This window comes from Arachis ipaensis, chromosome B9, assembly GCF_059453495.1.
Source record: "Arachis ipaensis isolate K30076 ecotype BB chromosome B9, ASM5945349v1, whole genome shotgun sequence".
Lineage (NCBI taxonomy): Eukaryota > Viridiplantae > Streptophyta > Magnoliopsida > Fabales > Fabaceae > Arachis > Arachis ipaensis.
In genome coordinates, this window is record NC_142444.1 from 158,960,233 (window position 1) to 159,101,466 (window position 141,234).

Consider the following 141,234-nt stretch of genomic DNA (forward strand, 5'->3'; position numbering starts at 1 on the left):
GGCGCACTGCGGCAGGGGGTGAAGTCTCTTTGTCTTCAGAGTGCCGGTGAATTGCTTTTCTGAGTTTTTGAGTTTTAGATGTGGGGTCTTGACGTTTTTTGACTTCTCTTCTTCTATTTTGAATGTGTTTACTAAATCATTAAATGATTTAACATTTAATTTAGAATTTTAAAAGTTAAAATTCAAACTTGAGTAATTTAAATTTATGACGTGTATTTAAATGATAATGTATTATTATATTAAATATATTAAATTTGAAACAGAAATTTAAAATTTAAATTTTAAATTTTAGTTTGATTTAATTTGTATTTTAAATATAGATTTAATTTTTAAAGACACTAAATCTATTTACAACTTTTTAGATGTGTTTGTTTTAGTTTTTTTGAATTATTGTAAGAAATGGCTGAATATTGTAACATTGTTAAAGGATACCTAGTTGAACTGTTTTTTTATTTTGATTTATAGTAAGCTCATTTTGTTCTCTCTTTCCAAGCCACGTTGCAGCCTGTTATGGAGAAATTGGAACTTGGTTCCAAGGAGACCCTTGGAGAGGTTACTCTTCTTGAGGCATTCATTAATGGTTTAACCGAAGAATAATGGGCTGATTTTTTTTTGTTATGGAGGGGGTGTAGGTGCTTTGTAAGGTTATGGAAGATAGGGGTTCTACATTATTATGTGGGACAGTTTTTTTATCTGGTGCGAAAAAATTGGACCCTCCGAATTTTTTGTTTTCATGAGTTTATATGTAAATCAGATGGTCCGTTTTGTTGGGAGGAAATGAAACTTACATAATGAAAATCGGATCCTGTAATTTTTTATTGAATAAATTGGATGGTCAGTTTTATTCGTTGGAGAAGTAGGTTCTAATAGTTGCATGGTCTGAGTTGTGCAAAATTTTCGTTTTTTTAATTCACAATAAATAAAATTGGACCGTCCGTTTTCTCTGACACCACCCCAATGTCAAGCACCCCTCCTCTCCATATCAGCATTTAGCACCAAGCCATGCCTCGATATTAAAATTTATGTAAAATTATTTTTCATGTTAAATTTGTTATGATTTTATACTTTTATAGATAAAGATTGTAATTTATTCTGTAATTCTATACTTAAATCAGTTTAACTACTAAGTTTTGTATTGGAGACAAATATGTTCAAATTATCTCAAAAAATTAAAAATATCCGCAATATCAGTTGAAAGGAAAGAAATAAAAAAGAAAGAAGAAAAGAAATTTTGAGTAGAATATTTTTTTTAAAAATATATTTAAATAAAAAAAATAAGAAAAGAAAATAATATATAATATTATAAAAAGATAATTTTATTTTTATATATTTTAAAATGTATTAATAGAGAATAATATTGAAATATTAATATAAGTACATTTTTTTATTTTATTTCCATCTAATGTTAGAGAAAAAAGAATTTCAATAGATTTCACTTATTTTTTTACACTATTTATTATTTTTTTTTTACTTTTTTATTCAACTAAACAAAACAAAAATTCTTTTCAATTTCTTTCTCTCTTTTTTTTTATTTTCACTTTAAACAAACACATTTTTATAGACGGTTGTTAAAAGAGTAAATAGTATAATATTATTTTTTTTGTGACTAAATTGTATAGTACTAATATTCTTTTGAAAAAAACTTGAATCATCTAAATTATTAACTGGTTCAAATAATAAAAATATTATATTAACACAAAAAATTAGTTTTTATTTATCCAAAGTCAATGATATTTTATTAATAGAAATAGAAAGAAACAAGTGTCTATGTTACAAGGACTTAAGAAAGCAAAAAAAATCTCTTAAGTAGTGTTTGGTGGAAAGACAGAAATGAAAAGACTGAGATTGAGAGACAGAGACTAAGAGACAGAAATTGGAATAAATCTCAATATTTTGTTTAGTGCAAAATGAGAGACATAAATTGAAAGAAAAATGAAACTCTAATTTAATAAACACAAATAGTAAAATTGGAATTAATGAATTGAAATTAGGGTATTTTAGGTATAAAATGTTATTAAAGTTTCAGTCACTATCTCTAAAAATATTAGTCTCATGTGTCCTCACTTTTTGGAGGTACTAAAATAATGAAATTTTAGAGATAGAGATAGAAATTTTAGTATCAGTCTCTGAACTAACAAATCAATCTCTATCTCAGTATCTCAAAACAAACGCTACCTTAAAGATATGAGAAACGAACAAAACATGAAATCAAAAGAGAAAAGTGAACATTAATAATAAGAATTAAGAGAGAGATTGGCGCGAAAAATCTTGTCGTTCTTGATATAGCTTTCTCACTGAAGCTACTATTTCCCTTAGGGTGCGACATTTGTGCTAAAAAATCCAGCTATTCTATTCCTTTCAGGTCATCTAAATTTCAAAGAGTTATCGCAACTTGTTGCAACAGAGATTCGCCTCCTATTATGCCATATGCTTGAGCTGCCATCATCCATGAGCTGAATTTAAGAACATTTGGACCAGGTAAGCACCAATTAAATTAGCTAATATATATCTATGTTAGTGTTATTAATTACAGAAGTTTACGTATAAAAATTATAAGAGGTAACTACCAAATCGGTACCTAAAAGATTATGACGCTGACAAAATGGTACCTGACTTTTGTTATTGACAAAATAGTCCGTACAAAATTTTAAAATTTGACAAGCGTGTCCCCAAGCTCGCCGGAGCAAATCTCCGTCAAGCAGAATGCTAAAGTGGCCACTGTAACCTGGCAAACCACCCCCAAACCCTAATCCCTCCCTCCCCAGCGCATACTCCCCCTCCCTCTCCCTCCCCATCGCAACCCCCCTCCCCTCTCCCTCCCCAACGCACACTCCCCCCTCCCTCGCCCTCTCCATCACAACCCTCCCCCTACCCAATGCACACTCCCTCCCCATCGCAGCCCCCTTCCCTCTCCCTCCCCATCACACCCCCTCCCCAATGCACATTCCCCCCTCCCTCCCTCCACTACCACTAGCAGCAACAACCACCTCAACATCAACAGCAACAACAACAGCAGCAACCCCAATGCACACTTTTCTCTCCTTCCTATCGCAGCAACAACCTCAACAGCAATAGCAACTTCAACGGCAAGAGCACTATCAAGGACCATTGCCATCACCATCGGAGCGACAACAAGACCTGGAATAGCCGTATCTCCTCAGCCCCTCAGGCTTTCTCTCTTTCTCTCTTTATATTTATACATGTAGGTTATGTGTTTGTGTAAATGTCTGTGTGTGTGAATGGATATTGTTATTGTTATGGTCCTCCGATAAGAGAAGGAAGGAATGAGGGAAAAGAGAGAAGGAGGAACAAGCAAGGTTAGGTTTTGAATGTGCAGGTTCTTCCATTGGTTCTGTTTTGGGTTCTGATGGTGTTGTTTCTGCTGTTATTGAGGCTTCTACTGCTGCAATTGGGGAGGGAGAGGGAAGGAGGTAGTGTGCGTTGGAGAGGGGTGCTGCAATGGGGGGGAGGGGAGAGGGAAGGGGGTTGCGATGTGGAGGGAGTGTGCATTGGGTAGGGGGTTGCGATGGAGAGGGAGGGGGGAGTGTGCAATGGGGAGGGAGAGGGAAAGGGGGTTGCGATGGGGAGGAGGGATTAGGGTTTGGGGGTGGTTTGCCAAGTCACGGCGGCTACGTTAGCATTGTGCTTGCCGGAGATTTGCTCCGGCGAGTTCGAGAACACGCTTGTCAAATTTTAAAATTTTTTAGGGACTATTTTGTCAATAGTAAAAGTCAGGTACCATTTTGTCAGCGTCAGAATCTTTTGGGTACTGATTTAGTATTTACCTCAAATTATAAAATTTAAAATTTAATATATTTGTTATGCATTATTTAAAAAAAAAAAGTTAAATTTTTTTTATTAAACCTTATATGTTATATCTATGTTTATTGTTTCACACTTTTCAATATATATTTCATTTTCTAATATGTATTATATATAAATATATGTCATAATATTCAAACACCCCTTTAATTTGTTGGTCAATCTATTGATATAAGCTTCTATTATTGTTACACATTGTTATTAACCTCTTATTAAAGTATTTATATTATGATGCAAAAAATATGGAGTTTTCTTAAACAAATTTTTTATTGATATTATAAATTATAGCAATGGTACGATTAAATTTTATGAAAAACTTTTATCACATGAATTTGATGAAAGTTGATTTTTTTCCTCTTTGAAATATATAAGTGCTAGTTTTAAATGGTACATATTTAATATTTTCTTCTTTTTAAAGTTTAAACGGGTTAATAATGTTGGATCCGGTTGGATACTAACTCCATTACTTCAACCTGACCCAACCTTTAAAACGTAGATAATGTTTGCCGTTTTAGACAATCCTCCTCTTCCTTTTTGACCTTCAAATACAAAGCTACTATCTTTCAATTCCATTCCCAATCTTTTCTTCTTCAAAACCCTAATTCCGATCTCCAATATCCAATCTGAAATCAAGTAATTTCTCTGCTGATTTCACCAGATCGGCTTCGCGATTACTCAGGTATATTTACCTCCTTTCATTTATCTTCTCTTTCGATTATCTTTTTCTGAGGTTCTGATTCTTGAATTGTATTTGTTTTTGTTGCACGAGATCTGCTTGATTAAATCTCATATGTAAAAATTATGTGTTTCTTTTTGCGTTGTTGTTCGTGAATTCAAGCTGGCTTTTTCTGTTCCTGACCTTAATAAATCCCAAAGAGAAAATTTTCTTGGCTACATATTCCACGATCATGCGAATTACCTTTAGATGTATGGTTTATTAATAATTATAAGATCATAGAACGTTAATTTGATTTGTTCCAGCTAGAATTTGTTATCTTTGACAAAGACTGGTCGTCATGAAATTGAAATTTTATTGTAGCAAATACTTGAAAGGAAACATGCAATTTTCTGTCTAATTTTGGTGGTTTATATGATTTTTCCCAGGAATTATGTCTTTTGTGCGGAATTTTGAACCGGAAGGAACACATCTACACGGAGGTTATAGGTCCACCTATGACGGTAACAACTTTGGCAACAATAATAGGAAAAGGAGCAGGAATGATTATCATCACCGGAACTATAATATTCAGAATAACAACTGGGAAAATTTTGGGGACCATGGTGGCAACTATAATTTTTACATGGCTGATCATGCTAATTATGCTAAGTACGATGCTGTCCCAGCATCCTTGAAAAGGAGAAAATATGCAGCTCCTGCTTGGGAAGATAGCCAGATGTACTATCTTCCATACACTGTCCAAAACAATTTCTCATCAGCCAATTTCCAAGCTCCTCCTACAAGATCCAATGCGGATACATCAACATCTGCTAGCTTGCAGCTTGATTGGTCTATATTTGAAGATGATAAGCCATCCTTCATGTCAAGGGACGAGATTGACAGATATTCTCCATCAAGAAAAGATGGCATTGATGTGCGTCACGAAACACACTTGCGGTACTCCTATTGTGCTTACCTCCAGAACCTTGGAATGCGGCTTGAACTGTAAGACTCATCACTCATATTATCTGACATGGTTATAGCTGCCCCTGTCCCAGTGGTGGGGTTGAAAACTTCATTAGATATATGCTTGCGATGTTGTTGTTATGGATTTAGTTCATTGCATGATACTATTTTGTGCCAATGTGAAAGCATGACATGATTTTTTAACAGGCCTCAAACTACCATTGGGACGGCTATGGTTCTATGCCACCGATTTTTTGTTCGGAGATCACATGCCTGCCATGATAGATTTGTGAGTTCTATTTCCCTCTAAATTTTAAGGCATGTTTTATGTTCCTTACTAAATGTTTCAGAGATAGCGACATCCGTGGTCTGATTATATGCAAGTAGGTCTGATTCTATATCACGTAAATGGTTCAAGCTCCATGTTTTTTAATTTTTTGTGTTGTGCTACAGTTGATTGCTACTGCTGCCCTTTTCCTAGCTGCAAAGTCGGAGGAATCGCCACGCCCTTTGAACAATGTTTTGCGGGCATCTAGTGAAATCTTACATAAACAAGATTTTACTATGTTGTCCTATCTTTTTCCTATTGTGAGTATACTTCTGACTGCCCAAAATTGTCTCCTATATATTATGTTTCTTGTGGAAGATATCCAGAGAATATTAAATAGTCTAGACTCCATCACCTCTTACGTGGCTATGCCTGATATGTTCGTAAAATCAAGCATGAAAATGATTACCTATTAAGATGATATTTAATCTCTTTATATTACCATTGAATACTAGTTTAACGGATAGTAATTTACAATTGTACTGAATTGATTTGTGTCACAGGATTGGTTTGAACAGTATCGTGAGCGATTGCTTGAGGCTGAACAGTTGATTCTGACTACCCTAAATTTTGAACTCAATGTGCAACATCCATATGCACCCCTTACATCTGTTCTTAACAAATTAGGTCTATCAAAGACCATTTTGGTGAATCTGGCTTTAAACCTGGTCAGTGAAGGGTGAGTTTTCTTCTCTTAATCCTGTACCTTCTACAATTGCTGCAGTGATGTTTGTTTATACCATTTATTTTAAGAAGAGAACTGATTGACTCATGTCAAATTGGTTAAATGCTTTTAGACATTCAATTTGTTTGAGTGCCCTTTCATTGGTTTCTGACTTGCCTCCTGTTATCTAATACAGTGATTGGAATGAAAATTACTAGTTTAGTAAACAGCTCATGTGGGGCACTGGGTGTGTTAAACCTCAAGCAATAACATGTCTTGAGGTCTGGAGATCTATTGGCTGAGGAAGATACATTGGTCTTTACCCTTCTAAATTTTGGTGCAAGATAGTGTTGATTCTCAAAATGTTGTTCTTTAGTCCAACATCTGTGTATGTATTCTGTCATGGGATATTGATTCTTTTGGCATGCATATAATTGCAGGATATTCACAAGATTAGCGTGCTGGCCTATATGATATTCTTAGCTGGCGGATTGATATGCTGTTCATGGAAAGTTTTGTTTTTCTTCTGAAGTTGAACTGCTGATGTCTAATGGATTGCTTTAGTCTGAATATGTCCCATGGAATCTTATTGGGGCTACCCGAGATAGCTACAGGAGCCCCAATCCAGATTTTCTATCCAATGCCTTGTAGTTGCCGATGACCTTGAGCCGAATGTGCTCTTGTTGCTCATTTAGTAAAAGGGTTGGAAGATCATGAAATGATCTGAAATAAACCAACAAAAAAATTCACAGAGTCCAAAATTCATAAATGGACCGAGTCATTTGTTGTCCTGGAAAAAAAGAAGTCTCAGCTAAAAAGGGTTGAAAGATCTTAGAAATGGTTCTGCTCTTTTAATTAATGGTTGGAGATCATAGAAATGATCTGAAAAAACCAACAAAAAATTTCAAATAGTCCAAAATTGAAGCATGAACTAAGTTGTTTGTTGAAAGGGAAAAAGAAAGATCATAGCCAGTCAAATGGATTGGGAGATCATACATTGTTTTTTTAGTAAAATGGGTTGGATGGTCATACAAATTAGAAATTATTTGAAAAAACCAACAAAAATTTTCAAATATTCCAAAATTCAGATATGCTCTGGGTCATTTCTTATCCTGAAAAAAAAAAAATGCTAGTCATTCCTCAGTTGACAAGATGTTGATGTCTTTCCTGCTCAGTTCCTATGCTGATACTGAATTTTTGTTATTATCCCTTTTTTCTGGTACATTTATTTTTTGTTTCTTAAACAAATAAAGCTTTTCACGTGTTCTAGTAATTGGTTAGTGAAAGCTGTTAATGCTATCTTATAATTGAAATTTCTTTGGTTTGTGAAAGTTGTCCCAAATTCCCCCATTCTCCAACCACATTGAATTTGTTGGTCAATCAAATGGAATAGTTTGGACAGCTTTCTCTTCCACGAGTGTTTTAAATTTTGAAATTATTTCTTTTATCCCAGTTTAGACTTTAGTGTAAGAGTGTGAGTGTGTGTGTGTGTGCGTGCGTGCATATTTTATTCTTTAACACCTTCTAAATGATGAATATTATTTTTCAAAATTTGTACTGATTTTTCATCTGTTCAAGTGATTTGTTTGTAGTTTCTTTGTCCAAAGTTAGGTCTGGTTAAGTTTGTAATGGGAATGGGTACTTTTCGTTACAGGAAGAAGAAAGTAATATATGGCTATTTAAAATTGTCAGACTCTTAATTCCATTTTCGAAAAAGTTTCTTTAGTGTAGCATTCCCAGGGATCCAATTGTGATATACGAGCATTGTTCATGATTTGGAATTGGTCTGTTCATCCTTTGTGTAAACCTAGGTTATTTCGAAATGTAGATGTTGAACCTCCCAAATTGAAATCCATTATGGATGTGTGTCGTATATTTAGGGGTAGATGACTCAAAGGCAAAGCCTACTTGGCTAGCGTGTGTAGCTTGCAGTTCTAGATGCCTAACTCCTTTTACTTTAGTGGTTTTCCTGTGTTTGTAAGACAAACTTGTGCCCTTTATGTTTCTGTTCATCTGGTAATAGTTGATCTCTTAATTTTAAAAGTTCCTAAATTTGCTTATTGAATAGAGTACTGGTTCTGTAGTAAAAAAGAATTCAGCCATATCAAGGTCATCATTTTTAGGTTCTAGGACATCAAATGCATGCTGCCATTTTTCTGGATTTGATTGTTATGGAAAAATGTATTTATTTGCTGAAGAGATGTAATTTTTTAAAGGTTTAATTCCATTTTTACATGCTTATTATTTAGCAATATACGTAAATCAAATAAATAAATAAAATATCAAAGAAATTGATCTATTATGAACCAGTTTGTGAGCTTAACAAACTGAACATCCAAATTCTTTTTCAGAGGAACTTAATTCAAACCCTGTAATAATAAGCAAGGTAAAAGCCACCCCACACATTTTTAATGAGTGGGGCAGCCTGAGTGGTTCACTGGTGGCTCTGCTTCTTTTAAGCATATGTTTATATATTTGACAAAAAGAAAATAATTTATTAATCTTTGTTATTGCTCATCAATGTTGAGTCTGTTAGCACTATGAATTCTGGATCTCCATTGACCATTGCTTTAGATTTTTCGCAATTTATATGGTATTGTGTTGAGAACTGTGTAGCACCTTAAAAAAAATTAAAAAGAAGAAAAAATCTGCCCTTTGTAGCACTTTTAATGTTTCAGAAAGTTCTGCACAATTTCTCTGAAAATTATAATGTACTCCATCTTGATAATTAAAGAAGGTTTGCTCCTGCTTTGTTTTATCCCTGTTCCTTGGGAAATGGAACAATTGATATCTTAGGCGGCTGGTGTTTAGTGTGGAATAAGTTGCATTCATAATAAGCATTCCAATGTGCATGAATGCATGATAGCAAGAGTCGTCAGGTCAAAATGTTGAGCAGAAGATGTGGCATTGGCATTAGCTTTGAAAGATTCAGTTGTTTGCAATTTGCAGCGCTACATGCATGCTTTCTCATTTTAATTGCATGTACTTTGGGAGTTTAAAGCCCCTACAGCGGATTTGATCCTGGAAGTATGTTCTCTAAATGAGTATAAGATATTGCTATAGTTTGGTATATCAGCAATCCTGCACAGATTCTTGGAATATTATTCTTCCTGAGTTGCTGCTTGTATAGTTGGTAAGAAAAGTTAATAAATTTGTGCTTTTCACTTGGTAGGAATGTTGAATATGTTTGTATGATCTAAGTTTATATTCCCTGCTTATTGTAATAGCTGACTTGATCTGTCATGGTAGAATCATATGCTAAGTTGTCCAGAAATCTTCTATTATTGTTGCCTCGGATGGTTAGTTTGCCTATTTCTAGCTATTTGTGTTGACCAATGCTGGCGGTAGTTATTTGTCTCGAATGACCTTCTGAAGCCGAAACATGTATTGCAGGCTTCGGAGTTCTCTTTGGCTTCAATTTAAACCTGAACATATTGCTGCTGGAGCTGCATATCTTGCTGCCAAGTTTCTCAACATGGATCTTGCTGCTGATCGGAACATCTGGCAAGAGTTCCAGACAACACCATCCATTCTTCAAGGTAACCTAATCCCACATCCTTTTTTAATATCAAGATTAGGATAAATCTTATGCAGTTAAAAATTGAGCGATCTTTATTATTTTGGAAGGTATCTTCTTGAATCGCTGTCAGCCTACTTTTCAGCTGCGAAAAATAGTTTTGTATTTTATATTTTCTGATGATTAATCTCACCTTGTTGCAGATGTCTCGCAGCAATTATTGGAGCTCTTCTGAAAGTATAAAAGAACAAGATAGCATTTACCTTGTAGAGTAGATTCTAAGTACATAGTCAAAATGTCGCAGAGTTGAAATAGTATGAGCCACATATAATCAGTGTTGGGAAGTTTGATAAATAATTTGGCAGATTACAGATTGAAAGGTGTGACCTATGGTTTTCCTAGTGTTTCAGCATCTCATGTATATTTTTATTAAACCTGGATCACACTTTGCATACATTTCGTTGGTGCAATGCAGTGTGATATACTTTGAATTGTCGTCTATACCAACCAGGGCGTCTAGTCTAGTTGAGGAGGAACATTTCCATCATTGGGGTTCCAAGGTGTCAAATTCTGTTTTAATTAATCTTGTAGAAATGGTTTCACGATATAAGGCTTTACATAATTGAATTTATAGAAGTTCATCAAATGTTTACTGAAATATTTTGAATCCTGTACATCGGAATCCTTTCTTATTTCTACATTTCTGGCTTGAAACTCATTTTTGGATTAAGCACCAGAGAGGAATTCATACAATTTAATACATGATAGCAGAGTTTATGCGACCAGATGAAAAGCAGAGATTTGGTGAGCCATCACGGAAATCTCTACATGCATGGGTAGCATTGGATGTAGGTATCATATGGAGACTGTGATACTATAATATATGATATGATAATAATTAAAATTTAAGTATATAATGAAGCATGTAAAATTAATAATAATAATAATAATAATAATAATAATAATAATAATAATAATAATAATAATAATAATAATAATAATAATAATAATAATGGATACAATGGAACAAGTCAATGCATACTAAGTTTAATTGAATAATTCCAGTTCATTGTATAATCATTATTATATTGAATAATGAATAAATATCATAGCACATGGTCTTAATTATCATATAATTTCGCCAATAAATAAATAAATAAAATGGTTGTTATCATATTGCTTTTCGATTCAACCTACCTAAGCCACTTACTTTGACAAAGTGATCAACTTAGCAAAATGGTTACAACTTTCCAATTTCATTATTAAAAATATTGTGCACAAAAAAAAAAGTCATAATAAAAAATGTTGTTTAATTTATATTTTAAAGTATATTTTGCATTTTAATATACGATTAATGATACGTGTACACCAAAATCAGCTACCAGTATAAAATACATATTGAAATATAAATATATATTGAAAATAAATTAAAAATCCACACATATTTATACACAAATACATTGGTGACTGATTTTAGTAGGTAATTTTGGTATACGAATAATATTTTTAATTAATATATATTCTATATAAATGACTGATTTGATAGTTAATTGAGTATATTCGTAGTATATCTATTGAATTATATAGTTAATTGTGATCCATAAATACATGCTTGAGAAAGTATAAGAGAAAGATACATTGAATTTTTTTTGCGTAGTTCATTTCATTTATATTTGAAAAAAAAAAAACATAGTTTATAATAAAAAGTTTTTGCTTAACCTTTGAATTTTTTTTTTTTTGCATAGTTTATTTCGTTTATATTTAAAAAGTTCTATGTATCTCTCTCTTACTTTCTCCACCAAGTATTTACAGGTCACAGTTAACAACATATTGATTTAATTAAGCAGTCTCCAAAAACAACATATGGCGGCCATTGATTCAGGGGCGGAGGAGGGTAATTGTCTTCCTTAATTTTAATTTTTTATATGTAAATTTTAGTTTAATCTCTCTTAAAATTTTATTTTAATTTTATTTTATTATGTAAATATTTTTTGTTCCTCTAATATTTTATCTAACTCTGCCCATGTATTGATTAAACCCACGTTTTCCACACATAACAACTAAGTAAGTAGCCCGTCATATTTTAATTCCTTCAAGAAAAGAAGAAGTTGGATAGGTTCGCAAAAAGAATGTTTCGTTAATGGTAAACGAGTTTCATGTTTGTCAAATCTTGCAGCCGTAAACCTGTGTTCCAAAGATTAAAAAACTCTGATACTTTAAAAACGATGTCAAATTCTTTTTCATTTTATTTTCAAGATATATTGGTATAAAATAATTTAGTTACAAATACATGCATGTAAAAGTTCATACAAATAAATATAGAAATTTACAATGAATTTAAATGATAATAAAGTAGTAAAGCACCAATGAAAATTGTCGTATAATGTCTTTGGACAACTCAACTATGCATGATGGTCATAGTTCTAAGTGCTAAGAAAAATAATAATATAGTTATTATAGTTATGGAGGATTCACATACTTAGTAATTAAATGCAGGTGAAAACGATGACGCATGATTATGATTATGATAATAATGATTATGGGAAGATGCCACGTAGTTGGAAAAAGCTTAATGTGCGCGCAGCTTCATTCTTCAAAGTTGAATTAATACTAATCTCATATTCTCTTGATCTCTTCTGATCGTCGTTCACTTGATCATTCACACCAAAACGCGAATCGCACATTGTCGTTCACTCACTGCTCGTCGTGGTGATGACGAAGATGGATCCAGCACCTGCTGCGCAACGTCGAATCAAAGCCATCAACAACCACCTCACCCCCGCCGCCTCCTCTCACCGTTCTCCCTCCGCTCTCCTCCAACCTTCCCCTACCGCCGCCGAGTTCGCCTTAGGTTTCTCTCTCTCTCTCTCAAAATGAGGATAATGATGTGATATTACTTTGTTTCTGTTGTTGTGGATGAATCTGATTTGTCCTTCTTTATTATCATTGACAGCAAATAATAAACACTAATTGATTAATAAATGGAGTTAATCGCTGTAATTTATGTCTTACTGTTGTTTACACTTTAGAAAGTGTATCAAACAAGTGTGTTGTTTAAAGTTCTTTCACTTTTTTTTTTTAATTAAGAGTCGGTAGTAAAAGGCTTTGTGAGATTTGAATCGAAATCCAGAAATTCAAGAGAGTTGAAAGTTTATTCCCAGAGAAAAGGTGTGAAAGTTTCAGCTATCACTTTTTCCGAGTGCACTGATAAATTATCGTTGTTATTCAATGGAGACCTTTTATAAATTTATATTTTTCTTTTTCCCCCAATATGGACCACTATTCCGCATCTTTGAAATTAATTATCACCTAGGTAGGTGTCATGCATTCGGAATTCTGAATCTTAACACTTCTTTATTGTATTGTATTCCCAAAGATGGATCTAAAATTAAATTGAGAGATGAATCTAATAAAGTAATGTCAGTGATATTGACATCACTAGTTGCAACTTCACCAAAACATTTGTAACTGCTGATCATTTTCCATTCTTTTGCGAAAAATAAAATGGCATATAATATATTTATAATTAATTTGAATTCCAGGCTCCCACTTTTCACGTGCATGGCTTGTTGGTGTTACCTCGTTACTTTTTTGCAATTACTTTCTTGCTCAGGCATGCTATTGATATCACTAGTTATGATGTTTACTTCTGAGCAGAACAAGGTTATAGTGTTGTACTCCCAGAGAAATTGCAGACAGGAAAGTGGAACGTGTATAGGTATACCTCTTCCTCTGTTTTTTGGTCTTCTTGTCTTTGTTTCATCAATTTAGGGCCATTTCTCTGATATTATTGTTACTGTGATTTTCTTTCGTAGATCTGCACGCCATCCTCTGCAACTGGTGACCAGATTTCCTGATAATCCTGAAATTGGCACCCTGCATGATAATTTTGTGTGAGTGTTACTCCTTTTTATCCAAAGTTTTTTTTAATTCAGCTCCATAAGATAGATCATAGAATATAGGTGAGTAATATTAATCGCCAATTCTCCAATACTTCAGTAAGAATTTTTTTTTATGCCTTATAAATTGATATGAATGTTGGTAAACTCTAATAATAGGCATGCAACTGAAGTTTTTCGAGACTACAAGTATCTGGGAACTCGTGTCCGTGTGGATGGAACAGTTGGGGAGTAAGCAGCTCAATTTTCTACCTGTTTTCTGACCTGTCTTGATTTCTTCACAAGATTTCTTTTACATCCTTCTCCTCATTCCTGTTCTTGTTACACTCTTAAGGTACAAATGGATGACATTTGGTGAAGCGGGTGCTGCCCGCAGTGCAATAGGTTCTGGTTTGATACATTATGGAATCCAGAAGGTGAATGCTAGAATTGTATAAATGTGGTCCATCATTGTTCATTTTTACGCATGATATCATTTAACCATTGGTTGGCGTGGTAATTTGCAGGGCTCCTGCATTGGTTTGTATTTTATTAACAGACCTGAGTGGCTCATTGTTGATCATGCTTGCTCTGCATACTCATACATATCAGTTCCTTTATATGATACTCTAGGTATGTTGTTTTTTTATTTATCAGGGAACATTCTTTCATATTTACGTTGGCCTAACTTGTAGATTTAATAGCGAGCAATTGTTTTCTCTGTAGGTCCTGATGCTGTCAAGTACATCGTTCATCATGCTGTTGTACAAGTTGTATTCTGTGTTCCTCAAACATTAAATTTAGTAAGTATATCGGAGCTTCAACTTATACTTAATATAGCATATCGCTTCTGTTATCGTCATATTGTAAGTTCAATAGTAGTGCATATCAATATCTTGTCAATGGTTTTTATTGTCAAATTTAATTTATCAGATACTGAAATGTAAAAATTATCATGCCAATGTAAAAATTATCATACAAAACCCCTTCTTATATATGTCAACTGACTTTGCAGTTGCTGAGCTACTTATCGGAGATTCCAACTATACGTCTGATTGTGGTACGTCTGCATTTGACTTATGCTCATGCTGAATATTCAAAATCAAAGTATATCCTCGCTGATTTTCAGTTTGTATGCAGGTAGTTGGAGGTATGGATGATCAAATTCCATCAATTCCTTCATCATCCGCAGTTAAGGTTATTACATATTCACAGCTATTTACTCAGGTAAACTAGTAGTTTTCTCTCAAATAGTGTAAACTTTATGAGCAATACATATTGCATTCATATTATACCACATGTAGGCTTCACTGGCATTGTTAGAAAGTAAAACTTCTGCTGTGCTCCTTCTATCTATTGGGGTGCATCAATATTATAGTTTCTTTTGCGAATGCTGTTTCGATTGATTTTATCTGCCTGCTATTTACTATATCGTTACCAAATCGTTTGTGGATTTGGATATAGGGGAGCAGTAATATTCAGCCCTTTTGCCCACCTAAGCCCAATGATGTTGCAACCATTTGCTATACAAGTGGTACCACTGGAACCCCAAAGGTACATAACTTCTCCTGAAAAGAAACTCTCGTTTGCTTCCATATTGGTATATTGTTTTCGGATAACTCTTTGAATCTATACAAAGCATTGCTGCTGCATGTTTCTGCTAAACAAATTTTGGTCAGGGTGCTGTCTTGAGCCACGGAAACTTCATTGCAAGTGTGGCTGGGAGCACGTGCACTTCAAATGAAGTTTTCGGTCCTTCTGACACGTAAGCTCATTTTGGTACTCTATAACTTATTAGGCACTGTTTGATGTTGTTGTTTCTTTTGGTATTTTATTCTAATGTCTTTTCCTGAAATTCTTTCAATTTTCAGTTTTATATCTTATCTCCCTTTGGCTCACATTTATGAACGAGCTAACCAGGTCTTCACTGTATATTATGGTATTGCTGTGGGATTCTACCAGGGGGTATGTAGCCTTGAACAAATTAGGCTTCTTTCTTCCTTTGAGATGGCTTACTTCTCTATTTGTTTTGATTGAGTTATGTAATTGCTGCTTTAGATTTGTATTGCATGAGTCTGATGCTTATAGCTATTTGCTTTCACTTTTTAAATGTGATAAAAATAAAGATTTCTTATAGAATACTGTAGCGTTAGGAGTCCACATAATAATTCAGCAAGAAAAATGACTTTTTTTGTATTGGAACAATATATTTTTGTGAGGCGAACATATTTTTCATGATTGCCATTTCATGGAATTCCACATTACTCTGTCAAAAGTTATGTGCAAATAACAATATTTTATAATAGTTTCCTTGGTTATCAGTAAGTTTTTAAGCTTAGGCATGATAATAAGGTTGTTTCCTTGTGACTTGGAAGTCGAGGGTTCAAATTTTGAAATAGACTCTCTCCTTGCACTGTCAGTAAGTTCACTTACTTCTCCCCTTACAACACCCCACCAGTTAGGAGCTCAATGCAGCAGCCCTCACTTACACTTAACACTTAACAAAGCCTTTCCCACTAGGTAGGGTTAGCTACATGGATTAAAGACATCACAGCATTGTATTTGTTAATATCCCTTAATGTCCCATGCAAATTATCAAACCAACAACCAACCGTGTATGATGTGTAAAGGTAGGTTTTATATTGTTTATATCTGTTTCACTGTATAAAAGGGCAGTCCAGTGCATAAGTATCCCGCGTTAACGTAGGATCCGAAGAAGAGTCGTATCCAAAGGGTGTAATGTAGGCAGTCTAACTTGATAATGATATCAGTGGCTCACTATATGCTGCAATATTTTCATATGAAACTGACACTTCGGTTTTACCATCTGCATGCAGGATAATATGAAACTAATAGATGACATAGCTGCTCTAAAACCTACCATATTTGTTAGTGTTCCTCGGCTATACAACAGAATATATGCTGGGTAAAGTAATATACATTTAACTACACCTTTCAAAATATTAGCTTCCCGTGTTCAACTTCATTGTGCCATTCAATCTTTTTTCCCTTCTCTTTTTGCAGTATTTTGACTGCTGTTAAAACATCTGGTGGTCTGAAGGAAAGGCTGTTTAATGCTGCCTACAATGCGAAAAGGCAGGCACTAATTCATGGTAAATTGTATTCTCAATGAACTATCTTCTGCATAACACGCATTTATATTGCTGCATTGTCCTATTCGTTACAATACTTAACCGATCCCTATTGTGCCATTAACATTGATCCTGCTGATACTTGTATCAAAGTTGTACTTTTCGGTCTTCCTCTGTTGATGGTCGTTATTAATTTCCTGTTTATATAAGTGTCGCAAACATATTCTCAAGAAGAGTGGGCTCTTCAGTTGTGTCTCTTTCAACTTTAGTATCCTTGTAAATGAAACTTATTTTCAGTAATATAATGTGTATAAATATATTTTTCAGGAAAGAGCCCATCTCCCATTTGGGACAGGTTAGTTTTCAACAAGATAAAGGAAAAGCTTGGAGGACGAGTTCGTTTGATGACATCAGGTGCCTCACCCTTATCACCTGATGTCATGGAATTTTTAAAGATGTAAGTTTTTGCACAGGTGCTAAGAAGGATTGTCCTCTTATTATTTGATTTGAATTCTTTTCTTGGTTGCATGACGTGTGAACTGCACAGTTGCTTTGGTGCTCGAGTGTCCGAAGGATATGGAATGACTGAGACTACTTGTATTATAAGCTGTATGGATCTGGATGACAACCTTTGTGGTCATGTTGGCTCAGCTAATCCCGCTTGTGGTAAGTAGTTGGTGTGAATTTTACATCAAATAGCTTTCTCTGCCCTGGATTCATGATTCAAGAAAGACTATAAAAGAAACCATTAAGGAGAAAGGTTGATCAGATAGACGGTAGTCAAATAGCTTAATATAGAGGGAGATCAGGATAGAGTATATATGACAACTATTTTAAGATGATAATAGTTTAAATTAAATATGACTTGTGACAGGATGCCATGGTATGGTCTGATATACGTAGCTGACTAACAATTAATGGGACAAAGCTTAATATTTATTGTTTAGTTTAGTAGTTATTTTTTAGTTTAGAGATATAGAAAGTGGGGGAGATAAGTTGATTTATCAGTTTGTGGATTCAGGATTCTTACCTTTATCACTCAAAGGACCTGGATTAATCACCTTAAAGGAAATGTGAAAGTTGACAATAATTATACAAAAAATAAAAATAAAAATATGGGATTGGAACAATTTTTCTACCTGCCCCTGCCTAATCTGAAATGAATGTAAAAAAGTGAATTTTATTTGGGCTGCGGGTTTGGAGTTCTAGTGCTAAGAGTTTCGTTCTATTTCAGAGATAAAACTTGTGGATGTTCCAGAGATGAACTATTCATCTGATGATCAGCCCAATCCCCGTGGTGAAATATGTGTCAGGGGTCCCATTATTTTTCAAGGTTATTACAAAGATGAAGTTCAGACGTAACCACCTTGCTTGTTCTGTGATTTCTTTTAATATTTTCAATGAGATTTTTATATCTTTTATGAGATTTACCTTGTTCGTTTAAAATTTTCCTGAATTTTGATTAAATTGAGCAGGAGAGAAGTGATTGATGAAGAAGGATGGTTGCATACAGGAGATATTGGAATGTGGTTACCTGGTGGTCGTCTCAAAATTATTGATAGGTGAGATAGTACCATCCTAATTATATTTCATATGTTTTAGTTCAAAGCATGGCTTCTTAAAGTACTGTCCATCAATGAAGTGATACTAATCCCGTTGGGCTGCACGTCTGCTGTGTTCATTGAGTAGACTATCAATGCATTTTAAGGTGAACCTTAGTATCTTCTTCAGGTGCTCTGTTCATTGAATGCCATTTTTGCAAGACTTCTAACTTAGCATTACTTCCATTTAACTTTTATATATTGGACTTCAGACAAATGAGCTAAAGCATATATTACTTCTTATCTTCCTGTCTACTTCTTAGCTACATGTAATATACAAACAGGAGATTCTATTTTCTGTGCCTTGTTGTTTAAGTGTAGGTAATAGCTTTTTTCTTTGTCATCATTCAATGAAATCCAGGGTGGGCAATCTTACCTGAATACTGTGTCATGTTTTCTTAAGAGGCGTCAGCTATTCACTTATTTTCAGCCCCCCCCCCACCAAAAAAAAAAAAAAACCACAACAATAGTAGTGAGAAGTTATACAAGAACTCCCTAGTGTCTTATCCAGAAAGATCTATTTTACTCCTGAATTTCTTCGTATCCCTTTCACTGAATTTGTCGAGCATATAAATCAAGATTTTCGTTTTCATTATAGGAAGAAGAATATCTTTAAGTTGGCACAAGGCGAGTACATTGCTCCTGAGAAAATCGAAAATGTATATGTCAAATGCAAGTTTGTTGGGCAATGCTTTGTATATGGTAAGGAAATATGATATTATTGTGTTTAATTTTCTCTGTCTCTCTACTTTGATCCCTGTCTAGCATGCTGATACTTCGTTTCGTTTCATAGGTGATAGCTTCAATGCTTCCTTGGTCGCTATTGTTGCGGTGGATCCAGACGCCATGAAAGCATGGGCTGCTTCAGAAGGCATTCAGGTAGTTTAGTTGTTAACTATCAGATCAAATCCTTTGGCTCATAGGTGTAACCTAAAGTCCTTAACTGCCTAGAGAAGAAGTTGATTCTCTATTTTGTAGACATTGTTAAAAAGAGATTTAAACATAAGGTTTAAATGTAAATATGATTTATGACAGGGGACTTTAGCATCATTTGATTGATCTAGGGATATAGTCATATAGACATGGAGCCGAATTTGTTTTAACTTTTAAGTAACAAATGGCCTCTTTTTCGTGGTGTTTGTACCTATTTTTATGCACATGCGCTTCTTTCTTTCTTTTTAATTATTTGTAAAATGGTTGTTGTATGTTTATCTCGATAAAGTTAAATAGAACTCCTTTTAGTTTTGATAAAAGATTTATAAGTTGTATAGGTTAAACACGGTATGTTTAAAATATGTTTTGACTTAAAGCAACATCCTGTATTTATATCAAATTTCAAGGGAGGTTCATCAAAATTTATTCCTTTTATTTTATTTTTCCTTTAAGGGGATGGTGCTGATTTTTGAAAGCAGTGTGTTCCAATAAGTAACTTATAATCCCTATTTTCTGTGCATGGATGCAGCATAATGATCTAGCACAACTTTGCAATGATCCCCGAACAAAGGCTGCTGTCTTGGCTGATATGGATGCTGTTGGACGAGAGGCTCAGGTAAGTATAAGTTATTCACTTAATGTTTTCAAGTTCAAGTCACCTCAGTTTCAGTAGTAATTAGTTTTCTGTATCTTATTTGATGCTATGCAGCTTAGAGGTTTTGAATTTGTAAAAGCTCTAACTTTGGTGCCTGAACCATTTACGATAGAAAATGGTCTTCTGACACCAACATTCAAGGTAAGCATAGAGTCCTCATCCTTTCAAGTGTGTGAGATTCACCTGTTAAGTGGCAATGAAATCATGTTCTGTGTACGTGCATTTTACTTTTCAGGTTAAGAGGCCTCAAGCTAGGGAATACTTTGGCAAAGCAATATCTGATATGTACGATGAGCTTTCAAGAAACGATCCTACTCAAAAGCCATTGTGAAATTGAGGATCTCCTTCCCTATCCGCAAACTGGAAACATTGGCCTAACTGGAAAGTTCCTGCATGTTTTTACTGTGTTGTATTGTCTCATGATTTGTTCATATTCTTCTCTATCTTTTAGATTTTTGAATAGTATATTATTATTTCTTACAATTACAATAAGATGCATTCTTTCTTTGGTTTTTGGGTAACATAAGATGTCTCCTTTATTCGGTGGTTCATCACCACTTATCATCAAGATAGACTTCTGGCTTAATTATTGTTATTTTGATCCTAAAAGTACTAGTAGATTATGACCAGAGTGATGATATTGGTTAGTTAAAGGTACAAATAAGAGAATAGTATTGTTGTGGGTTTTTATTTTTTATTTTTTCTGGTGGTAAAGGAGTTAGAGAATTGTATTGATTTGGATAACTAGAGATCCTTTTTTTATTTCTAACGTTCACTAATCACTAGCACGTTTGAAATGACTATAAAGCAAGTGAGATAAAAAGTTGTGTACTTGTGTTATAAGGGAGAAACTTCAGATGTTCACAATACCTTTGTTTATTTCAAGCTACATGTAAAGGGAAAATACATTGTATTTAACATGGCTAATTAGCTACTATATATATTTTCATTGTCATTCAAAAAGGTATAAACGTGCCTAGGATCTAGGCAAAGGAATTATAGAGACTCCAAAAAGTCCCACAATCCAAAGCTAAAGAACACTATTCCTTGTTAAGCAAGTGCAAAGAGTGCCATGCCCAAACCCGTGATGATTCCAAATGGTCCCTTTAGAGCAATGAATGGGGCATCAGCATTGCTAGGGGAAGGTGCTGGTACACTACCACCGGTAGAGACTGCAGGGGAGGCCAAAGCTGAGGGTTCAGGCGCACCCGCGGAGACCCTGAGCACGTTAATATCAACCTTCTGGCCTGCTTGGCAGTGACCAGGGACTCCACAGAAGAAGAAGTGGTGACCATAATTGGTTATCTTAATAGTGTCATTGCCAGTTGTGAATGTTGCTATTGGGGATGATGTGTTGCATGTCTTGTACATTGCATGCGTTACTCTCATCACATTGTGGAATTTCGCATTGTACTCAAATACTGAACAAAAAAAAAAAAAAAAATCAATCAATCTTTTGGTTCTTTAATTCTTTTGCTTTTTATGTGGCTATAATGATTTTGAGCAGTGCGTTCAAGAATTCATTGCTGTTCTTTTTCCTTTCATTTCATCCTATCCAATAAAGCTAGTGCAGAACAGCAAAGAACAAAAAATTTGATGGAATTGAAAGTGGTGTGTGTAGGGTCATGCTACATCATCATGAAAACTCAAGTCTAATTTGCTATTAAAATAACAAAAGCCATAAGAATAAGAAAAAGAAAACATTATTGCTTGGTTTGGTTGAGTGAAAAATAAGAGTCCAATGTAGGGGCCCTCCCCTAAACTTATGATATAATTATAGAATATAGACTCTACAGAGTAGCAAGACTAGAAAACAGAAAGGGTCACCATGGATGTAAAGCAAGAAAATACAAGAATTATGACATTCTTATACCAAATAGTGTAAAGATTGTTTTGTTTGTCTTGTTCTAATTCTAAAAAGATGGAGCAGAACTATGGAAAGGACACCTCCATTTTTTCCAGAACAATTCCAAACGTTAATATAAGTGTTTGACAATAATGAACAAAAATAAACATATGATTTTATAAACATATTATATTACTGGATTTCAATTAAGAGTAATTAAAGACTTACTGATAGTGTCACCAATTTGGAAGTTCTTGGGAGCAGACCACTTTCTGTAGTCTATGTTGCCAAGGGTAGTCCAACCAGCAGAGTCCCCAACCTTGTAGACAGCTCCATATGCCACTGCCATCACCATCAACAAAACCATAGCTCTCTCTACTACCAAGGCCATGGCCTCAGTTTAACTTTATGCTCTTCAAAGTAGTATTTGAGATTCTTTTAACTTGTCCTTGTTTTCTCTGAGGTTGTGGTCTTTATATATATATTATCCTTGACTTTTTGACATATAGTTTGGCCTTTTAGGGAGTTGGAGGAGGTTGGAACTTGAAGAATGGTAAATGGATTTAATATTTGTCATTGTCTTCTTAATTGGTTTGATGGGAACCTCTTTTTCCAATATGAACAAAACGACATGGGTGGGTCCTTCTCCTTCCCACTCTTCATTATCTTACTCACTGCATTCATCTGTAGGTCCCAGTTAAAAGGAAAGTTCTCCAACTGTTTTCAGATACATTCATTTATTTTGTGTTAATTTAGAAACTTTTTATAGAATGCATAAGTGACAGACAACAATTTCCATTATATTTAGTATAAATAATAATACTATCTTTGTTCTTAAACATAACAAAATAATATATAATTATCATGTGTACAATTATAAGAGGTAAATCCAAAGTTGATCAATTTAATTAACACTGAAGGAATATGATATTGGTTGTAAAACTTGAAAGGAAAGAATGTTATGTTGGGGGCATATAGTATTGTTATGGTATGTGCTAGCTGCTACTACACTTCATCTGCAACAGAAAATTGGTGGGTGCCTTGATTACTATTTTCGTATTTTTATTTGTAACAAATTATTGGTGAGTGTCATCATAAACGGTAACCACCATATTTTGTTTCCATTTGGTCATCACGTTGCTTTGCAATCAAAGAAGCATTAACCCCTGAGAATTCTTGTAAAATCATGTGATTATATATATGATCATGATGCAATCACAAACATTGATATATACATTGTTACTGTTGTTAATTAAGCAAATTAACTCTTAAAAGTTTTAATAGTATAATTTTAAAGGTGAAAACTCAAGTGAAGTCGACTTCAGGTGAAGTTGATACTGAGAACCATTAGATGATTTTAAATGGCTCTAAGGTATCAACTTCACGTGAAGTTGACTGCACTGGAGTTTCCATCTAATTTTAAATGATTTATGCTTTTAGTTTATATGAAATCTCTATTTTAACTAATTTGTCTATAATACTTTTACATGCATCTTATCCAAAAAATAAATGAATAAAAGAATTTGGCTACTAAAGTATACATACTCCCGTTAAAATTCTTTCTAATCATGATTAATGTACTTGTTTGCAACATGCACTAATTAATCACTATACATTCCCATTCATACATGAAACTGAACCAATTATCAATCCTCAATCCGATCCATAAACCTCTTCCAAAACCAATGGCGTTTCCAGACTCGTTCTTGCATCTCTTCAATGGGGACATTCTTGGTCTCCGGAATGAGAAAAATGGTGAACAAAGACATAAGAAGCACCCAAGCAGAGAAGAACCAGAAAATAGCGAACTTCATTCGGCACAGCATGGACAAGAAAGACTGAGCAATGAGAAACGTGAAAAGCATGTTCACGAAAACGGTTACACTCGCTCCCGCCGATCGAGTCTCCAACGGAAAAGTCTCACTGGGAATTAACCACCCGAGTGGGCCCCACGACCACGCAAAAGACGACACGAACATGCAAACCATAACCACCACCAAAAACGCGTACCCCTTTCCCAAGTCATCGGAGTAATCCTGGACCTTCTTCATGAGAACCGCTCCGATCACCATTTGCGACACAAACATCTGAACTCCGGCTTCCAATAGCAGCACGCGCCGCCCTAATTTGTCCACGAAGTATACAGAAACCAAGGTGGAAACCACGTTCACGGCTCCTGTGATCACCGCTGAGTAGAGAGAAGCGTCGCTGTGGAACCCTAACGTGCTGAAAAGCACCGGTGCGTAGAACATGATGGCGTTAATTCCGGTGAATTGCTGGAACACCTGCATGAAGATGGCGATTATGAACGGAGGACGGTTGTGGCGCATGAGAAGGCCGCCGAAGGGAGCGGAACTGCGGCCCTTGGCTTCTCTGGCGGCTTTGCTGGCATTGAGAATCTCTTCAAACTCAGGGTCAACATTGTCAACGCCTCGAATCTTCTTGAGCACAACTTTTGCATATTCCTCAAAACCCCTCTCAACGAGACTGTTAGGTGTGTCTTCTACCATAATTGACCCTATTGTTAACAAAATTGCTGGAATGCCCCCAAATCCCAGTGATACCCTCCACCCATTTCCACCTTGCATCCTACACATGTAATTATTTTTTTATTAACTGCATGAATTGTCATCCAAAATAACTGCGGATATTGGATCTGATCCGATCTAATGATTTTAGTGCGGATCTGATTGAAATTTTGACTATATCCAATTCTATTAGGATTGGAGAGTTTATATATTTACTTACTTGGAAGTGAACCAGTTAACCAAGTTGGCAAGAAGAATGCCAATGGTGATGTTAAGCTGGAACAAGATGTTAAGAGCACCACGAATTCTGGTGGGAGCGATCTCTGAAAGAAACAATGGGACGGCTTGGTTGGCGAAACCAACGCCACAGCCGAGTAAGACCCTGCCAATGATGAGGATGAAGAGGCTCCTTGCTAGAGAACTAAACCCCGTTCCAACAACGAAGAAAAATCCAGCAGCCAACATTGTCTGCTTCCGACCTAGCGTTCTGTTCACCGGAGATGCAACTATGGTTGCTACCAATGCTGCAAGGTACAACGACGATGTGAACAATTGTAGATTTTGGTTGTCGTACTTGCAATAATTACTTTCTTTTCTTCTTGTATCTTTTGTCTTTATATATACCTCTGGAAAAAAATCTTGCAGAAATCTAGGCATTGATGTCACCCCACCTGATCATCCAAAATTTTAAGGTTAGATCCAAATCCTAACTATTTATTTCTAACTATATATATATGTTCCATAAAAGAATACCTGAAATTCCAATGTCATAACCAAACATAAGGCCACCGGTGGCGGCCATTATGCAAGAAATTATGACAGCAAATGTAATCTTGGCCTCAAAATGGGTTCCCCCTGAAGCTGATGTAATAATTCCTCCTGCCATAATATGTGTGTGCTTATTATGTCTAATAAAGTTCTTATATTAATTATTGAGGTTTTATAAAGGCGAAGTTATTCACATATACAGAATCCAACTTCGCCTTTGGATCTCTCTAAACAATAAACATTGTGTTAAGGGTGATGATGAGGAATATATAGGAAACTAAGAATGGAAATTGAAACGAATAAGTTTGACCACCAATATGGATATCCCATCTTTAGGATCCTACAAGAATCAATCTGTTCAAATCCACTTGTTATGTCTAATTGTGGAGTATATCCATTACTCATTCTAATTATATCTAAGTAAATAATCCTCTCCCACTTATCTATTTTTTCCTCTCTCTATCTCCATTTAATTAAACCGGGTTTTCAATCATTTTCAATGATAATAAAAGCTAATAAGTAGCTAGGATTGGATTATGATTATGATTGTATACTAAATAAAGAGAGAAAATGGTGTGTATAAACTATAAAACAACTCCATCAAAAGATTCTTCTTCCTTTAAAGGATTTGGTCATGCGGAGACGTGAACATCCACAATCATTTGATATTTCAAAAAATATCACTTGGACACTAAAAAATAGTTTATATGTGTTTATGTATAAATATATATTATTTAATTTATTTTTAATTTTTTTATATTTTAATGTATATTCTATATAAATAACTAATTGGTATTTAATATACATGCAGCATAATTATTTTAATCAAGTCAATTCAAAAATCACAAATATATTACATTATATGTATGACTACGTAATTATATCAAAATTAGTTTTTTATCATATTTTTTCTTGGTCAAATATGTACATCATTTATTTTTTTAAAAATTTACCAACGATATATTCTTAAATAAAACTTAAATAGGCGACAAATTAATTTTTAACGTGGAAGATTGAAAAATAACATAGTTTCTATATATATTTAGGGCAATTTACGCATCTAAATTGTTTGACCCCCAATATTACGCAAATACATTGTTTCCAAATTTAATACGCAAATGCATTGTTTCACTATTTTATATAAACCGCTACTGGCAGTAGCGGTTTACAGATGTGCATAAACCGCTACAACCAGCCGCGGTTTATGTGTGTGAGTGTGTGAGTGTAAACCGCTGCTGCCAACAGCGGTTTACGTGCGTGTGTATGTGAGTGTAAACCGCTACTGGCAGTAGCGGTTTACGTGCGTGTGTGTGAGTGTAAACCGCTACTGCCAGTAGCGGTTTACGTGTATGTGTGTATACTATTTGAATAATATTATAAATAAAAAATTTAATTTATCATTTCACAATATAATTTAAAAATATAAATATGCATGTAATAAATTTTTTATTTGTATTTATTATTAGAAGTGAGACCAAATTACAAATAAAAAATACAGTCTTCAAAGTATTGAATTATATAAAGCAAGACTAATTTTTTTTATTCTCATCTCTTTTAAAATTTATAAATAATAAAATAATTTATTTTTAGCCAAAAGTTTACTAAATTATATATTTTACTCTTTAAAAATCACTTCATTCTCTTTTATTTATATCAACCATACAAAGGAGATTGGAGAGTTTGGAAAATGGGTTGTGTTCTTTGCTGCTAATTTACATTTGAGGTTCTAGCTAAATGATTTTTTTTATTTGTGCAACTTTGTTGTCTTATACCAAAAAATAAAAATTATTTGTATTTTACAGTTGATTAATTAGATAAATAATAGTGATAGCATCATAATTTTGATGAATAAAATAAGAAATATAAATATGCATGTAATAATTTTTTATTTGTATTTATTATTAAAATGAGATTAAATAGCAAATCAAAGAGTGAGTACTCACAGAGTACTAAAATATATAAACTAAGACTAAATTTTTTTTATCTTCATCCCTTCTAAAACTCATGAATGATAAAATAATTTATTTTTAGTAAAAAATTCACTAAAGCATACACTTTTTCTTTAAAAATTACTTCATTTTTTATCCATATAAATCATATGATTGCAAAAAATATATACTCCGTTTTCTTTCTCTCAATTTTTTTGTAACTTAATTTAGCATAAACAAACATTTTTTCTAATCAACGTAGACCGCTAGAGGAACACAGAAACCGCTAAATTAAGTTACAAAAAAATTGAAAGAAAGAAAACGGAGTATATATTTTTTGCAATCATATGATTTATATGGATAAAAAATGAAGTAATTTTTAAAGAAAAAGTGTATGCTTTAGTGAATTTTTTACTAAAAATAAATTATTTTATCATTCATGAGTTTTAGAAGGGATGAAGATAAAAAAAAATTTAGTCTTAGTTTATATATTTTAGTACTTTGTGAGTACTCACTCTTTGATTTGCTATTTAATCTCATTTTAATAATAAATACAAATAAAAAATTTATTACATGCATATTTATATTTTTTAAATTATATTGTGAAATGATAAATTAAATTTTTTATTTATAATATTATTTAAATAGTATACACACACATACACGTAAACCGCTACTGGCAGTAGCGGTTTATACTCACACACACATGCACGTAAACCGCTACTGCCAGTAGCGGTTTACACTTACACACACGCACATAAACCGCTGCTGGCAGCAACGGTTTACACTCACACACTCACACACATAAACCGCGGTTGATTGTAGCGGTTTATGCACATCTGTAAACCGCTACTGCCAGTAGCGGTTTACATAAAATAGTGAAACAATGCATTTACGTATTAAATTTGGAAACAATGTATTTGCGTAATATTGGGGGTCAAACAATTTAGATGCGTAAATTGCCCATATATTTACTTCAATTCAAGAATTTTTTTTTTTTTTGGTCATGACTTCAATTCAAGAATTGGAAATCACCCAAAAATATTATTTTATCAGCAAATCACCTAAGTTTTTGCTTTAATAAACTTCCCATGTAATAGCCATTCAAGCCCATTATGTATTATACCTCTTTTCGTGAAGCCCACGTGTAAGTTAGTTGGGCTAATCCAACCGAGCGATTATGATAAATAAAAAATAAATGAAAACTAATGACAAAAGAAAAAGAATATGAACCACCTCAAAGGTCTAAGTTCAAACCTAGAGAATGCAATCGAAAAAAAATATGATAAAATGTGTGAGGAGTGTGTAGATGTGTTGTGTATCTAAAATTGGAAGTTGTCTAATTTACTGACAAAAAAAATAAAATAATACTAAAAAACTAATTTGGATTGGTCAAAGTTCACTAGTCCGTTTTAAATAAGTGTTGAAAATTTGAATTCCATTATGTGCAATTCATTGGTCCGCTGTAGACCCTTAAATGGAGCTCAAATCCGCGACAGATTAGACCTTAACTTGTTTGACTAAAAAATATCGTAGGTAACCAGAAAAAACCCAAAAAATCAAGTTGGATTGATTTAGTGGTTAGCAAATAGCAACTAGTCCTCTTAAGCAAGTACGAGGTTCGAATATTGCATTGTACATTACATCCAATCACAAACTATACCAAAGTTGCCTCTTATTCACGAAAAATTCAGATCTATGATATGTCAAGCTTGGAAATACCATAATAAACAAAAAAAAAATATACCAAAAAAATAATAAAATTATTTAGCTATACTTCTAATAAAACAATAAAATGGTTAAAACTATAATATTTATTAGAAGTATTATAGTAATTTTTTAATGCAAAAATGGGTTATAAATTTAATGGAAAATAGTTTCCAACCGAATTTGGTTAAATTATTTACATTAAAAATGTTTCATACAAGGAAATACCTTTAAATACAAATATATTGAATTTCAAAAAATCAATTTATATTTAGCTTAGTTTTTTTTTTTTTTTTTAGCTTAGTTTCAAAATGATTCTGTGTCAATTTGATTTGGGCCTCGAATATCATCATAATATAATTCGATTCCTAAATGTCTTTCGTGTTCCTCAATTCTCAAAATGAAATATCAGATATTGAACCGAATTGAAAGCTCAAAAATGATTCCATACATCGAATCAAATCCTTGACTTGTTTTACTTTAATTTAATCTCTCATTCTTCTTTACATCCCTGTTCGTTAAAATACTTTTTTCTGAGTAGAATGGTTTTCATTTGATTATTCAAATAATAATACCTTAACATACATAGTCCACTATCAATAACCACCCCCATGCACTTGCCATATTTTTTATACCACAGCACGTGTCTTGTCCACGTGTCATGTCAGAAGCACTCAAGAAAAAAAATTAAAAAAAGACAAATAATTAAAAGAATAGTTTCTTCACAGCATAATTAGCTTGGATCTTGTTATTTAGATACACGATAACTATGTTCTTTTCTTTCATATTTTTAAAGCAAACAGGACATGGAGGAACATGTCGTATACCACAACCCCAGCGGAAATCAAAGTTCCAATTATTCTAATCAATTAAATCTAGTTTATAATATTAAAACATAACCTCAAGTAGTCACTTAATGTATTTTTAGTCTTTTAATTTTTAATATTATATTACATTAATTTAAATAATTAATTGGTATAATTTGTTTATTATTTATCTAATTAAATTATTTTTTAATGTTTTGTTTTTAACTAAATTAATTTTTAATTTTTTTATTTTTACTTCTCATATATTTCATTTTTTTTTTGTGACATTTTTTTAAGTTGTTCTATCATTTTTAAATTTATTTATTTTTATTTTTATATAAAATATTATATGTTTTTAATGTTAATATTATTTTTTTAATAAATATAAATATAATTTATCTGTTTTATTTATACTCACTCATTCTTATACTTATTATATCGGATTATATATAACTTAGAATTCTTCTTTTTATTTTCTTTCTCATTTTTATAGCATTTATTTTTTTTAGATTATCCTATATTTTTTATATTTTTTATTCTTTACCATTATATAGGGTATTATATAGTTCAATGGTAATATTTTTTTTAATAAGTATAAATTGAGTAATAGAATATATAATTTATTATTTTTTTTATATTCACTCCTTTTTTTATTTACTATATAAATCAACATTCACTTTACACCTCTTTTTTATATCCTCTTTTCACATATATATTCTCATGCATTTTATTTTTTTTCTTTTTCTTTTATTCTTACTTTTGCACAAGTATTTAAAGAATTTTTGGTTGATAACTAAAATTCTTTTCTTAGTTTTCTAATAAACGTGCATATTAGGTGATAAATTTTTAAAGGTTTAATTATTTTGTCAGTCTCTATAATTTTATCAATTTTTCAATTATTTAGGTCTTTATATTTTTTTTAATTGGACTCCTACAGTACACTACTTTTAATTTTATAATTAGATCTTTTCTAATATAAAAAACGTTAGAGTTAGTTGAATATTTCTTTACAAATTGAAGGTATTCATAATTAAAAACCTAATTAGATATTTGAACGCATGTATTTTGAAAAAATATTCTGTTAATTTTAACGTTTTTGACATGAAAATGATTTAATTACAAAATTAAAAGTACAGTAGAGACTTAATTAAAAATAAAAAATATATAGAGACTTAATTAAAAATTTAATAAAATTATAAAAATCAATGAAATAATTAAACTATTCTTAAAACACTAGACCTTTATAATTTTTTTTAGTTCTTTAATATACATATGAAATAGTAATATATATATATATGATCTTAATTATTTAAAATTTTATATGTATTTTTTATATATAATTTTGATACAAGACATAAATAAAAAATTATAATTTATTGATAGATAAATAATATATAAAATTAATCTTTTTAAATATTTTTAAAATATATAAGTTATAATTTATTGATATAAAATTATAAATTATGTTCTTATTATTTGAACTGGCTCGTGAGTTTTTAGTGAGCCGAACTTGAACTTAAGAAATAGACTCGAATGTTAATGAGTCAAACCGTAAACCGAACTCAATTTTTGTAAGACAAACTTAAACTTGACCCGATTCACTTCCAGCCCTATGTAAATGTCTAAATCTAGTTATTATTATATTAATCATGGCAAGGTTGGGTCAAAACACGAAACAATCCAAGTTCCACTACATAGAATGAACGAGAGAGCCTAAGATACACTACACTAGTACAGTATTCTAGGCTATTTTAAAATATGAGCATTATTGCTTCTATGTACTTTAGTAGTATTAGTATTATTATTAGTCAAGAAAGTTGAGGATAACATCAACCCTATTGTTTGACTAAAATACTACACAAAGGGTAAGTGTGTTATAAAGTTTGGTGTTTGGTTCTTCCTGAATACTGAAATTAATAGAGCATGTACACCATGATACTACTACACGTCTTCTCTCAACTACTATATAATTTATAATCGAATATTACTACAACTTTGAAAATTTATAACCAACATGTGACAAAACAATCGTATTATTATTATTTTATATATATATATATATGCCAAAATTCGTTATTAAAATTATTTATTAATATAGAATATATATTAAAAATAAATTAAATAATATATATTTATATACAAATATATAACAATTAATTTTAATATATTAATAATATTTTTAGTATCCAATGTTTTACGTTTTTATATATATTAAGTATATGTCACCAAAAAAAAATATATATTAAGTATATTTGTTGTTATTATCATTTTAATATTTTCTAATTAGTTATTAATAAGAATCAAGCAAGGAGATTATTATAATTGTTTTCCAGAGGACAAAACAGAATATATACATCCTGATAATAAATAGATGCTAGCAATTCTGAGTTCAATTTATATTTTTGCTCCATAAGCTGAATAACCCAACTTAATATAAGAATATTTTATTTAAAAAAATTATCACATAAACAATAATGCATATCACTTTATCTTATAAATTGTGGATTATAGGTGCCATTTTATGTATTTTTATTCATTTCACATGATATCTCCTATTGAACTTAAGAGTCCAACTTGACAACGGCAACGCTCTATGATAAAGATGATGTTCTCAGTTTAAACATGGTTTTTCACTAGGGTTTGATGATCATCACATATATGCCAAGTGATTAAAAAATATTTTGTAACAAATAAATAAATAAAATTTAGAAGAAACGAAATAAAATGAATAATATAATTAATAAGCTAAGTCACTATTTTTATCATTTTAGTTCCTCAAATTTAAAATCAACTTTTCGAAATTTAGTTATGGATGCTATATTAATCCTTTGATTTTTTTTTAGTACCGAATTAGAGAATTAAGTAATATTCAACTGGTTCTGATTTGTTATGGTGAACACAGAAAAAAAAAATAGAAAAAAAAATAAATTTATATAATGTACAAATTATTATATATCTCTTCATTCTCCAAAATTATTTTATTTTTGTCTAATTTAAGAAATAAAACAAAAAGATGTCATTTAATTATATGTCTAACATGATAAATTAGAAATAGTTTAATATTTTACAATGTTAAAAAAATCTAAGGACTAATATAGTATTTAAAACTGAATCTCAAAAAATTAATATAATAAATTTTGAATTTAAAATACTAAAATAATAAAATTCGTAAATATCAGATATCATTATAAAAATTTAGTTATTGCAGATAATATGGCGTCAAATACACTTTTTAAGGCACTAATATTAAGATCTATTCTCTAAGTATCATTTTAAAAATTAGTTTTGTATATCACTTATGGCAATGCCAAAAAGGACTGAGCTAGCTAGAGCCTAGAGGCATATCAGTGTTGCTTTTTTATTTTTTCATGAATGTAAATTTGATTTTTCATGGGTACTGGTTGGCTGCATTGTGAAGAAGAAGAATGTACTTATTTGAGTGAAGGAACAAAAAAATTCTAAGCATATGATAAGATGGACAAGTAATTGCAAGGCACACTTAACTGTAAACACAGTAGTGGTGGCTGAAAAATTATCTGCTACCAAAGGACCATGATCGATCTCACTAATCGGTAACAATAAATGGTGGTCGATTCTGACAACTAACCAATGTTGAAGGACAGCTGATGATGGTGGTCACACCTAACAATGATATGTCATATGTGCAGCTACTAATAATTTTGGACATTTCAAAATTCAAAGTAAAATTATATTATACCATCATAAAACAATTTCCAAATTAAACCCGTCAAAGTGGAGGCAAACTAGCTAACCTCCTGGCCTCCATGCTAATGAAAGTCTGAGCTGCATGTAGCATCCCTCATTTAGATGGAACTAGAAAATACCCGTAATAACATCACGAGAACAATTCAACTAGGTATCTTTTAAAAATGGTACAATATTCAGTTTTTTATTATAATAATTTTAAAAAAATTAAAACAAATACATTTAAAAATTATGAATAGATTTAATGTCTTTTTAAAATTAAATACACATTTAAAATACAAACTAAATAAAACTGAAATTTAAAATTTAAATTTTAAAATTTAAATTTTTATTTCAGATTTAATATATTTAATTATTAATATATTATAATTTAAATACATATCTAAAAATCAAATTATTCAAAATTTAAAATTTTGATTTTAAAATTCTAAAATAAACCTTAAACCATCTAATTATTAACTAAACTTGTACAAATTAAAACACTCAAAGAAACAGAAAAATTACGTTTGCCCTACATCGAATTTTTTATTATTTTTTCTGTATAATTTTTTTTTTAAATAAAAAATCAAATAAAATGGCTTGAAGAGATTTTTATATATATTGCAATGTTAAATTATTTTTGCATGTGCGATTTCTGGATTTTGGAAGTGTTTCAAAAATATTTTTTATATAACTTCATAATTTTAGATGTGTTACAATTGTTTTTTAATGTTTAAATTTAAATTTTAGATTTATAATTTTGGATGTGTTTTAAAAATATTTTCTATATAACTTCATAATTTTAGATGTGTTACAATTATTTTTTAATGTTTAAATTTAAATTTTAAATTTATGATTTTGGATGTGTTTCAAAAATATTTTTTGTATAATTTAATAATTTTATATGTATTACAATTGAAAAAGAAACTACAATCGAAAATATTTTAGTTTGTGTATATAATTATATTTGACCATTTATCACTAGAAAGTCATAAAACAGATTCTGCATTTTATCAAAAGTACAATAAGTAAGGGATTAATATTTTGTATATAATAAGTCGTACAAACTAAAATTTTTATAATTTTAAATGTGTTTTAAAAATATTTTGTATATAATATCATACTATTAGATGTGTTATAATTAAAAAATAAAAACATAATTTTTATGACCATATCAACTACCTCTTCTCTTTCAAACTTTAGATTTTTTTTTGCTTCTTTACTCAAAATATTTTATTTGTAACAATTCTATTAATAAAATCAAATAAAATCAAACTGAGAGGAGGCTTCAGCTATGCAGTGTGAGTGAGTGTTACGGAAAAAAAAGGAATAACCACTGTATTTGTTATGTGAAGCGTACCCCACGTCAAAGTCCCGATAACTACTTCTCCGGTGAAGTGTACAAGTAGTTATAGACATTTTCGATTTTAATATTTAAATTAAATTAATTTATAGATATGTATCTAAAAAATAGGAGAGTGTTTTAATAAAAAAAATAATTAAATATAATTAAAGGCTGATTAATGTTGTACAAGTAGTATTTTTCTTACGAGAATATAAAATTTTTAAAATTATGGTATATTTTATTTTGATAGTATAAATTATGCATGGCACAAAAGATTTATAAAATCAAACTACTTTTACAAAAAAAAGTCGTAGGTTGACAAAAATCTCTGGTTAAGAAAATCAAAATATCTATAGATAAAAAATTAAATAATAAGATTTTTAGTTATTATTTTTATATGAAAAAGTCTAATATTTTATTAATAATTAATTTTAACATTTGTTATCTAAAATTTAAAATAATTTAACATGTATACTTTTATATTTAATTAAGTGTTAACTGTTAAGTCTGTTGCACAAATAGAAATAATTAATTTTTATACTTGTTATTTAAAAATAATATTTTTTCTCTCTATATATTCATTATTTAAAATTGAAAATAAATGAACCCCGAACATACCCACAAGAAAAATTGATTCAGCATAAAAATATAATTAGATATTAGCATAAAAAATATACTAATAGTTATAAAATTAACTCAAAATTAATTTTTTTTTAAATAATTGAATATTGATTCTAACTTTTAATTATAACATTAGTATTTTCTTAAAATTATATGTAATAAATATTTGAAAGAAGAGAAATAAAAATATAGATTATAAAAATAAGCGGTGAAAATTTAAAACTAAATAAAAAACTAAGAAACTATGTATATAATAATAATATTTTTTATTTAAGTTATATTATTTTGTTAATTTTATTTTCTGTAGAAGAGAAAGATAGAAAAAATAGAGAACGAGAGAAAAGAAAGAGAAAGATAAAGATGAGAACGAGAGTGAGAGTGAGAGTGAGAGTTTGTTAATTTTAGAAGAAAAAAATTTTATTTTAATTGTAAAAAAATATCGGATGCCATATTTTAATTTGTCAAATTACTAATATGAAATATAAATTATATACAAAGTAAAAATAGTAGAGAAAAATAGAAAAATAGAGAGAGGTAGATGAGAGAATTTAGGAAGGGAGTTTATTAATTTTGAAAAAAATATTTTATCTCAATTTTAATGAGAGGGTGTCAAATTGTACATTTTGATTGTCAAATTAGTAATTAATCATTGACATTGATAATGATATATAAAATAGATAAAGTGGTTGAAGGAACGAGAGAAATAGAGAAAGGAAGAGGAATGATGGGAGAACTCTTTAATTTTGGAGAGAAAAACTTGATTTCAATTGCAATAATGAGGGAGTGACATGTGGGACATTTTGGTTGTAAAATTAGTAAGGATGAAGGAAAAATTCTTTAATTTTCGAAGAAAATATTTAATTTTAATTACAATGAAAGAGTGACATCTGACATATTTTGATTATAAAAATAGTAAGAACGAGGGAAAAATTCTTTAATTTTGGAGGAAAAGATTTAATTTCAAATATAATGAGAGAGAGACATGTGACATATTTTGGTTGTAAAATTAGTAAGGATGAAAGGAGAATTTCTTAATTTTAGAGAAAAATATTTGATTCCAATTGTAATGAGAAAGCGACATATAACATATTTTAATTGTAAAATTAGAGATATATATATGATACATAATATAAGTATATTTTAATTTCAATTTAATTTTAATGCAATTAAAGAATATCATACTGCACATTTTGATTGACAAATTAGTAATTAGTCATTGATTGATATTGATAATGATATATAAAATAGAGATGTTGAAGGAATGAGAGAAATAGAGAAAGGAAGAGAGAAGAGGGGTGAACTCTTTGATTTTGGAAGAAAATATTTAATTTTAATTGCAATGAGTGAGTGACATGTGGCACATTTTAGTTGTAAAATTAGTAAGGAGGATGGAAGAATTCTTTAATTTTGGAGGAAAAGATTTAATTTCAATTACAATGAGAGAGTGAGAGAGTGACATATGACACATTTTGGTTGTAAAATTAGTAAGAAATAGAGGAAAATTCTTTAATTTTAGAAGAAAATATTTTATTCTAATTATAACGAGAGAATAGCATATGACACATTTTGACTCTAAGATTAGAGATATATAACAAATATAATAGATTTAATAAAAAATTAATTTTAATGTATTAATATATAAGATGCTTTATGCAATTATATTTTTTTAGATTATAATTACAAAATCATATAAAAAGTTATTATTTTTATTAATATAATACTATATAATTAGATATATATATAAAATTATTTTATACTAACAAAATATTAAAATTAATTAAATTTTCTTAATAAATTGAATTTATGAATTTGCAACTTAAATTTAAATTCAAAATTTTAGTACATATATCAATGAATGATATAATATATCTTTTTAACTTTTTTTAATTATTATTATAAAATATGACTTTTTACTATATACTTTTTAAATAGGACTAAGAAAAATTATATGGAAAAAATATTTTGAATAATAAATAACCATACTTGATAAAATCATTGAAAAGATTCATGATGCACAATTACTAATAAATTAAAGTGAGTTCAACTTTTATAAGACTAATTTAAGCTTAATACGATGCTAGATTCGTTTCAATTTTATTAGTTTTTGTAATTTTGATTCACAGCTATATTGATTATTATCAGAAATACAGTAATTATTGTCGTATTTATTATCAGAAAATTTCAACCATCGTCACCATTGGTATTAGAACGAGAATATTCAAGAGTAACCAATGAAATTCATTTTTGGTATATTATATTACAGGGATACTACACATTCATGTAATCATGTAACCAAGTTGGTCCAACACAAAAAAAATTCAATATCATTAAATAAAGCGTGAAATATACGCGCTCAATACACACGAAATTGCTCTTACTCAACGCTTCTTCTTCTTCTTCTTCTTCTTCTTCTTCTTCTTCTTCTTCTTCTTCTTCTTCTTCTCACGCTCGTTTATACACGGAGCGTCTTCTTCTTCTTCGCCTTCTTCTTCGTGTTCCTCCTTCTCCTCCTTTTTCGTGTTCCTTCTTCTTCACGTGTTTTCTCCTTATCGTCATTCTTTTGTTGTTGTTGCTGCTGTATTTTTTTTTTGTCTTATCCTCCTTTTCTCTCTGGTGAAGAAGCAGTAGAAGGTGAGGAAGAAGAGTTTTGAATAGTGCAAAATAAACCGAACACAATACAATTGTATAGTACTGAGTGAACGAAACATAATTCATTATATAAAACCAAATTCAAACAGCTTTCTGCAGAATGAACCGAATACAGTACTTATGATGAACCGAACACAGTACTCACGGTGAAACAATTGTATAGTATTGAGTGAACGAAACATAATTCATTATATAAAATCAAATTCAAATAACTCTGCCTACAATTTACATATTATCAATTCAATTCAATTCAATTCAATTCAATATACATCCGTCCATTTAATTCAATTCAAATTAGCAATTGCATTCCATTCAATTCGATTCAAAATTGAACAATCCAAATTTTGTCAGTTTGATTCATTTCATAAGAGTAACCCAAATCGCTCTCTTGTTTACCAAAAAATAATGAACCCCTAAACACTGAACCCTAAACCCTAAATACTAAAACCAGAACCCTGAACACTGAACCCTGAACCCATAAACCATAAATCCCTAAAACCCTAAAATCTAAACCCTAAACCCTACACCCTACACCCTAAAACCTAAACCCTAAACCCTAAACCCTGAACTCGAACCCTGAACTATGAACCCTGAACGCTAAATCCTAAACCCTAAACCCTACCATAAACCCTAACCCCTAAAACCTTGAACCCTAAACCCTAAACCCTAGACCCATAAACCCTAAACCATCAACTATGAACACGGTGAACCGAAATTAATACACGAGGCGAACCGAAAGTTCGAAACACACTGAACCCTTGTACACTGAACCCTAAACCCATAAACCCTAAATTCTAAAATCCTAAACCCTGAAACCTATCATCATTCTTTTGTTGTTGTTGCTGCTGTATTTTTTTTGTCCTTTTCTCCTTCTCTCTCTGGTGAAGAAGCAGTAGAAGGTGAGGAAGAAGAGTTTTGAATAGTGCAGAATGAACCGAACACAGTACTCATGGTGAACTGAACACAGTACTCATGGTGAATCGAACATAGTACTCATGGTGAACCGAACACAATACAATTGTATAGTACTGAGTGAACGAAACATAATCCATTATATAAAATCAAATTCAAACAGCTTTTTGCAGAATGAACCGAACACAGTACTCATGGTGAACCGAACATAGTACTCATGGTGAAACAATTGTATAGTACTGAGTGAACGAAACATAATCCATTATATAAAATCAAATTCAAATAACTCTGCCTACAATTTACATATTATCAATTCAATTCAATTCAGTACACCTCCGTCTATTTAATTCAATTCGATTCAAAATTGAATAATCCAAACTTTGTCAGTTTGATTCGTTTCAAAAGAGTAATCCAAATCGCTCTCCTGATTTGAAGTTGAGTCATTTATTGTTTCGATTCAGAAGTGCAGATCGAAGAAGAAAATGAAGAAGAATAGGAAGAAGATAAATGCAACCAGATCGAAATAAGAAAACGAGAAGATGAACGCGACCAGAGGAGAACGACGAAGGCAATACAGATCAATAAGGAAAAACGCGAGCAGAGAAGAAGAAGAAGAAGGAGGAGGAGGTTTATGTTGCAGCAGAAGGTTTACGTTGAGCAAAACTTTAGGTTGCAGTACGTTATATGTAGCATGTGTATGACAAACGATTAAGGGGTAAGAGACGCGCGCATGGAGGAAATTACTTGGTTAACAACCATGTAAAAAATACATGGATGCAGAGTTTTTCCGATTATCTTATTAAATTGCACATTTTTTATACTAAAAATAATGATATAGAATGCGAATGAGTTATAGTTTAAATGACATAATTTTTTTATACTTATTTAAAATGTCGCGAATTCGATTCTCCTTATCTTTGATAAAAAAACATGCAGAATAAAATCAAAATAATGATAAATTTGATGTCAACTGACATTATCAAAAATATGTTTAGAGTTGCTAAATTTTTTGTCAAATTGCCTTCTTTTTCACGTCAATGTTAATTTTTGCAAGTCAAACTTAAATTCGAGTTTTAGTTTATATATCAATAAAATGGAAAATAGATTTTTTCAAATTTTTTTCGTAATTATTGTTGTAAAATATGACTTCTTATTATATATTTTTTAAATAACATAAAAAAATCATGTGAAATAATATATTAAATGATAAATAATTACACTTGATAAAACAATTGCGACGATTCATAATACACAATTACTAATAAATCGAAATGAATCCAACTTTTGTAAAACTAATTTAAGCTTAATCAATACAACGCTAGATTTGTTTCCTTTTTACTAATTTTTGTAATTTTGATTCACAATTATATTGAATACTATCGGAACCACAATAATTATTGTCGTATTTATTATCAGATAATTTTAACCATCATCACCATAGTATTAGAATGAGAAAATCAGATCGTAACGAATGAAATTTTTTTAACAAATTTTTTTAACAATCTATATTATTAAAGTGCATATTTTTAATGCTAAAAATGACGTAAAACATCATCAAAATAACGATAAATTTAATGTCAGATGACATTATCCAAAATATGTTTAGAGTCACAAAAATTCTTATCAAATTACCTAATTTTTCGTGTCAATATAATTTTTGGTATTCTTAATAATCATTTTAAATTATAAAGAAATTGTATTTAATTACTATTTAGCTGAAGTCCATCCACATTTTAGTTACTTTGGCTAAAAAATGTCCAATATATAATGATTTCTTAATTTAGTAAAGGACTAAAGGTTTTACTTTTTTAAAATAGTTTATAAAACTTAATTTTAAAAGATAACTTTTTAAAAATCGTTATATGTATATTTAATAAATTAAATTAAAAATAATTTTTAATAAATTCAAGTAATAATAATTACATTTAATAAAATAATTTTTAAAATTTTAAAATATTATAATAGACATAAGTATAAGAGTTAAATTTAAAAATTAATTAATGTATAAAATTATATTAAATTTTTAATTTTAATAAGTATAAATTAATTTTAAAAAATTTTATTTTAAATAATTGAAAAACACTCTCATATTTTAAAAATTATAAATATAGATATATAATTTTTTAATTTATCAAATATAAAATAAAAAATTTATGCTCCTAAAAAATACAAATACTGTTTCAAAAAATTTTACGGAACCGAACCAACCTTAAACATGTTTATTTTGATTTTGTATTCTCATTCATTCCCCAATTTGAGAATTCTATCCAATTCTGCCTCTCTTGCTCTGTTCATTGACTACCCTAATCAGGCCTTCCTCTAATTTCTCACATATAGTTCAATAATATTGAGAACATTAGTGGAAAAACCCAAAGATATGCAAAGGGTACAAGATAATATATAATAATTGTGACCTCGTCCATAACATAAGTTACTTATTAATATTGTGTGTTTTGAGATCTCAATATTAAATATGATTTGGTTCCATTGGATTTGATCCCAAAGATATGCATAAGTGCTTTTGAGTAACTTGAAAGGATACATATACATACAATTTTCTTTGTTGAGCAGATTTTTTTTTTTTTCCGATTTCGCTACGTTACCAACAACATTTCTCTCAATTTCTATTAATTCTTATTTATAATTGTGTTTAATGGAAGTGTATTTATAAATGTGTCTAATAAAAATATCTTTTTATGACTATATTTAATAAAAGTGTCTTTATAGATATATTTTCTAGATGTGTCTCTTTATATATGTGTTTAAAATATAATAATTAATTATTATTGACAATAAATTAGCAGATAATATATTGGTATCCTATACTTTTTCTTTTTATTTTAATAAACTTTTTTTTGGATACAAATTTTAATAAACTTTAAATATTTGAGAAAGCATTCCGCCAATAATTAATACAAAAAAAAAATGCACCGCATTCTTTTTAGACGTTTTTATTAGTTGATAGAGATGATTTGATCTCTTATCCTTTCGACATCCATTACATTCTTCTTTTATTGCTTATCCACGATAATACTTACTCTATTCCTATTCTTCATATTTTCTGTATACTAAAATTTGAACTCGAAAGTATCTAACTCTTTAGTCTTCGCACTGACCTATTTTATTTCTTATAAACACATGATGTTAATCTTTTTCCTTGTCGTGGTCTGCGCGATCACGAAAATGCGAAAACTTTTGTTCATTTAACATATACAGTGCTCTTGATTATTTAACACGGTTTGTGAGTCATATAGCGCGTTGCTTTCGGACAACGACATAGTTTTAGCGTAATAATATCTTTGATTCATGTTATGAAGATTTGATTAAATTTTTATGTTAGTTGTCAAAAAACTTAACACAAATCTTCTTCTTTATCTAAATTTGAGACCAACTATGTACCGTAAATATAATATAAACATAGTGATAATTTTTATTTTAATAAACTTTAAATATTTGAGAAGGCATTCCACCAATAATTAAATGCAAGGCATCCTTTTTAGATGCTTTTACTAGTTGCATCTCAATAAAATAAAAAACAAAATAGCATCATCTATATTTTAAAGTAGGTTTAATTATTCTGTCAATTTTTATTATTTTATTAAATTTGTAATTAAATTTTTATATATTTTTTAATTAAATTCTTATACTATATTAAGTTTTATAATTAAGTTCATGATAAAAATATTAAAATTAACAGAATATTTTATTAAATAAATCATACATATTTAATATTTGATTAAATATTTTATATAGTTTAACAAAATATTTTATTAATTTTAATATTTTTATTACAATATAAATATTTTAATATAATATAAAAATTTAATTAAAAAAATAAAAAATTTAATAAAATTATAAAAATCAACTAAATAATTAAACCCTTAAAAAAAGTAGATTGTTTAATTTACTATGGTGTTTTTTTTTTTTTATCAAACCCGTTTTCATATTAGAAATTGTATTATGCGGACACTAATAGCCAATGGTTAATAGAAGATGATCTTCAAAAGATTTTAATTCACTAATTAGAAAACTGAAAAGGAGTTATCCTTGACTTAGTGGAAAACAATTATTTCAAATCTGATAAAAAATATTATTTAATTATTAATAAATAGTATGCTAGATTGTGAGGGTTCTGGATACATTATATAAGTGGTAAATATTAAAATGTGATAATGACAATGAATAATAATAAAAAAAAATTAGAAAAGGAAAAGTGAGAAAAAAAAGAAATAAAATCATCGCATAGCACATTAGCACTTGTTGGTGACGGCTAGGGTTTTCTGTACGGTCAGAAACCAATCCACGTAGACTATCTGACGTAGCAGTTTTATTGTACACGTGGCAGAACTGTAGGATATCACGATAGCGAGTGAGCGATAGAGAGCGCGAAAGCACGTCGCAGTAGGACAAGCTGCAGAGTAGGGTCCACATAAGCAAAGAAAGGGCCCAATATGACGTGGCACACTTACTCCCAAACATAAACATATTTTAATCAAAAGTTATGATAACTCCACTTGCCTGTGCCTTATCAGGTTCGATTTCGTTGCATTTAATATGAATTTAAATTCTCTATTCGAAAATAAAATACTGCAGAAAACCATTTTCCTCCTCTTTTTTAACTCCTCCGCATTCCACGCCGATATTTTATTTCCTTGTTAAGCCAGTGGAAAAAAAAAATGAAATTGCCTTTTCTCCTAGAGTGACGTAATCATATTTTTCCCTCTACACTATGTATTCATGAAAAAGATATTTACCTGATCAAAAGCGAATAGAGGTGTAACCGATACCAAGATCCGAGGCCACAAATCAGCACGGGGACTATCTCCACGTGTCGCCTCCAAAATTTGACACGTCACCCGAAATTATTGCAGCGCTGTCCAACCAGATTCATGCAGCCGGCGCGTGGGGTAAAAGCGAGGCCCTTTTGGTTTTGCTGCCTCTATCGTTATTTGATTCGATTTGATTTTTAGTTAACTGTTAAATGAATATTAAAAGATATTTTCGTTTTCGTTTTCGTTTAATCCTTTTAACAGCCTTGTTATATCATTTTGACATATTACGTATTGGAGATAATTTTTTTATTTGAAAAAGTTTTTAATTGTGGGTCCCAAGTACATGTCATGAAGCTGCTACATCTCACGAACGTGACAATTAGGCCAAACGAGAGAAAATAATTTCTAGATCGGCAGCTATTGCGGGGTCCACGCTTCTTGGAAGTTCCGTGACCGTGACTCCGAGTAACTCTTGCTTCGGCGCCCATGTAAGCCATTGGATCAGGGTGCTTCGACGGTTGAGATTGGGAATTGACGATGAACGCGCCCGAACCTCTTGGTGTAGGTGCCAGGTCGGACTCGCTCCTCCGTTCGAAGCTGTTTTTTTTTTAAACTAGTGCCAGTGACACGTAGGATGCCATCCAACGACGCAGAAAGCTCATGTTACTGATAATGTGAGGATCTGGTGCGTTGAATAGAAAATGGTTTTGTTTGCATTTGTTTATTCGTTCGTGGGGCCGCTAGTCTAGTCCATTTCTGAAATTATAGAGGGAGAGAGAATAAAATAAAAATGAAAAAATAAAAGTAAAAATAAAGAAAGGGAAAACGTGGAATCGAAATAATGAATTTGACCGGTGGGAACGATATTTTCTGCGGTCACCTAGATTCCTTGTGATCGTGGTGTTTCATGTTTGCTTTTACCAAGGTACCCGGTAACGGGTGATACCCGGTTGCCTCTTTTATATTAGATTAAATTAATGAGTAGAAACTAAAGTATGACATATTTGTGCCCATTGATTGAATAATTAAGTAGATATTGTGCCAAGTTGGTAGTGAGTAAATATGGGAAGCTTGCGGACAAAGAAAGGAGGGGGGACACGTGGAGGTGACGCGCTGAAAAGGTTAAAAGGTCTTTGGCATGAGTGGTGGGATGGACGTCTCAGATGATGCCATGCTGGCAGAATAGAAGGGGAGCCGTTGGATGTGGGGAGAGAGGGAATGGTGGGGATGGGAACAGGTGACGCGGTGCAGAATCGTGAGCGTCCACGAGTCTTTGGAGTGGGTTTGGCGGAGAGTGAAATAGCGGAAAGGAGATGAGATTGGAGCACAAAAAGAGGGGACGCAGAAAAGAGAGGGGAGGAAGAGAGAGAAAGAGAAGCACAAGAGAGTGGAGGCAGCAAAGAAGAGAAGAGAAGAGAAGAGAAGAGAGAAAGAAAGAAGTAAAGAAGATAAGCCAAGGCGAAGGCCCCTAAGATCTCTGAAAAAGGGAGAGTATCTTGTTTGAGAGGTGAGAATCAATTTAGGGTTAAAATATCTAATCTATTTGGGAATTTTGGTGAAAAGGGGAAAGGAGATTGAGTTATGAGTGATGAGTGATGAGAGATGAGATAAATCCGAGGAAGGTGGTGGGTTCAGCTGATAGTGTTGCGGTGGTGGTGGAATGGATAGGATTAGAGAAGCACGGAGAACAACTATGGCAGCTAACGGTTTGACGAGAAGAAGACACAGGACTAACACACTCAGAGACTCGCCAGGTTCCAATCAGATCTAACTCATCACTCTCATTTATTCTAATCTTCACTTTTGTCACCGATTCTAATTCTTTCTTTTTCAATTTGCAGATGAAGATGGAGCCATCGAGCTCCAGGAGCCGACGAGGCTCAGAGATCGAGGGAGTGGGAAGAAGGATCGAGATCGAGAGAGGGAAAGAGAGAGGGATCGGCTTGGCAGGACAAAGAGGAGGAGAGGGGATAGGTTGATGCACAGTAGCCGGGAGGATGGTGGGGACGACACCTCCGAGGACAGTATCAACGACGAAGAGGATGACGATGATGGCGACGGAGGACTCGGTGGAAGAGATGGTGGAGCTTCCGCTCCCGGTAGCGCTGGCGCTTCCGTCAGAATGCTCCCACTTAACCCCTCCTCGATGTCTTCATCATCGTCTTCCTTGAACCACCATCGGAAGAGCTTCCCTCCGGCAAAAGTTTTTAGACCAACCCCGCCGACGACGTGGAAGGCCGCCGATGAGATGATCGGAGTCTCTATCCCCAGAAAGGCACGCTCAGGTATTTAAAAATCACAATTAATAACAAAATCAACTAGATTTTCAAAAAGCTCCACCCAGAATTTGGTGTTTTCAACGCCTTCTGATTCTTTTCTTTTGCTTTCAGCATCGACGAAGAGGTCGCATGAATGCTGGGCTTCGACTAGCGCCATAACGGCGGAGCAGAATCACCGGCAGGCATCCACTTCTCCGGTGAGAACAGCCATGGCAGCGACAGCTGCTCCAGCTTCGCCGTCATCGTCGAATGCATCAGCAAGGAAGAAAATAGTGAGTTCTTGTTCTCAGTATTCTTCCTCCTCTTCCTCACTCCTTCTGGTGTTATCTTGATGGGTGTGAAGTACTAACAGTGAGTGTCTGTAATTTTCAGAAGCCGAATGGAGGAGGGCCAAAGTTTCGGCCACCAAAATCATCTTCGAAGTCATCGTCTTCAGCGCAGGACGATATCGAGATAGAGATCGCGGAAGTGCTGTACGGCATGGGTAGACAGTCACAAGGGCCATCTAGGCATGAAATCTTGGCCCATGAACCGTCAAGGGAAGCTAATAAATCTTCCGGTGACGGCAAGTCAAGGATTTCATCGCCGATCTCCAACTCCCAATCCTCGCTGCCTCAGAATTCAAGCTCTTCTGCTGTTACTGTTTCCGCTGTTGGTGGGTTCATCTTTTCTGGGACTTTTCTCAGCTTAATCGTCTCTTTGGTTGGCTAGAAAACGAGGTGAAAGTGAAGGGAAATCAAATCCACACTTTCGCTTTATTTTCTCGGTTGTCCAAGATTGAAAGTGATGTGTTCCTCATCTTTTAATTTTTGGTGATTTCATTTATTGTGATTTCACCCTGCAGCTCCTAAGAGGAAGAAGCCGCGTCCAGTGAAGCCAGAGGATGAGAATCCGACAATTTTCGGCGCCCGTAGCAGCCCCATTTCATCAGCGATGAAACCGGAGTCTGAACAGCCTTCAAAGAATGAAACTTGCTCGCTGAATTCAGATAAGAACAACACAGGATCTGCGCCTGAGAATTTGGACAATCAGCAGCCGGTTGGGCCTTTGCCGGAGCTGATTAAGCCAGAAGGCAACGTATTATCGGATTCTAAGCCTTTGGTGGAGGAATCGGGGAAACCTAAAGATGTGGGATTGAGCAGCAAGGAAGTGATGGCGGCCCCTCACTCACCGAAGAAGGAATCTGCTGCTGTTCAGCAAGTAGATGATGACCGTGAAGATGTGAAAGCGACTAAAGCGTGAGCACCATCTTTTTCTACTGTTTCTTTTATCTCTCTTCCGTTCTTATCTTTTTGGTGGGTTTGGTCTGAATGTGAATCTGATCTTTGCTTCTTTTTTTTTTCTCTTGGTTCCTCAGGAATCCGACAATATCAGAGGGTGAAAACCAACGGGAGGAGAAGTTCCAGATAGATCTGATGGTGCTTATCTCCTTTTCTTCATCTATTCATCTTCAATAAATCAATAGAGCTCTGTCTCCGCAACTCTGTATTCTTATTCTTTTTTGGTGGGGTTTTCAGGCGCCGCCTCCTCCGTTGAGGTCGTCTCCGGAAAGAGATGTTGTGATGAACATGGTTGTTGACGCAGAGAAAGTAAGTTGGCTTGGGCACGGTTTTGTGCAATTAGCTCTGTTTCTGCGTTGCTGGATGATAAGCAGTTCTAAAGGGATTTGGGTTGTGGTTTGTGCAGGAAGTGAAGCCTGCGATGAAGCAGGATGAGAAACAAGTGAGAATGAATAAAGAAGAGGCAGCAGTGGGTCTAGAAAAAGAGAAAATGAGAGCTATGGTGGAAGAAGCTGAATCCAACAAAGCAGTTAATTTCCTGAAGGAAAGGGGTATTGATTTGCACCTTGACTTGGAAAAAACTGATAAGGGAGACACTGGTGCAAATGGCACTTTAGCTAGCAAGAAGCAGCATCAAACAGTTCAGAGGCAACAGCCGCAGCAAACAAACTCAGATAAAAATGGTACGTTCAATTCTGAAGATAAACGTAATAATAATAATAATGAAAAGAATTCAGTTTCTTCAATTTTAGCATCCCTATCTGAGCTAAGTTTCTTGTTGATCTGGTGGCTTATGAGCTTTCTTTTATTTTTTTGGCAGTACAATCCAATTCTTTGCCACTTCCAATGTCTGTTCCCAGCTGGCCTGGTGGGCTTCCTCCTATGAGGTACGGAGGGATCAACTTTCATGCGTTCACTGTTTGATGTTTTGGATCGGATGTGATCTGCTGCACTATTTGTGTGGTATGTTTCTTTTCTCTTTGGATGTGGTATCTGACTTCTCTCCTCTTTTCTTCAGTTACATGACACCTTTACAAGGAGTAGTATCTATGGACGGAACTACCGTGACTCCTGCTGCCATACCGGTACATGTCTTATTTTCTATAGTAATATTTCAAAAAGCGTAGACTGAATTTCTTATATTTATATATTTATATTTATTCTCTATTTTTTCAGCCTCCCCATCTTCTCTTCAATCAGCCACGGCCTAAAAGGTGTGCAACACATTGCTACATTGCTCGTACCATAATGTATCACCAGCAAATTGCGAGGATGAATCCATTCTGGCCTGCTGCAGCAGGTTCAGCGTCATTATATGGAACTAAGCCTGGCCATCTTAACATGGTGCCATCCACAGATTTGCATGGCAATCTTCCTGGTAGGGCCACCAACTCTACTCAGGACAAGGGCCACAGTCTTGCCATGTTTCCAGCTCATATTGGGAAGGATAAAGCCACTCCGCCTGCGGCTGTGGACAACCAATCAAGAAAGCAAATCTTGCTCCAGCAAGCTTTACCTCCGGGAGCAGCACCTAGTAATATATTGGTATGTTTTAATTTATCACTTTTGAAATATCGGATGCATTCCTCTTCTCTTCTTTTAAAAATAATGAATTCTTCCTCCCCCGCAAATTTCAGCATGGCCCTGCTTTCATCTTCCCTCTGAATCAGCAGCAAGCGGCTGCAGCAGCGTCTGTTCGGCCTGGATCTGTCAAGTCCTTGCCGGTTACAAGCAATGGAGCATCATCCGGCCCTTCCAATTCTGCTCCACCTAATGCAACTGCTACTGGGGCTGCTGCTGCTCCAACAATGAGCTTCAGCTATCCGAATATGCCTGGCAATGAAACTCAGTACTTGGCCATCTTGCAAAATAATGCTTACCCATTTCCAATACCAGCTCATGTTGGGAGTCCGCCTGCTTATCGTGGAACCCATGCTCAAGCATTCCCATTCTTCAATGGGTCTTTTTATTCTTCTCAAATGCTCCACCCTTCACAGATTCAGCAACAGCAGCAGCTTCCAGTTCAATCACAGCAGAACCAGCAGCATGGCCATCAAAATACCAGTATTTCTAGTGGGTCCTCCTCTTCTCAAAAGCATGCACAAAATCAGCAACAAAAGCCTAATGCTGCAACTGGTCCCAATGGTGGTGTTACTGGTGGTGGTGGTGGTGGTGGAAGTTTGCAAGGTTTCCCTGTCACCAAAAATCTTTCCTCACAGCCACTCCAGATGCAACAGCAGCATCCCAGGCAGCAGTTACCAAATCATCATGCTTCTCATCCAGCTCGCCAAATTGAGTCTGAGATGGGGGGCGAAGACAGCCCGTCCGCTGCTGATAGTCGCATTCCCCGAACTACGATGAATATCTATGGCCAAAGTTTTGCAATGCCAATGCAGACACCAAATTTTGCTTTGATGTCGCCTGCATCAATTAGTGGTGTTGGGTCTAATGGCAGTGAGAAGAAGCAACCACAACAGCAGCATCCCGGTTCAAAGGCTGGAGGTGAAGCATCTCAGGCTTTTGCCGTGTCATTTGCACCAATCAATGGTGCTACTGCTGCCCCTGGCCTTGACCTCTCCTCTATTGCCCAGAATCATTCAATTATGCAACATCATAATTATCAATTAATGGCTGCTGCACAAGCTGCAAGTGCTCAGAATAAGAAGAATTATCATGTCCCTGAAGAAGGGAAAAGTGCTGGTAATTCTTCAAACCTTGATGAAGATAGAAAAACCATGTCCAGTAAAATTCAATCATCAATGGGCCAATCCATTGCATTCTCAAGGCCAGATGTGTCTGACCCCTCAATAACTTCTATACCAGGTAGCAATGTCATTGATAGCTCAGGCCGCAGTCTCAACCTTGGTTCTGCATCTTCCCGGGCTTCTGCTTCTGTCATGCCTGCTGCCATGAACTCCACTAGTGCAGCCAGTCAATCACAACAAATGCAGCGATGTCAACAGCAAATTCTTCAGCTTCAGAAGCAGAGTCAATTCGCAGCTGCGGCTGCAGCTTCCACTCGAAATAAGACGCCATCCACAAGTAATGGCATTGTTTACTCTGATAATCTACCTTCTACATCTGCAATGGCCACCAAGTATCCCAATGCAGTATCTGCCTTCCCTCAAAGCCTTGTACAGAGCAGCAGCACTGTTGCTCAGTCCGCTCAGTGGAAGAACTCAACAAGGCCAACCACTTCCCAGTCTCCTCCTTCCATGGCTTCGACAACACCGTCGTCAGTCAAGTCTCTACACCTACAGCAGCAGGGTCGTTCCCAGCAAGCTCACGCACAAATATCTTTTGCAGCAAGTCCAAAACCATCCACAGCACAGGTGCAACCTTCAAGTTCCACCCAGTCCCCATCTCCTCCAGTTGTGGTTGGCTCACCAACTACTTCCTCAGTATCAAAGAACACTGGTAGCCCAAGGACAACATCGGCATCAAACAATAACAAGATCAGCCAAACTTCTTCCTTATCATCACAGCAAGCCAAGAACTCTTCTGCTGCGCCGGCTCGGAAATCCTCACCTGTTGGTGGCAGGAATGTTCCATCGATCCTAAGTGGCCCTCAGCTACCACCCTCTTCAACAAGCTCTGGAAGTAAATCCCAATTGCCACAACAGCAACAAAAGCAACAGCAGCAATTACCAAAGCAAACAATGCCACAGGCCCAGCTGTTCTTCTCAAATCCGTATATGCATTCCCAAGTTTCACAGTCAGGTAGTTCCCCCTCTGCTACTTCGGCTGCTGCAAGTGGGTACTATATTCAACGGCGCGGCCCTGAGCAGATGCAACGACCAGGCTCTTCCGGCAACTCCTCAAATGGTGCTGCAGTGAACAATTCAAAAGGCAGTACCTTACCAGCTCAGGGTCTTATGCACCCCGCCCAGTTTGCTGCAATGCCACCATCTGGTAACCACCATCAGTTTGTTCCTAACTTCCCGTATGTCCATCCTGTGCCCACTGCTGTTCAAGTAAAGCCGTCAGATCAGAAGCAACCCGCCGGTGAGTAGTGGGATGAGATATATATCCCTTGGTTGAAACCCTCTGCTGTGCTGTGCGTGTGGTCAAGAAAGAAACAGAAAGAAAGAAAGCACTGTGAGCTCAGAGGTATAATTTGGCATGGCATGGCTTTTTGTGGTGAAAGATGGTGTCTTCGATGCTGTATTATTCTCTTTCTCCCTTTTTTCCCCCTTATTATCTTCTACTTCTAGGCTACAAGAGCAGTAAACATCTTTTTGACAAGTCTATGTGGGTAGGATGAATGTGTATGTGTCTGGACATATATAACAGTAACCCTCATTTTTTAATTTAAAGATCAAAGATGATTTTCTTCTTCTGTTTCTGATTTGGCTTTAATTCCTTACTTCCTCTTTTCGTTTCTTTTGTTTCATTCTTTCGCCTAATTGAAATAAAATGAAATTTGGGTGGCAGCGCTGGATTGAATGCAAGAAGTTTTAGTTGTAGGTGAGTATGTGTAATATCAATGTGTAGAAAATTGATGAGTTAGATAAATAGTTGGGAGCTTAAGGGGTGAAAGGGTATTCAAAATTATTACTGGCTTCTTAATTTCTGGAATCTTTGGTTGGTTGTGGGCAAGGGTGGTGTGGTCCGGATAATGTGGTGAAGATAGTTTCATAACACCACGGCTATGCACTAGACAAGTTGTTCTCTGTATGGTGTCAGCATTCCACACGTGGCTTATGTGTATCATAACTACTTTTATTTGAATAATAATCATATTGATTATTGTTAATGGGTATATGATAGTACCTAGTAGGGTAAATGTGGGCTATATTGCTAACTTTGCTAGCTTCCTTTTCCTTTTATATTATGGAAAAACTTTGTTTTTCCATGTTTTGCCCTTAATGGAGGGTCCCCTCTAGTTACAGACAACACCTTGGCCCACTTGAGCAATCACAGTGTTTAGGCCTTTCATAACCAAACTCAAGCAGCGACATATTGTGGGCCCAGACATCCCACCTGTGATGATGTGAAAAAATTTGCTCTTGTCTCTAACATGTTACACGTGTGTGCCCTCTTTCTACTTCCCTTTTGATTTCACAAAAGTAACAAACATGTTCCTAACTCATCTGATTGCAGCAGAGCTCTACCTCTTCTAACATTTACCCTCTCTGCCTTAACATTGGTTCTTTTCTCTAGCTAGCCTCTTTAACTTTATGATACATGAACAAAGGCTTACACAAGAGGCAAAATAACTTTTTATCTTTTCTCCTTATGGGAATTGGTTTAGAGATAATTTTATTAATAAAATACATCAATTCTATACTCTCGTGGCGTGGACCAGTTGTATTTGCATCTTGCAAGACATGAAGATAAATAAATAGATAAAGAGGTGAGTGAGAATGACATGGATTTCTTTTTTAAATATCCTTTCTCCCATCTTCATAAAGGGAAAAGGATCTACTTCTTCCTTCTAGTGCTGAAATGGCAGGAAAGCATTTTTTATTTCCTATTAAAAAAAGTTTGGTAGGGGGTGTAAATATAAATTATAATGATTATATGGGAATTTCAGATTGGTACCTTTTTTGAGTGATATTCATTTATTCACTTATCTGTTTTTCTTTTTTGAGGGGCCAAAGATAAAGCATAGAGATCTTCACTTGGTTCCCTCTTGATCAACTGAAAAAGACAATATTTTGTGTCCTTTTCCCGTTCAGAGAGGGACCCATGAAAGGAATCAATTAATGGAATAAGGCAATAAGCAAAGTCTCCATTCCCCCCTTTACCCACTTGTGAATGCTGAAAGAAAGATAAGCCTCATGCCACCACAAAATAAAATCAACTTTCAACTATGACTTACCGCACCTTCCTGTCCCCACTCTAACACCTCCTTATTAAAGTAAACTCTTCTCTCTTTCTCTCTCTCTCTCTCTCTATTTATATATATATTCTTTTATTATTATAAATAATCATTATTTATGTGTTTGGTGAGCATCATAAGCAGTGTAACCTACTCTTTGGTCACTGATCGAAAAGAGTCAAGCTACTTCAACTTTTTTCTTTTCTGTTCACATTTTGAAATTTCTTCCAAGCCTCGGAATTGACCCTTCTTCCCATGTTGCTAATTAGATAAGACAACCTAGTCACCTAGCACAAGCATTTCTCCTTTTGCATATAATCACCAATAGTCCAATACTTAAATTAATTTTTTTTTTAAAATATTACTTGTACTGTCATAAAACTGTAATTGCACGTAACCCATATAATTCTACTTCCTTAAAAAAATATGTATTATTGCTAAATTCGGGTAAGGTAGGTAAGGTATGTATATATGCTTGTATGACAATCTGAATCGTCTGTGAAAATGAGAGGTGTAAGTTTGTTTGGACTATGCAAGTTAACCATATTAATCAATTTATTTGGGTTGAATATTCATCCATGTGTCACTATCTCCGGAAATGATTCATTCCCCAAAGTATGAAGTATAAAAAATTATAGTTCAACAAAAATATAATTTCTATATCTGGTGAGTCTAGGAGATTGTTTCCGTTTGCTTTCATCTCTTTCTTACGTGGATTGTTTATTCAATTTTTAAATAAACATTTTCTCCATACGTGCTTCATCTTTCACTTAATTAGTTCATTGCATGTGTGATACGTAACATCAGATTGGTGGATAAAGAAAAATAAATAAATAAATACCTTCAAAGCAAAATTGGAATGATAGCAATTACTTGGATCACCTTATAAAGTGAATTTTTTTTCTTGCATTACATGAAATTATATTACATTACATTTTACCATTCACTACACGGCACAAATAATAATAAAGATACGAGGCCTAATTGGAATTGGAGGGTCCATTGCCTTTAGAAGGTGCGAGGTGAATCCACGTCAAAGGCAATGTCTACATTAGGCACAGGTGAATGAATGTCCAAAAGCTTAGTAAATAGGATAAGCAGAGCAAGAAATTGAGTGAAAAAGAAATGCTATGAAAATGAATGAAAGAGATGTTTTTTTTAGAGATAAATATCAATCAACATACATTTTATTTAGGTTTAATTACTCTAGTCTCTATAGTTTCTCAAAAATTTTAATTAGGTTCCTATATTTTTTTTTTAACTAAGTCTTTGTACCAATTTTTTTTAATTGAATTTTTATACTTTTTTTTCTTTTTATTTAGATCTCTGTATCAATTCTTTTTTTTTGTTGGATTCCTATAAAATTAAGCCAATTATTACTAAAAAGAACTTAATTGAAAAAAAAATAGTGCAAGAACCCAATTAAAAAAAAAAAATATAGAGACCTAATTGAAAATTTCACGAAATTATAGAAATCAACAGAATAATTAAATCTTTTATTTATTTATTTATTTATTGTCCCTATGATTACTTGAGAAGGTGGAATAAGCTAAGCATGCTCTTTAATTTAGTGTGTGATAGTGAGACAATGAAAATAGCCACTCATAAGAGGAAAATTACCAAAGTGCCACTAGAGCCAATAATGTGAATTAGAACTTTTGAAATTCATTGTTTAAGAAAAAAAATTGTACTGTATATAGGGAAAGAGAGAAGCATAGATGAGAGATCACATGACATGGGGAGGGTAGAGTGGGTGGAAAATGGTGGTGGGTTCCTCCTCATAAATTACCTTTTTTTACAAAAACAAAAAGATTATTGATAATGTTAACAAATGTCTTTATCATGATAAGAGAATAATAATAATAAATTTTTTAAAAACATTAGTCAACTATTTTTTTTAATGATATTCTTAAAATATAAATTATGGACGACCATAATTTAGAAAAAAATAAAAAGGCATGGAAGGACCCATAAAGCCTTCCCTCATCTGAATCATGAAAAGAAATTGCATCCATTTAGTCAACCAAAATTGAGCTGAGAATTTGAATGCAAGCCCCAAAGGTAAAAAAAAAAAAAAAAAAAAAAGAACTTAAAGAAGGTGAACAATAGAAGGTTGAAGGAAAGAAAATAATCCAGATTGGAAACAATTCAATACATACATATGAATTGGGAGAATTGGATGCAGCTTTACTTCAATTCCATGAGAGTGATGATCAGATCACCATAGTTCTTGGAAGTTGGATCTTAGTGGAGGAAGGGAGAGAGAAAGAACAGAACCATTCCCTTCCCTTCCCTCTATTTATTGGATTCACCAAACACTCTCTCTCTCTCTCTCTCTCTCATTCATGCATTTATAATATAGGAGCCAGCAACCCAACCCAAAAGAATAAAGAATAAATACAAATAATGGAAAAGAAAATGGTGGGAACCACCACACAAGTGAAGTGTTTGGAGTTGGGACACTTACTAAACAAGATAACACCACAAAATCCGGGGGATATGGGTCCCACAACCTCTTTCCATGTCTACACAAACACACATGCATACATAATGTTTTTTTTTTTATTATATTATCTGTCTTGTTAATACAAATCAGATCTTTATTCCAAACATATAAAATTAACTAATTAATAATGAAAAAAATATTTATCTAATGTTTTATTGACAAGACTTAAATAAAAATATAATAATACGGCAAGTAATTTAATAATTTTCACTTAATTGTATCCAATTTTGGCCGAGCAATATTTAACAGTATTATTCATTGGTGGTCCAGAAAATTATTCAGACATAATTTGTTTTATCTGTTTTGACTATTCAAACAGTATTAAATGAATAAGCTGGTGAATTTTATTTAAAAAAAAAAGAAGAAAAAAAGATTTTTAAGACTTTAACTAACAAAAACTGTATAAAAAGAACCCTGAAATTAAAGAAAAGTTGGCAAGAAACATATAGCAGGCAAATTAAAAGGTTTGGTCTATGGAGGAAAGAGAGGTTAGAGCGCCCTGATATGGAGGGCTATATTAAATGATGCGCCGCCCCACCATAGCAATGGTGGTCCCCACCACATGTAAAGGGTTGCCGACGGTAGATTGCGGTGGTCATGGTGGTAGGACCCTCCCCCATTTGACTCACCGGTGCCATTCTCATTTCGCACTGAGTAAGTGACTCTTTTCTTTACTTCCTCTCTTTCTATTTTCTGGGTCCATGCCCATTTGATTATTCTATCATTTAAATAATAATCGAGAAAAATCCAAAATAGCCCCTGACTCGAAAGACAACGAGATTTTTGACAAAAAAAACTCCAATCTGGCTCCTATAATTATCTCGAAAGGACAACGAGACGAGGCTCCTGTGCTAAAAAAAAATTAATGTTGTTTTTTTTGGCACATAGACTAATCAGTCTCAAAAAACAAAATATCAAAGACCGGATTGGATGTTTTTTTTTTTTGGAAGCCTCGTTGTCTTTTCGAGATAATTGTCAGGGACCAGACGGATATTCACTCTTTATAATCATACATTTTGTTACCTACTTTATAGTTTCAAAAAAAATTAAATTACTAATAAATCCAAATAAAATTTGACTTAGTTTCCAAATGTTAAAATATGAAGCTAAATTTTATATTATTATTATTATTATTATTATTATTATTATTATGTTTTGATTAACAAAAATATTGGTTGTTCATTTGGGCATAAATAATTCATCTTACTTTTGGATATTGATGTAAGCTGACTTTTTTTTTTCCCCCTAAAATTAGAAGTGAGACACAAATCCGAAATTTTAGGTGAGTTATTATATCTTAAACTAAAGATTATCATCAGACTAATATTACCAACCACAAATAATAAGACATGGCTGTACAATTATTATATGCCTTAAAAGCAAACATTATTCTGTAGTGGACCTATAATAAGGACAAGCAATAGATCTTGGATCATGTCAATAATTATATAAATATTACTATGATGATTCTGAAGGATGTTTAATATTTTTATTTTAAATTTTTAATGATGCAGCTTGGATCAGCCCACCTTGCACTCCTATTTTAAATTATGTTAATATTAATATGATGCCTTCCTTATTGCATGGTATGTGCTCCCCTCAAAAAATATAAAAATAAATGAAACAAAGATAAAGCCTCTTAGGTGAAGCCAAGGTGCAGTTTAATAATTGGAGCAGTTATGATTAAATAATGGAGTCTCAAGTTAAGTTGCCTTAATAATTTGGCATTATCTCAATTGAACACAGTGATAAAGAAATAAGCCTAGTTTTAAAATCTTTCAAGTGAGTAAAGATAATATATTCTTTTTGCTAGTAATCTCCGCCAGCAGATTCTTATTAGTCATTAATCTACACAAAATAAAACCAAAGTTAATGACAATGATGATGTTTAATACTGTGTTAGAATTATTATAGTAGACTCTATATCAAACAAAATCTAGATCACATGGTCGAAAATTTTGATATGCTTTGCTGACTTGGACTGCTTCCAATTATTTACAATTTTAGGAAGTAGCATTTAAATTATATTATCAAACAATTGGCTGGACTGTCCTGTTATGATTGATTATCACAATGGACAGTAATATAATATAATGAAAAAAATGTCTAATATTCATAAAATAAGCAATAATTTCATTTGCCATTTCAAAAATAATGTCAAGTTTCCAAACAAAGATTGACTAAGATGAGAAGTTTCAATTTTTGTTGCCTAATGTGTGTATTTTCATTCCTATAAATATAAGCTCCTAGTTAGACCTATCTGATTCTAGTTTCCATTGGTAACCTTCAAGAGTTTCTGCTAGCAAAGTACCACCAAAAAATAATTCAGCAATGCTAGCAGATTATCAGCATTGCATTATTGCATGTATGAATTTCTTGAAAAAGATCCATTGGTTTTTGTGGCCTCTTTTCTCTCCTGTTGTTTCCTCATATAACTCTGTGCAGTTGCATTTACAATCTTGACAAAGAAGTTCAAAAGCATAAGCAACACAACAGTGTTCCAGATTGAAGCAATGGACAAGTCCCATTTTTTCTCCTGAAGATTATACAAACCATACTAATATATTTAGCAATTCAGAAAACTGATAAACATATAGCATATCAATTAATAATGATTACCTTGCTATTTGGCAAAACCGGAATGGGTTCTTTCAAATACTTATCTCTAATTGCATGGAGCTTAGCAATCACAGGAGGCAAGAAAGAAGCAACACCAGGTACATGGCCAAGGACCCCAACAACACCATTTTCTATCCAATTAAGAAGCTGATTATTGCAAATTGCGATGATGAATACCGTCTGCGCAACATTCAGCGTCAATCGAAAGCTTGTATACACACAACGATGTCACTCTTCTATAATTATACAAACCTGTATGTGAGTTTTAATAATGGCCTTTCCAAAGAAAGTTGCAAGAAAGAATTTCCAAAACGAAACGCCAAATTGTCCGCACATAATGCCAGCAAGGTCAAACAGAGGATTTGGAATCTGAGATGTAAATTCAGATATTGGAAGATTGCATCTTAACATGTTAATGATGAATGTATCATATGCACATTGAACAAAGGAACAACCAACTTATTTTCTCAACTCTAAGCACAAGAAGTCTAATCTAATGAAGGGAAAGCTCATGCTATTAATAAAGAATGAAGTTGATACCAACCGAAGCAAGTGCTAAAATTGTAAAGAAGTTCAAATATTGAGTGTGCGATAGAAGCCAGCGCTTGGCTCGATTCAAGTGAGTTGCCATGAATCCTTTATCTTCAGTATCCAACTCAGCCATGGCATCCAATTTGCTCCCAGACAAGCGTGCTACTCAAATGATTTGATTAGTAGACTCATATACAAACCAATCCCTAAAGAAAATAACTAATTACTGATGCTAAATCAGACAAACCAACTGCAGAAAGTTATAGAGAAATAGAAAGGTTGTTGGTGTCACCAAGTACATGTATTGAAAACTAGAAAGAATAAGACACATAAATTAATCATATATACCTGCCCTGGAGATAAAGTATGGAGGAAGCTCCCCAATAGCTGTTCCTATACCCCATAGAACAGCCTCCACCTGAACTTGAGGCAAAATGCTGCTGAGTGGAACTCGTGAACCATCATCGACTACCTTGAACAATGGTCGCCCGAATTGCGAGCATTCTTTATCGAGCCAAGAAGGACTACTGTTGAATTGTATTGTATCATATGGGGCACTTTTCAAATCAACTCGGCCACATTGCATTGCTTTGATTGTAAACAATACTATATGTGGACCTAAGTAGAGAACAAAAGTATGCAAACCAGATCCTGAAACAAAGAAAATGACAACAAAAACTTAACAAAAAATGAAAAAAACGAAAAATAAAATAACAGGACCAAATATATAACCCGTGGGGATAGAAGCTATATAAACAAGGATTGGTAAGCCTATACAAGTATGAAGAATATTTATTGTAAGCAAATGTTTTCTTAAGTTCAGATCACACAGCAGTCTAAAGACCAACCGTGTACCAAGTACTAACCATAAATAACTCAATCAGGAATGCAAGTTTATATTCCTTACCAAGACCAATTGAAGATGCAACTCCAAGGGCTACCCACCACAGTACAAAGCTTGAATAATTAATAAGTTCCTCCAAATGCTGCACAAAGAGCATGAACATTTAATGTCGACGGAGCAGCTAATCGAAAATAAAAGAACTGCATATGGTTGGGGGGAGGCCTTGAAGATAGCAACTTAGGAGAATGACCGTGGTAACTAAAGAAGGGAGGACACATTTGGCAAAATGTTCACAAAATGAAAACTTAAGCAAGTTATACATCTTTCTACTGCTTATTGCATATTTCAAAAGGCCTGGAAAATTGAATGTCTAGGTTCACATACCTAATCCTGGGGTACTCAGTAATCTGAAGAATTATTTTCGGTGAAACTGTTTTTCATACCTACATTCATTACTGTGGGAAAAATGAAAATACCTTTTCATGAGAACCATCAGTTGGAATCAGCATCATGGCAAGAGCCCCTACAACACAAACAAAAAGCACAAGCCATCCACCTATTTCCAGCAGATAGAATATTGATTTCTTCAGGTATTGAATTATAGCAAGTGTGAAGAATTTTAGAGTTCTGAATGGTTGTGTGGTTATCGTCAAATTTTCTAGCTCCAATTGTTGCTTCCGTTTATGCCCTGCAAGACAGAAAATTTCTAGTCACTATATGACTACCAATTCCAGATGCCAAATTTAAACCTTTAATCAAGTTACACCTAAGAAGAGAAAAGTAGAATCAATTTGATGATTTTCACTTTTCAAATGTTAATCTCAGGTTGTTTCAAACAGCTAGTTAGTCAACTTAGTGTGGCATGAATTGCCACATAACAAGACATGACAAAGACCCCCCCCCCCCCTCCTTTTTCCCTAAATAACAAGAGTACAAGACACTAAAATTTGATGTTTTCCAAAAAACCGTGAAAAACTTGACTAAAGCCCTCTTCCACAAAGCATCATACATCACCATTCAATTTGGCAAAAAATCGTTCATTGTTATACCATCCCAATCCTAATTCCTAACTACAAACAATTTCACAGATAAAAAATAATTTTTTTTAAAAAAAGCCTGAAATTACAAAACCAAATACGCAAACCCCAGAATGGAACAAGTTTGAACGTAGATTAAATAAATATAACACGGTGATTAAAACAGTGCTTAAATATAATAAGTAAATAAATATATATAACCTTGAACGTAGAGAATGAAAGTATACGTGAAAATACTAATTGAAATTGAAATGGAATAAAAGAACGTGCCTGAGTTTGAAATGTTAGTTCTTCGAGAAGTAGACGATCTTTTAGTTTTAGCAGACCCCATTATTGGTTGCACGCTAAAAATCGAATCTTTCGATTTGGGAAAACAATATATTCCCTGTTTGTGTGTCTAGTCCTTCTGGGTTGGCGCTTGCATGATCGAAAGAAGAAGGTTTGGAATGAGTGAAAATTGCAGAGGGCAACGAGAGGGTTGCTTTGAAGATCGGGCGCGGAGCATTTGTCGCGCTCAGTCTCGGTATCTGCTGCTATCATACAGATCCTTAACGTCTCCAATACGACCATTACGCATTATTTTGCATTTTAGTTTTCATCGTATAACTTTTTTTTTTTTTTTTCCGCAAAGATAATAGGTTATATTTCATTAATTATTAAAAAGATGAAATATAAAGATGTCCAAAAGCAGGATAGCATAATAAAAGGTGGGAATTTCCCAAAAACACTACACTAAAGGTATTCATCCAAAGGTGCGTGGTCGAAAAACGAAGAAAAATCTTAAAGAAGAAAGAATGATAAATCCAATTGAATGCAACTAAGAGCTTGCCTCATGGAGATGACGACCTAAACTGGGAGTTCTTTGGATTTCACGGAACAACTTGACAGAGCTTGCTAGAATGGCAGACGGCATAGAAGTAGAACCTTCAAAAATCAACTGGTTGCGAGCTTTCCAGCAGTTCCAGCAAATGATGGCAAGCAATTGAGGATTACGGTCAGCATTCTTCAACGGGTTAAGTATCTCTGTTGATGCAGTCCACCATGTCCAAAAGTCGTTAGAACTCTGAGGGAAAAGACAGTCACGAAGATAACTCTGAGACCATACGTCTTTAATTCTAGAGCAATCGATCAAACAATGAGTGACTGTTTCCGTTGCTTCATGACAGCAGGGGCATATTGGTGATATAGATGGGATGCGGTGATGAATCTGAGCAAGCACCGGAAGTCGGCCATGGAGAGCTTTCCAAATAAATAGCTTAATTTTGTGAGGCAATTTCAACTTCCATAGATCAATCCACGACTTTTTCTGCTGCATATAATTAGGGCAAAGCTCCAGAGGCGGATGGTAAAATAAATAGCCAATTCTGTAACCTGAGGTTGTATCATATTGCTTGGATTTGTTCAATTCCCATTGCAATTTGTCCCTACTCTGCTGAATTTTAACTGACAAAATCCTGTTTGCAACGTCTTGGGGAAATAATTCTTGAATGAGATTCTGATTCCAATTCCTATCTTCAGTAATTTGATCTTTAACTCTTGGAACCAACTCAGAAATAGCCTGTCTATTTGGCATGTCAGAAATCATTAAAGGATACGGAGGAGGCAGCCAAGGATCCTCAAAGGTTCGGATATTCTCACCAGTACCCACAGCCCAATTAAGACATTTTTCAACAATCTTTCGGCCTTCCAGTATGCTCCTCCATCCCCAAGAAGGTAAGACTCCAATTTCTGCCGTTATAGCATTACCATTGCTAAAGTATTTACCTCTTAGGATTTCGGATAATAAGGAAGTAGGCTGTGTTACAAGTCGCCAAAACTGTTTGCCTAAAAGCGCCAGATTTTGGATTCTGAGGTCTTTAAATCCAAGGCCTCCTTCTTTTCGTGGGCGAGTCATAGTGTCCCAGCTAATCCAAGCCATCCGCCTTTCAGAACCTTTTTGTCCCCACCAGAACTGAGAAAGTAGAGAGTGAATTTCCGAAATTAAACCATCAGGCAACTTGAAGCAAGACAATGTATAAATAGGAATAGCTTCTCCCACTGCCTTAAGCAATACGTGTCTACCACCTGACGAAAGAAGATTGCGCTTCCACCCTTGGATTCTTTTCCGAACATTTTCTTTGATCATACTAAAAGAAGCCTTTTTCGATTTAAAGACTGTAGAAGGCAAACCAAGGTATTTATCCTGAGCCCCAATATGATTAATATTCATAGAGTTAGCCAGTAGTGTACGAGTAGTGGAGGGAGTGTTGTGGCTAAAGAATACAGCAGATTTATTAAGATTTACCCTCTGGCCACTGATGCTTTCATAAGAATTCAATAAATGCAAGATATTTGAACATGCTTCAGGATTAGCCTTACAGAATAAGATGGAATCATCAGCAAATAGGAGGTGGTTGACCTTGGGACATCGCCTATGTATCTGAAGACCCTGAATTAGTCTGTTTTGTTCTGCCTTGTGTAGTAAGAAGGAGAGACCTTCTGCACAGAAAAGAAAAAGATAGGGGGATAGAGGATCTCCTTGTCGAATACCTCTATTTGGTTTGAAGAAACCATAAGGTTGTCCTTCCACAATAACAGAATAAGAAACAGTTGTCACTAATTCTCGAATCCACATGATCCACCGGGAGTCAAAACCAAACTTCTCTAATATAAACCAAAGAAAGTGTCATTCCACCCTATCATATGCCTTACTCATATCTAATTTTAGCGCCATTTCATTTTCGAGTCCCCTTTTTTGTTCTTCAAGTAATGCATACACTTGTGAGCAATTAGGATATTATCAGAGATTAATCTGCCTTTAATAAAAGCACTCTGCGTAGGGCTAATTAGTCTATTCATCATACCCTGAAGCCTATGTACAAATACTTTGGAGATAATCTTGTAAAAGACTGAGGATAGGCTTATTGGTCTTACCTGAGTCATATCTTTAGCATCAGAAATCTTGGGAATAAGACAGATCTGAGTGTGGTTAAAACCTTTCAAGATTCTGCCCCCAGAAAAGAAGCTCTTAACTGCTCGAAACACATCACCACTAAGTATGTTCCAGAAGCTTTGAAAAAATTTTGCTGTCATACCATCATCTCCTGGAGCACTTTGAGGATGAATGCTAAATGTTGCGCGTTTCACTTCCTCCATAGTCACTGGTCTTTGAAGCCTACGGTTCATGTGAGCTGTAACCTTAGGTTCAAAATCAGTAAACAGAGGTTCAGGGTTCTTATGACAAGTGGAGGAAAAGATGTCCTTGAAATAAGATTCAGCCACAGAAGCAATACCAGCATTTGAAGTAGCCACTTCACCATCACTGCCAGTTAGTTGCCAAATTCTATTCCTTCGGATTCAATTTCTAAATTTCATCGTATAACTTGTTTGGAAAAAATAATTTTGTTTTATTTAAAAAAATAATTTATTTTTATTTAAAATTTAATTTTATAGTTTAGTATAATGTTAATATATTAATAAAATAGAATTTAATTTTTTTATTTGAAATATTTTTATATATTCCTTAACTCTATGTATTAGATTTTAAAATATTTTTATTTTTATTTAATACTAATATTGACACGCAAGAAAAAGACTAAACCACCAAAAGTAACCATGAGAGATTGATTCGCTGACAAAAGTAACCATAAAAGATCATAACACCTTATATGCCCATAATTGATTAGTTCAGTTTCTCAAAAATAGCCAATAAACGATTGCTCTGATAGACAATAGGAAAAGGAATGTTAACATGGCCATGAAAGTTGAGAAGATTAAAGGTGAAATCAAAGCTATTAGAGTATGGCTTTTGACATGGTTATTTTTGTCAAACAGATCTAATTATTTGTGGGCATATGAGGAGTTATGATCTTTTATGGTTACTTTTGTCAGCAAATCAATCTTTTATGGTTACTTTTGGTGGTTTAGTCCAAGAAAAATAATTTTATTTGAAGGACTAATCTGTCGTAGTACTAAACTCTATTTAAGGGTTTGTTGTTGGCTAATACTGCATGCGAATTCCCGATACTTACTTAAGTGGATTAGTGAGCTAACCACTAAATCAACCCAATTTGGTTCTTTAAATTTAATTTGACTTTTTTCTCCTTTTTTTTCAAGCCATGAATTCTTTTTTTTTTTTCTTTCTAGCTCTGCTCTACAAACGTGCCTATTAAACCATACATGCCGCCACGTCATGACATTTTTGAACCAAGGCCCATAAGGCCTCTTTTCATTTTTGGTGGTGTCTCGTACATTCAATACACTATATGAACCATACTGGGATATGCCTGGCCCAGTTTGGCCATGTGTTATATATATATGTGTGTGTGTGTGTTATATTAATGAAATTTATTTATTTTTTGTTTAAAAATAAACTCAGTACGAATTATACTTATTTGGATTAATTACATATAGGAGAAGGTAAAAATTTAGGTATAGTTAATTTCAGATGAAATTGATAGTTGAGAGCGTTAAATAATTTGACTAAATTTTCATTTAATGACTCTCGATTATCAATTTCACGTGAAATTAACTGTATTTGAGATTCCAGCATAAGAGAATTAGTAGTTAGTTTCATACCATCTGTTAGAATATAATTAGGATCAATTAGAATTAATTAGTATATCTTAATATTTATTATAAAATATTACGTCTTTATTATTACGTCTCTTAGCACCTATAAATACTTTTTATATTATATTATTTCAGATAATTTAATTACACTCAATAATACACAAATTTTCCCTCCAATTTAATCTCTTATTTCTAACACCATCAAAATATACTTTTGTTTATTCAGAGTCAAAGAATCAAAAGACTAAAACAGAAAAAACACAAACACATGATTAGAAGACGGCAGAGGCTTTTGTTTATTCATGTGGTTTGGTGGTGAAGAATGAAGATTGCCACTTGCCAATCTGTTCCTTCTATTATGAGCATTGGAGAAATTGAGAAAATGAGCAAAACCCGTTATTATTATATTAAAAGTTTAATAACTTGTATCATGTACAAAAATTCTCTTTTAATAAATTTTTATAGGCATTTTAGAATGAAAAATTGTAAGACTAATTAATCTATTTAAAAAATTTACAAAACAAATTTGGGAAAAGCTATTCTAATATTTGTGGTCTGACAAGATAAAAAGGCAGAGACAAATGTATGAGCACTTTTGTCTTCTTCCTCTGTTAACTATTCTGGAGGCCTTAGCTTCAGTGCGATTCACGAGTGTGCCATAATGGGGAAAGCGTAGTAACTTACGTGTAATAGTCCAAAGCCAGAAAATAAAAAGTGAAATAGAATTAGGTTTAAGTGTTTAACTACCATCTATTAAGATAACTAGCGTAAAACCCGGGCATAGCCCGGGACAAATATTATTTTATTATAAAAATTTATTAATATTTATTTATTGATATTAATAATTATTATTTTTAACTTTAAAAGTTTTCATATATAAAAGATTAAAAGTTAATTATTAAGTGTATAAAGTTGTTTTATTCTTTATTTACTAAAAGCTAAAATATGTTGTTATTTTTTAGTTTGTATTAATAGATTCTACTTAAATATAAAAATTATTATGTTTATGTATTTAAATAAATATTGTTACGCAGTTCCTATTATACTATTCAAAAAAATTAAAATTTTAATCAAAATAGTTTATATTCTAAACACACAAATAACAAATTCTATTTTAATGAAGAAAAAAATAACTATATTAATTAAAATACAAATACATAAAAAAAATATTATTTGTAAACTAAACATTTTTTGTACCTATATAAAAATATATTTATTATTAATTAATCACATATCTAAATTATTTTTAATTAACAAAATAAAAAAAATTTGTGTATAATTGTTAAAAAAATACTGGTATCAAAATAGTATTTATTATAAAGATGTATATACATCAGGAATAACAAAAATTAATCACTTAAATTATTTATTTTAGATATTTATTACTAATAAATTTATAAATATATCTTACTTTTTATTGTAATATATCCATCATTACCTAAATTTTGAATAAAATAAAAAATATATTTAATTTATTATTTACCATGATAGCAGTAAAGACAATAAATTTTATTTTTTTATTTAATTATTCAATAAAATTTTTTTACATAATATCTAAAAATAAAAAGATAAAAATACTTCCTACAAAAATAATAATAATACATACTACCATCTATTAAGATAATATATTAAAATAATTATTATTTAGTATAAAATTTAAATTGTTTTAATAAATTCATAATGAATATATTAGAAATTTAAATTAAATATATTTTTCATAAACCTTTTTTAATTAATAATTTTTAACAAATATTCTTAGTTAAATCCATAAATTAAAGTTAATCATTAAAAATTAGGAGGTTAAACCCACTAATCATTAAAAAAAGTCTAGGAGGTTAACATTTTTATTAAAATTTAGCCAGTAAAAAAAAATAATTTCATATTATTAGATATAATCTCACACTATTAAAAATATTAATGATAGTTAATTTTTTTTTTTTGGTGATAGTGGGGGTCAATGACCCAAAAAAGACAGAAAACTAAATGCCTCTAAACAGAGGGACAGAAGCTATATCGGAGGCTAGAATATGAGAAATTTCACAAGGGGCTGAATCAAAAGTATGGAGACCAAGAGGTAAGTGCTGCCCTTTCTTTGCTAGTTGATCCGCAACAGAGTTAGCTTCGCGAGGCACATTATTCCAGTACACATGAGGGATGCGATTTGCTTGGAGCTTGATTTCCTCAATAAGGGAGGAACAAGAATGAGTAGCTGGACAGCTTTGGGTGATGAACTTTAATGCTGAAGTCGAGTCCGATTCCACAATTACACAAGAAAGATTTAGAGAAGTAGCAATCCGAAGACCATGGACAATCCCCCATAGTTCCGCATGCATGATGGAGCAGCTCCCGAGATTGCAAGAGAAGCCTTTAATGAACCCTCCAAGATAGTTTCTAAAGATCCCACCACAAGCAGCATTATTAGTTATTGCCATATAGGAGCCATCTACATTCAACTTAACAGCATCCTCACTAGGAGGCTTCCAGCTTATTAATCGAGCATGATTGGCATAGGGAGCATTCAGGTGCACTTTAGATCTTGACGAACGGTTGAACTCATCAAACCTTACTCTAATTTGAGCTATAGCCGAGGCCACTGTAGTGGAGTTTCCTTCAAAAATCAGCTTATTTCGAAAAAACCAAAGAGAGGATGTCACCACCCCAAAAAGACATTGCCAATTTCTTGAAGTAGAGAGGTTGGAGCTCAGCCAGTCTTGAAGATTTGAGCTGAAGAAGCTTTGATTCCATGCCAAAGGCAGCAAGTTATCCCAGACCGCTGATGCAAATGCACAGTCTCTAAGGACATGAAGGGTCGTTTCGCTGTGAATGTTACATCTTGGACATGATGACGCGGTTGAGAGGTGACGTCGTTGTCTTTCCGCATTGGTTAGGATTGCATTATTGGCAACTAACCAAAGAAAAGATCGAACACGTTCGGGACCACACCAACGCCAAACCAGATTGAACGTTCCATTATAGGGAGGAGGAGTGTTGCAAAGTACTTGATAGGATTGTTTGAGATCGAAGGAGCCATCCGATGACAAGTTCCATGCCACATGATCCGGCATCTTCCATGGAGATGGTGGAGAGATGGCAGCAATCTTCTTCACCATATCTTCCGGCAGCCAGCTATTGAGTTTGTTCAAATCCCAATTACCTGAAACATCAAGGAAGTCCATCAATGAACTAGAATACTCTACATAATTAGTTCTTACCTGCGGCACATGCTGATCAAGACTACCCAAATTGGGAACCCAGTTATGTTGCCAAAACTTGATCACAGAGCCATCCCCAATACGCCAGATATGGTTTTGTTTCACATCTGGCCATGACTTGCATATTCCCTTCCACATGTTAGAGCTATTAGGCTTTCGCTCAACATTAGGAATGATATCCTTCCCGGCTTTATATTTGGATCGGAGCACAGTGGCCCATAAAGAATCTCTTTTCTCAACTAGCCCCCATCCAGCTTTCATCATGAAAGTATGGTTCATTTTGCTTGCATGTCTAATGCCAAGACCTCCCGCTTTCTTGGGTTGACAAACTTTATCCCAATTCATGAGATGAATCTTCTTTGATTGGTCAGTATCGCCCCAAAGAAAACTCCTGCATTTACGATCAATAACATTACAAGTAGAGGCAGGTAATAAAGTAGTTTGCATAGTATAAAGAGGAATAGAAGAAAGGACAGATTTCACCAGGGTAGTTCTGCCTGCAAACGAAAGAGAGGAGGCTTTCCAAGAATTTAGTCTGGAGTTGAGCTTGTTGATGATGTCATTGAAGGTATGCTTGGATACTTTGGAATGTAGAAGAGGAACACCCAAATACTTTCCAAGGTTATCTGTTCTAGCAAATTCAAGAGCTTCACTGATCTCAATTCTAACTTGGTTTCCCACGTTCTTTGAGAAGTACACCCGAGTTTTTTCATTGCTAATTTTCTGGCCAGAGCTGTCACAGAAGGCTTTGAGGCATTTCTTGATAATATCCACTTGTTGGAGATTAGCTTCCGCAAAAAGAATTAAATCATCGGCAAAGCAGAGGTGGGAGAGCTTAGGACCATCCCTGTTCAATTTGATAGGCTTCCAGAACCCATGATCAACAGCAGCATTAACCAGTTGAGAGAGGCGTTCAATACACAGTACAAAAATATATGGTGAAAGGGGGTCGCCTTGGCGAATACCTCTGGATGGAAAGAATTCATCTAATTCTTCACCATTCCAAAGAACTCGCATCCTTGCTGTGGAAATGCATGACATAATGAGCTTGATAATATGATTTGGGAAACCAACCTCCAAAAGAGTATCTCTAACAAAGCTCCATTTGATTCTATCATAAGCTTTTTCCAAGTCAATCTTGATAGCCATCCACCCTTTTGGACCCTTCTTGCTTCTCATTGTATGAATGACTTCCTGAGCAATGATGATATTATCTGAGCTATGTCTGCCAGGGACAAAACTGCACTGTGTGGGTTTGACTAATTTTTCCATGAGATTTCTAATACGGTTAGCAAGGACTTTGGTGACAACTTTGTAGGAGACATTGCATAAACTGATTGGTCTCATTTGCTTGAGGCTAGTGACAGGTTCCACCTTAGGAATAAGAGTAATAAGAGTTTCATTGATCTCTTGAACTTTCTCAGGCTCATGGAAAATACGATGTATAAGTGTACAAAGATCAGACCCGACTTTATCCCATTGGCTCTGATAAAAGACAGCTTGTAAACCATCCCTTCCTGGTGCTTTAAAGCTGCCCATAGCAAAAACCGCCTCTTTAATCTCCATATTAGAAATATCTCCTCCCACTCTGTTTCGGTCCTCCTCACAAAGAGTAGGAAAACCATTAGTGAGAACAAAAGGACACTCAGGGAGGCAATCCATATACAAGTTAGAGTAAAAAGAAAAGGCCATACTCTCCAAAGTATTCTTATCAGTAATTAAATTACCACCATCATCTAGAAGAGAACGAACTTTATTCTTCCTCCGCCTAACCATAGTTGAGCCATGAAAGAATTTTGTATTTCTATCTCCAAACTCTATCCACTTGCATCTAGATTTCTGGTACCAAAGGAGCTCTTCATGGGCTAGAACTTCCTCGTAATCCTTCCAAAGTTGCACTTGAAGTTCTTCAAGGAAAAAATTACTGCTGTAACTTAGGCTATTGGTGATGCCCTGAAGTCTTCGCAGGATCTTGCTTTTCTTTTTCCAAATATCCCCAAAAACATTGGAGTTCCATTCTTTAAGAGAATTTTTGAAATTAAGAAGTCCTTCTGTCCAAGAGTTTTCCACATGCCAAGATTGATGAACTAACTCATTAAAATTAGGGTGGGATAACCAAGCGGCAAGAAATCTGAAAGGCCTCCTTCCTCTGTTGGGAGAAGGATCAGCAGCAAACTTCAAACATATGGGAGAGTGGTCTGATTTGAGAAGGGGAAGGTGCTTCAGATAAGCCTCAGGAAATTTAAGCTGCCAATTAAGATTGCTCAAACCTCTATCAAGTCTCTCTACAAGATTACCTCTCTTCCATGTAAAAGGCCAACCAATGAATCCTAAATCAATCAGACCACAATCCGACACACAATTCTGAAACTCATTGCAAGCACCCGAAATAACTCTAGAAGAACCGCCCTGCCTTTCATGATCATGTAAAATAGCATTAAAATCACCTAGAAGACACCAAGGTAAAATGGTATTATCAGCCAAAGAACGAATATTACTCCACAAAGATCTCCTGGTAGCTCGTTGAGGACTCCCGTAACAAGCTGAGAGAAGCCAAGAATCTGAATTGTTGCAAGAGACTTGAAGATGAACTAGTTGATGACTATAATCCAGAACAACAACATCCCAAATACCTGCATCCCATAAACACCAAATACCCCCAGAATGTCCAATGGCTTCAACAATAAAAGACCCGTCAAAGCCCATTTTATCTCTGATTTTCTTCCCTTTCATACCACTCACATGGGTTTCAAGCAAGATAATAAAATGAGCATCATATTCCTTTCGCATATCTCTAATAAGAGAATGAAAAGACTTACCTCCAGCACCCCGACAATTCCAACAAATAATATTCATCATAACAAAAACATGGAGAGGGTCATTGAGGACCGAGATTAATTTCTGGGTTGAGTCCCAAGTACCAAACCAGCGCTTTCATGGGAAGACTTCCCATCCTTCAATTGATTCTTACTTGGATTCTCCAAGGTTGGACTTGTTTGCTTATTGGAATTTAAAGCCACGCCACTCCCTGGGTCTGGCGGTCTCATCGAAGAAGAGGGATTTTGAATTAAAAAATTATTTCTTACCTCATGAGCTTCAAGAGGTGATTGCATCCATTTGGAGATTTCAAAAGCTTCTCTTTGATCATCTTGGAGGCACCGCATATGTTCCAACATCACCAACTCCATAGCTTCCATTTCGGAATTCTTCTTGTTGTGAATCACTAAGGAAGCTTCGTTGATATGCTCTTTAGCTTTGGGTAAGGATTGTTCCAACATTTTGGCTTTCAATTTGTTACCTTTTTCATTGGGCTTAAGCCCAATTAGCCCATGATTTGGTTTTTTAATTCCTTGAGGGTTTTTTCCAGCACTTTGTTTCAGGATTTTCTTGTATATGGGTTGGATTTTTTCAACATTATTATGGGCCTTAGCAGCTTGAAGCCCATCTTGTGTGTTATTAATTGATTTTTCACTATCAACATGCATAGCATGTACTTCCACATCATGCGGATTTTCCTCATATAAGATATTATAGCGTGATCCTCTTCCTTCCTCTATACTTTCAACAATATCTTCAGGTGCTAATTTTTCGCCTCTATTAATTTCATGAATATTCCCTCCTTTTCCATTAGAACTAATTGCCTTTTTCTTTTTATTTTGTCTTCTCACCATCATCCAAGGGCCAAAATTTGGGAGATTTTGATTAGGCCGAGTATCATGCTGAATCCCAAAATCCGTGGAACTTCCATTTTGATTATCATCAATTGCTTGATTGTCGCCTGAATCTGTTTTCTGGTCGGTGTTTTCCACCTTCTGTGTCTCCACCTGTTCCACCACCGTCTCACCACATTGGTCCATACGGTGTCCATATCTGCCGCAATTGAAACAAATCTGGTAGAGCCCTTCATACTCAATGTTTAACTCACTACCCAACACCGAAATACGTGGTACAAGTTGTTTTGCCAGATCAATCTCAACACAGATGCGAGCAAATCGTCCTCTAGAGTGGATGGAAGTAGTACGATCAATTTTGAGCATTTGACCAATGGCCGACCCCACACGCCACAAGAATCGGGGATTATAAAGTTCGATTGGAAGATTAGGAATACGAATCCATGCTGCAATTTTTTTAACTTGATTCTCAGAATTCAGAAAGAACGGCCTCCATCGTTGCACAATGAGGTAATGCCCGGCAATCATCCATGGCCCCTCTAACAGCGCGTGCGAGTAATCCGCCTCATCTGAAAAATGAACAAGAAAATAATCACGATCCATGTCAATCACATTTATATTACCTTTCTTGGCCCAATCCCTTCGGAGACGTTGTTCAATGAATCCCAATCCCACACGTTTGCCTAGGACTTTGACGATGAGCGCATTGCGCCAAGGCTTGCACCATTCATCAAACTCTTCTTTCGACACTGGAATCGTAGGGCAAGGATCAAATGGTTTTTCGCCGAGATCTTCCTTTTCAGCATCAATATACCATTGATCCTCCGGGTTAGGAGCATTCTCATCAATGCCATCCATGGCCATAGTGTCACCTCCCGGACTAAGGCCAGGCGATGTTAGAAGAGACTCTTTATACGAGATTTTTGACAACCTCTCAACGTCGTGTTCTTGCCCAACAATGTCCATGCACTCACTAGGTTGATTTAGATCAACATCATCACGAGTCTTAACTTTCTTAGTGCTACGCTTTTTCAAATCTTCTTCTTGAGTGGAAACCCTAGCAGAGCTTTCTTTAGCCATCTCAACCCTATTAATGATAGTTAATTGATGATTACAAATTACAAAATCTGCTGATCTGATCTCCTAACACTCTTTAATAATTAATGTGGCGCTACATTAATGCTTTTAGTTAAACCTTCACAAATTAATTTGAGTTAATCAAGTTGTGAGCTTATTTATATATTTAAATAAATATTTAAAATTTAAATTTTATTTTGTATATACATCGAATTCACTGGTTCTTTTAAATAAAACTCAAATTTAAATTACTCATTGGTCTGTTACCATTAAAAAAAAAAAAAGTTAGACCACAACAATGAAAAACGTTGATAAAGCATTGACTTTAACAATGTTAATTTCCTACTAAGATCTTTTATTAATATTCCAGCAAAGCCGCTTTTATTAATAAATAAGATAAACTAGATTGCATTGGCTTAATTAGATTAGTTTAGTAATTAGGCCGTTTGAATAGGTTTATAATTTTTTTTTATTTTTAGTTTACAAAAAATTATAATATTAATGTTTGGTATAATTTTTAAAATTAAATTAAAATTTTTTAAAAAGTTATTTTAGTGTTTATAGAGAAATTAAAAAAAAAAGACTTTTCTTATAATAAAAAATATTTTATTATTTTTTTTTAAAATAAGTACTTTTAGAACTAAAAAACTAAATACAAAATAACTTATTTATAAATTATTTTTAATATAAATATTTATTGTTTAAATTATTTTTTTAAAAAAAATTTAATTAAATTATTTATTTAAATTGAACTTTAATTTATTAATATATTTAAGTAAATATTAAGAATTTAAATTTTATCTTGTACATATAATAATTTATAGGTAAATTCTACCTAACCTCCTCTAAAATAACATGTAAGTTACCCTTCATGATATGTCACATTTAATTTGGTCATTATCTTAACCATAATTGAGTTATTTTGTAATTTATTATTTGAGATGGGTAATAATATAGTTTCTTAAAATATCAAAATCTCACTCCCGTTTGTTGAAGCACATTTTCACTCTTCCATTATTTTTTCGTCATGTAGCTTTGGTCCTTCCAAGCATTATCTAATGCCCTCTCATGCAATCTTTCTTTCTTCAGTGCATCATCCCTCAACGACGTCGTTGAATTTCCGCCGTCGTAACTTTGCCTCGTTCTCAATATAGTCAGCGTCGACGTCATCGCTATCTCCTATCCTCTCACTCGATCCCTCTTTCTGTCGTGGATTATTCCTTACCAACATGATTAATTGTTAGTTTGGTTATTAAATTTTTCATTAAAAAAACATATTTTTATTTAATTACATGATAGAATATATATTCATATGTAAAATATAATATAATAAAATAAATCTATTAGTCCTTATAAAAGTATAATTAAAATTAAGAACATATAAATATAATAATAAAATTTGTGCTCTAAACAAATAAACACATCTTTTATCATACATAAATTATTTAAAAAAATAAATAAATTAGTAAAATTAATAACACAAATTTAAAATGATAAAATCCAACTTTTAAGTACTAATAAATTAAAATTAAAAGAATAAAAATACTATAAAAAATACAGTAAGAAAGTTGAATTTTATTATTTTAAATTTGTGTTATTAATTTTAATAATATATTCATTTTTTAAATAATTTATGTATGATAAAAAATATGTTTACTTATTTAGAGTACAAATTTAATTGTTATATTTGCATGTTCATAATTTTAATTATACTTTTAAGTACTTTAAACAAATTTATTTTATTATATTATATTTTACGTATAAATACATGTTCCATCATGTAATTGAATAAAGATATATTTTTTTAATAAAAAAATTTAATAAGAAAATTAACTATTAATTATGTTGGTAAGGAGTGATCCATGGCAGAAAGAGGGATCGAGTGAGATGATAGAAGATAGCGGCGGTGGCTATACTACGAAGGAAGGCGAAGTTAGCGATGAGAATTCAACGAGGTCGTTAAGGAATGATGCACTGAAAAAAGAGAGATTGCGTGAGAGGACAGTGGAGGAGTCGAAATGTGTTTCAATTAACGGGAGTGGAGTTTTAATATTTTAAAAAATTATACCATTACCCATTTGTATAGTAATTTATTATATGTTATTTCAGAGGAAGTTGAATAAAATTCACCTCATTTGTATAGTAATTTATTGATTTGCGACCAAATAACGTGCATGCATGATTTTGGGAAAGAATTCCGCTAGGGAACCAATGGAATATTTGTACAATGAGCTATGCTATCCAAAATTGTTATCCGGGTATCAGGAATAATAAACATCTCATGTCATGAATTTTTGACCTTTCAGATTTAGAGCTCTAATACCATGTCATGAAACTACTTATCCCAAAAACTTAAGCTGATAAAAAAAAAATAACACTAATAATTATATCTCTAATATTGTATCGGACATTTCTAAACCTCAATTATATACATTATACAAATATTGACTCCCTATACTTCTTCTTCGATAAATTTCTAAAATTTTCCGCTGCATTATTTGGTTTCCCTTGTAGTGATTCATAGCACAAGTACCAACAACGAAATGAAAATAATAGTCTGTCACTCTGTCCTTCCCAAAGTTTAATTAACGAGAAACTACTATCAACGTATCAACCACACATGCATGAATAGATAGTATTGCATTTGCATTTACCAACCAATTTGATTTTATTGAATCTTCTAGAACAAATATATAATAATAAATACAGAACTCATCTAAAAGTAAGAAAAAGTAGTCTCTATTATATACATATTAAACAAGAAGGAATGAAGAATAATCCTTTCCTTATTTTAGAAGTAGTTTTTTTTTCTCTTAAAATTGATTTTCTTTTTAAACATTTCAATTCCTTCTTATATCATCTTTAATTTATTGCTATACATCAGCCACCAGCTTATCATTTTTCTATTAATTTTAAAGAATTTTATTTTTCAAAAAAAAAAAATCAAATAAATTAGTTTGTCGATACTTCAATTAGCCGTAAAACAGAATAAACTAGCGTTTTAAACTCATCTTAATTAATGAAATAGGGTCAATCTATCCCATTTTATAGTGCGAATCTAAGTGGGGTGGATTAAGACGGACCAGCCTGCTTTGTCATCCATGGCAAATCAATTTTATTAACTTTTTGAAAAATCGACACGTTTTAAAGTGACGGTTAAAATCGTCGATTTTACCATCGATTTTTAATACTATCGACGGCAAAACCGTCTATTTGGCTGTCGATTTTAACGGTATTTTTTGTAGTGATCCCTACAGAAAACAATGTTAAGTTGTTTAATTTTTTTGGCTCCTGCTAAACTAAATTTAGTTAGTGAGTACCTATATATAATTTTTTTGCTTAATAACATCATTTTCAATTTGAATTGATCCCTTCCATGTCCAACAAGAAAACCAAAATAGAGAGTATCAAACTGTAACTAATAAGTTATGGTGTTATATATGAAAATTAATCAACTTTACTTTTGTATATTGCTTATTAATCATCTTTATACATATATAACAACATATAAGATGCATGCAGAGGATATATGTCTTCATTTTGTTGCCTCGTGAGCCTCGGGGTCTCATAGTGATATATATATATATATAATATAAGCCACCTCTCTGGTGGTTATGAATTCAGTGACTACAAATGATTATAAGTTGACTAGCTAACAAATCTAAATTTAACACGTGTCTTGAATAATTGTTTTAATTATTAATTTTGTTTTACATTATTAAATGAAAAAAGACAAATTGTCTGCTGAGCATAATGTGCATGATGTGGAATAATTGAAATGATATGATGTGCTCAATCTATCTTAAGATATATTAGTGGAGATAAATCTCACATTCATCATGAGATTAATAAGTTGTGTTGATTTAATTTTGACTTTTTAATTATTATAATTTAATTTTTTAAATTTAAAAAAATATACTAATATAATTTTTTGTGATCAAAGTTTAATGTTATTAATGACGTGGTCTAAGTTTTATTGTGTTGGACATATTAAAATGACGTCATATGTATTTTGACGATTTGAATAATTAATATTGTTTAAAAAGAAATGATGTAATATTTTAGTATTATTCAAATCCTCAAATAGCGTCGTTTTAATATGTTTAATGTGGTAAAACTTGAGTAAATCCTCAAAATGGTCCTTCAGATTGAGCCCGTGCACCAATGTTACCGCTGACTTTCGAAATGCTCTAATTGCACCCTTCAGATTGAGCTCTGTGCGAAATCCTGGTCCTTCCACCCAATTCCGGCGTGACTCAGCAGCCGGAGCGCTGAGCTGGCTGCTTATGGTCCACGTAGGCAGCCTTAAACGACGCCGTTTTGCCTGGATGGTGTTAATGAATCAAGACGACGTCGTTTTGCCTTTGAGGGGGAATTGAAAGGTTGCTTGGGGAGAGGGTTGATCAGTTGTTAGTCTTTCTCCTACTTCTCTTCAAATGTTTCTTCTCTCTTTCGTCCAGAGAATGCTGTGACATTAGGGCACGTTCTGGTTAGTGCTTGAGTGAGTTCTTTGGCAGGAGAAGGAAGGACGTCACAGGTACGAAGTTGTTGAAGCAGAGGGTATCGTCATCGTTAGCTACAACAAGGTTAGTAATACAATGTGTGGTTGAAGTTTAAAATTTTTTTATTGGGTTTTCATTGATGGCTCTTCACGTGGTGTGTTGATTGAAGGAGAGTTCATCTTCGTTTGGTGTTTTGTTTAGATTTCTATGTTGTTAGGTGTTTTGTGGTTACGCTGTTAGCATGGGGTTTGGGTTGCTCTATTTTTTTTATGTATCCAAGAAGGGTTGTTTCCTCTAATGATACGGTTATCTAGTTATGGTCAGAAGTTAGTGTTGCATGTGTTTAATTTGTTTGTTTACTTATCTCGCATATGGATGAAGTACTGGACATTATGTTTCATCATGGAGGAACTTTTGAAAAGGGTGTGGATGGAAAGATTGGTTACTATCCGGACAACAGAAACTGCCTTGGTGATGTTGAGGTGGATAGGCTGGATGTATTTTATCTAAGAAACTATTATAAGGAGCTAGGTTATGACAGAATGAAGGAAGTCTGGTGGCTTGTACCTGGAAAGAGCATAGGGGAGGGATTGAGGAAGTTACAGAGTGATGCAGACCTAAGAGAGATGTGTGAGATGGGTTCACAGAATGCGGGTCTTGTTGATATCTACATTGAACATGAGGTCTTGTCACCTGAACTGATAGAAGGGAAGGAGGTTATGGTATACATTGATGATCAAGTAAGGGACCTTGGGACGCAAGCTAAGGAAAATGTTGCAGCTGCCCCACACGATGGTGCTAGGCCAAGTGATGAAAAGAATCCTACTGCTAATGTGAGTCGACCTAGGGAGGAAGGAGTTAAAGCATCTGTTAAGGTGCCGATCGAACAAAAACTTAAAAAGAAGGCCAAGAACACCCCGAAACTAAATCAAACAAAAGTTCATAGGAGGTATTGCCTGAGGTCTGCCACTAGGATAGGAGGCACAAAGGCTCAAAAAAGGGGGCAGGGTAGCAAGATCCCAGTGATGTTGATGTCCTCTGATGAGGAGTCCTCTAATTCTGATGATAGTTCAGAAGATGAGCCCTATAAACCAGTAAGGAAAGACAACTCATCTTATTCATGTGCTGCGGACCCCTGTTCCTTCACGTAAGGTAAAGGGTAAGAAGAAAACAAGTAATAAGAGTGATTCACAGGATAAGGATAAGGGAAAGAATAAGATGAAGGAGAATATTTGTGTTGATGACGATGCTTATGTGGAGATTAATTCTGATGTTGAAGTGGATTTTGGGAAAGTAGGAACTGATAAGAATGATGATTATGATGCATACGATCCTGGGACCGATTCTGATGGTGCCAACTCTTGGCATTCATTGGAGATGAAAAACCCACCCAATTCTGAAGACGAATTAGAAGAGGAGACCGAGTCTGATGAGGTGTTTCCAGTTTTTAGAGAGGGGCTAGGTTCGGAGAGCTTCACTTAGAGGTTGGAATGAAGTTTAATACGAAGTGAGATTTTAAAGAGGCTGTTAGGGAGTACACCATCCAGGAAGGAAGGGGTATTCGATTCAATAAAAATGATAGGAAGAGGCTTAGGGCAGTTTGCAAGGTGAAGGAATACCATTGGGTTATCTTTGCTTCCAAGGACCGAGACGATACTTGCTGGCAAGTGAAGACTTTCAGAGATGATCATAGCTGTGCAAGGGAGGATAAGAACAGAGCAGCCAATCGTAACTGAGTTGCTAGTAAGCTGGTGAAGAAAGTCAGAAAGTATCCCAACTTCAGGCATTGTGATGCAAACACCTTCTTCAAGACCAAGTATGATCTGTCATTGAATAGGAATTCAATCTCAAGGGCACTATCTGATTCTAGAAACCTTGTATATGGTGATGAAAAGGCACATTATGCAATGGTGAGGGACTATGGGGAGACACTGCTGAAGACCAACCCGGGTTCAACTGTCCAAATTTGCACCATCCCACAGCCAAACGGTGATGTCATATTTGAGAAAATGTATGTGTGTTTAAGTGGCTGCAAGAATGGATTTAAGGCAGGATGTCGTCCACTCATTGGACTTGATGGTGCTTTCCTGAAGACTGTCTTTGGAGGGCAGATTCTATCAGCTATTGGGCAGGATACAAACCACCACATATACGTCATTGCATGGGCAATTGTGGAAGTTGAAAACACTGCCAACTGAAAATGGTTTCTGGAACTATTGCACACAGATTTGGGAGATTACAAGACACATGGTTGGTGTTTTATTTCTGATATGCAAAAGGTACATGGCTGCTAATCCGTTCTGATTTAGTTTTCTATTTGGTTGCCTTCACTGTATTATAATATATTGGATCATGTAAGAGGCTTGCTGATATGTGAGTAGGACTACTTTAGATGCACAATAGCAAAAGTTAGGGACAATTATGGTGCGTTTAATACAAACTCAGGGACTATTATGGTGAAAATATTAAAAGTCAGGGTCTATTATGGTGAAAATATAAAAAAGTCAGGGTCTAAGACGGTGAACATATGACTGTGTATTCTACAAACTTCTCTCTGTTGTATCTGAGTTAATTATTACTTGCATCCACTCTATGTTGCAGGGACTCATAAATGCTGTACAGGAGGTGATGCCCAATGTGCATCACCGTTTCTGTGTATGAAATTTGTGGAGGAATTTCAACAAGCAATGGAAAGATCTGGAGCTAAGAGGCTTGCTGTGGGATTGTCCACGAGCCACAACCTTTGAGGAATTCAGGGAACATAGGGAAAAGTTGAAGCGGCTAAATCCGAAGGCATGGGCATACCTAGAAAAATGGCCAACACATTCTTGGACAAGATCTCAGTTCAGTCACAAGCCAAAGTTAGACTCAATATGTAACAATGCGTGCGAAGTATTCAACGCAAAGATTAAGGAAGCTAGGAGGAAGCCTATAATCACACTGCTGGAAGAGGTTAGGATGTTCGTAATGAGGACGATGGCCAAAAATAAAGTGAAGTTGGATAATCATGTGGGATACTTCCCCCAGTGATCAAGAGCAGACTGGAGAAGCTGAGGAAGGAATCTAGGCAATGGCAACCAATCTGGGGTGGAGACACCGGATACGAGAAGTTCGAGGTACATGGACACCCTACACACCATGTAGTGGATTTGGGAAAAAAGCTATGTACTTGTCAGTTTTGGATGCTAACAGTAATGTATTTAACTGTTACTTAATTATTTAAGTACTCTACCTAGTGAGTCTAATTAACTATGCACCTAATTGTTATTGCTGATTATGGTGCAGGAATCCCATGTGTGCACGCATGTGCTGCTATTGCTAGGGTGAACAAGTGGCCAGAGAATTTCTGCCACAAGCTCCTCACAATGGATTCCTACAAAGCTACTTACTCCCACCACATAAATCCTTTACCTGGCCAACAATTATGGGAAAGATCTGAGGCCAACAGACCATTGGCACCTTTGGTTAAGAGGAAACTGGACAGCTCCAAACCAAGAGAAGGAAGGATGTGGATGAGGGAGGTCAGTCTAGCAAGAAATCAAAGCCAACCACCACTCTAAAGAGACAGCTACGACTATTCACTTGCAAGTATTGCTTGCAGAAAGGTCATACAAAAAGAGGGTGTGAGAAGAAGAAGGCTGCTGAAGCTGCAGAGGCTGAAAAGAAAAAAGCTACGGAGACTGCTGCTAAAGACCCTAAGGCTGCTGCTCAGAATGTCACTGCAACTGCCTCTGCGTAAGCTACAACAACTACTTCCAATGCACCTCAAGTTGCAAGTGCCTCTGCTACTGCTACTGCATCTGCCCCTGCTCCTGCCAGTCTTGTGGAAGTGGATGTCCAGCAGGCTGAGATTGATTTGTCTCAGCCCTCATACTCTGAAGCTGAAAACTCCCAAAAGGTATTGTGTTTAATAATGCTTCATGTAACGTGTTTTTATTATTTGTCTTATTTTCTAGGCCTTATGTAAGGTATTGTCTGCATTGTAGGAGCATGAACAAAAGAGGAAGACACCTACAAGACCTAGAAAACTGCCACTTAGAAGAAGGTCACCTACTCCAACTGGCTCTGCATCATTCAATCCAATGGAGGGAGCTAGTGAGGCAACTGCAATAAGGCTGGCCAACTTCCTCAAGTTTGTGCCCACCCCAGGGTTCAAACCACCAATAAAGAAGTGATTATGATCCTAGCTTTAGGTTGAAATTCTGAAAGTTTATAATATTTTGTGAAACAATTATCTTAGTCTTTTTTGTCTGTTCATGGTGATTCATAGACAACTCTGCAACTTTTAAATACTAAGTTGCTGAAATCTAGCTAAAACAATGCTCAGTAGTTTTTTGCTTGTTATTATCATCAATACATTATTGCAGAATTTTATATGAACTAGTGTTATTGTCATTCAGTTATGAATTGTGCCTTATGTAAGCTTTTGCTATTGTTGCTTATCCATAAGATAATTGGGTGTTCAATTATGTTTACAAAAACAAAACCAAATAGTCATTCAATATATCAAAAATAATCTAATGTCAATTACATTGTTCATAAACTGGATTACACTGGTTCTGTGTTTCAGTTCTCAACCTAATCAAACCTTCAACAGTAACATCAACACAAACACAAATAACACGAATACCCCTAAACCAAGCACTTGGACCATCAGCTTTACATTCCTCACATCTGCTTCCAGTTTGCCCAACTTCCATGCAATGTTCATCTTCATCCCACCATGCTCATCTTCTTCATCAGACTTCAGCGGCACCTCATCCTGTACAGAATCTGCCTAGACAAATAACCCACACTAATTCTTTCCACTAGTATGCAAATATGCATCAACCTTATCAAACAACTACCTCAACTAACCAACACTATAAATTTCAGCCAGTAAATGCACTCACGTTATAATTCGGACACCCGAAGAACGGCTTATTAGGATGACTCTCCGTCCCTGACCACCGAAGGACAGGCATGCACCCACAACCACACCACTCTGGAACTGCTGAACGCCGACTACGCACACTGTTCCCTCTCCAGTTTCAGGTCGCAGATGAGCGATTCGACCTTCGAGAAACGTGACTGTCACTCATGACGGGAGAGGACGAAGAAGAAGAATAAGAGGAAGAGGGAAGAAGAGCTTGAGCTGGACGACGAACCAATTCACACAGGAAGAGGGAAGAACAACTTTAGGGTTTATAATTGGTACCAGGGACTAATTCAGGGAATTCGGAGATTCTTTGATGATACTCCACATCAGCTAGCCGTTTAATGCTGCCTACGTGGACCATAAGCAGCCAGCTCAGCGCTCCGGATACTGAGTCACGCCGGAATTGGGTGAAAGGACCAGGATTTCGCACGGAGCTCAATCTGAAGGGTGCAATTAGAGTATGTCAAAAGTCAGGGGTAACATTGGTGCACGGGCTCAATCTAAGGGACCATTTTGAGGATTTACTCGGCAAAACTTATGTCAGATCATTAATAACATTGAGTTCACGCGACAAAAAATATACAAAAAACTACATTATTAGTGTACTTTTTTAAATTCAGATGATCAAATTATAACAATTGAAAAATTAAAAACTAAATCAATGCAATTTGTCAATCTCTTAGGTCAAAGTAGGATTTAACACTATATTAGTGATATATCATATATGTAATATGGAAAGAACAGCAACCAGAAGCAACCCTACTAATAATCATAGTTGTCAGAACTGAACCGGTGATCGAACCGGTCAGGTTACTGGGTCACTGGTTCAACCGGTGGATCACTGGTTGAACCGGTTAACCCGATCCCACATAAGTAAAACGTATAAAATAGCTAAAAACTTAAAAATTAACAGTTAAAAAATATATCTCCAATAATATTTTAATAAATATTAAGTCTCAAATCCTAAAAATAAGTAGTAATACGAAAATAAACATAATGTGAACATGGCCGAGGATTCATGAAGAAAAAGATGGGGTCCAAACACTTCAAGCCTGCCGCTGTGGTCCCATAGAACATGCTGACATGAGCATTCATAGCCACAGAAACTATTTCATCAGCAACACAGCAAACAATGAGCTGAATCTTAATAGGTATGGCTCCCTACAAGTTGTTCCTTCTGGACATACTACCAAGTCACCTGTTTTCCATACACCAAATCACAATCTTGTTTTCTATCCCTTGTGAGTCTAACAGTCCTAATTGGAGCTATGAACTCTGACACCCTACTCAAGCTATATGTGACTGCAATCAAAGGCTTGGCCAAACAAGTGCTTAAGAAAACAGGATCAAGGAGTGTCCTATGTGTGCAAACATATATAACACTAATCTCCAAGAATAATGCACAACAACAATCCACTAACTACTAAGAATAATATACAACAGCAACCAACATATATAACATTATAACAGATAATCAACAATCAACAATCTAACAACAATGGATAATCAACAAACTGGACAAAAATAAAAAATAAATCAACAAACAAGAGAGATCAAACAGAAAATATGTGAAAGTATTAATGTTCTCATCTGCCAACATACAGAAATCAAACAGAAATCAAACATATGTGATTATGTGGACAATCAACAATCTCAAACAGAAACCAACATACATAATCAATCTACAATAATCAATTAATTCTAACTATCAGTACTAAATTATTAAAAATTTAATATCCTGAATAACTTCAAAAAATAAAAAATACATACCTGAGTTGGACCCTGGAGGGATGGAGGGACGAGCACTCGAGCAGAGAAGAGGGAGGCCGGAGGTGACGACTAACGACTGACGAGCAGGAGGCAGTAGGCGACGAGGCGGCGACTTGAATCTTCGATGGACCGTGGACGTGCTTCTTGGCGGTGGTGAGTGGCGCACTGGTGTGGCCGTGTGGTTGCAGTGGTGAGTGCCGCGCTGCCTGAGGCTGAACGGGTCTCCGATCCGCGCTGGCGACGAGGTGGCTGAAACTGAAGCAGACTCTCTAGTCTCTATCTCTCAGGCCTCAGCTCTCATGGAGTCATGGTGGTCTCTCATGGCCAAAAGGGTTGGGAAGGAAAACAGGGGATGGAGTGAACACGATGGGGGCTAGGGTTTCATTTTAGCAATCAGCAGCTTTAGTTTTTTTTTTTTTTTAATTTTTAATAAGAAACGACGTCGTTTCAAGCGAAGGATAAAAAAAAAGAGTTCGAACCGGTCCGGATTAAATAAAACCCGCCGGTTCGCCAGTTTTGATCAAACCCGACCGGTTCAATACGGTTCGATCCAGTTCAATTTCTTGTTCGGTTCGAAAGCTTATCCGGACCGGTTATAGTACCGGTTTTTCAGTCCAACCAGTCGGTTCGGTCCGGTTCTGACCTAATAACTAAGTTATGTTTAAAATATAGAAATTAAAGGGCCCATGCTAGCTGGTTGTTGTTAACTACTAAAGCAGAAAAGTCTAGGCTTCTAGCCATCATAGAAGGAAAACACTATCAGAGTATCTCTCTTAATTTGCTAGCAGGTTGCCATTTCAAATATTAGAGTATTTAGTATTTACAACTTTGAAATCTATAGAATTGTATTGTCATTTGTATATATCGTCAAATCTAATATATTTGTCTTTAGTTTGCAACTTGCAAATCTATGTAATTCTTTGATAGCTAAGTTATATATTAATATATAATAATAATAATAATATTTAATTTCTTTGGCAACAACTCCGCTAAGAATTATGAGTATTGCACAAATAGTACTGTAATTTTGTTTTATTTCATCATCAATTATATGGGTCTAATTGCACTGGACTTTGATGTGACTTGGTGGCATGACAAATTGACAATAAAACATAAAGAATTGAAAGTGTTAAAAAGATAATATTTAAAATTATTTTAATAACAATTAATAAATATTAATAGAATAATTTTAGTCGATTTGAATTTATATAATATAATATTTATAATTTTATATATATAATATTTGTAATTATATATTTATTATATTTAAAATTATATGATTATTTTAGTGATAATTAATAAATATTAAATAAGACAATTTTAATTTATAATTTGTAACAAAATTAAATTTCAGTAAAAGATTTTTTATAAAGTTTAATTTTCTTATGGTGTAATAATAATAATAATTCTAAAACGACCAATAATTGACTGGAGAATAGCACATGGAGAACATTATTTTTGCTAATTGCATACCTTCTTTGACCTAGCCATGATGCATGTGAATGAAACATATGGATTATGTTGGTGAAAAAGACCCAATAGTCATCAATATATATATTAACATGTGAATGTAAATTTACATAATGTTGATAGATGGGAAACAATTAGTCATATATTTTTTTCCCCACAAATTTGATGATATATCTTTTTCATGTGTCGATTCAAGATTATTGTAAGCTTGTGAAAATAGTTTGAAAATAAACATGAATATAATTAAGATTGATACCTAGATCAGTGGTAGTCAATATATACTAATATATAGTTAAGTGGTGAGTTTGCTTATTTATTTAAATAAATGTTAAGAATTTAAATTTTATTTTATACATATAATAATTTATTAATTAATAAATTTAGATCTACAACAAATTAATTTTTATCAAAGTCAGAACATGAAAACAGAAAGCAAGAAAAGTAAACATGAATATAAGATTAGAAAATTTTTAAATGTACCATTATATCGGTATTTTAATTATTTTTAATTGTTAATTTTAATTATAAAAAATATATATAATATATAATTAAGATCAATGATTAAAAATTACTGATATATCGATATGACGGTACACTTAAAAATCTTCTTATAAATTTTATATGTGGGGAAAGATATGCAGAATTAAATAGTAATAGAAAAACATGTAACTTTAGAAGAACGTGAGATAGGTAGCCCCAAGCCAATGGTTGTTGTAGAAGAATCAGGTCCTTTAATTATCTACAGATAAACTAAAGGAATAATTTTTAGTATTAAAAGAGGTGTAATAACAAATAACAATACTATAGTAATATAGGAAGAGTGAGTTAAATCTTAAAATGGTTCTTGAAATTAGCGTCGTGCACTAAAATTGTTTCTGAAATTTCAATTGCACCAATTACGTCTCTGAGATTGAAAAAAGTGCACCATATTAGTCCCTAACCTATTTTTTATTAATGACGTGATGACATGACATGATGACGTAGATTATAAGTGACACGTGTTATTTTATGATTTGGTCACGTGTAATGACATAATAATGTGGTGACCAGTGACACGTGGCATGCTGACGTGGATGGTTATGTCACGTGTCACAATGTTATTTGGCCACGTGTCCATTTGTGCCATGTGTCGCAACAGTATTCGTTCACGTGTCATCTATTATGTTATCGTTGTATATGCACCAAATTAATCTCTCACTTTACATTAAATGACTCGTTTTAATCCCTAAAATTGAATGTCGTGCACCAAACTAGTCCCTTCGCTAATTTTTCTCGGTGTTTATTGGTGTTTTTTTTTTGGGTGACTGGTGTTTATTGGTGTTTAAGGTACACTTAAAATTTTTTTCAATAATATAATACATACAAAAGCATATGGGTCCCCACCAAATGTGACGCCACATTATATTACAAAAAAAAGGACCACCCATGTATGTGATTATTTATTTAACCAATTGTGTGAAGGGTTGAGCAAGAGAAGGAAGAGAAGCAAGGGCGAAGCCAAGCAAAACTCCGATCCAGAACTGTATGAAACGGTAAGAAGGAAGAAGCCAAGGCATGGAGAATCACAAGCAGCAGAACGGTGTGGGTGGTAGAAGCAGCAAGGAGAAGAAGAAGACTAGTGTAAGAGGGAAGGTGGTGTTGATGAAGAAAGGGGTGTTGGATTTCCATGACATCAAATCCAACGTTCTTGATCGAATCCATGAGTTGATGGGCAACGGTGTCTCTCTTCAGCTTGTTAGTTCTCTCACTCCTGATCCAGGTTATCATAACTTAGCTTCCTCTCATTCCTCAAACTTGCCAACTCCACAAGAAAAGAATTTTTATATATATATCTCTTTCTTGTTTGACTTGGATCTCACTATCTCATACCATAAATAAAAATTATTTGTTTGTGAGATAAGTGAAGCTTATAAGTAACAATTTAATTAATTAGTGTAAGTGATGAAGCGAAGGCATTAATGATATACAGTGAAGGGGCATAGAGGAAAGCATGGGAAAGTGGCATACTTGGAGAGGTGGGTTTCAAAAATAACATCATTGACAGGAGCAAAAGAGACAGAATTTGGGGTGAAATTCGATTGGGACGAGAGCATTGGGGTGCCAGGGGCAATCATAGTAAGGAACAATCACCATAGCCAGTTTTATCTAAAGACAATCACCATTGAAGACATTCCTGGCCATGGCTCTCTCCATTTTCCCTGCAATTCTTGGATATACCCTGCTCATCGTTACACCTACGACCGTGTCTTCTTCTCTAATAAGGTCATTCCCATTTCACTCTTCAATAGATGGATGGATTCATTATCTTCTAAATTAAAATATTTCATTATTCTGAATAATGATGTTACTCAACCACTATTATGGATCACATATAATACCTTATCAAAATAATAGTATTAAAAACCTTTTAAATATAAATGTTTAAGTAAATATTAGCCGTTGATTGATACATTTAAAAATTTTTCAATAATATTTATAAGAAAAGTATAGGTAACTAACAATATTTTTGAACAATGTGTAAATAATGTGAATTAATAGGGTTAAAAGAGTAAATTTAATTAGTAACATTAAATTATGGTGTAGTGTATTTTTATTTGATTAGTGGTTGTTCATGTTGTTCAAAATAGTCATTATTTATCTAGCACTTCCCTTATTTATATAAGAGGAATGTTAGGGGCCAGCAACTTTTAGGATTTATAGTCCTCAAATAGCCATCAATGAGATTTTTAATGGTATAAGATTAGTGTAAAATTTCATCCAATGACTTACTCTTCTTTGATGGTTACATACTGACCAAAATTTAATAAAGTTGCTGGCCCTTTAGACTTTTCCTTTATATAATTGTATGTGCCTTGCACTTACTTTTATATATATTTATTTTACTCTTAGTGTCTCTGTCTTACACCCACTTCTTTTAGTTTATTTTATTTTATTTGTCTTTTTGTTAAATTTTTTTTCCTGTCACTTCTTTTTGCAACATGTTTTAAATTTTTTTTTTCTAGTATTGTATTCTTTTTATTTTTCCTAAATTAAACCTAAACTAACCATACATCTCTGGCAAGAAAAACGGGTAATAAATAGCGGAACAAATAACCTGGTGCATTAATTATTAGAAAAAATATATCTATACCAATTTTTATGTAAAATTTTTTATATATTTTATTTTTATAATATAAAATTATATTTTTATTTTCATTTAATTTTTATTGATTAATTTGAATACAAAATGAAGAACATACCAAAAAAAGAAAAACTTACACAAATATTAATTTGATTCCTCTGAAGATTGGGGTTCATTGTGGGAATAGAACAATGAATAGATGAAAACTGAAACCATATGTGGTTTACTCACTTTTGGTAGAAGATGGTAAAGTAAAAGTGGTACTTGTGCCTTATGTGCCAGCTGGGTCATGTAGTTCCCGTTTTGCATGCTTCATTTTATTATTGGGTAGATACTTTTACAATGACATCTTCATATAAAAATAATATTGTAAATTATTAGATAAATTGATAAAATTGACAAAATATATTTAATTAATCATCTAAAAATTTATAATATTAATTTTATATAAAAATATCATTATGTGAGTATATTATTATTATTATTATTATTATTATTATTATTTGTTTAAATTCGATCCAATTGGTACGAAGGTTATTTTATTGTCGCTGTTACTGTCACTGGAATGGATCTCAACATATTCTTGTCATTATTATTATATTATTTTATTAGAATGGATCTCTCCTAATCATTCTCGCAAAATAGTCACTTTGTGTCACAAATATGTTTTTAAAGATATTTTTTAATAATTAAAATTTAATACATATAATTGATTAAATTGTGTTATTTTTATTAAAATTAAATTGAATAAATCAGTTTAATCGAAAAATTAATAAATTAAATTTTAAATTCGTTTAAATTAATTTTTTTATAAAAAATAATTATAATATTTTTATTATAAAAAATAACTAAAATATTTCTATTATATATATATATATATATATATTAATTTTAAAAATTTTAAATCCTAATCTTATAACGATAGAAAAGAAAAAAATTAAAATTTAGATTTTCAAAAATTTAATATATAATAAGAATATTTTAGTTATTTTTATAATAGGAATATTATAGTCATTTTTTATAAAAAATATTAATTTAGATCAATTTAAAATTTGATTTACCATTTTTTCGGTCAAATTAATTTGTTTGAGTGAACTTTTAAAAAAAATATATTTTTTATGTTTTTTTTTAAAAAGATCTTATAAAAATGTAGTAATTTTATTTTATGTTTGAATAACTTATACAAAAAGATTTTTTTATTTATCAATTATGTTTGGGTATAATTATAATCATATAAAAATATTTTTTTGTTTATTTATTACATAAAAATATCTTTTTTTTTAAAACAGTTTTTTAAAAAAAATGTTAATTGTAACTTCTCAAAAAAAATATTTTTTATTTTTCTAGTATTTTTACTTTTACTATTAAAAATTTACCAAATACACTAAAAAAAATTATTTTTACTAAAAAAAATTATCAATTTAATAACACTCAAATAAACATTTCATCTGAGTGACTCCCTTCTCGCAATCTTCTGGACCCAATTGAAAAGATAAGGTTCTAGAATTTGGGGCAAATATGTAAATTCGAGTATTATGAATTGTTGGGTTATATAATATTGAGATAAGTTTGGAATTTCATTATAATATAAAGGTAAATATTAAATTGGTATTTAAAAGATTTTGGCGTTGATAAAATGGTACTTGACTTTTTTTATTGATAAAATAACCCTTGAAAGATTTTAAAATTTGACAAAATCACCTAACCTTGAAAGAATAACGTCACAATGAACGAAAAACGCTTATGTGGCCATCGAAAGAGAGCTCCGATAATGGCAGAGAATTCTGACGACATTTTTGGTCTTCTTCTTCTTCTTTGCCACGACGAAGGGGACATAGTGGCGAGGTGCTGCCATGGCAGAAGGGACGCTTTTTCTTTTTCTTCTCCTTCTTTGCCATGACGGAAGGGGACGCAGCGGGAGGTGCTGCCATGGTGGAGGGGACGCGAAATTTATTTTCTTCTTTTTCTTTGCCATGACGAAAGGGGACGCAGCAAGAGGTGCTGCCATGATGGAGGGGATGCGGAAGAGACGCATCGACGTATTGAAGAAGAAAAAGAGGTGAACACGAGAACACAATAAGGTACTATTATAGCGGAAGGAGACGCAACAGCATACTATGGCGATTTGGCGGAAGGAGACGCAAAAGGTTACGAGCAGCGGCATGTCGAAGAAGAAGCGACGAACACGAAGAATGCGGTGAGATACAGCAGCGTGCTATAGCGAGCTGCTTCTTCAGCCGTCATAGTAGAATGGACGCATCGGCGTGTTGAAGAAGAAGAAGTAGCGAACACAAAGAAGAAGAAAGAGGTTGCCAGAAATGTTGCCGGAGCTTTTTGCCATCATTAGATTCTCTTCCGAAAGCCACATCAACGTTTTTAATTCACTGTGATGTCATTCTTTTTACGGTTGGGTGATTTTGTTAAATTTTAAAATCTTTTAGGGACTATTTCGTTAATAAAAAAAATTTGGTACCATTTTATCAATACTAAAATTTTTCGAATCCCAATTTAATATTTACCTCTATAATATATAAAAATTATTAATTAATTATTTAATCAGACTTAACAAATTATATACAGTTTTCGTATATTAACTTTACACAAAGATTAACTCCACACGAATTTTCACCTATAATATTATTTCAATTTTGTTGGCTTAATTCAGGCATACCTACCAAGTGAAACACCGGAGACACTTAGGAAGTTGAGGGAAGAAGAGTTAGCGACGCTTCGAGGGACAGGGACGGGTACCCTTAACGAATGGGACAGAGTCTACGACTATGCCTTCTACAACGACCTTGCTCTTCCTGACAATGGTCCCCATTATGCTCGTCCCGTTCTTGGTGGCTCCCAGGACCTTCCATACCCACGCCGTGCAAGAACCAGTCGCCACAACACCCTCACCGATCCCGATACTGAGTCCAGATTGCACCTTTTCAATCTTGACATCTATGTTCCCAGAGATGAACGCTTTGGTCACCTCAAGTTCTCTGATTTTCTAGCTTATTCTCTCAAATCCATTGCTCAAGTTCTTCTTCCTGAGATCAGATCTCTCTGCGATAAAACCATTAACGAGTTTGACACTTTCCAAGATGTTCTTGATATTTACGAGGGAAGCCTTAAGCTGCCCAGTCCAGGTCTCGCTTCTCAACTTAGAAACCTCATTCCATATGAGCTGTTTAGAGAACTTGTTAGGAATGATGGTGAGAGGTTCCTCAAATTCCCAGTTCCAGATGTCATCAAAGGTAATGCTTGCTTGCTTGCATATGCATGCTTATTCATTCCTGTCTTTGATTATTATGAACTAAGCTTTAACTACAAATAATGCAGCTAGCAAGACTGCATGGAGAACCGATGAAGAATTTTCCAGAGAAATGCTTGCCGGTGTTAACCCTGTCATCATTCGTCGTCTCCAGGTACTAAGCAACAACCATTTATATATACAGATGACTATACGTGGAGTTGATAATTGAAAATCGTTAGATAATTTGATAGATTTGACTAAATTATCATGACAATTGCACGTGAGTTTTTACCTTATATACAGTTGCATTCCTTGCATTATTCGTTTGGATATCCTTATTAGAAACCTTTTGATATTAAAAAATAGAAAGTGATTTACATCTGCAGGAATTTCCCCCGGTGAGCAAGTTGGACCCTGAAATCTATGGAGATCAAAATAGTACCATCAAAGCAAAGCACTTAGAAAACAGTTTGGATGGACTCACTATAGATGAGGTACTAACTACTTTCGTCTTGCATTGTATTTAGTGTGTGTCTCTTTTTAGCAAAACATTTTCTTTTAAATATTCTTAAAATGCGTCCTACTTGAAGAAGCAACACCTAATCCATATTGAAATGCTCTGTGTATTTGATTTTGATCATTGTTTTATAGGCGCTTGAAAACAAGAAGTTGTATATACTTGATCACCATGATGCATTGATGCCATACTTAACTCGAATAAATTCTACAACCACAAAGACTTACGCCACAAGAACACTCTTGTTTCTACAAAATGATGGTACATTGAAACCATTGGCTATTGAACTGAGCTTGCCACACCCACAAGGGGACCAACATGGAGCAGTTAGCAAAGTTTTTACTCCCCAAAAAGAAGGAGTACCGGCTACTGTTTGGCAACTGGCCAAAGCTTATGTTGCTGTCAATGATTCAGGATACCATCAACTAGTTAGTCATTGGTATGAGACTATTTGAAACTTCATTCATTAATCTTCTTGTTTTCTTTTATTGTTCCCAATAATGATGACTAAATAACAAGAAAGCCACTAAGCCAAGCTCATTATTTGTAGGTTATTCACTCATGCAGTGATTGAACCATTCATAATTGCCACAAACAGACAATTAAGTGTTCTTCACCCAATACATAAGCTTTTGCAGCCACACTTTAGAGACACAATGCATATAAATGCCTTAGCTAGACACACTCTCATTAATGCCGGAGGGGTGCTAGAGAGAACAGTTTTTCCCGGTAAATTCGCCTTGGAAATGTCAGCTGTTATATACAAGAGTTGGGTTTTCACAGAGCAAGCACTTCCTGCTGATCTTCTCAAGAGGTGAGTTTTCAAAAAACTTCATACCAGAAAATGATTTATATGATCATAACCAAATTGTAATTCTGTTATTGCTGAATTTTAGAGGGATGGCGGTTCCAGATTCAAGCAGCCCTCATGGACTTAAACTCATGATAGAGGATTACCCGTTTGCTGTGGATGGCTTAGAAATCTGGGATGCCATTGAAACTTGGGTGACTGAATACTGCAATTTCTACTACAAATCTGATGAGATGGTTGAGAGTGACACTGAAATCCAATCTTGGTGGAAAGAAGTCCGCTATCAGGGTCATGGTGACTTGAAAGACAGGTCATGGTGGCCAGAGATGAAGACTAAAGATGAACTCATTCAATCATGCACCACCATCATATGGATAGCTTCTGCATTTCATGCAGCAGTGAATTTTGGACAGTACCCTTATGCCGGATACCTCCCTAACCGGCCCACGGTGAGCCGCAGGTTCATGCCAGAGCCAGGGACACCGGAGTACAAAGAGCTTGAGTCGGATCCTGAGTTGGCATTCCTGAAAACAATCACAGCACAGTTTCAAACATTGCTTGGTGTGTCACTGATTGAAGTTCTGTCAAGACATTCAACGGAAGAGGTTTATCTTGGGCAAAGAGAGAATCCTTACTGGACTTGTGATGCTGAACCATTAGCAGCATTTGAGAGATTCAAACAGAAGCTCATAGAGATTGAGAACAATATCATGGAAAGGAACAAGGACAAGAGATTGAAGAACAGGAACGGTCCAGTGCAGATGCCTTATACCTTGTTGTATCCAAATACCTCAGATTATTCAAGGGAGGGTGGTCTCACTGGAAAAGGAATCCCCAACAGTGTTTCTATCTAAGTAGTAAGAATTTCCCTGTTTGCCAGGATCCCTTCTCTTATTGGGTTGTAAAAGATGATTGTTTTTCAGCTTAGTATTTAAATGTAATTGTTTATGCCAAGACTAGAGTATATGTGAAATCTATATGTTAATAGGCTTAACATTATCATGTTAGCACTTCATTGATTTGTTGGAACTTGTACAATAATACATTATGTAATGGTTTTGATTCCAAACTTGAGATATACTAGTAATGATCCTTCTTCTTTTGTTAAGTAGTTGACTTGAGTTTTTCGCATTTAGAGTATTAGCATAACCGTTGACAACTTGACATGCTCATACACAAAAGCACAAAATAGAAACCACTTTTCGCTCATTCATATATAAATATATATGAGCCTTTTTGGGTGAACTACACACCAAAAGGAAAAAGAAGCTAACAAAAAGAAAATACATAGAATCAAAGAAAAACTCAAGAGTCTTTTCACTTGCGTTGTGTCTTATCTTCCTTTTCTTTATATGTGTTGTGATACTTGTCAAGCTTGGTTAATTAAGCTTGCTTGCCATGGCCATGTATGAACCTTGCAGCTTCCTCTGTATATACATGAGTTTCATTGTCCAACCTGCCAATAGCATTTATGTCTGTCAACACTAGTATATGGGATTGGGAAAAGTTCTTGTCAAAGGTTAGCATTTCACTTACGATTTACGAACAACTTTGCTCAATGTTGATGCTGAAGAGAATGTTCTGCCGTCCAGATATCTATTTTCCCCTTTAATTCTTTGTCTCATTCTGTTGTCTAGCTCTTCCACACTCAGATCTATTGGAGAATCTGAGGCCTATTGTATTCCAACAGAACCCAAGAAAAGAAAAAAGTCACCATCAACTCATATCTATTTCATTCTATTTTATAAAGAAAGATGTTTACCATGACCCAGCCCCAGATATCAGCATAGGATGGTATGTGAGCTGAATAAGGCACAACATCTGCAAACAATAGGAGAAGTGGTTGATTTACTATAACTGGGTATCAAATGCAAGAAAAAGAAAGGACCATATCTAAAAAGGGAAATCTTTCGGATGTCCTGGAAGATTGCTTACACTTAAAAACCTGCCTCAAGGTGTTGTAGATAGATGAAAACACCTCAGTGTGGCTGAATATTCCAGCTGGTCCTGCCTGAATAAGTATAACATCAATGTAGAAATGTTACTGTAGTTTTGTTTCCTCTAATAAGTGTTTGATTCATGTAATGGACACTGGTCTTATAATACCTGTGTTACAAATATGCCACCCTGCTTCAGTCTAGGCTTGACAGTGCAATCATAGAAGGACTTGGTGTAAAGTTTATAACAAGGGCCTCCATCAATTGGGTCTGCCAAGTCCCCAATTATCACATCATACCTCTCTTCTCTGCTTTCTAGCTCGGCCCTTCATATCATGACACATTGCAGTAAAATTTATCACAATTTTTGCATTCATGGCTGATACCTATTAGAACTTGGTAAATTCAAGAATCACAAGTTATAATTTTGATTAACAGACCTGGCATCATTGATGATGACCTTAAGTCTCGGATCATGGAATGCTTCCCTGTTTGCCACTAAGTATGATTTGCAGAAGTCTACCACCTCCTGATCAATAAAAACTTTGAAGAAATGAATTTTGATAATATAGCTCCATGGGATGTATATTATCCAACTTAGGAGACATTAATTTACCTCATCTATATCACACATTATAACTTTGTCAATGGTATTATGCCTGAGCAATTCCCTTGCAGTGGATCCCTCTCCTCCCCCCATAATAAAAACATTCTTTGGGCTGAATGAACAAAAGTTCTAGGTAAATCACATGGGATTGGGAATGAAATTAGATTCTTAAAGAGCATATAGGAGGGAGTTACTTAGGATGGTGAAGGAGTGGTGGATGAACAAGACATTCATGGTAGATGAATTCGTCTGTCTCAGCACTTTGAAGCTTCCCATCAATTACCAATGCCTGTAACAGCCACATAAACTTAGTTTCCTCTTCATAAAGGTAGATTTAATTCTTTTGTATAAAGAAGATGCTTACCTTTCCAAAGGGCTTAGTGTCCAATAGTGCAATATCTTGGTATTGGCTAGTTCCTGTATGCAATATACTACAGCCGATCCAAAGAAGAAAATGAAATTACTCTTACATTAGTGTGTCTTCATAATAAAAGCAAATAAGATAATTGAAATATAGCTACACTTTGCTATGTCTTATTTTCATTATGTACTGTTTGTATATGTATGTATGTCTGCCTTTTTCATAGCCATAGGCAAAAGGAGCTTATGATTTCACTTTACTTTTCCTAGCATGAGAAGCTGCAATCACCAAAGATTGTTCCACTTGTTCTATTTTTGTCTCATTTGGACTCAAAGAAGTTCTTACTTCTCTCACCATATTGTCTCTGGCTTTATTCTTTTTATGAATCTTCTAAAGTCAATAAGGAAAAGTTATAACTTATAATGTGGTATTTCATGTGACAGTTAGTGATATGAGATTTTGTATTAGCTAAGAACAGGGAAGAAGAGTAGTTAAAAAGATGTACCTATTAAGAGCAAAACACCATCTTAAGTTGTCTTCAATCTCTTCTTCATACCAACAACTCTTCCTGTAACCATTCATAGAATGGCTCTGCCCATTTGAGAGAGCTACCTCACCCATATCTCCCTAAGCTTTAACAAATCAAAGAGAGCTAAAGAAGAGAAGTGTAGTGGAGAATATATATATAGAAGGTGAAGATGGTCGTAATCAAAAGGAACAAGAGAGAATGATGATTATGTGAGGAAAAAATCTAGCAAAGTAGAAGCAATGTATTCAATACTTGAAAAGAACAATATTCTCCTGGAGTTTCGTAAAAGCTACAATACAAATAAGCTCTATATATCTTGTCGTTTTTTGATGTTGATGCTCCGGAATATACGAGTAAACTATTATTTTAACTCAAAAAAAAATTAATTTTTGATAAAATTAGTTTTCAAAAGATAGAAATAACAATTTATCCTTCTAAAAATAATCCCAGTTAGACAAATATATTTAGGATTTAGCTAATATGTTCCTTAGGACACATAATAAGTTTAGAGGAGTGCTAAGGACCAGCAGAATTTGTGATATTTAGTCATTAATTAGCCAGCATCAATATTTTTAATGGTGTGTGATGAGATTTAATAGTGTAGGATTAATCATTTTTTCTTTGATGGTTAAGTGATGGACAGATTTCAACAAAAGTGCGGCCCCCTAAACTTTCTCATAAGTTTATTATTAGTAGAAAATTTTAAATTTTTTTTCTTTTTTTTTAAAGATAGGAAAACTTGAACCTACGACTTCTAAATAAGTATAAGGAGACTATGTCATTTAAACTATAACTCGTTAGCTTAAATTTTTTCATTTAATAGATACAAAACAAATGCATTAAAAACTTAAATTTTTTGTATTTTCAATAAAAAATTTCTCAATTTTTAATCTTAACCTAGACTTTAGGACATATGATAGATAAGCCTAAAAAAATATATAAAGATCATATCTTAACATAGTCTTTTGTAAACTTACTTGAAAAAAATAGGATATTTTCTCCTTCTAATTTTAATAGTTTTATAATTTATACTAAGTGAATATTTTTAGAAAATATTTTACAGAAATGCCAGAAGATTAAAAAAAAAAATTGAAAACAAGGTCTAGAAATAAAAATTTTCTTTTTTTTTTGTACTTGCTAAATAATTTTCTGATATTTCAACAAAATTTGGACCAAATACATGAGATGTATGCTGGTTTGTATCTTATTAAATAAAATAGTACATTTGTGTTAAAACTAAAATAATCTTCAGAGGACCAAATAGTATTTTCCTTGCAATTTGTGTGTAAATAAATATATAGATTGCATGCATGCATGATGCTGCAAGTTGCATTGACACGTTGGAAATGTATGTATAATGTATAATATTGTCCATCTTATTAGAAGGAAAAAAGATAAAAGAGAAATGGCTAGGCTAATTATTAAAAAAAATATATTCTCTTATGAAGTTTGTGAAAAGATGGAAACATATTCATGCAAAAGTAAAGAGGAGTGCTAGGACCAGTAACTTTTGTGATTTGTAGCTATCAAATAGTTATCAATGATAATTTTAATGGTGTGAGATTTTATTCAATGACTCACTTTTTTTTACTGGTTACATGCTGGCCAAAATTTAAAAAAATTGCTGATTCCTAGACTTTTCCAAAATAAATATTTAAAAATTATTAAATAATTTAATAAATTTAACTAAATTATTATCTAACTATTTATAATTATTAATTTTATTTGAACACAAGTATATCTAAGTGTTCTTCCTTTCAAAAAATAAGAAGAGGGAAAGAAGGAAGCAACAAGAAGAAAGCGTGCCTCGGACATAATCATAAATATTCTCGTTTTGCATCAAAAGCTATGGGCGAGAACTGCGCATGCCAATTACCATATAAATATATTTATTGATTTATTCCCTTTTTGCTTGCAATTGAACTGCGCATGCCATGGCATAAGTAATCATCATCACTATCACAATCAACCCCAACCCATGAATAGGTAGCATGATGTTTCCACATACATAGGCATTGATGAAGACAAGGGAGCCAAGAGATATTGTTGCTCATGCTGCCCAACCATGATTCACATAAATCATCCTTGGTTTCGGAGTTCTTTCGAAGCTATCCTGGACTCATTGTCCTCGTGTGCTTCCTCCCCCAACACTGAAATTAAAAAAATATATAAAATAAAACTAAATGACCCTCTAATAATATAAAAAGTCTAGGATGTCAATGGCGTGGGGCGGGGCGGGGGACCTTGCTCTCCATCTCCGCCCCCAGAATTAATCCCGTCTCCGTTTTTGTTCCGTTTTTCGTCATGGGAAATAATTGTCCCCATCCTTATTCAGTGCGTTTTTCGCATTTTTTGCGGGGCCCAATTCCTCATCTCTTTATGTTTAACATTCACGTGGAAATTATAATAAAAAATATTAAGAAAACCAAAAAACAAATTACAAAATATTATTCCAAATACACAAACATATCTTATCCAAGATTATAAGTCTAGAAATATAACATAGCAAATCATAATCCATAAAATAAAATCTTGAACAATAGAGTTAGGGTTTTTTAATGAGTGAAATTACTAAAAGAATCCCTATGTTAGAAATAAAGTAAGGATTATTAAGTTAAAAAATTCGGAGAATTATCGGGAATGGGGCGGGGATCCCCGCTCAGGTCCCGCGCCTGTCTCGAGGGAATTTCGCTCCCCATCTCCATCCCCACAGAAAAAATTTTCCACCACTGGCACCCCATTCTAGGGATATACAAAGTCCTTTTATGTAACATTTTTGACACCCCTAAAAAAGTCCTTTTATGTAACATTTTTCTGTGTGCTACAAAGCCAATTTCTTTCTTCCTCTTGAACTCTGTTATATGCCACTACTGTTCTTATTTTTCATGATCCTTATTTTCTTTTACATGAACTATCTCCAAATATAATTAGTGCGATATACAGTATATGTATAACATGATCTTTTCCTTAGCTGATAGGGATGAGGCTGGTAATCTTATCTTGTAAATGCATAACTTTCTGCATCAAACATGAATGACTTTTGTACCTAAGATAAGTTTGGTTTGATCCTAAACTACAGGAGAATATAGTGTCATTGATTAGTACTATATACTTTTGTATGCTTTAATTTGATCAATTGATTTTCCTTTGGTTATGCGTTAAAGTTCCTTTTTGACATTTGCCTATCACTCAAAGCTAGTCTAAATTATTGTCTAGCACATAGTAGTGTATTCTACTATTATCAAAATATTATCTGAGTATCAAGAGCCTAAAATTTTTTTCCCATGAATTTTTGTTCATAGCCCTTCTTATTTTTCTCCTCCGACCGTGTCTCTTCTCTCTCGTTTTTCGATCTGTTTTCGACGCTTTGGTTCGTCACCTCTGGCATCATCGTGTTCTCCTTTTCCTCAGCTTTCCAACGCCTCCAAGATCGCCGCCATTCGCCACCGGACGCGCCGTCACGCACCGCTGGAAGTTCGCTGTCCACCTCCATCATTCTCCTTCCAGAAGCTTCAGCAGCCGTTAGATCTCGGCGCTGATCGGACGCTCCTCCCTCTGCCACGTGTCGCACGAAGCTCCTTGGTTGACCCGCGCGCGACCCGGCCCGACCCAACGTTGACCCGCGTCCCCTCGCTGCCAGCGTGTCTCTCTTGCTCCTCTCCGGTGGCGACACGTGTCCTTGTCTCGCTGACGTGGCGCTGATGGGGTAGACAAGTGGGACCCTCCCTAAGGTTTTTTGGTGAGCTCTTTCCGATTCTGCACTTCGATTTCTCATTTTCTGCTCCGAAATTGCCGTTTTCTGTCCTCTCTTTGATCTTTGTGACTGCTATCATGGGAAAAGCCAGATGTTTTTGCTGCCACCGACAGAAAGGGTAAATTCTGTCGAAACTGTAACCGTTCTGGGCACCTCTTCCCCGACTGTCCTTCTGTTGAATGTCGCACATGCCACCAGAAAGGTCATCTTAGCTACCATTGTTCACAGCTGTTCTGCCGTTACTGCAAGCTCTCGGGACATTTAATTACTGCCTGTCCTACTCGCCCACCACGTCCTAGTCCACTCAACTCGTCTCCTGTCTCTCTTTCTGATATTGCATCTCTTCTTCAGCGTCTTCTCTCTGTTTCTGGTAATACCCCTGCTGCTTTTTCCACCTCTCCAGGTAATTCTAAATGGTACTTTGACTCGGGTTGTTTTAATCACATGTCTCCGTTGCGTAATATTTTCTCGTCCATGTACCACTACAAATGGACCTTCTGTCAATACTGCAAATGGCTCCCTCTTGCACGCAACACACAAGGGTTCTATATCCTAGTCAACTCTTAATCTTCCTGATACTTATTATATTCCCAAATTAAACTTCAATCTTATTTCTGTTGGTCAACTTATTGATATGGATTTTGAAATCACTTTTTCTGTTTCTGGTTGTCGTGTACAGGATCCTCGGACGGGACAAATCATCGGGACTGGACGTAAGGTCGGAAGGTTGTTTGAACTCGATAATCTTTATATTCCTCCTGTACTAAATCTCTGTGCTGCTTCTTCTCCCTTTACCCTCCACTTATGGCATCAGCGTCTTGCCCACACCTCCCTAGGAAAATTGCGTCCTCTTGTCTCTCAGGGTGTTTTAGGTCAGGTTCCAAATGAATATTTTGATTGCATTTCTTGTCAAACTGCCAAACAACCTGCTTTATCTTTTTACAATAATTCTAATTGATCCTAATTATATTCTAACAATTATAATTAACTATTAAAATTAATTATTATATATAATATATTTGTGTATAAATATATATATTATTTAATTTATTTTTAATATATTTTATACAAATAACTAATTTTAGTAACTGATTTTAATGTAAACTAATATGAATGGTTAGTGTTTAATTTGTTTGACAAGTTGTTTGAAGCTTATATTCTCTTTGTGAAATAAATAGGTCGCATAAACGATAAAAGCTGGGACCCCTTACTTTATAACAAATCACATTCAATTATGTACAAATCTTCACATGAATATGTACCTTTTCTTCTTCTTTTCTGTTTCTGTTTTTTTCCTCTTATATAATTTAGGTCTAAGTTTACCTACCCATGCGCTGCAAGCCACCTCCATTATCTGATAACAGGTTATTATTATTTTTTCTTTTGGAATTACAGGTTCCTTTTTTTGGGTCAAGGTATTACAGGTTATTTTTTTTTTTGTTTGCACCAGGATATCCATCAGGCCGCCGGAAGCCCAATGACTAATCCCTCGGATACTGCAGAGACAAAGTGGGCGACCTTCCCAAACAAGCAAGCTGGTATTACACGTTATTATTTATAGTAGGACCTCATCTTTTAACATGAGCCCAATGAGTAGCCCACTATGAAGCTTAAATTAAGCCCAACTCATCGATGCTGGGCCCATTGAAAATAAAAAGAATGTGTTTGCCTGTTGTTTGAGGGTATTTCCAAGTAAGAGGAAAATGAACAATAGCATTGAGTAATGAGTATGATGGGGAGGGAAATGAGAGGTGTGAGGCTGTGGTGAGACATGGAATCAAAAACATGAATCATAATTGGTGCAAGTCATATTACCTTATCCATATATCCACATCCAAATCCAAATCCACACCACCCATCTAAATTTCAAAATAATACCTCTTCCTGAATCCTGATTCCAATTGATCTCCATCTCATTGTATCCTCTCATCCTGAAATGGCAATGGCAACACAAGCCTCCCTCTTCACTCCACCACTCTCTGCTTCCAAGCCCAGCGACCGTGCATGGAAGCAACCACCCGCAGTGTCCTTCCCCACCGCAAAGCCCCAGCTCAGGTTCGCAACCATAAGAGCTTCGGCTGCAGAGGAGAAAGTAGAGGCTGCAGCACCTGTGGCTGAGAAGGAGGAGGCACCAGTGGGGTTCACCCCACCTGAGCTGGATCCAAACACGCCATCCCCAATATTCGGAGGAAGCACTGGAGGGCTATTGAGAAAGGCCCAAGTGGAAGAGTTCTATGTGATAACATGGGATTCCCCAAAAGAACAGATCTTTGAGATGCCCACAGGTGGCGCCGCCATAATGAGGCAGGGTCCGAACCTTCTGAAGCTTGCAAGGAAAGAGCAGTGCCTTGCTCTTGGGACAAGGCTTCGGTCAAAGTACAAGATCAAGTACCAGTTCTATAGGGTCTTCCCCAACGGCGAGGTCCAATACTTGCATCCCAAGGATGGTGTTTACCCTGAGAAAGTCAACGCTGGTCGCCAAGGTGTTGGTCAGAACTTCAGGTCCATTGGCAAGAACGTTAGCCCCATTGAGGTTAAGTTCACTGGCAAACAACCCTATGATTTGTAATTCCAACTTCTCTTGATGAATCATTGGTTCCCTGATTGGGTTTTTCTCTTGTACTTATTATGATCATATTTATATGTGACAAATTAAATGTATGTTAAGCTCTGTACCTTTATGGTTTTCCTTTCCCCTTTTTATATTTTGAAGGGATTAGTATCATCAACATGTTTTCGAATATCTATAAAAAAAAAAAAAACATGTTTTGGAATATGATGAATTTACTTTAGCTTAGCTTGATCAAGCCTACTCGCGCGGACAAATTCTCTGTATGTGAGGATAGAATTCTTAAAACATATGTAGAGACAAAGAAGAAAGAGACTCATATTGCAACTTACAAGGTGATGCATTTCCCATTGGCATCACCATACACTCAGAATCGGATCACCACATTCATTTTCTGTTTGGTTATCACCATAAAGCATAAATACTACCTCACCAACTAATTAGGAATATTTTGAGCTTCCGAAATATCTAATACGTACGAGGTGATTGAAGACTCAGTTTCTTTTCGGTGCATCATCGTTACTAAAATGCTCATTAATTGATATTTATAAATCACTCACAGTAATAGAGTAAACTTTATTCTTAAACCACTTGATATTTTAAGATGTACAGGTATAATAGGAAATAATAATATTATTATTATATTACATCTTACAGTAAATTATGCACATGATTAAAATGACGCCAATAATATAGGGGTCCTTGTGATTTTTTATTTATGTTCATTAATTATCCTTGTGAATTGGTTGGGAAGTTGGGTATGTACAACAAGATGGGCCTTGTAAGCCCACACCTAACACCCCAAAATAAATGTAATGATCAGGCTCCAACTGCTGCAGTGGTTAGCACAGCCTCTAGATCGCTCTTAGAACGTGTCAACGTTTCATCAGCACCGTCCATTTCGCTTACCCATATCTCGGGAATTACTTGAGGAACACTGTGCACACTCTCCACAGCATAATCTGCTCCTTTGCATTTCACTGTCTTCCCAACCTTCACAAATCAACCCAAAAGCCATCAATTAGTTCTAATTATAAAACACTTGGTAATGAAATGAAACTTCATACTTCTACGCTGGTTTAGAAATTAAATTAGAATATTACCAGAGCTGTGTGAAGACCCGTTTCTTTTCCCGCCGCAATATTGCGAGCGCTGTCATCCAGAAACAACTGCAAACATGCATTCGATTTTTTAAAATTTTGAATTATCTTCCTTCTAAGCGATTATATTAAAAATTTAACTTAGTTTTGTTTTCATTATACCGTGTGACGTGGATCCACGTTGGCAGCTTGGAGAGCCACCTTAAAGGCTTCCAGCGACGGTTTGAGGAGAACCGGGAACTCATCGGGTCGGGTCGCGTTGGGTAGGTTCGGGTTAATGGTCTCGAAGCATATGATCTGTTCGAAGCAGTCCTTTATACCAAGGCGGTCTAACACCGTCAGCGCGTGAACCCGGTCCGAGTTGGTAAATATCTTGAGCATAGAAATAAAAATAATTTTGCAATTTTAGTAATAGTATATATTTCGTGAAATTATTACAAAAATATTTGGTAACTAAAGAAAATCAGCCAAAAATAATTATAATTTGTCTTATTTAATATTCATTAATTGTTACGATAATTAATTAATGCTAAATAAGAGAAATTCTGACTATTTTATTTGTCTAATTATTATACGAGAGAATTGAACATTTAAACGTACAAGTTTCCTTTGGTTGATACTGCATAGGAGGTTGCGTAACTGGACATCAGGCTTGATCACCTCGTACGGTAGCCTTCCGTGCACGAAACTGTATTTGGTGTCACAAATTAAAATTGATCAGCTTAAACAAGTAATTAAGTAGTTGTTAGAGATGTAATTAATGAATAGTCACTCACCTGTGGTAATCTTCTGCAGTTATGTCGTAGCCTAGTGCCTGCAGATTAAGAAATTAAGCTGAGGAATGAGGGTGGGAAAAGGGATTAGGGTAGAAGTGAATAGTGAATAGTGAATAGTGAATACTACTACTGACACGCAAACCGGCGAGGGTGCTTCCGTAATTTCTGAAGAGTTCAACGCGGAGTGTGGAGGCTTGCGTGTGGGAGAATCCACATTTCTCGATGAGGAAGAGTTCGATGTTCTTCTTCACGCACTTGTCGATTCCCAGGGTTGATGAGTACAAGGTGTCATCCAAATCTGCTTGTTCAATTCACAGATGGAATTAGAGAAAACAAGAAGAAATTAAAAGCTTGTTCAATTATAAGAGAGTTACCGAAGAGGATGCAATGGAAGGGAGAAGTGGAGAATCCCATTCTTGTTTTTGATGAGAGGAAACGAGAGAGGGAGAGCGAAAATGAAGCTTCAGCTGAGGTCAATTTAAAGGGAAGGAGATGATGACGTCGAGCACGTGGATTGGATAGGCATTGAAAAATAATAGTGAAGATGTTGCGAACCGAGTACAGCAGAGGGAATGGACCGGGCCCCACACCATTGGCGCGTACTTCTAACTACCATCTACTCTATTACATATACGTGGACCAAAATACCCCCCACGAAACAACTAATTTCAATATATGTATGGGATATGATGATGGGGCAAATTCGGAAGTTGATAACTTGCTATTTGTTTACCTATCATGCCATTTTGTTCTATGAGGAGTCAGATATGCACACTGAATTATTTATCACAATTTAGAAACTAAGTTATTATTATTTATTCATATATCGTTTTTTAAGTTAGATTTATTTATGAGAGCATATTAGTCATTAGTCACTAGTCATTTTGCATGGCATCTAATCATCTATCAATATTCGGGCAAATGTTGGAGTAGATAAATTTAGAACCACATACCCTGGTTTCAAATCAGGTAAGCACAACTAATTAAATAAAATTTTTAAGAATAATCCTCGTCATGAATCATAATGGAAAACAAATAATAAACAATAATACGTCACCCAACTTACGTACTCAACCCTCCAATGACAAACGACAAACGACAGTTTTGGAATCCAATTGAAGTGGAATAATAACGCACCGACGGAAATCATTTACAAACTCCACATATTCTTTTTCTTTTATGCTTCTATGAATATGAATACAACTTATAAATTTTAATTTTTCATTATTTTGGGTAACAAATTAAATACTATACTGTTTTTTACGCGTTTATTCCCATAAAAATAGACATGTGAAAAGTGTGACTTATTAATTTATTATAGATTCTTTGTAGAATGCATTCTAGGATCCACTAATTTCCACGATGCTCCATTAACGATAAAAAGTAGAAGAGAGCATCAGTACCCAGTAGTACTATAGAATAACATCGATTACTCGAGCTTGTAAATTAAGCGGATAAGAACAAGCACTCTGATGTTAATTAATATATTTAATAAATTTTTTTTTATTATGAGTACGTACAATAATAATCAAGGAACAACTATACTAAAGTGTACGTGCCTTCCATTCTATGCATCTATCTTGTTGAAGATAGATAAGGGCAAATGAAAACTCTTCTGGTTCTGGATAGGATCGGAAATTTAATAACACCATGTATTGTAAGCGATGACTCACTAGTAATAATAAGACAACTTTATATCAGAACTTATTAAAAGTTGGAGTTTTATTGTTTTTATATTATTTTTGTTGTCTAGTCTTCGGGTTTGCTACTTGCTAGTGCCAACTCAAATCCAACAAATTATGAAAACCAAGATTAATATCTTTTCTAACTCATCGTTTTTAAGAGTCCGTTATACATTTAAACAATTTTATATTTAAATTTATTCAAGTTATTTAGTTTATCCTACAAAATTTTATTGTCTTTTTTTTTTTTCTTTATCTTTCTCCTCTTTTTTTTCATTTTTTTTATTATCGTCATTGTTATCACTATCATACCATCACCTCCTCCTCCTCCTCCTCCTCCTCTTTTTTTTTATTTGAATTTTTTTTATCTCCTTCTTCCTTTTCTTCTTCATCCTCCATCATCATTATTGTTATCACCAATAACACCAACATTTTGCTAACATTTTTATTGATTCTGATTCTCTGTGGTAATCGAATGAATCGAAAATATTATCAAAACAAAATCATTGTATACCAAATGAACAAAAAATGGTCTATTATATAAATTCAAATTCAGAAATACCTGCGTATCGAATGAACTGAAAATTAGCTCAAAACAAAATCATTGTATAATACCAAATGAACAAAAAATTGTCCATTATATAAATTCGAATTCGATAATAACGATAACGACGATACGTATTAGAAGATAGAAGACAATGATAATAACGATGATGATGACGATGATGATGATGATGATGGAGGAGGAGACGAAATTCTAATAGGAAGAAGAGGTGCTGTTGGTGATGATGGTAACAAAATTAAAAAATAATAAAAAAGGAGGAGAAGAAGAAGACGTAGCATCCGAAATTGAAGCGCAAAGGAACGAGAAAACAGGAAAAAGAAACACGTAACTCAAATCACTTGAATGAAGTTGGATGTAAAATTGCTTGAACGTGAAAAATTACTCTTCTAAGAAATATATATAATTTCTAATGTATTTAATATGTGTAATAGGATAAATATGAGAGATGTTTTGTGCATAATTTAAAAAAAAATGTTATTTGTACACTAAAATTAGCTATCAATATATTTATATATAAATATATGTGTGATTTAATTTATTTTTAATGTGTATTTATATTCTAATATGTATTTTATACTAGTGGCTGATTTTAATATATGTGCACGTAACATAGTTTTTTTTTAAAATTATCTTTCATCATACATAATTTATAAAAAAGTATACTTTGCAATATCTGAAATTTGAATTTATGATTTTCTAATTTGAATATGAGATAATTAACATCTTAAATAACATTATGTTAATGCTTATTTATGTAAAATATTATTTATATAAGGAAAGAATGATATTAAAGTATTTTAAAGAGTGTATGTACTAGACTACTAGTTGATGAGATATTATCATCTTCTGAGAAATATTTAAAGTGTCTTAGATATCACTATAAATAATTTTGTTATTTAAATATGTAAGTTTGCAATTTTTTCTCAATGGATATAGTTTCTTTTTTTTACTAAACATGTTATTTCTCTAGTATTTTTTTTTAATTTAAGGAAATTAAATTTTCTTATTTGAAAAAAATTGTATTAGTTGGCCAATATTTTTTAATCCATTCATTCTAAATAATTATATCTATTACATTTTAAGTTACTCTCTAGAACTTTCTCAAATTAATTATGAGTTTGTATCATGTGAACTTGAGAGTAGTGATTTAGAAACTTAGCCGTGTGAAAGTTCCTTGTGAAACTTTAATTTGAACAATTGAAACGAGGGGATGCTCCCATAAAGACGCAGAAAATATTTTTTTTTTAAAGATATTTTTTAATAATTAAGATTTAACACATATAATCAATTAAATTATGTTATTTTTTTTAAAATTAGGTCAGACAAATTAATTTGACCGAAAAATAGTAAATTAAATTTTGAATCCGTCTAAATTAATATTATTTTTTATAAAAAATAACTACAATACCCCTATTATATAAAATAACTAAAATATTCTTATTATATATATTAATTTTGAGAATTCTAAATTTTAGTCATTTTCTTCTCTATTGTTATACGATTAGAATTTAAAATTTTCAATATATATATATATATATATATATAATAGAAATATTTTAGTTATATTTTATAATAGAGATATTATAGTAATTTTTTTTATTAACTGATTTGTCTAGTCTAATTTTAATAAAAATAATATAATTTAATTGATTATATGTGTTAAATTTTAATTTTTAAAAAATATCTTTATAAAAAGACGTTTTTAATATCTTTATCTAAGTCGCTTCGCTTCCTTCCAATGAAACAAGCTGATTTGCAATTTAGTGATTTTTGTCTTTTGTTCCATCTCTTTTTATCACCATTCGAGTTCTTAACGTAATTATAAATTAGACTCCTCGAATTTCATATACAATTATACATGGACTTAAAAGATACTAATTCAAATTGCAATCTTATATACTCATTTCACTTGACTTGGTTTAATTATTTCAATCAAGAAACTAAATCCTACAATACAATAAAGAGTCTTAATCAAACTAAGCCTTATACGAAAAGAACACAACAAGATCCATAAAAATAATTGCTATTATAAAAACATGACAAGCCCAATGAAGTAACCGATGAGATATATAATATATCTGACTTGGATTAATTTGTTCCACTTAACATTAATCCAAAATAATATAAAAGAGGACTGAATTATATTAGATCAAACAACTTTAACAGCAAATATTGAGTGTGATTGATGATGAGTGACGACGAAAACAATAATGTGGCTTTCATCATGCACCAAAGAGCGTAACGGGAAATCAAATTAAATTAAAAATTCAATAATGTATTCTGAGCGATATGATAATCGGGTTTGATTAAGAAAGGGTAGAATGTGTTTTGTCTCAAGCAACAAATACAACTAACCAATGTATCAAACAGTGTTATATGTTACGTAAATGTGCCTATCATTGATTACTCAACCACCTTAATTTAAGATATAAACAAGACATCTCGTTGTTATTGGTCGGTGCATTGTGATCATGGGATGTATACTGATTTATATAATGTAATAATATAGAAATTGCATTATATATGATGTATGATTGTATACCAAGGCATGAAATAATTAGCAATCACTTCATCGCTCTTAAAAGAAAGTGCAAAACCTTCAATGTCCACATCAGATGAATAATATTTTTATTAGAGGATCAAATTGAGATGGGTAAAGAAGATTATTAATAGTTCTTATCATCCAAGTCTCTTGTTACTAAATAGCTCCTAAATTAATTTTATTTTTGTAATTTGGGGTCCAATTTTTCTTTTTTTTTTTTTTGGGTTGGATAAGAATATATCTTTTTTTTTTTGGATTTGATAAGAATATATATTGATCACACCCGTATTCCAAATTTAGGCCCATGCCTTTACCCAACTTTTGCTTAATAAAGCCAAGCCCATTAAACTAATTTGGGTTAGTCAAGTCGAGTGGTCTTGTGTATGTAACAACCTATTGGTCAGCGACAAACCGGTAAATAGAGTTCAGATCCATAATGAATTGAGATAATATTCAATTTGGTCCCTGAATTTACACGCGAGTCTCAATTTAGCCCCTAAAGTTTCAGTTGCCTCTATTTAGTCTCCAAACTTTGTGAACATAACTCATGTTAGTCCTTGAAACAATTTTCAACGTACAAATGTTAACGGAACACTATCGTGACAGCCGGATGCCACAATAAACTTTGTAAAATGATGTTGTTTTGGTTTTGGCACTCAAATAACCTAAAAACAACATCCTAAATGATGTTTATTAAAATTTTACCTAACAAAATAAGTAATACGATGCCGTTTTTGAGCTATTTAAATGTGAAAACCAAAACGAGATCATTTTACAAGTTTTAACGTGACATGTGATAGTCTACAACAACGTCCTATTAACGTTTTTATACTAAAAATGGTCTTAGGGACTAATATGAGGCACGTTTATAGAGGTAATTAAAATTTCAGAGGCTAAATTGAGACTCGCGTGTAAGTTTAGAAACCAAATTGAGTATTATGTCGTAATGAATTAGTCCTTTAGCAAAAAAAAATAAAAAAACAAACCCATTATGATAGATTCATAGTACTAGTAACCATCCTTGTACTTCCGTTAAGTAGTTGACTATATCTGCATATTCGTAGAAAAAAGGACCTTTTTTGAGTACCCTTTTTGAGCGAACAACACACTAAGGAAGGAAAAATAAAAGAGAAGAACAAAGCTAGGTAAGGGAACACATGAAAAAAAAAAATCAAAGAAAAACATAACATGGGATTTCACTTGTTTTCTTTATATATGTTGTGATACTTGTTGTGAAGCTTGGTTAATTAAGCGTGCTTGCCATGGCCATGTATGAACCTTGCAGCTTCCTCTGTGTATACATGAGTTTCATTGTCCAACCTATTAATAGTGTCTATGCTTGTCAACAATAGATATTTGAGAGACGCAAAAGTTACAAACTTATAATTTGATTTCACTTACGAATTGCGAACAACTTTGCTCAATGTTGAGGCTGATGAGAATGTTTTGCCATCCAGATATCTATTTTCCCCCTTAATCCTTTCTCTCATTCTCATGTCTATCTCTTCTGCATTCAACTCTAATGGAAAATCTGAAGCCTGTTATATTCCAAGAGCAAAAGAATGATTAAGATATGATGAGGTCCATTTCCTACTGTGACATAACATATAAAACAATTTCTTAAAATTTATGATAAAGTAATAATCTTTACCATGACCCATCCCCAGATATCAGCATAGGATGGGATATGAGCTGAGTAAGCCACAACATCTGCAAAAGTGGTCAACTGCTTAATTTGGTAACTTTCAAATCAAAATAGCATTACATAAAGAAGGGTAAAAGATTACTTACACTTAAAAACCTGTTTCAATGTGTTGTAGATAGATGAAAAGACCTCAGTGTGGCTGAATATTCCAGCAGGTCCTGCCTGAACAATATAGAAATGTTACTTTAATTTTGTTTCCTCTAATAAATGTTTGATTCATGTTATGGACATTGGTCTTATAGTACCTGTGTCACAAATATGCCACCCTCCTTCAGTCTTGGTTTGACAGTGAACTCATAGAAGGATTTTGTGTAAAGTTTATAACAAGGGCCTCCATCAATGGGGTCTGCTAAGTCCCCAACTATCACATCATACCTCTCTTCTCCAGCTTCTAACTCAGCCCTTTAATTCATCATGACACATTCTGTTAGAATTTATTCATTCCTAGCTAATAGAAAGCACAAGAGTTTATTATTTCATGATCAATAATTCAGGAAGCACAAGAGTTTATTATTTGATTATTATCAGACCTGGCATCATTGATGATGACCTTAAGTCTTGGATCACAGAAAGCTTCCCCATTAGCTACCAAGTATGATTTGCAAAAGTCCACCACCTCCTGATGTGATAAAATCAAGCATCAATGAAAATGGAATTGGTTAATAATCTGGCTCCATCATCATGTATAATAATAATTTGCTAACTTAGTACTTAGGAGGTTTTAATTTAATTTACCTCATCAATGTCACACATTATAACTTGGTCAATGGTGTTATGCCTCAGCAGTTCCCTTGCAGTGGATCCTTCTCCTCCCCCCATAATAAAAACATTTTTTGGGCTGAATGAACAAAAGTTCAATGTAAATCATATGGGATTGGGAATGAATTAGATTCTTAAAGAACATAGAGGAGGGAGTTACTTAGGATGGTGAAGGACTGGTGGATGAACAAGACATTCATGGTAGATAAATTCATCTGTCTCAGCACTCTGAAGCTTCCCATCAATTACCAATGCCTGCAACAACCACATAAATTTAGTTTCCTCTTCATAAAGGCATATATATCTAATTCTTTTATATAATGATCCAAGAAGGCTCACCTTTCCAAAGGGCTTTGTGTCCAACAGTGCAATATCTTGGTATTGGCTAGCTCCTGTATGCAATATACTACACCCACAAAGATAGAAAAAGAAAGTAATCTTATGATAGTGTCTTTGAAACAAATTAATAAGATATTTGATATAGTGCTAAAGTTTGCAATAGAAAAAAGCCCTGTCTTTGTTTTCATTATATGTTGTCTTTTGTCTCCCTATCATGGAGACAGGTGAAAAGAGCTTATGACTTTGTAGGATCACTTCTACTTTTGCTTTTCCTAACATGAGAAGTAGTTGCAATCACCAAATTGTTGGTGATATTCTTGCTTCTTTTTACCCAAAGATAAAAGGTATCAAGGTAAAAGCAAAACTTCATTTGATTCTGAGCAGTTAAGGAAACTAAACTGTAATGTGGTTTCTCTAAACAGCAGATATGATACATTTGGGTTGCCTAATTAAGAATTTGGAAGAAGAGTAGTTAAAAAGATGTACCTATTAAGAGCAAAACACCATCTTAAGTTGTCTTCAATCTCTTCTTCATACCAACAGCTCTTCCTATAACCATTCAGAGAATGGCTCTGTCCATTTGAGAGAGCTACCTCACCCATATCTTCCAAAACTTTGACAAATTAAAGAGAGCTAGAGAGGAGAAGTGGAGTGGAGAGAATGGAGAATGGGAGGAGAATATATAGAAGGTGAAGGGACAATGATGATTGATATCAAAGAAATCTAGCAAAGCCAAGTTGAAAAGAGAAATGATATCCTCCTGTACCAAAGAATCTCTGGGAAGTTTCTGAGGTTGATTTCAGTCACAATGCATGTAGCTATATACTCCTATGTGTTCAATCCATTATAAAGTTCAATCACACGTACAAACTGAATAGTTTATTTTTACCATGTCCATGTGAAAATGTAATATAAAGTAACACTTCTTTTTTGTGTAAATTAGATTACCATAATCTTGCTTTTGTGACAACATTAATACATATTTGAAAGTTGTCCATGTGTACTATATATTATATACTATGATCCGGTGGGTATTCTTCCATCTACTTGTAATCATGGCCTACAACTAAACTATAAAGAGCACGCAAATTTATCCATTGCAGCATCGGTATTTGAATATTAAAAGGTGGATGTGTCATTTTAAATCCATGTAACAGGATATAAAGGTGGAAAACAACACTAGCTAGGATGGTATTCAGTATTCAAATTTAAGCATAGTGAAATAAGTGTTAACATAAAGTATAATATAATATCTTTTAGATGTATAAAGTATAAACCAAAATTTTCCTATATATAGTATGTGATATTTATATCAATAATCATAACCTTAATTACTAGATAGATGACATGGATATTGTTCGATGTATATTTCAGTTCTTGAAATAATTAAATTTTATTCTTCTTCTTTAAGGATGAAGTATAATTCAACTTTCTGAAGAAAATAGGGTAGACTGCAAAATGCATGCATTTTGATGCTCAAGTGAACTCAGAGAATATTTTATCAAAGATTTTTTAAAAATAGAATTTAGAATATAGCTTTTGTGCATTTCTTCAACTCACCTGAGAGGTCGTAAATTCGAATTTCTTTATTTTTGGTAAAAAAAAATGACCAAATTACATATATCAACAAGTTATAGCTCAAATGATATAATCTCTCCTATCTTCACTTAGAGATATTAGGTTCAAGTCTCACTTCTAAATTTGAGAAAAAAAAAAAAAGGACCAAATTATATATACTGTAATTTTAATTTTAGTCAAAATTGTCAAACTATCATTATTATCCAAACAACTTTTAAAGCATTCAAGATGCATGTACAATTCAATTTCAAGTGAAATAAAGGTCCGTTTGGGGAATTTCAAAAATAATTTTTTTGAACTTTTGACTTATGAAAAGTAGTAGTATTAATGTCTGGTGTAATTTTCAAAACCAAATTACAGCTTTTTAAAAAGCTATTTAGAAGTTTATAGAGAAGTTAAAAAAAAAAGAATTCTCTCATAATACTACTACTTTTTATCACATTTCTTTTAAGATATAAATATTTTTAGAATTAAAAATCCAAATACAAAATAACTTATTTATAAGCTACTTTTAATATAGTTATTTATTGTTTAAGTTATTTTTTCAAAAAGAATTTAATTAACTTGTTTATCCAAATTGACCTAAATAAAAAAAATGAATAAAAAAAAAGAACAAAAATAAAGACAATTGGATAAAAAAACGACAAATTGATATAATTAAATTGATATTTATCAACTTGATATCACGATAATTTGTTAAATTTGTTTATTTATATTATTACTTTTAGCAAACTATATATAAATGGTTAAGACATTGTTAACGTATATGTTAAATTTTACATAAAATTAATAAATAAAAATTAATAAGATCTTGTAATACTTTTATATAAATTTTCATAATATATAAAAGAATATTATAAACCTCTAATTTCTATTATTTAATCATACTATTTTTATTATTGTCTAACCTATTTGGTTCAATTCCATTTATTTCTCATTTACAAATTTAAGTGGTGTTATTTTATCCCATTAGCTCTAGTGCCTTAACATATAATATAGGAAAGTTATTAGTTGTATCCGGAAATATCGGTGTTTCAGTTGTTTTAATCATTGATTTTAATTAATATATAATATATATTTTTTATAATTCAGATCAACGATTAAAACAACTGAAACATCGATATTCTCCGTATATCTAAAACTCTTCCTATAATATATCATGGTTTTAATGCAACAAGGTGTGGCATTGGAGATGGTTTTATATATGTATAAAGTAAGAAAAGAAAATATAATATATATTAGAAGGAAAAAGGTAAAAGATGATGATGATTGTATGTGGGAATAAGAATTGGCAAAAATCTGGTTATTTATTTGTTGTGAGAGAGAGAGAGATGAAAGCATAGGATAGCATAGCATAGCGTGCAATTTGGGAGATGATAACATAGAGCGAGCGTGCGAGTGGAGACCATCATATATATTCTCTTTGTTGCTTCAAAAGCTATGAAAGAGAAGCATACGCGTGCCAATTGCCATCTCCATAACTAACTAACTCATCATCATGTAGCTACTATATACAACTTAAAAGAACATTTATATTATTTAATAATAACAAGATATTTTTCTTGCCCCCTAAATAGTGGTAAACACTTAATTATTATTAGCTAGTGTCTATGTATTACAAAGTGGGGTTCTATTACGTTGATGTAAGTTTAGCATCAGCATGATGATGGTTTCCACACGAGAGGGGATGCTATTAATTAATACTTATTATTGCTCCTGCTGCTACCCAACCATGAATTCAATCAAATCATCCTTGTTTCGGGTTTTGGAGAAGCTATCATGGACTCAACCTCCTTCTATGCTTGTTTATTATGGCTTCCTAAACACCGTACTCTCTTTCTCAAGTTGAACTCACAAATATCTTTAACATACTAAATTGAAATAAACACTATATTTTTCTTAATAAAAAAAGGGTTTTGGACCTTAGTATGGTTTGGATCTTAACTATATATAAGAGATAGTAAGGCCTCAAAGCTAGTTAAGGATTAATAAATTATTGCATACATAAAATATAATTTAATCCAATATTTATTTAAAGAAAGTAATAAACCAACTACTAGATTAATTTATATTGATTATATGTAATTTCATAGAAGCAAACTCAAATTGACATTATTTGATCATAATTTAAGTTATGGTTGTCATTTCTTTTTTTTTTTTTTTTTATTACCGTTTTGTATTTCCTTTCATTTCTTTGCTGATGCTATAGGAGCTGTTAATTCCAGGATTGTTTGTGGTTAGTTTTCTTTGTTTGTTGGGCTTTAGTTGTTAATAAAAAACTATTTACGGTTTTTTAGCCATGTACTTGTCCTTTTTTTTGAATGATTTTTTTTAATTGAAATGGGGCCAAAGGCCCAAAGAAAAGGAAATTACAAAGGAGAAATTGATGGAGATAAAGCAATCTTTTTACCACCAAGTTGGGTTGTTCTGGTGGTTAGTTCATTAGTCTGTTTAAGTAAGTGTCGGAAGTTCGAATATCGCCTTATGCATGCAGACCAGCAACAAACCAAATTCAATATCGCAGCGAATTAATCCTTAACTTGTCGAATTGGGAGATACCGTAAAAACCAAGAGCGGTTAAAATAATTGAAACACCGGTGGTACAGACCAATGTTGTAGGCCGATTGCATTGGCTCTTGGCCACCACAAAATTTAATGTATTCAATTAGACGCCAAAAAAACAGAGACAACCCAACTGTTGGGGCGGTAACTAGATAGGTTACACTGGAGGCTCCATAAAATTTAGTCTCCGAGCCATCCACTAGGCGCCACCACCGCACATAATTCTGGTTCCCACGCCGATGCTGTGAAGAAAAAGATGTTTTTAAACATGTAAAATTTAGCCGTTTTTCTAGTGCAACAGACGGATAGATTAAGTGAGTACTGGGTCGATTTGGGGGCAGAGGTTCTTTGTTTTTGGCCTGGGCTGATCTGATGGCCCAGGTCTCTGTCCAAAAAAAAAAAAGACGCCAAAAAAAGAAAAATATTATATGTATTCAATTGTGTGTACTCAATCAAATTGTTTTAAATAAAAACAGAAGATAATTGGTGACAATAATATGTCCACTTGATCCTTGGTGACAATGAAAATATTCAATATATTCTGTCCACGTGAAAGCTGCTTGATTTCGATGTTGATTAATAATTAGATATAGTTCCTGTTAAAATAGGGTTCAATAAATTAATTAAACGTTAAACAAGCATACAATAATAAACAAATAAATAAAAATCTGATATGATCGACAAGAAGACGTGGAGCTATAAAAGAAATTTAATTTAAGCAATATTTTTTGAATGCCAACTGCTCTTTCCAGTTGTCTGATTCTATATGATTACACACACTGTAATTCAATTAGGTAGAAACTAATGTTCAGTTAATTTTATATGAAATTGATAACTTAAAATTATTAGATAATAATTTAGATAAACATATCAAATTATTTAACGATTTTCAACTCTCAATTGGTAAAAATTCAGATGTAGTCAACTTCATATGAAGTTGATAGCTGAAAATCATTAAATAATTTGACTAAATTTTTTATCCAATAACTCTCAATTATCAACTTCACATGAAATTGATTACACCTGAATCTACTCCTGAATTTCTTTCATTCAATTATTATGCATGGGTTGTTTGACAGAACAGAGTGAAGCTCAGCTCAATTATTAAGATATGATGATATGATATATAAGATCTAGAAGCTAAGCTTAAGTAGGAATGGTTAATTTGATGCAAGAAAATGAAGATAGTGATGGTGTTGGTCCTGATCCAAGTTTGTTGGAGGTGTGCAGAAGCACACCCTCTTGACCCTCTGACCCCTTCAGAGCTCAACCTTGTTCGAACCATAATCACTAATTCATACCCAACATCATCATCATCCAACCTAACCTTTCAACACGTGGCATTGGATGAACCCGACAAGCCACAAATCCTTTCATGGCTCTCCTCCAAGTCCAGGGCACCGTCTCTGCCGCCACGCCGCGCCTTCGTCATTGCCCGGTTCCAAAAGCAGTCACTGGAGATGACAGTGGACTTGTCAACGCGCTCCATAATCTCAACAAGAGTCTACAAGGGGCATGGCTTCCCCACGTTGACTTTTGTGGAACAGGGTCTCGTTTCACAGCTACCATTCAGCTATGAACCCTTCAAGGACTCGCTCAACAAGAGGGCTCTCAACATGTCTCAGGTTGTGTGTGCTGCCTTCACTGTTGGTTGGTTTGGAGAGGAAAAGACCAAAAGGACCGTCAAAGTTAAGTGTTATTACACAAATGGAACCGCCAATCTTTATGCTAGGCCTTTGGAAGGTGTGGCCATGGTGGCTGATCTTGATGACATGAGAATCCTTTCTTTCTCTGACAGGTTTGGGATTCCGGTGCCTAAAGGCGAAGGCACTGAGTACCGATTGTCGAATCTGAAGCCACCCTTTGGTCCTAAGCTTAATGGGGTAAATGTCACGCAACCACATCGACCTGGATTCACCATTGATGGTCACTCTGTAAGGTTCGTTATCATCATTTTTTTTCTATCATATTAGTCAATTATTTTCATATTTGTCGCATTCATTTAATTTCATTAGGAAACAAACATATACTAGTAGATCTACGAGACCATTATTGCCTTTGTTTTATTCTTTTGTTTGTTTGCAAGATTGGTGCCTTGTTGGTTTATTCTCATGCAGACCATTTTAATAAAGACACTAAAAATGTCTTTTTTTAAAAGAAGTTTACATGTGTTATATTATTATTGAATATTTTTTTTATAGAGCAATGCTAGGGGCCAGCAATTTTTGTGATTGGTAGCCATCAAATAGCCATCAATGATAATCTAATGGTGTGAGATTGGTGTGAGATTTCATCCAATGACTCACCTTTCTCCGCTGGCTACATGCTGGCCAAAATTCAACAAAACTGCTGACCCCTAGACTTTTTCTTATAATTATTAGATTCGATTTGATCCGATTGAATTACACAATCTAAATCGAATATCTTAAAATTTTTTGATAAAAAGACAAATATACCCCTAACTTTTTGTTTTGCGGATATTTAAATTCCTAAAAATTTAAAAATACAATTAAATTTCTAAAAAAATAGATTTATTGTTATTGTTATAAAAAAAATCAATTTTATTCTAATTTATTAAGAAATTAAAAAATAACCGATTCATTAATACATCCAATAATAATGCGACACATAAGCGTCTTTTTACGTGTCTTTATGGGAGCATCCCCTATTCTCGTATGCTTCGCTTAAATGTAATGAGTGTGATATGTTTATTTATATATAAAAATCAGTGATTAAATAAATTATTCATTTCGAATACAACTATATTAAGCATACACTAAAATTAACCATGACTATAAAATATATATTAGATATTAAAAATAAATTAAATAATAGAGGAGTGATAGGGGTCAACAATTTTTATGTTTTGTAATCATCAATTGGCCATTAATAGTGTTTTTAATGGTGTGAGATTACATCTAATGGTGGAAGATCACTCACTTTTCTTTTGATGGTTAAGTGCTGGCCACAAAACACAAAAATTACTGACTTCTAGACTTTTCCTAAATAATATATGATGATTAATTTAATATATAAATAATATTTTTATTTTAAATATATAATAACTAATTTAATTATTTTTTAGTGCATACATAATATTTTTGTTGAGAAAGTATATATGAAATTTCTTTTATTAATATTAATTTAAATAATTTAACCATAGTTAAGGCTGATTGGATTTGGTGTGAACAGTTGGGGGAACTGGAAATTCCATTTGGGGTTCGACTTTCAGGTTGGGGCAATAATTTCATTGGCCTCAATCTATGATATTGAAAAGCAGAGGTATCGTGAGGTGCTATACAGAGGATTCATATCAGAGGTGTTTGTGCCATATCAAGACCCCACGGAGGAATGGTACTACACAACTTACTTTGACTGTGGCGAATACGGCTTTGGACAATCTGCATCTTCACTTGAGCCTCTCACAGATTGCCCTCCCAATGCTCACTTCTTAGATGCATTCTATGCCGATGCCAATGGCAATCCAGTTAAGATAACTAATGCTTTCTGCATATTCGAGAAGCATGCCGGTGATATCATGTGGCGTCACACAGAAATCGCAATCCCAAATCAAGTGGTACCATTTTTTTCTCTTTTCCTTTAATCTATAATCTATATATATAATTACTAAATTAGTGGGCACACTTGTATAAAATAATATAGAGTAAATGGTCAAATTCATCTGGAGAAAACACAAATTCTCCAAATCTATTATTAAAATATTTTTTTAATTAAATTTGTTTTTTAAAGATTTTAAATTAGTCACATTAGTTATTCCATTATTTCTATTATTAACAATGTTAAAATTTATTAATATAGCACGTTAAATAACATTATACTGACTATAACACACAATTAGAATCTATGCAGAATACCTGGATCTAGTATCATAATTGAACTTTACCACAGCATATATTTGATAATTCTAATTGATTATTAACATGATAAGCTTATATAATTATATTAAATTAATTTCAAATTGAGAGACACTTTAAAACATTAAAATTTTTCAATTTAGAGTTGATTTGATATAATTTTATAAATTTATAATGTTACTGTGATGTCACGTATGGTGCTATTGCTATATCAGCAAATTTTGATACCACAAGTAACAAAAATGACAGAAAAACTAATGCGATCAACTTAAAATTATTAAAAGACAAATTTAATAAAAAAAATTGGAGATTAATTTAAAAAATGAATGATTTTTTAAATACAAAATTAATTATTTACTCATAAAATATATATTAAAATATAAAATATATAAAGATTAATTTGGCGGCATGCTCATTTATAATAATGTCCATTTGTGATGTGATGGTTTTGCTGTTAGATAACCGAGGTTAGGGCAGATGTAAGCCTAGTGGTGAGAATGGTTTCAACTGTGGGCAACTACGACTATGTCATTGACTGGGAGTTTAAGCCAAGTGGTAGCATCAAATTCGGGGTAAGGATTAAGGTTTAATTAATTCTAGCCAATGCTGATTTAATTACTAATTAATTAGTGACAATAATTAGGTTGGGCTTACTGGAATATTGGGGATGAAGGGAGGGACATACATCAACACGGATCAAATTAAAGGGGAGATAGACATCCACGGCACATTGCTATCAGATAACACAATTGGTGTGTACCATGACCACTTCTTTACATACTACCTTGATCTTGACATTGATGGTCAACGCAACTCATTTGTGAAAACCACCTTGCAGACTCGGAAAGTCAAAGATCCCAAGATCCCTAGAAAAAGTTACTGGACAACTGTGAGTGATACTGCTAAAACGGAAGCTGATGGGAGAGTGAAGCTGGGGTTGGAAGCTGCTGAGCTGGCAGTGGTGAATCCTAACAAGAAAACAAAACGGGGAAACAAGACTGGCTACCGGTTGTTACCGGGGTCAGTTGCACATCCTCTTCTGGTAAGTGATGATTATCCTCAAATACGAGGGGCATTCAGCAATTATAATGTTTGGGTCACACCTTACAACAAATCTGAAAAATGGGCCGCTGGATTATTCGTGGATCGTAGTAGAGGGGATGATTCTTTAGCCGTTAGGAGCAAGAAGAATAGGGAGATAGAGAAAGAAGATATAGTATTGTGGTACACGATGGGGTTTCACCATGTTCCTTCACAGGAAGATTATCCGGTTATGCCAACGCTTAATGTTGAATTTGAACTTAGGCCTACCAATTTCTTTGAGGCCAACCCTGTCCTTAAAGCAATAGTTAATTAGTTCCTTTATCTTTGCATTTCATTGAAATTTGAAACCATTCACCACTCTTGTAATTTCTTCAATTTACACGCTATAATAATGTAATGTTATTAAGTCAATACTTTGATAAGTATAATCATCAAGCAATTAAAAAGCGACCCTATTTTTTATTTTGTTATACCAAAATGTCACTATATGTCATTCATCAAACCAAATATTAATATAAAAAAAATTATTAGAAGGTCTTTAAAATTTATTATTTTTAGTTATTGTCTAATTTTTTAATCTAATAATTTTATAATATATTTTTAACTTATACTTTTAAATATTAATAATTCACCATACTAGTAAAAAATAATAAATTTTATTACTCCCCTAATATTCATCTTACTAAAAAAATACATAATCATCACGTTCTAAACATTATTAATCAAAAGTCCACAATAGCATATTCATCGAAATTTGAAACCATTCACCACTCTTGTAATTTCTTCAATTTACACGGCGACTATAATAATGTAATGTTATTAAGTCAATACTTTATGATTTAAGTATAATCATCGATCAATTTAAAACCGACCCTATTTTTGAATTTGTTATACCAAAATGTCACTATATGTATGTTATTTATCAAACCAAAATATTAATTAAAAGAAAAATACTAAAAAATTTATAAAATTTATTATTTTTAGTCATTATCTAAATTTTTTAATCTAATAATTTAGTAATATATTTTTAATTGACATTTTTAATATTAATAATTAACTACTAATAAAAAATAATAAATTCTATTAATCCTTTAATATTCTTCTTGCTAAATACATAGTAATTTCATTCCAAACATTATTAATCAAAAGTCCACAGTGACGGATCCATAAAATTTTGATAGTGGAGACAAAATTGATATAATATGATAATAATTTTTATAATAAAAATAATATATGTATATAAAAAATTAAATATTAAATTATCTTTTAACCACTATATATCTGTGTATAAATACATGTATTGTTTAACTTATTTTTAATGTGTATTTTATATTTTAATATATATTTTATATAGATAATTATTTTTTATGTACATATAGCATGATTATTGTTATGATTATATTTTGTTATTATAAAATATGATTAGCCTTCAAAATATCTAATATACAAATTAAAATACTAAAATAATAATTTAAATAATAATATATAATTTAAAATTCTATTCTTTTAGATTTTATATTTTTAAAAAATTAAGTAATTTTTCTCTTAACACTACTATCAAACTTTCTCTCTTTCCATATATAATACTAAACAATTATTTAAAAATTCACTTCCCAGCACAATTAGAAGCCGACTCTTATTGATATTCATAGTTAAAAAAGTTCATTCAATTAATATAGTTGCTACACAAAAATTAAAGCTAATTTGAAAAGAATAATATTTTTAAAAAAGAATACTAATTTCGTTTAAATATTAGAATTGATCATTCTAACGAATATCTAATATAAAATTTTTAAATTGATGATTAAATACCAAAAGTTGAGTAAAAAATTATTGTGGGGTCAAATTTAATAATCTAATGAAGCAAATAAATATTATTATCATATACTACTCAAAAAAAATTTAAATTGTAGTGGGGGCGCTTGCCCACATACCAATATACTTGGAACCGTCCCTGCACAATAGCATATATTTTCCTGCCATCTCATAATATATATATATATATATATATATATATATATATATATATATATATATATATATGGCAAAACTTTTCGAAACGCGAAAATTTCTCCGAGGACGGCCCAAATAGGGATATGATTTTAGAGAATTTTTTCAGTGGGAATGGAGATGGAGATGGAAGACAAAATTTCTCCGAGACAGGTACGGAGACCCGAGCGGAGGTCCCCGTCCCATCCTTGCTAATCCCCAAAATTAATAAATTTATTAAATTGTCTTTAATAGTTTATTTCCCATATATGTTTTTTAGTCATTTCACACACACATATAAACCCAAAACTCCTAATCCTCATTTGTATAATCCTTTTTCAATTCATAGATCCTAATGCTGCCCATATTCCATTCAACATTTTTGCAGCCACCTTTGCCACTCTCCCTTCTCACCGTATCGCACACCTCACTGTGCCATCACCCTCACCGCGTCGTGCTCTCTATTTGCGGCGATCCCTTCCGTAACTCTGTCGTCGTGTCTATTCTCCTCTTTGTTGCTGTGTCTCCCACCTCGTCCACTACCCTGTCCTCTGACTCGCCGTTGTGTTTCTCCACTGTATCATTTCGAAAGAAGTCACCATCTTATCATTTAGATTTTTTGTATAAAATCTTGCTGTTTTTGTATAGGATTGATACTTGCAGTTCTATTCATATAGAAATTAATAATTAGTTAGAACTATAAGATAGATGGAGAATGGAGTCCCCGCCAAAAATGGAACCCTGTGAAGAATGGAGATGAGGAGCAATATTCTCCCATGGCGAGAAATGAAGACGGGACGGAAAGCAAATCTAGGGACAAAAATGAGGAGCAATATATATATATATATATATATATATATATATATATATATAATATCTTTCTTATATTTTTAGTCATTCTCAATATAAAAATTACATATGAAAAATGACATTCTTTTTTCTCTCATGACAAATTATTTTTTATCTTTTTTTTCTTTGTAACAAAACAAAAAGGTTAAATCTAATGATATATATTAAATTAGTTTAGGTACATTTGTTTCTAAACTAATAAGAGATGCTACATTTAGCTCTTTATGTAGTCATCCCGTTCTAACCGGCGGCCATTATCATTGATCAAAAGTCCACAAGAGCAATCGCATATATATCTTTTCTGCCATGTTTTAATAATTAAGTCAAACGAAAAGTTGTTAGATTTAAATTGTAGATAATGACACATATTCTATGTAGCGTCCTCCAATTGCAAAGGTTACGTTACGTTGTTATATTTTGTTCCCCGAAGAGGTTGGTAGGTAATACTTAGGATGCTTTCCTCCTGGATGTATATTTAAGGTTAGGACGATACATACATATATAGCTGCTGTACATAGTCTTCCTTTAAATATTTAAGTGTTTTTTAGAATAATATCTTGAGTTCTGTCTATCTTTCTTTTGAACAAACATTTTTTATTTTTTTTTAAAATTATCTGAATTTATTATTTTAAATCTGCCATGACAAATTCTGGTATACACATTTCAACTACTTATATTTTGTTTTTTATTGGCTAAGGTAGGTATTATAGTTTTTAAAATTGAATCGATCGTTCCAACAAACTAATAAATCAAATTTTATATGAATTTAGTTTGATATTTAGACCGTATAAGATAAAGAACCGAAACGAAGCAATCAAATTTAGAATGAATCGATAAAAATAAGTTCGATCGAATCATTTAGAATTTAAAATTCTCTAAGAATAAATGTCCTTCACAATCACTGCGCGATGATTCTTTTTGTTAATATATATGCAAATTATAATATATATTTTTTATTAAATAGTTTACTTCTATTTAATAAATTTTAATTTTAGTTATAAATTCACTTATTTTTTGTTTTTATAATTATATAATATTTATTAATATTATTTTTTTAATAAATATTTATAGTATATAATAGTATAATAGATATAAACTAATTAGTAAATAATTAAAATTTAAAAATAATAATTATTTTAATATAAAAATAAAATAATAATATTTGTGAAAGAATAAAATTAACAAAATATTTATTGTTTTTGTTCCATATTATGTTAGAATAGCTAAATATTTTTAAAATATTAGCAAAAATATGTATATTAAATTTTAATTTTAAATTTTTAATTATTTTTTATTTTTTATTTACACTGGGTCAACTGGTTTGGGTTCTAATACAGCTAGGAGTTTATGCTATAAATATAATATAAGGACAATTGTTAGTTATTATTGGACATAGTTTTCAAACCATGAAGAACTTCATCTTCTTCTTCATTGTGTTCACCACCATTATTTGGAGCTCGAACGTAGAGTGCAGCAGCCACCTTCACCCACTTGACCCCATAACCCCTTCGGAAATCAACCTCGTCCGTACCATAGTCCTCAAAGCCTACCCACCAGAAACCTCAAAAAACAGCACCATCGCCTTCCAATACGTGGGCTTGGAGGAGCCACAAAAGTCAACCATCCTTTCATGGAAATACTCCAAAACCAAAACCCCACCACCACCGCGGAGAATCTACGTCATTGCGAGGTTCAAGAAACAGTCTCTTGAGATAATAGTGGACTTGTCAAGACGCTCCATCGTGGGAAGCAAAGTGTACAAAGGCCATGGCTACCCTATGTTAAACATTCAAGAACAAGCGGCGGCGTCGGTACTACCATTCAGCTATGGACCCTTTAAGGAGTCAGTGAAGAAGAGGGGGTTGAACATATCGGAGGTTGTGTGCTCCGACTTCAGTGTTGGTTGGTTCGGAGAGAAAAAGACGAAAAGGTTGCTGAAGATAAAGTGTTACTACACAGAGGGGAGTGTTAACTTGTACATGAGGCCGTTGGAGGGTGTAGAAGCGACGGTTGACATGGATGAGATGAAGATCGTTGATTACAAGGATAGGTATGTGGTGCCGATGCCGAAGGCGGAGGGGACTGAGTACCGTGCTTCCAAGCTGAAGCCTCCTTTTGGTCCTATCCTCAAAGGCATATCCCTTATGCAACATGCTGCTCCTGCTTTCAACCTCCATGGTAACACTGTAAGGTAATTAATAAGAGAAAGAGAAATGTTAGAAGGTGATTGAAATTTATTTATTTTTAATTATTAATCAATTATTAATATTTAAAAATATAACATAAAACATGTGATAAATAAGTAATAAAAAAATAATATATTCTAATAATTATTAAAAAATTTATTATTTATAGTTATTATTTAGTCATTAATTTAAATTTTTTAGTATATAATTTTTTTAGTTTATAATTCAAATCTTAACAATATATTTTATTTTATATTTTTAAATATTAATAACTAAATAATGACTATAAATAATAAATTTTGATTATTTTCTAACATTTTTCTATTGTTTGTTGATCTATCAGCTTGTTGCCTTCGCTTTCACATCTAACTATTGTGATTTTTCTCCTTGGAAAAATATTGTCCAACTTTGAACTTTTTAAAAGAAAAAATCTAACTATTGTGATTTTTTTCCTTGGAAAAATATTGTCCAAGTGAACTTTCTAAAAGAAAAAAAAAATCAAATTATTGAGAACTTACAATAAAAATATGAACATTTATTATAATGGTTCCACTACGTTACCAACAGCATATCTACTAACTTCTGTCAACTCTTATTTATAATTGTGTTTTATAGAAGTGTCTTCGTGGATGTGTCTAATAAAAATGTATTTTTTATAGTTATGTTTAATAGAAGTGTCTTTATAGATATATTTTCTGAATGTGTCTCTTTATATATGTATTTAAAATATAATAATTAATAATTATTAGCAATAAATTGGCAGATAATATGTTGGTATCCTATACTTTTCCTTATTCTAAACGGGGAGTGCTAAGTAAACAATGACTATATTGAACAAAATGAACAACCACCAATCAAATAAAAACACACTACATCTCCAAGTTAACCATCTAAATCTTAATATTAAAATAACTATCCGTATACCTAGTGAAATGAACATCCGAATCTATTGATCACATTGTTTAATATTTTCATTGTCTACTTATACTTTTCTATTATAAAAATCTACACTATTGGAATGAACACAGTTGGGCGAACTGGGAGTTTCATGTTGGATTCGACGTTAGAGCTGGCCCAATAATTTCTCTGGCTTCAGTGTATGATCTGGAAATGCAGAAATATCGGCAAGTACTATACAGAGGCTTCATATCAGAGCTTTTTGTTCCATACCAAGACCCCACTGAGGATTGGTACTACACATCCTATTTTGACAGTGGAGAATTTGGGTTTGGACAATCTGCTTCTTCACTTGAGCCTCTCACTGATTGTCCTTCCAATGCTGAGTTCTTAGATGCATTCTTTGCTGATGCCAATGGCAAACCTGTTAAGATACCTAATGCTTTCTGCATCTTTGAAAAGTATGCTGGTGACGTCATGTGGCGTCACACGGAAGTCGCAATCCCAAATGTATTGGTACGTTTTCACATGAACACAACTTTACGTGAATAGTCTCTTAGGTAGCCACTTAGCTAGCGTTTGTTTTGAGGTAATGAGACAGAGATTGAGAGATTGTGACTCAATATCATGTTTGTTGGTTGAGAGACTGATATTAAAATTTCTGTTTCTATCTCCAAAATTTCAGTACCTCCAAAAAGTAGGGACATATGAGACTAAAATTTTTAGAGATGGAGACTGAAACTTTAATAATATTTTATATCTAAAATACCCTCATTTCAATTAATTCATTCCAATTTTATCCTTTGTACAAATTAAATTAGAATTTTATTCTTGTTTTAATTTCTGTCTCCCATTTTGTACAAAAAAAAATACTAAGATTTATTTCAATATCTGTCTTTTAGTCCCTGTCTCTCAGTCTCAATCTTTCCGTGTCTGTTTCTCCACCATACACTACCTTATTTATCTTTTTTGAGGTATGCAGATAACGGAGGTGAGGCCAGATGTAACACTTGTTGTGAGAATGGTGTCAACTGTCGGAAACTATGACTATATTATAGATTGGGAATTTAAGCCAAGTGGTAGCATCAAAATTGGGGTAATACGATAAAGACATATTATTATTTGTTTGGTTATGTTATATATGCACGCATGCATGCAATGGTAACTAATTAATTATTAATAAGAGTGTTGATGTTTGAAAATTGAAATAGGTTGGGCTTACTGGAATATTAGAGGTTAAAGCAGGGACATACACCAACACTGATGAAGTAAAAGAAGACATATACGGCACATTGCTAGCGGATTATACCATTGGTACCTACCATGACCACTTCTTAACCTATTATCTTGACCTTGACATTGATGGGGAGCACAACTCCTTTGTCAAGAACACTTTGGAGACTGCAAGAGTCAAAGATAGGAAGATACCAAGGAAAAGTTATTGGACTGTTGTGAGTAAAACCGCTAAGACTGAAGCTGATGCCAAAATCAAGCTGGGGTTGAAGCCTCTTGAGCTAGCAGTTGTTAATCCAAACAAGAAGACAAAACCTGGAAATAAAATTGGGTACGGTTTGATCCCGGGTTCAGTGTCACACCCACTTATGCTGAGCGATGATTTCCAACAAATCAGAGCTGCATTCACCAACTATAATGTTTGGGTTACGCCATATAATAAATCTGAGAAATGGGCTGGTGGATTATTTGTTGATCGCAGCAGAGGTGATGATACTATAGCTACTTGGACTCAAAGGTACATACATGACTAATATTGTTTTCCAATTAAAGACTTATTAATGTGATGTAGTTGATTGAGTTTTCATAATTGAATATACAGGAATAGGGAGATAGAGAACAAGGACATAGTGTTGTGGTACACAATGGGATTTCATCATGTTCCATCACAGGAAGATTTCCCAATAATGCCAACCTTGACTAGTGGCTTTGAGCTGAGGCCTACTAATTTCTTCGAGAGAAACCCTGTCCTTAAGACTAAATCAACTGAACCTGCGCACTGGTCTAATTGTACTAAATGAAGGATTCATTCACATATTGTTAATTAATTGAGTAAATACCCTTTTCGATCCCTATCCATTTGTCTGATAGACTTCCCACCCCTTAAGAAATCTAAAAATCCAAATCAGTCCCTATCTACTTTGATATATGTGCGTTCCAGTCTCTATCTACTTTGAGTAAATGCCTTTTTCAGTCCCTAACCAGAGACTGAAACGTATATATATCAAAGTAGATAGGGACTGATTTGGATTTTTAAATTTCTTAGAAGGTGAAAAGTCCATCGAACAAATGGTTAGGGATCGAAAAAGGACATTTACTCTTGTTAATTTCGGTGTAATTTGGTGATTTCATTTGTACCAACCAACATCTCTTGTCGAATAAAATCACTGGGGATTGGGAAGCCAGTTATAAGATATACATGAGTATAGGGAATGGATCCTCTCAATTGTTAAAAAAAATTGAGAGTGTAAAGTGTGATCTTTAACTCTTCATTGTTTTCTTTCATATTTATTGTTGGTCCACGAGTATATGCATTACGTTACTTACTCAAAGCAACGAATAAGATTATAATGTATAGTGTTAGTTTATATTTTCATGTCTAATACAAAGTGAAATGCATCTGGTTCTATGTTTCTAACTTGGTTTATCTCCCTCCCTCGAAAGAAAATTAGATAAAATATGCGAATGATTATATCATTATGTTGGATTAATAAAATATAATTTATTGCCATGTTGGTTTGCTGGATCAAGTTCATTGAATATATTATTCAAAGCAATGGATTGCTGTCGAAAAAGTTAGCAGGCCTGAGTTCAAATCCAGCATGAATTGCTGGCATTGCAGGGAAATCTTCTTGGTAAGGAACGTGATGAAGTCCTATGGTGTGCCACAATACTATGTCTTTATTCTCAATCTCTCTGTTCCTTTCGCTCCAAACGGCTAAGCCATCATCTCCACGGCTCCTATCAGAGTAGAACCCACCAGCCCACCTTTCTGACTTGTTATAGGCGGTCACCCAAACTTGATACTGTGTGTAAGATGCTCTTATTTGTGGATAATCATCTTCGGATAGAACAGAGGTAACCGGCTGTGAACCGATCAGCCGGTAGCCCACTTGGTTCCCTACCTTTGTCCTTTTGTTGGGGTTCACTACCAATAGCTCAGCCGGCTCCAAGCCGAGCCGAATTCTAGCCTCGGCTTCCCCCTTAGCGGCTTCTCTAACAACAGTCCAATAACTCTTCCTTGGTGTTCCAAATAACCCATTTGTTGCTCTTTGCTTTTGTAACTTGGCATTGATGAAGGAGTTTTGACTCTCATCAATGTCAAGGTCAAGATAGTAGGTTATGTGGTGATCATGATTATTGGCTATGGTGTTTTCTGCCACTAAGGTTCCAAACACTTTTTCTGATGATGATATTATCTCATTGTTTTGTGTATATGGGACTGCTTTCATCTCCAATATGCCTGTTAGATCCACCTATATATCAATCAAAATATCTTAGAAGTGATTAATTCCTGAAGCACTAATTAAATAGACATGGAAACACAATGAAACAATCTTACTCCAACTTTTATGCTGCCACTCCTCAGAAATTCCCAATCAAGAACATAATCATAGTTTCCCACAGTAGCAATCATTCTCACTACCAAATTAATTTCAGGCTCTCCATTTCTTATCTGCACCAAGAAAAATGGAACAGCATCATGTATTGTAATAAGGTGATTAACTGAAAATTGTTACACATATCTGAACTATCATTGTCAATCTTCAATAATAGATATTTTCTATTGTACCTATCACTCACTTGCCTAACTCAAATATAAAGATAGAGGTGGATCTCACCTCAAAATATATCCAACACTGTAGGTTAGTCACCTTTAGACAATAGTGGTAGGGGGCGTAAGTTACTGAACTGGACCGAAAATTACCGTAAAACCGAACTAAAAATTATAACAACCGATTTAAAAATCGAAAAAATCGGTTTTTTTTTGTTTTTTTTTTACAAAACCGATCAGTTCGGTTTGATTTTCAGTTGGCTCGATAGAAATCGAACCGAACCGAACCGAACCGAAGATATGCATACATTTCAATGTTTTAACCATTTTAACCTTTAACCTAACAACAAAAATTCTAAACCCCTAACTATTTCAATGTTTTACTCTTATTATTTCAGTTTATTGACTATTTTAAACTTCTAATTATTGTGATTCATATTCTTCTCATTAGAAATTAAAAACCGAAAAACCAACCGAACCAAACTGCTGTTGGTTCGGTTCGATTGGATTCGGTTGTTGTAAAAGTAACAAACCGAACGATTGTGTGTCTGTAGGAACCGAACATATCGGTTCGATTGGTTTTTTATCCAAAACCGACCCCAACCGAACCGATAATTAGAATAGAAGAATGAAGATATTCAAGAAATATATACCATTTTGATGGGATTATTGATTTCCATGTGCCTCCAAGCCACATTTCCAGAAGTCCTTTCAAAAATGCAAATAGCCCTTGGAACCTGTTGAACCTCTGCATTAGGTCCAGCCATGAAGCCATCCATGAACACTGCATTCAAAGGGCAATCAATCCCTGGTTGCAGGCTATCAGCTGCACGTCCAAAACCAAATTCTCCAGCATCCATGAAAGTCCTAAAATACCATTCCTCTGTTGGATCCATGTAAGGCACAAATGTTTCAGACACATGACCCCTATACATCACCCTCCTATATTTTCTCTCCCTTTCATCAAATATTGAAGCAGTGGATATTATCATCCCTGCCCTTGCATTGAACCCAACATGGAAAACCCACTTATCCCATTTCACCTCATTCCCATTCATGCTGAATCCAATAGCATTAGTATCTGATACATTAATATCACTAAGGTTTCTCATTGAAGACTGAAATTCTGTGCCTTCAGCTTTAGGCAAAGGTGCTTTGTACCTATCATTGTACATTGTGATCTTCATTGAATCAACATCAACAAGCACTGTGATTCCCTCAATAGGCCTAGCCCACACATTCACTGAACCACCTCTATAAAAACATGCCACTTTGAGTTCTCTCCTTGTGATCTCTTCTCCATACCAACCAATTGTAAACGGCACGCAAGAAACTTCTGAGAGATTCAAGCCTCTCTTGCTTATTGATTCTTTGAATTTGGGGTATTGAAGGGGCAACTTGCTTGCTTGGAAAAGCTCTGTGAATGTGAATGGGGGGTATCCATGGCCATTGTAGATTCTGTCAGATACAATGGAGCCTCTTGTTAGGTCAAGTACAAGCTCGTGTGTGTCACCATTGGCTCTAACAACTACCTTGGCTTGACGAGGAACAGTTACACTAGGCTTGTCTTTTGTGTTGTTCTTTGAAGATAGCCACTTTAGGACATCGTCTTTGTTGGGTTCTTCAACATCCACAAAGTGATAGGTTAAGTTAGGAATGGCACCAAGGTAAGAGTTTTGAACTATGTTTCTTGTTTTGTTGATTTCAGATGGTGAGAGAGGGTCTAAAGGGTGAGATTTTGTGAAGCTAATTATGAATATCAGAAAGAATGCTATAACAATAATAATCATGTGTGCTGCTGCTTTATCAAACATTTTGATTATATTCATAATAATTATGTTTGGGATATAACTAATATGATGCAACCTCCATTTACATTTATAGCACTGATGATTTAAATGTTGAGTGTAGAGTGTGCATGGCCTGGCCCGAAGACTCGGCCCGGCTCCGAACACTCGGCCCGGTCCCGAACAATTTAGGGAGTATTTTGATGTGATTTTATCGGGTCTAGGGTCGGGTAAGGATCTCAAAAATAGACCTTGTCATTATTTTGGGTCGGGTCCGGGCTATGGTTCGGGTCACCCGAAGTCGGCCCGATGGCCCCGTCATCATACACAATTAATATTTTGTGTTATTAGTGATGGATGATGGCTATTCTTATGAGGAATTTAAGTATTGTAAACCTTAATATTTTGTGTTATTAGTTATTATAAGACTATAAGTTAATGTTTTATGTTTAAAATGTATAAGATTTTAGACTAATGCATAATATTATGTTATTTATATTGATTTAAATATTTGGTGTTATTAGACAATATTAGTATTGATTATGGTTATGCTTTAATTTTAGAGAAGAGTTGGTTTTTGTTATATTTTTCTAAGTGAATTTTACTATGTCAAATAATGGTTGGAGTCTTGAAAATTTGGATATTTTTATCATGCTAGCTTATAAGAAAATATCAAGGTAATGTAATGTTAACGGCCCGATTTTCACCCGGTTTTTACCCGGTATAATCGTAGTTCGAAAGTGCATAGGTTTCATCGGGCCTAGGGTCGGGTTCGAATCTAATAAATAGACCCGATATATATTTCGAGTCGGGTCTGGTCACCATGCACAACCCTAGTTGAGTGTATTCTAATGAATTAAGAAAATAGTAACAACCAACCAAAATTTTGTTGTCAAGATAAAGTGATTTACGTTAGAATGATCTCAAAGATTCTGACTTGGTAATAACATTAGTGATTAGTCAATGCGTTAAACGGAATTATATTCCTTTCTCTTCTGGCCAAGATAGATAAACAATTGAGTAAATTAAACTTTCTTAATGAAATAATTATGCATGCTTAGTTAGGACAATTATTTTAAAGCCGGGAACAGCGCCGCCGTTTGATTTTCAGCAATATCTATCTATATTATATACAAGTTTTTTCTTGAGTTTACAGCAATAGAATGATATTAATAATTTATATTTGTTTGCTTTACTTGTACATTGAAACAAGAGTATGTGATATTACTCATTAGCGTGCTTATCTTCGATGACATGCATATGTTACTCTTGAAAAATGAAATGAACCACGTGAAAGATCAAGTTTTAAGAATAATGAACACTAAATTCCTTTATACTTATTTGGTTCCGTTTTTAAGCTACATATATAGATTGCTTTGAGAGGAACAAGAAGTGTTATGAATCCAAATCATTGACGTCAAATTAAGAATTTGAGATCTTTTTATCTGCGCAATATCACGTACGTCATGACAGAACATTGTTGCGTGACATGAGTTGTTTTTTTTAGATAGATCAACTAGGGGTGTAAGTTATCGAATCGGACCGAAAATTACCGCAAACTGAACCGAAAATTACAACAATCGATTTAAAAACCGAAAAAATCGTTTTTTTTTTTTTTTTCTGACAAAACTGATCGGTTCGATTCGGTTTTCAGTTGGTTCGATAAAAATCAAACCGAACCAAACCGAACTGAAGATATGCATCCATTTCAATGTTTTAACCATTTTAACCTTTAACCTAACAACAAAAATCTCCAATCCCTAACCATTTCAATGTTTTACTCTTATTATTTCGGTTTATTGACTATTTTAAACCTCTAATTATTGTGATTCATACTTTGTTCATTAGAAATTAAAAACCGAAAAAACCGATCGAACCAAATTGCTGTTGGTTCAGTTCGGTTCGATTCGATTGTTGTAAAAATAGCAAACCAAATAATTATGTGTCTGTAGAAACCGAACATATCGGTTCGGTTGATTTTTAGTTCAAAACCGAACCAATAACACCCCTACACACAACACTAAAGAATTCATACTCAACAGATACAGCGTATTAAGAGACATATGATTTTACCAATTGAAGGAGGCTTCAGCGTATTAACTTGCCACCGTTTTTTGTTTTTGGTCACCGCCGCTTTTTGTTGGGTCGGTCCAACCTAAATCGTCACCACACGTGGTTTAAATTTTGGGCTCGGTCAAATTTGGGCTTGGCCAAACAAAAATTGATTCATTTTTTATTTTAAGTCTACACCAGCTCAGAGAGGGAGTCCGGCTATGTCCAAAGAAGACTAATATTCGTCCTCAGTATAATAAAAAAGAAAAATGATCCTAATTGTAATTTGTTCAACAGAGCTTGAATTCTAGTTAAATTCCCAGTCCGAATTGAAATGTACGAGTATTGATTCTAACATTTTATGAGAATTTTCTGCAGTAAATATTTTACCAATTAAAAATAGCATTGATATATTATTTTACAGACACTATTAGATAGGAAAAAAAAACCCTAACCCTAATCAAATGAGTAGTTTAATATATTCCTAAACAGCTAGCTAAAGTGTCTAATGTAGCCGCAAAATATAATAAAACAAATTAATTAATATTACTGTAAACTGAAAAAGAAAAATTGTCCACGAGTTGAGTTGAGTTGAGTTGAGTTTGTGATGTTTCTCTATGAAGCTCTAGAATTCGACAACATTTGTAGTTGTGCGTGTGTTTTTCATAGTGAAGTTGGTTTTCGTACGCTGAACTCCATCCCTCTGCAATTCGATCGCTGCATTAAGGTCTGTCACCTGCGCCTTCCTTTCTTCTCATTCTTGCTTCTTTGACGGTATCATTTTTGCTGAAACTCTCTTAATACAACAGGGAATAACCATTTCTCTTAGCTTTAATTGTTCGCCAATTGTTACGTGGCTGATGACTCTTTACCCTGTTGGTCATATTTGACACTAAAGTTTGAATTTTTTAGAAAGAACTTAGACATTATAGTTATTTAGGTTTCCTTTGTGTTATTGAAATTGATTTGTATTTTTATGAATTAGCCTGAACTCTTTAATCATTTTTCAAAACAGGTGTTTATAAGAAAACCTACATGAAATGGGCCTTTTTGGTTTCTAGAGTTTACTTCCTGAGTGTTGAAGTGTTCTGTTTCTGAATTGTGATGTTTCTTAGAAACTTTTTCTCAATCAGTTAAATGAAGGATGGCAGAACCTGCATATACTGTGGCATCTGATTCTGAGACCACAGGAGAGGAAAAGTCATCTTCAACTTTTCCTGAAATTGCCATTGGAATCGATATTGGCACATCTCAATGCAGCATTGCTGTGTGGAATGGTTCCCAAGTGGAGCTTTTGAAGAACACAAGAAATGAGAAGATAATGAAGTCCTATGTCACTTTCAGAGATGATCTACCTTCTGCTGGAGTTAGCAATAACCTTTCACATGAGCATGAAATGATGTCTGGATCTGCAATCTTCAACATTAAACGATTAATTGGCAGAACTGATGCTGATCCAATCATCCATTCCTGTAAAAATCTCCCATTTCTGGTTCAGACATTGGAAATTGGTGTCCGCCCTTTTATCGCTGCCTTGGTGAACAATATGTGGAGATCCACCACTCCTGAAGAAGTGTTGGCAATATTTCTGGTGGAGTTAAGAGCAATGGCTGAAGCTCAATTGAAATGTCCAATAAGAAATGTAGTGATTACAGTTCCAGTTTCATTCAGTCGGTTCCAGCTAACCCGGGTTGAACGTGCTTGTGCCATGGCCGGCCTTCATGTCCTCAGGCTGATGCCTGAACCAACAGCTGTGGCTTTGTTATATGCACAACAGCAGCAGCAGACAACTAATGAGAATATGGGCAGTGGTAGTGAGAAAATCGCCCTCATTTTCAATATGGGTGCTGGTTATTGTGATGTTGCTGTGACTGCTACAGCCGGAGGAGTTTCGCAGATAAAATCCTTGGCAGGAAGTACCATCGGTGGGGAAGACTTACTTCAGAATATGATGCGCCATCTCTTGCCAGATTCTGAAAGCTTATTTAGGAGTCACAGTGACAAAGAAATCAAGACAATTGGCTTGCTTCGACTTGCGACTCAGGATGCAATTCATAGGCTTTCTTCTCAGTCCAATGTCCAGGTTGATATAGACTTGGGAGATGGACTGAGGATATGCAAGGTTATTGACCAGGAAGAGTTTGAGGAAGTAAACAGAATAATATTTGAGGAGTGTGAAAGCCTTATTATCCGGTGCTTGCAAGATGCGAAGGCAGAAGTTGAGGATGTAAATGATGTGATAATTGTTGGTGGATGCTCTCATATTCCAAAGGTGAAGAATCTTGTTAGTAGCATATTCAAAGGGAAGGAACTTTATAAAGGGATGAATCTCTTGGAAGCTGCCGTCTGTGGCGCAGCAGTGGAAGGAGCTATTGCTTCGGGTATCAGTGATCCCTTTGGGAACTTGGACTTGTTAACCATCCAATCAACGCCTCTTGCTATTGGGATTCGAGCTGATGGAGGCAATTTCGTCCCTGTAATACCTAGGAATACTGCAACGCCTGTGAAGAAGGAACTAGTATTTACCACTCTTCATGATAATCAAACCGGGGCATTGATTATTGTATATGAAGGTGAAGGAAAGAAGGCAGAGGAGAATCACTTGCTGGGATATTTTAAGATAATGGGAATACCTTCAGCACCAAAAGGCATTCCAAAAATTAATTTGTGCATGGACATAGATGCTGCAAACATGTTGCGAGTTTTAGCTGGTGTTGTGATGCCTGGATCACGACATCCTGCAATTCCTGTCATGGAAGTGAGGATGCCAATGGTTGATGATGGGCATGGTTGGTGTGCTGAGGCTCTAAATAGAACCTATGGTTCTACACTGGATTTGGTAACTGTGCATACAAAGGGATAGGGAATAGTGATGTTTAGCATCATTGTAACTCTTTTGGTGCTATGTTTTATTGTGTTTCTGAATACTTGATACACCTGCAATTGAAATATAGCTCAAACAATATGAAAGGTAAATGTAGAATTCAGTTAAATTAGTTGCAGACCTGGCTGGGGAGCCGTTAGAGCTATTAGAGTTCAACTGATTTTTAACGAACTAGGTAGATTGCATAATATATATTTTGTTTTTATGTGTAGTGCAGCACTGTAAAAGAAGCGATATTAATTGGATCTTAATCTTCTCCAGTTTCTAAATCAAGAAAAGCTCTCTCACCCTCAATATCTGTCACTCTCAATATCAAATTCTCTCTTGCTCTCAAGTCTAAACCTCCCTGGCTCCCTTTCTCTGCACTCTTTGCAATAACAGCAGAGTTCTTTAATTTCTTGCTGCTTAAGTTGCTGGTACCATTTTACATGGTATCAAAGCTTTCGATCCAACAAATGGCAATTAATTTATATGACTAAATTAAGTGTTTGTGACTTGTCTTCTGAGAATGCAAAGGAATCAACACTTTTGGTAAAAAAAGAAAATGAAAAGTTGACTAGCTTTTGCTCAAATGCAAGAAAAAAATGTTGGTAATATGTTCAGCCTCGTTGCTCGAGTATGGCTTAGAAAGTTGACTAGTTTATTTATTAAATGATTTCAGTTTAGCACTTAAAAAGTTTCAATTCAATTTAATATTTTAATTCATATTTTTTTTATATGGTCTTTGAATTATTGTTACTTATCCTTAATATTCATGCTAAAGATCAGAGGTTGAGATAAACAAGAAGGTAAAAATTCAAAATCTGTGACTACTATAAGTCAAGTGGGTTCGTGGCTTTGTCGAATATGAATGGGTTGACAATGGTGAAAAGGACTAGGAAGTTCAGAACCTCAATAATTTGAATCTCATTTTGCAACATCCAATCAGTGAGATGCTTGTTCTTAAACCATGTGTGGATTAATGATATAAAAAGTGGGGTTTGATTTAAATATGATTGCAAGAGAGTTGACTCCTGCTGAATACTGACATTAGCTGAATGATAATACAAATGGAAATAAGAAATTAATTAAAAGAATCAAGACATGAAAAATGAAGAGTTTAAAGTGGTTTGTTTAATGTGTACGATGTTAGAAAAACATGTTTGTTTAGTAGGAAAGTGATTATGTACATTGGAGGGCTCCAAAAACCTACAAAAGAAACAAGGAATAAAATCCAAAGAAGGGTGGCATGGGACAGTTGTAGTAGTAAGAAAACACATAGATTCAGAGAGTAATTTGTCCACATTCACTGAAACAGCAGAATCTCGGGCTAAACTCCAAAAGCCCAGATTAGGAAGATGTGAAAGCTGATCCATACACACACACACACACATGATTTTGCTAACATCATCATCATCTTAGTTTCTTCTACTAACTGAAGCAGCTAGCCTTGATTCCTAAACGACGATTGCTATTGGACAATCCTTCATTTTATTTTACCACTTTCATGTCTCATTTCCCAACACACCAAAACCTATATTTCAATTCACTCTTATAGATTCATTTATCATTACTAATACAATAATGCTAGGAATCAATATAGTTCCAGCAAAAAACCAGCCAAATGCCTATGGGTGAATCTAAAATCTCTACGTGAATGGTACTTATGTTAAGTATTAGGATATTTCTTTTCTTTGTAAATTAGATGGTTCTGAATCTGTTTTAGGCATTTAGAGAGGGAAGGAGAGTGAAGAGACTGAAGCAAATTGAATCAATTTCTGTGATTCACGTTTGCAATGATACTGAATGTATCTCCTCCTAATTTGAATGTGGTAAAACATTTAATAACTAATATTTTAAATCATAAATAAATAAAACTAATTACTATATTTATAATTAACTAAGTTGTTCTATTCTTGAATGATTTGAAATTGATTCCATGTACTTTTCCTTACTAATACTAATAAGGTGAGATTTGGTAACAACTCACCTTTTATATTGGATTCAAATTCAGTAGAATGTAGCATAAATGAGACAGTATAAAATCTATATATCATAACAATAACTGAGTTGTAAGTTTATATGATATCTCATATCTTATGTCTACATGTAATATTTTTTGTTCCAATTCAAAGATGTAAACTAGTTTATTTAATTTTTAGTAAAATAATACAACTGTGTTATATAATAACTACCATAATATAAGTCAATAATCATCAATCTAGTACTTATATAAATATACGAAAGAATCTCGTGTTCACATCTACAATCAAATTTGACAAATACTATAATCAAAATTTATTCACAAGTATAATCAAAATACAACTAAAAGTATAAAATTATATTTGTAATTAATTTTTATGTTCATAAAAAATTTAGTTATTGTTAGAATATATTAAGATCAATTAGTATTCATTAGAATTATTTAACATATTTAAATATTTATTATAGGATATTACGTCTTTGTTATTTCAATTTTTTTAACATCTATATATACTCTTTTATATTGTATTATTCTAAACAATCTAAATATACATACACAAACCTTTTTTAACAATTATTTTAGTAATATTGGAAACATATGTATAAAATATATAAATATTTAATGAATAGTATTTATAATAACTTTTAAAATAAAATTTGTCTAACTGATAGGTATTTTAGTTTGTGATTTTTTAAACAAAAACTATTAAAAAACCATTATTCATTTGTGAATTTAGTTTGTTTAGTGGATTTTCTTATAATGTGATTTAAATATGGCTTATTGAAACATAAAAGAAAATCAAAATAAAAATACTATTTATATATTAAAATTAATTATCATATATTTTTAGATAAATACATATATAATTTAATTTATTTTTAATATATATTTTATTTTAGTAATTAATTTTATTATTAAAAGAATATCACTTAGAACTGGAATTGGAATAAAGAATGGTGGCTTACCTCAGCTGAAGTGAACTGAGTTTGACTTCTGAGTTCTCACTGAGACAACAAAACCCCGACACATATTCCTACCTACCCTCTCAATCTCATCGTATAACCCACTCTC

At 33.5% G+C, this 141,234-nt stretch overlaps 15 protein-coding genes, 1 long non-coding RNA gene and 1 pseudogene across 27 annotated transcripts; 8 read left to right on the forward strand and 9 right to left on the reverse strand.

Annotated features, from left to right (window-relative positions):
* Nucleotides 1-4,247: 4,247 nt before the first annotated feature.
* Nucleotides 4,248-10,613, forward strand: LOC107617569 (cyclin-T1-4). 7 transcript variants are annotated; one of them, XR_015899878.1, is made up of 9 exons: nt 4,248-4,501; nt 4,927-5,485; nt 5,654-5,735; nt 5,900-6,034; nt 6,278-6,453; nt 6,879-9,571; nt 9,666-9,737; nt 9,832-9,977; nt 10,159-10,613. XR_015899878.1 is itself a non-coding variant. In XM_016319349.3 (7 exons), exons 2-7 carry the CDS (start codon nt 4,932-4,934, stop codon nt 10,188-10,190), a joined length of 1,125 nt encoding a protein of 374 aa, XP_016174835.2. In that variant the 5' UTR covers nt 4,288-4,501; nt 4,927-4,931; the 3' UTR covers nt 10,191-10,613. The 7 variants fall into 7 exon arrangements, 1 of the variants encoding a protein (XP_016174835.2); XR_015899881.1 differs by having other exon boundaries at nt 4,317-4,501; nt 6,635-9,571; nt 10,159-10,502; XR_015899877.1 differs by lacking the exon at nt 9,666-9,737.
* A 1,142-nt stretch (nt 10,614-11,755) lies between these two features.
* On the forward strand, nt 11,756-20,700 carry LOC107618827 (long chain acyl-CoA synthetase 6, peroxisomal). 2 transcript variants are annotated; one of them, XM_088499790.1, is made up of 24 exons: nt 11,756-11,849; nt 12,452-12,806; nt 13,613-13,673; nt 13,771-13,848; nt 14,014-14,085; nt 14,189-14,270; nt 14,361-14,466; nt 14,560-14,636; nt 14,849-14,893; nt 14,974-15,060; nt 15,298-15,387; nt 15,513-15,598; nt 15,705-15,798; nt 16,671-16,759; nt 16,858-16,946; nt 17,253-17,382; nt 17,473-17,591; nt 18,160-18,283; nt 18,401-18,487; nt 19,125-19,228; nt 19,320-19,405; nt 19,989-20,075; nt 20,169-20,255; nt 20,350-20,700. In XM_088499790.1, exons 2-24 carry the CDS (start codon nt 12,668-12,670, stop codon nt 20,443-20,445), a joined length of 2,115 nt encoding a protein of 704 aa, XP_088355916.1. In that variant the 5' UTR covers nt 11,756-11,849; nt 12,452-12,667; the 3' UTR covers nt 20,446-20,700. The 2 variants fall into 2 exon arrangements, with proteins under 2 accessions (XP_088355916.1, XP_016176483.1); XM_016320997.3 differs by lacking the exon at nt 11,756-11,849 and having other exon boundaries at nt 12,310-12,806.
* A 272-nt stretch (nt 20,701-20,972) lies between these two features.
* LOC107616110 (mavicyanin-like) lies at nt 20,973-22,481 on the reverse strand. The gene is made up of 2 exons (XM_088499791.1): nt 22,189-22,481; nt 20,973-21,535 (listed from the first exon to the last, which is right to left on the reverse strand). Exons 1-2 carry the CDS (start codon nt 22,349-22,351, stop codon nt 21,165-21,167), a joined length of 534 nt encoding a protein of 177 aa, XP_088355917.1. The 5' UTR covers nt 22,352-22,481; the 3' UTR covers nt 20,973-21,164.
* Nucleotides 22,482-23,510: 1,029 nt separating this feature from the next.
* Nucleotides 23,511-25,374, reverse strand: LOC107617001 (sugar transport protein 13-like). Its single transcript, XM_016318837.3, has 3 exons — nt 25,242-25,374; nt 24,709-25,159; nt 23,511-24,549 (listed from the first exon to the last, which is right to left on the reverse strand). Exons 1-3 carry the CDS (start codon nt 25,372-25,374, stop codon nt 23,607-23,609), a joined length of 1,527 nt encoding a protein of 508 aa, XP_016174323.1. The 3' UTR covers nt 23,511-23,606.
* A 19,479-nt stretch (nt 25,375-44,853) lies between these two features.
* Nucleotides 44,854-51,599, forward strand: TIC (time for coffee). Of its 2 annotated transcripts, XM_088497998.1 has the most exons (13): nt 44,854-45,455; nt 45,543-45,986; nt 46,092-46,252; nt 46,353-46,635; nt 46,825-47,218; nt 47,338-47,398; nt 47,498-47,569; nt 47,667-47,943; nt 48,081-48,147; nt 48,279-48,345; nt 48,437-48,805; nt 48,898-49,960; nt 50,084-51,599. In XM_088497998.1, exons 1-13 carry the CDS (start codon nt 45,362-45,364, stop codon nt 51,271-51,273), a joined length of 4,542 nt encoding a protein of 1,513 aa, XP_088354124.1. In that variant the 5' UTR covers nt 44,854-45,361; the 3' UTR covers nt 51,274-51,599. The 2 variants fall into 2 exon arrangements, with proteins under 2 accessions (XP_088354124.1, XP_016174698.2); XM_016319212.3 differs by having other exon boundaries at nt 48,898-51,599.
* A 2,345-nt stretch (nt 51,600-53,944) lies between these two features.
* LOC107616645 (uncharacterized) lies at nt 53,945-55,418 on the reverse strand. Its single transcript, XR_001614585.2, has 2 exons — nt 55,244-55,418; nt 53,945-54,130 (listed from the first exon to the last, which is right to left on the reverse strand). It is a non-coding gene; the product is annotated as an uncharacterized LOC107616645 (long non-coding RNA).
* Nucleotides 55,419-57,702: 2,284 nt separating this feature from the next.
* LOC107619372 (vacuole membrane protein KMS1) lies at nt 57,703-61,226 on the reverse strand. The gene is made up of 8 exons (XM_016321642.3): nt 60,892-61,226; nt 60,061-60,272; nt 59,648-59,726; nt 59,089-59,391; nt 58,754-58,902; nt 58,462-58,578; nt 58,210-58,389; nt 57,703-58,126 (listed from the first exon to the last, which is right to left on the reverse strand). Exons 1-8 carry the CDS (start codon nt 60,950-60,952, stop codon nt 57,947-57,949), a joined length of 1,281 nt encoding a protein of 426 aa, XP_016177128.1. The 5' UTR covers nt 60,953-61,226; the 3' UTR covers nt 57,703-57,946.
* Nucleotides 61,227-71,278: 10,052 nt separating this feature from the next.
* Nucleotides 71,279-73,135, reverse strand: LOC148546933 (uncharacterized). Its single transcript, XM_088499445.1, has one exon. It carries the CDS (start codon nt 73,133-73,135, stop codon nt 71,279-71,281), a length of 1,857 nt encoding a protein of 618 aa, XP_088355571.1.
* A 14,050-nt stretch (nt 73,136-87,185) lies between these two features.
* Nucleotides 87,186-94,593, forward strand: LOC107617165 (linoleate 9S-lipoxygenase 5). The gene is made up of 8 exons (XM_088497999.1): nt 87,186-87,551; nt 87,762-88,054; nt 91,579-92,158; nt 92,244-92,329; nt 92,544-92,651; nt 92,809-93,113; nt 93,225-93,488; nt 93,571-94,593. Exons 1-8 carry the CDS (start codon nt 87,347-87,349, stop codon nt 94,337-94,339), a joined length of 2,610 nt encoding a protein of 869 aa, XP_088354125.1. The 5' UTR covers nt 87,186-87,346; the 3' UTR covers nt 94,340-94,593.
* Nucleotides 94,465-97,104, reverse strand: LOC107617167 (thermospermine synthase ACL5). The gene is made up of 10 exons (XM_016318945.3): nt 96,896-97,104; nt 96,394-96,460; nt 96,224-96,318; nt 96,039-96,141; nt 95,863-95,951; nt 95,592-95,748; nt 95,421-95,496; nt 95,248-95,306; nt 95,022-95,158; nt 94,465-94,941 (listed from the first exon to the last, which is right to left on the reverse strand). Exons 1-10 carry the CDS (start codon nt 97,009-97,011, stop codon nt 94,869-94,871), a joined length of 972 nt encoding a protein of 323 aa, XP_016174431.1. The 5' UTR covers nt 97,012-97,104; the 3' UTR covers nt 94,465-94,868.
* Nucleotides 97,105-102,215: 5,111 nt separating this feature from the next.
* On the forward strand, nt 102,216-103,447 carry LOC107617169 (photosystem I reaction center subunit II, chloroplastic). Its single transcript, XM_016318947.3, has one exon. It carries the CDS (start codon nt 102,610-102,612, stop codon nt 103,240-103,242), a length of 633 nt encoding a protein of 210 aa, XP_016174433.1. The 5' UTR covers nt 102,216-102,609; the 3' UTR covers nt 103,243-103,447.
* Nucleotides 103,448-103,780: 333 nt separating this feature from the next.
* Nucleotides 103,781-105,625, reverse strand: LOC107617168 (Haloacid dehalogenase-like hydrolase (HAD) superfamily protein). The gene is made up of 7 exons (XM_016318946.3): nt 105,493-105,625; nt 105,253-105,416; nt 105,119-105,156; nt 104,943-105,030; nt 104,505-104,714; nt 104,346-104,411; nt 103,781-104,235 (listed from the first exon to the last, which is right to left on the reverse strand). The coding sequence occupies exons 1-7, from the start codon at nt 105,530-105,532 to the stop codon at nt 104,062-104,064; spliced, it is 780 nt and encodes a 259-aa protein (XP_016174432.1). The 5' UTR covers nt 105,533-105,625; the 3' UTR covers nt 103,781-104,061.
* Nucleotides 105,626-110,900: 5,275 nt separating this feature from the next.
* LOC107617166 (thermospermine synthase ACL5) lies at nt 110,901-113,755 on the reverse strand. Its single transcript, XM_016318944.3, has 10 exons — nt 113,197-113,755; nt 112,711-112,777; nt 112,532-112,626; nt 112,348-112,450; nt 112,143-112,231; nt 111,858-112,014; nt 111,699-111,774; nt 111,559-111,617; nt 111,309-111,445; nt 110,901-111,227 (listed from the first exon to the last, which is right to left on the reverse strand). The coding sequence occupies exons 1-10, from the start codon at nt 113,310-113,312 to the stop codon at nt 111,155-111,157; spliced, it is 972 nt and encodes a 323-aa protein (XP_016174430.1). The 5' UTR covers nt 113,313-113,755; the 3' UTR covers nt 110,901-111,154.
* A 4,147-nt stretch (nt 113,756-117,902) lies between these two features.
* Nucleotides 117,903-122,237, forward strand: LOC107618246 (amine oxidase [copper-containing] alpha 2, peroxisomal). Its single transcript, XM_016320257.3, has 4 exons — nt 117,903-118,789; nt 120,043-120,427; nt 121,184-121,297; nt 121,369-122,237. The coding sequence occupies exons 1-4, from the start codon at nt 118,029-118,031 to the stop codon at nt 122,080-122,082; spliced, it is 1,974 nt and encodes a 657-aa protein (XP_016175743.1). The 5' UTR covers nt 117,903-118,028; the 3' UTR covers nt 122,083-122,237.
* A 3,761-nt stretch (nt 122,238-125,998) lies between these two features.
* LOC107618244 (amine oxidase [copper-containing] alpha 2, peroxisomal) lies at nt 125,999-129,851 on the forward strand. The gene is made up of 5 exons (XM_021111218.2): nt 125,999-126,798; nt 127,822-128,206; nt 128,673-128,786; nt 128,902-129,440; nt 129,525-129,851. Exons 1-5 carry the CDS (start codon nt 126,014-126,016, stop codon nt 129,721-129,723), a joined length of 2,022 nt encoding a protein of 673 aa, XP_020966877.1. The 5' UTR covers nt 125,999-126,013; the 3' UTR covers nt 129,724-129,851.
* A 470-nt stretch (nt 129,852-130,321) lies between these two features.
* AO1 (amine oxidase 1) lies at nt 130,322-133,306 on the reverse strand. Its single transcript, XM_016320258.3, has 3 exons — nt 132,131-133,306; nt 131,265-131,378; nt 130,322-131,178 (listed from the first exon to the last, which is right to left on the reverse strand). The coding sequence occupies exons 1-3, from the start codon at nt 133,304-133,306 to the stop codon at nt 130,471-130,473; spliced, it is 1,998 nt and encodes a 665-aa protein (XP_016175744.2). The 3' UTR covers nt 130,322-130,470.
* Nucleotides 133,307-135,867: 2,561 nt separating this feature from the next.
* Nucleotides 135,868-138,494, forward strand: LOC107619356 (heat shock 70 kDa protein 8 pseudogene; annotated as a pseudogene). 3 transcript variants are annotated; one of them, XR_015899058.1, is made up of 2 exons: nt 135,868-136,043; nt 136,450-138,494. The product of XR_015899058.1 is annotated as a heat shock 70 kDa protein 8 pseudogene, transcript variant X2 (transcript). The 3 variants fall into 3 exon arrangements; XR_015899059.1 differs by having other exon boundaries at nt 135,870-136,043; nt 136,432-138,494; XR_015899057.1 differs by having other exon boundaries at nt 135,875-136,043; nt 136,332-138,494.
* Nucleotides 138,495-141,234: the final 2,740 nt, after the last annotated feature.

What these genes read in the sequence shown, in the direction of transcription:
- LOC107618246 (XM_016320257.3), top strand. Translation starts at nt 118,029, where the DNA reads ATGAAGATAGTGATGGTGTTGGTCCTGATCCAAGTTTGTTGGAGGTGT. An exon ending in TCGCAATCCCAAATCAAGTG is followed by an intron (nt 120,428 to 121,183) that starts GTACCATTTTTT and finishes TTTTGCTGTTAG; the next exon opens with ATAACCGAGGTTAGGGCAGA. An exon ending in GTGGTAGCATCAAATTCGGG is followed by an intron (nt 121,298 to 121,368) that starts GTAAGGATTAAG and finishes GACAATAATTAG; the next exon opens with GTTGGGCTTACTGGAATATT.
- LOC107619372 (XM_016321642.3), bottom strand. Translation starts at nt 60,952, where the DNA reads ATGGGGTCTGCTAAAACTAAAAGATCGTCTACTTCTCGAAGAACTAAC. An exon ending in TGCATCTTCAATTGGTCTTG is followed by an intron (nt 59,392 to 59,647) that starts GTAAGGAATATA and finishes TCTTTGTTTCAG; the next exon opens with GATCTGGTTTGCATACTTTT. An exon ending in CAATTTTAGCACTTGCTTCG is followed by an intron (nt 58,579 to 58,753) that starts GTTGGTATCAAC and finishes TTTACATCTCAG; the next exon opens with ATTCCAAATCCTCTGTTTGA.
- LOC107618827 (XM_088499790.1), top strand. Translation starts at nt 12,668, where the DNA reads ATGACGAAGATGGATCCAGCACCTGCTGCGCAACGTCGAATCAAAGCC. An exon ending in CGCCGCCGAGTTCGCCTTAG is followed by an intron (nt 12,807 to 13,612) that starts GTTTCTCTCTCT and finishes ACTTCTGAGCAG; the next exon opens with AACAAGGTTATAGTGTTGTA. An exon ending in CTCAGCTAATCCCGCTTGTG is followed by an intron (nt 17,592 to 18,159) that starts GTAAGTAGTTGG and finishes GTTCTATTTCAG; the next exon opens with AGATAAAACTTGTGGATGTT.
- LOC107617001 (XM_016318837.3), bottom strand. Translation starts at nt 25,374, where the DNA reads ATGGCAGGAGGAATTATTACATCAGCTTCAGGGGGAACCCATTTTGAG. An exon ending in TTATGACATTGGAATTTCAG is followed by an intron (nt 25,160 to 25,241) that starts GTATTCTTTTAT and finishes TTGGATGATCAG; the next exon opens with GTGGGGTGACATCAATGCCT. An exon ending in GTTAACTGGTTCACTTCCAA is followed by an intron (nt 24,550 to 24,708) that starts GTAAGTAAATAT and finishes TTACATGTGTAG; the next exon opens with GATGCAAGGTGGAAATGGGT.
- LOC148546933 (XM_088499445.1), bottom strand. Translation starts at nt 73,135, where the DNA reads ATGGCTAAAGAAAGCTCTGCTAGGGTTTCCACTCAAGAAGAAGATTTG.
- LOC107616110 (XM_088499791.1), bottom strand. Translation starts at nt 22,351, where the DNA reads ATGGCCTTGGTAGTAGAGAGAGCTATGGTTTTGTTGATGGTGATGGCA. An exon ending in CCAAATTGGTGACACTATCA is followed by an intron (nt 21,536 to 22,188) that starts GTAAGTCTTTAA and finishes TTTTTTGTTCAG; the next exon opens with TATTTGAGTACAATGCGAAA.
- LOC107617169 (XM_016318947.3), top strand. Translation starts at nt 102,610, where the DNA reads ATGGCAATGGCAACACAAGCCTCCCTCTTCACTCCACCACTCTCTGCT.
- AO1 (XM_016320258.3), bottom strand. Translation starts at nt 133,306, where the DNA reads ATGAATATAATCAAAATGTTTGATAAAGCAGCAGCACACATGATTATT. An exon ending in TCAATAATCCCATCAAAATG is followed by an intron (nt 131,379 to 132,130) that starts GTATATATTTCT and finishes TTCTTGGTGCAG; the next exon opens with ATAAGAAATGGAGAGCCTGA. An exon ending in GTGGCAGCATAAAAGTTGGA is followed by an intron (nt 131,179 to 131,264) that starts GTAAGATTGTTT and finishes ATTGATATATAG; the next exon opens with GTGGATCTAACAGGCATATT.
- LOC107617569 (XM_016319349.3), top strand. Translation starts at nt 4,932, where the DNA reads ATGTCTTTTGTGCGGAATTTTGAACCGGAAGGAACACATCTACACGGA. An exon ending in TGTCCTATCTTTTTCCTATT is followed by an intron (nt 6,035 to 6,277) that starts GTGAGTATACTT and finishes TTTGTGTCACAG; the next exon opens with GATTGGTTTGAACAGTATCG. An exon ending in TTAAACCTGGTCAGTGAAGG is followed by an intron (nt 6,454 to 9,831) that starts GTGAGTTTTCTT and finishes CATGTATTGCAG; the next exon opens with GCTTCGGAGTTCTCTTTGGC.
- LOC107617166 (XM_016318944.3), bottom strand. Translation starts at nt 113,312, where the DNA reads ATGGGTGAGGTAGCTCTCTCAAATGGACAGAGCCATTCTCTGAATGGT. An exon ending in CCAGTCCTTCACCATCCTAA is followed by an intron (nt 112,451 to 112,531) that starts GTAACTCCCTCC and finishes TTGTTCATTCAG; the next exon opens with CCCAAAAAATGTTTTTATTA. An exon ending in GTCATCATCAATGATGCCAG is followed by an intron (nt 112,015 to 112,142) that starts GTCTGATAATAA and finishes GATGAATTAAAG; the next exon opens with GGCTGAGTTAGAAGCTGGAG.
- LOC107617165 (XM_088497999.1), top strand. Translation starts at nt 87,347, where the DNA reads ATGGAGAATCACAAGCAGCAGAACGGTGTGGGTGGTAGAAGCAGCAAG. An exon ending in TTCTCTCACTCCTGATCCAG is followed by an intron (nt 87,552 to 87,761) that starts GTTATCATAACT and finishes AATGATATACAG; the next exon opens with TGAAGGGGCATAGAGGAAAG. An exon ending in TCATCATTCGTCGTCTCCAG is followed by an intron (nt 92,330 to 92,543) that starts GTACTAAGCAAC and finishes TTACATCTGCAG; the next exon opens with GAATTTCCCCCGGTGAGCAA.
- LOC107618244 (XM_021111218.2), top strand. Translation starts at nt 126,014, where the DNA reads ATGAAGAACTTCATCTTCTTCTTCATTGTGTTCACCACCATTATTTGG. An exon ending in GTGGTAGCATCAAAATTGGG is followed by an intron (nt 128,787 to 128,901) that starts GTAATACGATAA and finishes AAATTGAAATAG; the next exon opens with GTTGGGCTTACTGGAATATT. An exon ending in ATAGCTACTTGGACTCAAAG is followed by an intron (nt 129,441 to 129,524) that starts GTACATACATGA and finishes TTGAATATACAG; the next exon opens with GAATAGGGAGATAGAGAACA.
- LOC107617167 (XM_016318945.3), bottom strand. Translation starts at nt 97,011, where the DNA reads ATGGGTGAGGTAGCTCTCTCAAATGGGCAGAGCCATTCTATGAATGGT. An exon ending in CCACTCCTTCACCATCCTAA is followed by an intron (nt 96,142 to 96,223) that starts GTAACTCCCTCC and finishes TTGTTCATTCAG; the next exon opens with CCCAAAGAATGTTTTTATTA. An exon ending in GTCATCATCAATGATGCCAG is followed by an intron (nt 95,749 to 95,862) that starts GTCTGTTAATCA and finishes CATGATATGAAG; the next exon opens with GGCCGAGCTAGAAAGCAGAG.
- LOC107617168 (XM_016318946.3), bottom strand. Translation starts at nt 105,532, where the DNA reads ATGGGATTCTCCACTTCTCCCTTCCATTGCATCCTCTTCG. An exon ending in GTATCAACCAAAGGAAACTT is followed by an intron (nt 104,715 to 104,942) that starts GTACGTTTAAAT and finishes TCTATGCTCAAG; the next exon opens with ATATTTACCAACTCGGACCG. An exon ending in CGGGTCTTCACACAGCTCTG is followed by an intron (nt 104,236 to 104,345) that starts GTAATATTCTAA and finishes TGATTTGTGAAG; the next exon opens with GTTGGGAAGACAGTGAAATG.
- TIC (XM_016319212.3), top strand. Translation starts at nt 45,362, where the DNA reads ATGGATAGGATTAGAGAAGCACGGAGAACAACTATGGCAGCTAACGGT. An exon ending in TGTTACTGTTTCCGCTGTTG is followed by an intron (nt 46,636 to 46,824) that starts GTGGGTTCATCT and finishes TTCACCCTGCAG; the next exon opens with CTCCTAAGAGGAAGAAGCCG. An exon ending in TGGTTGTTGACGCAGAGAAA is followed by an intron (nt 47,570 to 47,666) that starts GTAAGTTGGCTT and finishes TGGTTTGTGCAG; the next exon opens with GAAGTGAAGCCTGCGATGAA.